The sequence below is a fragment of the Hyaena hyaena genome, unplaced genomic scaffold, assembly GCF_003009895.1.
Source record: "Hyaena hyaena isolate Hyena2069 unplaced genomic scaffold, ASM300989v1 scaffold_978, whole genome shotgun sequence".
In the NCBI taxonomy this organism is placed as follows: domain Eukaryota; kingdom Metazoa; phylum Chordata; class Mammalia; order Carnivora; family Hyaenidae; genus Hyaena; species Hyaena hyaena.
Window position 1 is genome coordinate 406077 of NW_024081612.1, and position 124593 is coordinate 530669.

Sequence of the window (124593 nt, forward strand, 5' to 3'; positions counted from 1 at the left end):
GAATTATTTATTAATTGCCCATTGTATGGGGTAATTAGTTATCAGTTACAGCCATTGCATACAATGAAACATTATACTGCCACTAGGAAGAATGAAGCAGTTCTTCATGTAGTGATATGTAATGGACAGAAATAGAAAAATGTTCACCTTTAGCCCAGAAGGCTGACCTATAGCCTACACAGTTCCGATAAGGATCACACATGTGCTGATTGCTACATTCTTTCTTTTTTTTTTTTAATGTTTTATTTATTTCTGAGAGAGAGAGAGAGTGAGTGAGTAGGGGAGGGTCAGAGAGAGAGGGAGACACAGAATCCAAAGGAGGCTCCAGGCTCTGAGCTGTCAGCACGGAGCCCAACGCGGGGCTCGAACCCACGAACCGCGAGATCATGACCTGAGCTGAAGTTGGAGGTTTAACCTAATGAGCCAGGCGCCCCCTGATTGCTACAGTCTTAAAGGGTCTCGTGGCTGCCTGTAAATCGCACCTAGAGATAATATCGAGCTGAATGATAAGCACCAGAGAAATCTTCTGAAACTTGTTTTAGGAGAAGAAATTGGAGGAAAACATTCAGGATCTAATACTCCCTGTAGGTCCCCTCCCCATTCAGCACTAAGCACACAGCCACTGGATTCATACAGCAAAGGTGCAGCTCTTTCTGCCCAGGGGTCCTGACCTCAGGCTATAATTGAAGCACCTTCTTGCACCAAAAGTTCTCAAGAATTATTTGTTGGTTTGTGGCCCCACATCAATATGGAAGGATACCCAGGATATTTTAAGTGAGAAAAGGAAGGAACTTAATAGTATTTATAGTATATGATCTTTCTGTAAAAAGTATGTTATCAGTATATTTTCATTTTATTTATGACATGTCTTGGGAGGGATACATTAGAAAATGCTAAATGACTGCCTCCAGGACTAGCATCCTTAAAGGGCAGGGATGGGAGGGCTAATGATTTTTCACTCTATTTCATCACAGTTCTTTTCGAGTTTTGCATCAATACATTTCCTCACTTATAGAGATAGATAATATCTATATAGAGATAAAAAGTGGAGCTTAAAAAACAATAGGTGGTCAGTTAATAATTTCAAAAAGAAAAAATTATATTTCTATTGATGCTGGGGAATTACCAGTTTTAAGGGCTGGCAAAAAACATTTTCATATGCATACTCCTTATACTAATTTATCACAAAACTCAAAAACCTTGCACCTTACCAAAAGCAATCTTTAAAACGCTTTTTTCAAAATTAAAGTAACCCTACTCCCTCCCCTGCTCCTCCCAGCTTCCTGAGGCTTCTTGACAGAAAGAAAACAGTAAGAGGCAGGAGATTATAAAGTGTTATTCAAATGGTGAACCAGAGGTAGTTTCTCCGAACAGTTACCAAACTGAGTTCTACGGGACCCTTTGAAAATCCTGTCGGGTCTATAACTATTGTTTTACTCTCAATTAAATTATAGTTTGCCCTGACTGGCACATGTTAAGAGATGAAGGCAAGTGTTGACAATGATATCCTGAAGAACAGTATTAGCGGCAGAAAATGTCTGGATGACGAACAGAAAGGGCGAGGCTTCACGGGAGAAGTTCAAGAGAGGTTCCAAGCATCCTCCTGCAGTAAGTCCCTGGAGACTTCCTCTTCTGGCCGACCTGTTGAGGGCCGCTGGACTCGGCGTATCGACGCCAGCACCGGGGGGCCGCTCGAGGGGGCTTCGGGTTCGTCAGACCCCCGCCAGGGGCGCACGCCCCGAACCCCACCCTTCGCCGGCGCCCCAGAACCGGTAGATCCGGCTCGGCCCGTCCCCGCCCTTCTGAACCTCGGTAGCGGCTACGTGCGCAGGAGGGTGTGCGCGTCGGGATCGGCAGGCCGGGTCCTGCCCGGCGGCCCTGCCCTGCGCGGCCTCCGGGCCCAGGAGTTCGGGCCTAGCCCACCGGGGCCGGTGGTCCTCCAGTCCGGGGTCGTCCGACCCGACAGCCGCGCACGTCACCGCCCCCGCGTCGCCTCCAGGCACTGCAGGCTCAGGAGACCCCCCTCCCCCCCGCTTTTCTGGCGGGGAGGGGCGCGGCGTCGCCACGTGACACCTCGCCCCCGCCCGTCCCTGGTCACATGGGTGGCACGGCCGCTGCGTCAGTCACCATCCTGGCTGCGGGAGTCGAGCCGCCGTCGCCGCCGCCGCCAGCGGACGGGGCGGGGATCCCGGTGCCAGGTCGTCGTCGGCCCGCCCCTGCCGCCTCAGTCGGCCGTCCCGGGCTGGGCCCGACCGTCATGGAGCGGGGCGGGACCTCCGCCCGTTCCGTGTGAGGCGCGTCGCCGCCGCCCCCGCCTGCGACTTTCCAGACCTGCCGAGCCCCCGCCGCCGCCCGGAGCCCCTCGTCCTTGGCAGCTTGTCGCCGCCCCCGGGCGGGCTCGAATGCGCGTCCGGTGAAGGTGCAGGCCCGGCGCCGCCGCTGCCGCAGCTGGGAGATGGTTTGGGCCTAGCGGAGCAGGGATTGGAGGTGAGAGGCGCCGACGGGCTGACTGAGGGCCGGGCCTGGCCGCGGGGTGCGGGGTGGGGGTGGGGGAGACGGTGAACGGGGACCGCCGGGGGGCTCGCGGAGACCCTCCAGGCCGGGGCTGCTCGATCCGGCTTCGCCCCTCTTCTTTCCGTTTCACCCCCCCTCCCCCCCGGCCTCGGAAAAAAAAATAAATAAATAAGGCTAACCATCCTCACAAAAATTCCCAGAAATCCATCTTTTCACCGTTTCTCTTTTCCGCTTTCGTTTCTTAATCCATTCCAGCCGTCAGAACGGCTATCGACAGATCGGTGATTTTTTAACATCCTCTTCAGTTTCAAGTTATTTGTAGTTAAAGACAAAATAGGCCTAAATTTCTGGCTATCATTACCCAACTAGTTCTCGCTTTCCTTCTCGCGATCCTGCGCATGTCTCTCTCTCTCCCTCTCTCTTTCTCTCTGTCTCTCTCTCCCTCACCCCCCTCTCTCCCTCTCCACCCCCCACCTCTGCAAAAAAAAAAAAAAAAAGGAAAAAAATTTCCACCTTCGGCTAGCGAAGGGGATTGACTGAAAATGGGAAGGTGGGGGTGTAATACTTGACTACCCCTCCCATAACTTCGCTGTCGGTCTGTTACCTAGTTATCCCGAAAGCTCGGATTCGGATATGGATGTGTAGGCCTTTCCTCCAGCTGCCTGTGCCCGGGGTTAATCTCGTAATTGACGTCAGTGCTTTGTTCCTTCCACTTTGCTGTTCCTTCCACTCTTTGAGGGTGGATCATGGGGTATAAGAGTTTGAGGAGTATCCTTACTGCTTTTTCTCTCACAGTGGATATGATTTATAGGAAGTTGAAAGCACAAATCTGAAATGGTCGTGTATGGAGTTAAACGGAGAGAAGAGTTCATTTAGGGTTCTCGCAGTCAGTTGCGATTCAGAATGGCTTTACGGAAATTTTACACCAAGGCCAGTCTCTTTTTCAGTGACCGGTCTGTCTTGGTGGAATCTAAGCTAGAAGTGCCTATGGGGATGTTTGCAAATGTGACGTTTGAAATACGTGTTGATTTTTAGGACTCAGGTGTTAAGAGCTCAGAGCTTTGTTTCCATATTGATTTCGCAAAGCCTTGTGAAGTGCTTTTGTTATTTAACTGTACTTTGGTTTATCAAAATGGAGGTATTGACGGGAATTTTCATAATTTGGCATTTGATGGGAACCTTTGTGGCCTGCGAATCGGCCTGGATCTTCTTTGGTCATATATGCATAAAGAAGTGTTGGCAAAGGGCCACTTGTCTTTTAACAAAGCTGGCTTCTTTAAATTTCTCAGCTTAATTTTCCTTATTCATCACTGCATTTTTCAGTCTCTGAACTTTAAAAAAAATCCTCAAGAAGTTATTTATAATTATCTTTTAGAGTCAATTTACCTGGAAGCAATGATTTTTCTTTTTTTTTTTTTTTAAATATCAGCAGTTTCATTGAGTGTGTGGTGGCTTGTATGCTGGTGACTTTGGTTTTTGTTAGCTCTGCAGGAACAGTAGGCAAATTCTACTTTAAATTAAATTTTTCGCCAAGTGGGGACAAGATAGCATGTCTGTGAATGGCCTAACTTTACTGTTTGGTTTACCAAAAAAAAAGAAAAAAAAAAGCTTAGCTGTATTAATTGGAAAGTGCTCCACGGTTTTGGGGTATCAAGATGATTGTACAGAGCTTTGGTGAAGCTCTGTTAGGTATTAAGAACTCCTAAAGATAGAATATTTTTATCCAGATTCACTTTCTATTTGTCAGATGACATTCGTTTTCTGTGCTCTTGAGTTATTGTATGTCTTTTGTAACAGCTGATAGGTTCTTTTGTATTGTAATTCTCTGATAGGTCTGTTGCAGTGTGTTTAGAACAAGAACTATGTTTATATCTCTCCTGTATCCTCCTCAGTATTTTACACAGTTGTTAGATTGAATGTGAATGTGGTATCCCGCCTAAGGTTTCACAAAAGGGTCATCTAAAGAAAACTGTATGAGTAAGTGATCAGTGTTGGAAGGGGCACCAGTGACTATCCACTGCAGAAGATGACAGAAGGGTGGAGCCTTCTTAAAGTTGTGGATCTTACCTTTTTTGAAGAGTTAAGGTAAATGTCATGGTTTTATGTGTACCTGAGAGAAACAAAGAAAACAGGTATTTCTTCTTTTGTGGCCATCTACTGGTTTAGAATGGAGTCCAAAATGTACAAGGCCTTTTCTTTGTAGTATTTTTCATAAAATTAAAGAGATACTCTTACAAGTATTAAAGGCACACCTGGACAATGACCCACAAGTGCAGTACATATTATAAAAGTTGAAGACTTAAGTTTGTTGGTTTTTTTTTTTTTACTTTAGCTCTATTCTCCAGATATCTTAGTATAAAAACTTTTTTTGAGTCCACTGTACTCAAATAAAATTTTTTTTAACTTTTCTCTATAATGTAAAGGTTTCCCAGCTTGTGAACTCCCAGTCCTCATTATATTTAACCATTTCCTTTTTCATTTCCTCTGATAAGTTGGAGCGATTATATTTGACTTCTGGGAGGGTGTGTGCCAGTCTCACTTACTGTGAAGTAAGGTGTAGTCAGTGATTAAAGCTAACCATACCTGTTACCTTGGTGCTTTTTCCTTTGGTTTAAGAAAAGTAGGTCTACTTGTAACTTTTTATACTGAATATCTTGGTTGTTTGAGGTGATAACTCTAGTACATGGAAGAAGTCATAATAAACATGACAGTTATGGAGTTTGGGCCTATCATCTGCATTCCTGTTTGTCCTGATGTTCATTTTCACTGGTATCACATTCTAAGAATTTTAATGGTGTTAGCACACAGAAAATATTAGAACCACTGAAATCATTTCCAAAGTATTACAAAACATTTTAATATTGGAACTACTTCTTAATTCTGTTTTATTTTTATTAAAAAATATTTTTATAATTTTTTAAATTTATTTCTGAGAGACAGAGACAACGTGAGCAGAGGAGGGTCAGAGAAAGAGGGAGACACAGAATCTGAAGCAGGCCCCAGGCCCTGAGCTAGCTGTCAGCACAGAGTCCAACGTGGGGCTCAAACCCACGAAGCATGAGATTGTGACCTGAGCCAAAGTTGGACGCTCAACCGATTGAGCCACTTAGGCGCCCCTTAATTCTGTTTTTTTAACATTTATTTGTTTTGGGGGGGGAGGGACAGAGAGAGAGGGGACACAAAATCCAAAGCAGGCTGCAGGCTCTGAGCTGTCAGCACAGAGCCGGATGCAGGACTCTAACCCACGAACCTTGAGATTATGACCTGAGCCGAAGGTGGACACTTAACCAACTGAGCCATCCAGGCACCCCTTAATTCTCTCTTTCTTTAAAGCTTATTTATTTTGAGAGAGAGAATGAGAGAGAGAGTGCACACATGCACGAAGGCACGCAATCAGGGGAGGGACAAAGAAGGAGAATCCCAAGCAGATTCAGTCCTCCCAGTGCAGAGCCCAATGCGGGGGGATCCATCCCATGAACCCGAGATCATGAGCTGAAATCAAGATTTGGATGCTTAACCAACTGTGCTTCCCAGGCACCCCAGCCTAATTCTGTTTTTGAAGGAAAAAATTTTGTTTAAAATCTACCTTAAAATGGCTCAAATAAAAAACTCAAGAAACAACAAGTGTTGGTGAGGATGTGGAGAAAAAGGAAGCCTTGTGCACTGTTGGTGGGATTTCAAACTGGTGCAGTCATCGTGGAAGACATTATTTCCTTAAAAAACTGAAAATAGAAGTACCTTACAATCCAGTAATCACACTACTGGGTATTTAGCCAAACACAATGAAAACACTAATTTTGAGGGATACATGCACCCCTCTGTTTCTTGCAGCATTATTTGCAGTAGTCAACTATAGAAGCACCTCAAGTGTCCGCCAGTAGATGAATGGATAAAGAAGATTGGTATCTTCATATGATGGAATACTATTTAGCCATAAACAAGAATGAAATCTTGCTATTTTCAACAGTTTGGATGTGTGTAGAGAATATGATGCTAAGTTAACTAAGCCAGTCAGAGAAAAAGTCATACCATATGATTCACTCATATGTGGAATTTAAGAAACAAAACAAAACAAACCAAAGAAAGAAAAAAAGAGATAAACCAAAAAATAGACTCCTAACTACAGAGAACAAACACATGGTTACCAGAAGGGAGGTGCGTGGCAGGAATGGGTGAAAAAGGTGAAGGAGATTAGGAATGCACTTAAAAACATTTTTTTTTTAAATTTAATTCCAGTAGAGTTGACAAACTGTTATGTTAGGTTTAGGTATGTAATATAGTGTTCCAACAGTTTCATACATTACCCACTGCTCATCATGACAAGAGGACTGCACTTGTCGTGATGAACACTGAGTAATGTATGGAACTGTTGGATCACTGTATTGTACACCTGAAACTAATATAGCGCTGTATGTTAAAGGATACTGGGAAAAAAAAAAAAAAAAGAGTAAATATAGCCAAAAAATAAAAAAAATCTACCTGCTTGCTTTGTCAGGAATATACTTTTTAAAAAATCTGTAACCTGTGGAATGTTCTGCGAGAAGGCATTTTGTGTAATTTTACCTCTTTTGTAGTGCCAAATGAACCATGGCAACGGCATTTAGGTGGGTAGCCAAAGTTATTATTGGATACCATTTTAAACTATTTTCATTATTTCCTAGGATAGATAAAAGACCCTTGTGCATTGCTTTTCCAGAGTTGTAGGTGTGTGGCTGGGGAAATCAGGGACTGACATGACTTTGTTGCCGCGGAAAGCCAGTATGGTTAGGCTACCCACATATTGTCATGATCTACCCCGGGACTGTGCTACCTGGCACTGCTTTAGGGCTGAATGGGTGGGTCTCTCATGATTTTGTAAAGTTAGAGCTGGCTAGTGAGTTACAGTTTTTCACTTTGACTTTTTCTTTTCTTGTCATTATTATGGTAGCGACAGTTTTATGGAGAGGTCAGTGCTTTACATTGACAGGCATTCCCACCTCTTTGCCATTGCTTCCATTTCTTCCATCTGGAATATCACTTTTCCTCTCTTGTTCCCTACTTATTAAAATTTCACTGTCTTTTGCGGCACAGTGGAAGTACCATTGCCTTCCCAAAATTTTACTTGATTCCCTAGGATACTCCAACTGGGAACTACCTTCTTTGAATCCCTGCATCACTTTGTATCTCTCTTATGTGTTATGTTGACTAAGGGGACTATACCCTGCTGAGTGACATCTGGCACAGTATATCAGGGAAGACATCCTGGTAAAATAAGGGCTTTGTATTACTATTTCATTATATATCTGCAAAAAATAAAGATTAAAACAATAATCCAACCTTTCAGTAAAGAAGTTAATACTAATTCCTTAGTATCATCACATATCTAGTCAGTCTTCAAATTTCTCTGAGTTTTGCACTTACTCTTGTTTCTGTACAATTGGTTTGTTAAAGAAGCCACATTTTTGCCCGATGAGATTTCTCACAACCTTAAATTGTGCTGAATGCATCCCTGTGGTTTTATGCAATATGTTCCTCAGTCCCTTGTTTTTTCTGTATATAGTAGTTATATTTAGAAGCTTGATCCAATTGAAGCTTGAATTTTTATATTTTTTTAATGTTTATTTTGAGAGAGGGTAAGCAGGGGAGAAGGGAGATGCCTAACCAAGGCCACCCAGGTGCCCCTTGAATTTTTATTTTTACTTTGTATTTTTAAAATTTATTGCTTTTGAGAGATAGAGGACGAGTGAGGAGGGGCAATGAGAGAGGGAGAGCGAGAATCCCAAGCAGGCCCTGCATTGTCAGGGCAGGGCTTGAACCTCCGAACTGCAAGGTCATGACTGGAGCCTAAATCATGAGTCAGATACTTAACTGAATGACCCAGGTGCCCTTGAATTGTTATTTTTATTTTAAAGTTTATTTATTTTCAGAGAGAGAGAGAACAGGTTGAGGAGGTGCAGAGAGAGAGGGAGAGAGAACATCCATCCCATGCAGACCCCATACTATAAATTCAGAGCCTGATGCAGGGCTCCGTCCCACAAAGCATGAGATCATGACTTGAGTAGAAATCAAGAGTGGGACGCTCAAGCAACTGAGCCACTAAGGTGCCCCCTGAGTAACTTTTAAATAAACTGCCCAACGTGGGGCTCGAACTCCCAACTCCCAAGAATTGCATGCTCTACTAACTGAACCAGCCAGGCGCCCCAAAGCTTGAATTTTTTTTAAATAGGAAGATTGCTTCATGGCTAGTGTTGTGTACTTCCTCTGCACTCTTTTTTTTTTTTTTAATCTTTATTTTTTTGAGAGACAGAGCGCAACTGGGGGAGGGAGGGGTAGAGAGACGGAGACAGAGAATCCAAAGCAGGCTCCAGGCTCAGCTGTCAGCACAGAGCCCGACGCTGGGCTCAAACTAATGAGCTGTGAGATCATGACCTGAGCCAAAGTCAGATGCTTAGCCAATTGGGCCACCCAGGTGCCCTGTTTGTTTGTTTGTTTGTTTTAATGTTTTTATTTTTGAGAGAGAGGGAGAATGCGAGCTGGGGAGGAGCAGAGAGAGGGGTACAGAGGATCTGAAATGAAGCAGGGTCTGCACTGACAGCAGAGAGCCCGATGTGGGGTTCAACCTCACAAATGGTGAGATCATGACCTGTGCTGAAGTCCCACACTCAACTGACTGAATCACCCAGGTGCCCCTCCTCTGCAGCCTTAAACTTTCAGCCTGTCTTTTCATCCTGTTCATGAAATTGCTCTTACCAAGGCCACCAGTGACTTCTTTATTGCTAAATTATATAGTTATTGCTTACTCCTTTATCTCTTTCTCTGCCTTTTTTTTTGTTGTTGTTGTTGTTAACCATTTTCTCCATGATACTGTTTTCTTTCTTGTTATGGCTGTCTCTTCCGTTTCTTCCTACCAGTTGCTTTCTTACAGACTTAATTCTCTGCTAATCCCTTGATATTGAAGGTTCTTAATATTTTGGCCTTCTGTTTTCAGTCTTCTGGATGTGAGTGAAATTTGTATAGCTTCAGCTACCATCTCTGAAGTGTTTTGTGGGAACCATAACTCTTTCATTCAACTGAATACCTTCCAAGAGTGGCACGTACCTAACGTAAGCAAAAAAGAACTTGTTGAGAACATATCAGATACCCCATGAATTATAAGAAAGGCAGTCAACCCACAAGAAGACAGCTAGAACTCAGGAACAGCTAGATCCAGGGGCTGCAGATGTAGTTAGGAGTGTCTATTATGCTTCAGATGTTCTTTCTGTGTTCAGTTCTCTCTTGCTGCAGACCAAATTTAACACTTAACTAATACCTTTTGAGTTTTAACTTATATCTTCTGCTATCAGAGAGAGGCTGCTTTGACTCCAAATCCCAGTTCCAGGAAAAGGACTCATTTGGTAATATGTCCACCTGTGGAGCACAACTCTAACATGCTCTAACCGGGGCACCTGGGTGGCTTGTCAGTTAAATGTCCAGCTCTTGGTTTGGCTCTTGGTTTTAGCTCAGGTCATGATCTCGTGGTTTGTGAGAAGCTCTTTCTCCCTGTCTCTCTGCCCCTCCCCAGTACTTATACATGCACACATGCTCTCTCTCTTTGTATCTGTCTCTCTCTTAGGTGCATGTATGCTCTTTCTCAAAATAAGTAAATAAACATTTAAAAAAAACCCAGCATGTTCTGACTGTGACATTCCAGAGAGAAGTAGAGTAAAGGACACTCTAAATCATAGTTGTCCCCCTCATTTATCCCATAGTTATTTAGTACACACACAGTCCTACTTTTTCCTATATATATGTTTATTTTTTAAATGTTTACTTATTTACGTTGAGAGAGAGAGCACACACAAGCAGGTAGAGGGGCAGAGAGAGAGAGAGAGAGAGAATCCCAAGCAGGCTTTACACCGTCAGTGCAGAGCCTGATGCAGGGCTTGATCTCACAAACTGGAAGATCATGACCTGAGCTGAAGTCAAGAGTTGGATGCTTAACCAACTCAGCCACATAGGCGCCCCTGTTGATTTTTTTTTTTTAACATAATATAGCTATCTGTATATAACAGCAGATACCCTCATCTCTTCAATGGAGACAACCCAATTTCTATCTGGTGAACACATCCAGAGGCCCTTGTTCTCTGAGTCCTGACTCGAATGGTGAAATCCTTTGTTAATTGGATCTGGATCTGCTTTGTCACATATCTGAAAGTTGTGGACTAAACACTAAATTTAATCATCCCTGACATAACTGATACATAGTTGTGGGAGAACACCACCACCACCAACAAAACAAACCGTTAGGAGTGGAGGGGAGAGGAAGGTATCATTGTTCCAAAACTTACACCATACATTGGTAGGCAGGTACAGTGTAAGGTAAATGGCAAAACCAGCAAGTACATGGGCCTTTATTTGTCTACCTACTTCCTTGCAAGTGGAGTGAGTTCTTTGGTAAGCCAAATGAAAATCTTCAGTTCTGTCAACGAGGATTATTTTCCTTGTCTGTTGTTTTAAGTTAAGGTTAACACTGAGAGGACATTTGGAAAGAGTTTTAAGGGAAGGCAGTTCTGTGTTGCCTTCGCACAAGGATCCGTAAACTATGGTTAGTAGGCCCAGTGCTGCCTGCTTTTGTGTGGCCTGTGAGCTAAAAATGTTTTTTATATTGTTAAATGATGGGGAAAAAAGTCATTTTGTGGCCTGTGAAAATTACAGGAAACTCAAATTTTAGTGTTCATAAATAAAGTTTTATTGGGACACAGATGACACACCCATTTGTTTCTGTATTGTTTGTAGCTGCTTTTGCTGCTACAATAACAGAGTGGACCGTAGGGCCTGCAAAGCCTAAAATATTTACTATGTGGCTTTAAAAACGTTGGTCATCTCCTGTCTTAGCAGATCCCTGGTGGATACTTGAGTTTGAGGATTGTTTTAGAATTTAAGTTAGTCACAAGGTCCGTATTTACTGTGGTGTAGGGTTTTTTGATTGTGGAATGTATGTGTATGAATAGATATAAATAAATTTTAAAAATACATAAAAAACAGATATGATCTGGGCATTGGCTTAGCTTCAGTTAGGGATTCAGACTTCACTGGTCAACTGTACCCTGAAGGTAGGGTGAAGGGAGGGGCAAGAATTTCCAGAAAAGCTGGGGGAGAGATAAGGCTAGAAGGTCATCAGATAGTTTCTGTAAGCGTTTGTCATGTACAAATGAACACTTCTACTGCTTCTCAGTCAATCCCCTCACCCCCAAATCCTGCTTTTTCCTTGCCTTGGGTAACGTACCACTGTTCCTGCTTTTTCCAGAAACCTCCAAGTTGTCCTTGATCCGTCTGTTTTACTTCTCACACCTGGCTGGCCCTAAGATTCTACTTCCTTAACATCTTTAAATTTAAATGCTTTCTCTGTATTATCAGTATTCCTAGTATTGCTGTCTTAACGTAGGCTTTCTTTTGTCACTGATTTATTGCAGCAACCTTCTCGTTTGCCTCCTTACTGCTAGTAAAATAATTACTCCACCCGGTACATACTGGTTTTTCTGTTTAAACTACAAATCTGATTTTGTCCCTTCTCTTAAAACTTCTTAGTTGTATTTCATTTGTTGTAGTATTCTTTGAACTAGGGAGTCTTCAGCATTAATTAGTTTTATGTAACGTCTGAAGCACTGCTCTGCAGCTAGCTACTCCCTTGGGAGTTTGTTGCTGTGTTTAGATTTTGTTTATTATTGTATTTGTGCCAAGTTATAATGCATTGTACTAATGATTTTGTGGTGGCTCAGACAAGGGAACATAGTGAGTAAAACTGAATCGTGTCATGGCAGGTTGTTAATTTAAGCAGGCCAAACCTGTAAGAACCCGGGCATAGTAGTTAGTGTCATGTTTTCACTGTGAGGTGTATCTGGTGGATCCCGTCTATGTAATTAATCAATATGAAAGAGTTCGTTTACAGTGTGAGTGTTTTGTTTCAAATCTCAGCGGTCATTATACTGGATACACATTTTGTATAGATTTCAGTTAAGGTCCTAAACCACAAACAGACAAGACAGATTGCAAGAATTAACAATTGAGGACTCTTTACTTTAAGTATTCTTTTTTTTTTTATGTTTATTTATTTTGAGAGAGAAAGGGAGAGAGAGAATCTCAAGCAAGCTCCTTGCTGTCTGCGCAGTCTGATACAGGGCTTAATCTCACACATTATAAGATCATGACCTGAACTGAGATCCAGTCAGACACTTAGCCGACTGAGCCACCCAGGTACCCCAGCAAGTGAGGACTCTTTAAAAAACTTTTTTAAAAATGTTTTTTATTTATTCTTGAGAGAGAGAGAGAGACAGAGCACGAGTGGGGAGGGGCAGAGGGAGAGAGGGACCCAGAATCCGAAGCAGTCTCCAGGCTCTGAGCTATCAGCACAGAACCTGATGCGGGGCTTGAACACATTCATGACCTGAGCTGAAGTTGCATGCCTAACTGGCTGAGCCACCCAAGGGACCCCTATTTTTTTTTTTTAATTTTTAAAAATGTTTTTTTAAATGCACATTTAATGGCCTCTAGCTGGCATTATAGTCTGTGGCTATATTTCCCTAAACTAGCGACTAAACACTTGGAATTATTAAATCCATTTAGTATAGCATTTCCTGCATTAGTATTATTGAAGTCTTATTATAATTATAGAAGGGCTTTAATAATATGAAACCGACCTGAGACTACGTATTTCTAGATTGACTACAACATTGTTCATGAATTATTATGAATAACATCATAATCTTATATTAATGTTTTTTTATTAAATTTTTTTAAAAAATGTTTATTTATTTTTGAGAGAGAGAGCACAAGCAGGGGAGGGGCATAGAGAAAGGGAGACACAGAATCTGAACCAGGCTCCAGGCTCTGAGCTGTCAGCACAGAGCCTGATGTGGGGTGCAAACCCAGGAACCACGAGATCATGACTTAAGCGTACTTCGGAGGCTTAACCAGCTGAGCCACCCAGGCACCCCATGTTATGTTAATGTTATTTACAATTTTATTTTGTACTTAATTTTTAAAGTTGTCTCAGTTTTACAGTTATGTAAAACTTTACGTAAGAGCTATAAACATAACGAGTTCATACCTAATTTTATGTTTTCCTATTAACATAATAAAGTCATCACTCAAGATCTGGAAGATTTCATTTTCTTTGCAAAGGTCTCTTTATATCTTTCAGATCTGAGAAACAAACCCACAGGTCTGGTCTGATCCCATGTATCTCTCCAGTCTTAACTTTTTATTTTATACTCCCCCAACCCTGTTTTCCACCTATGCTTGATTCGCCTCTGTTCCCTAAGGGTGCTGTGCTCTCTTGTCTGCTGCGGTGTTGCATTGTTCTCTCAGCTTAGAACCAATCTCCCTCCCTCTCTCTCCTTCTTACTTTTCTTCCTCTTTGCCTCCTGCGATCTTTCTCTATTCTGGGCAGCTGCAACCAAATCTTGGAGATGAAGAGTACTTTTATTTATTTTTAAAAAATATTCTTTTAATGTTCATTTTTGAGAGACAGAGGGAGACAGAGCGTGAGTGGGGGAGGGGCAGAGAGAGAGGGAGACATAGAATCTGAAGCAGGCTCCAGGCTAGGAGCTGTCAGCACAGAGCTAAAGCAGGGCTCAAACCCATGAAGCACGAGATCACGACTTGAGCCTAAGTTGGACCCTTAACCTTAAGACTGAGCCACCCAAGCGCCCCAGAGTACTTTTATTTTTTTAATACCTTAGCGTTAGCACCGTGTCTGGCACATTGTATGCTCTGGTTAAGTAATTAGTGAATGAACTAGAGTGTTAGCATTGTACCTTATGTGTTGTATAGGTCTATACTGAGAGATAGTTTTTAAAATCACAATTGTAAAGCCTTCAAAATTCCTTCTGAATTCCGTTTGAGTATGTTGCAAGTCTGAATTAGAAAATATTTTGAAAGTATGTTTACTCTTCTCACTTAAAATTTGATCTCTCAAAGTAAATATTCTTTGTGCCATAATAAGTAACCCATAGCCGTAACTTATGATTAAAGAGCAGCAGCCTTAAATGGCCTTAACCTTCTTAAAGCAATATTCCTGTTTACATTTAAATGGAACCTTATTAACAGAATTTATGTTTAATAAAGTCGGTTAAGTGACCAACTCTTGATCTTAGCTCAGGTCATGATCTCACTGTCATGGAAACGAGCCCTCCATTAGGCTCTGTACTGAACTTGGAGGCTGCTTGGATTATTTCTCTACCCTCCCCTACCCCCCTTTCTGCTCACGTGCTCGCTCTCTTTCTCTCAGAATAAATAAATAAACTTAAAAAAAAAAGAAATCGAGTACTTTGTTACCATCCATTTTTCATAGATGCAAATGATGTTGAAATTACTGAGAAATTCCTTTTTAGTATAAAGTTCAAGGAACCTTTGCTGTATAGTGTTTGTTTTTTTTTTTAATTTTTTTAAATGTCTTATTTATTTCTGAGAGAGAGAGACAGTGTGAGCAGGGGAGGGTCAGAGAGAGAAGGAGACACAGAATCTGAAGTAGGTTCCAGGCTCTGAGCTGTCAGCACAGAGCCCGACACAGGGCTCGAACCCACACACCGTGAGAGCATGACCTGAGCTGAAGTTGGCTGCTTAACCGACTGAACCATCCAGGCGCCCCTGCTGTATAGTGGTTTTAAACTTTTGCTTAATGTGGTATATACATTTTTAGGTAAAAAAAATTGCTTTTATTTTGCAATTTGGACTTGTATTCTTTCCTCATGGCTTCCTCTGGTACTGCAAATGAAAGCACTCTTACAGTGCTCTGTCGAAGAGATCATTTCTTTCTGGATGTTGTAGACTGAAACATTCAGTTTTTACACCTTCTCACTTTGCCAAGTATGATTCTGAGATTTTACAGTCTAGCACTTACATTTGGTGAACATTTGAGAGGACAGGGTTTAAGTAAAAATAGAAATTGATCATTTCTGTACATGTGTTTTTTTTCTTGAACATATGTTGTTTTCCTTTTAGATAAACTCTTGTAGAAAAATTGCTTTAAAAGCAACAGAATTCATTTAATATCAGTGTTAATGCCTTTATAGTATTGATAATATATTGAATACAATACAAAGAAGACCTGCTCTTATCATTACCAGATATAAGTGAAAGTCTTAGGGAGGAAGTGGGAGACTGTCTGTGGATAGAAAATGATGAGCCACATCATATTTTGAAACCCAACTTGTAATGAGTATAACCACTGACTGTTGGAGCAATAACACTACAGTTGTGACCTTTATGAAATTCATCATGTGTTTTGAGTATGTATTGTATGCCCGCCACTGTGTTAAGCACTAGAGGGGAGAAGGAGTAAGTGAAATTATATCTGTATATGTAGCTCTTACTCTCTAGAGGCTTATAATAAGGAGGTGAGTAGGGAGAATCCATAGGATATCAGTAAATAATCCTAATGTAATGCAAGTGTTAAGTGCTAGACGAGATACAAAGATTCTTTGGAAAGTAAGTGATTTTAGTGACACGAATCTTGAAGGGCTTCTTGGAGGAAGTAGGATATCCAGTGACTTTGAAATGGATGTGTTTAGAAAGAGGGAGAAGGAAGGATATTTTAAGTAGAGGGACTAGTTTGAGTAAGGATGTGGATCTGAAAGCGTGTAGAATATTTTTAGACTCGGATAGATCCTGAAGGTTTTACAGAGATAGGTAAGAATTTAAAAAGCTGTGGACAGTTTTAAATCCTGGGACAAGAATTGAGGATTAAGATTTTCCATAGAGCTTGGAGTTGTTGACTTTTAAGCAGAAGAATGTTTTAAGTACATATGTTTAATAAAAATCTAAAAGTAATTATCAACTCCTACATTACAGAAGTTTCCAATAAGAGACTTTTAGTGGGTTTTAGATATTGCATGCTTTTAAAGCAAAAAACTGAGTCAAAAGATTGTGTTCTTTTTTTTTAATTTTTAATTTTTTGAAGTTTGTTATTTTGAGAGACAGAACCGGCGGGGGGGGGGCGGCGCGGGGGGGAGGGGGAAAGATACACACACACACATACAGAGAGAGAGAGAGAGAGAGAGAGAGCGAGCGAGCCAAGCAGGCTCCATGCTGTCAGCACAGAGCCCTATGCAGGGCTCAAACTCACAAACCATCAGATTACAACCCAAGCTGAAACAAGGATTGGATGCTAACCGACTGAGCCACCCAGGCGCCACAAGATAGTTTTCTTTTTAAAAGGAACTGTAAACTTTGACTTTTAACCATGGTTTCCACCCATTTATTCATCTTTAAAGATGAAAATAGACTTCTCAGTTTATTTGTCCATATGCTTTTAGAATTTGGTAGTAACAATTTTTGAGAGATGTTTATAAACTAGTTAAATTTGGTTTACATATTTCTCAAATATTAGTAAAAGCCCAGGAAGTATACCTTTACTTGGTTTTGGTTCTGAAAATGGTTTTGGTGTGTAAAACTGCAGGGCTACTAGGAGAGGGAGCACTTTCGATTATATTATTGAGAGAAACATTATTTAAAAGGAGGCAGCTGGTTATAAGTAATGTGAATAGTCCTATTCTTATGTTCATACTTTGTTGAGCATACTTGTATATGTAGTAAACATTTCTTCAATTGAAGTTTAAAATTATCTAGTATTTAAAAATATTTTTTTAAGTAGATACCACGCCCAGTGTGGGGCTTGAACTCACAACATTGAGATGAAGAGTTGCATGCTTTACCAATTGAGGCAGCCAGGTGCCCCTGTCTCGTATTTAAAAAGTAAGTTTATCAGTAATCATTTTGGAAAATATGGTTTCAAATGACTTCTTAAACAATTGATTGTCTGCCTAATGACATAATAAACATTGTTTGTGGTACTGTTTGACCCCTAAGATGAGGAAATAAAGCTTTGCTTTATTAGAAAAGGCTTTATAGAGAAGGTGAATTGAGTTATAGTTATAGATTCAGAGTTGTATAGTGTGGTAGATAAGTAAATACATGTGTTTCAATTCTTTTTTTTTTCCGTGTGTTTCAATTTTGATCAATCTAAAATAATTAATGCATATGTTAGGTGTCTGCTAAATTAAAATTTGTTGCAGATGGTGTCTGATTTCAGTGTAATATGAGTCTTAATTATTCCAATTTTGAAATAATGGAATTTTGTGATATTAGGTGAAGATGTCATGATCTCTAGGTGTTATTTTGTAGTAAGATAATTGCTCCTTTCTAACCAGGCCATGAAGTTCATTAGTTTACTTATTGAAGTGATGGTCCACTAGGTTATGTCCTAAGTATGCAAGGCTGAACAAAACAGACAACATTCCCTGATTATCACCTAATGGGAGAGGAAATATTAATGAACATCAAAAGAAGTGAATACTTAATTGTGATCAGGTACTCTGAAGGAAAACAGAAGTGACTACATGAATTTCTGTATGCTGAAAAAAGTACCACAAGTTCAAGAAACTAAAAAAAGAAAAGAAAAGACGATTGGATACTGGGAAGGGAGGTTAATAAGAATATAAAATAAATCTGATGAGCTAGGTGGGAATCACATCAAGTGTGAAGTTACATAATTGCTTTGTAGGCCACATCAGGACCTTAAAGTTTTTCCTAAGGTAAATGGAAAGCTTATTAAAATTTTTTAAGCAGTGGTTGGGTAATATGATCTGGTTTGTGTTTTAAAAAGATCATTTTGGAGACACCTGGGTGGCTTAGTTGGTTGAGCTTCCGAGTCTCTCTGTCTCTCTCTTTTTAAAAAATGTTTATTTATCTTGAAAGAGCAAGAAAGAGAGGGAAAGTGAGTGCAAGCTCACAGTAGGCCTCTCTGGGGAGCTGGAGAGGGATAGAGAGAGAGGGAGGGAGATAATCTCCTAAACTATGAGATCATTATGCGAGCCAAAACCAGAGATTGGACACTTAAATGACTGAGCCAAGCACTTGCCCCTCGAGCATCCCCCTCTTGATTTTGCCTCAGGTCATAATCCCAGGGTCATGGGACTGAGCTCCGCCTCAGGCTCTGTGCTGAGTGTGGAGCCTGCTTAAGATTCTCTCTGTTCCTCTGCCCCTCCACCCCCCCCATGTTCTCTTTCTCTCTAAAATTAAAAAAAAAAAGCTACTTTTCTTCTAAAAAGAAATAGATCACTTTGGCTGCTGTATGAAATACAGATTAGAGAGAAAACAGGAACCAGGAATCCAATTAGAAGTCTGTAACATTTGTTCAAGCTGGAGATAAAGAGATAGCTTGTTTTGAATAGTGGCTAAAGAAAAAGAAGTGAACAGATACATTCAAAATATTTTGGGAGGCTGTGGTTATGGATTGGTTGTGGAGAGAGATTAAAGGGAGGATTGAACAAGAGTGTTCAAAGAGTGATAGGATGAGGATCACTGGAGCAGGAGTTCCTGGCAGTAGGGAAAACAGATTAAGGAATCAATTTGGGATGTATTAAGGTTGAGATTCCTCAAAGAACATGATAAAACAGGTTCTCTGTCTCAAAGAGAAAAGTCTGATAATGGTGCATATTTGGGTATTTGTATTGTAGGTATACAGGTAGGTTTTTTTTTTTTTTAATTTATTTTGAGAGAGAGAGAGAGAGCATGAATGGAGGAGAGGGGTGAGAGAGGAACAGAGAGTCCCATGGAGAATCTGCACTGTCAGCACAGGCTCTATCCCACAAACCTTGAGATCATGACCTAAGGTCAAGAGTCGGATGCTTATACCACTGAGCCACCCAGGTGCCCCTGTGTACACATAGTATTTTAAGCCATGAGAATGTAAGGAGAGAATGTAGACTGAATCAGTAAAACCCATGGCTGAGCATAGGGAAGCATCAGCTTCTGAGAAGTCTGGTAGGTAAAATGGTAGGAGACTGAGGTGGTGGGAAAACTGGGAAGGCTGTAGTTACAGAAACCAAAAGTATATTAAGGAGAGAGCCTGGATGTCGATGTCCTGCATTTGACACCATTGTGGTTGAAGTTGAGCGAGCTCCAGAGGTGTCCGGAGGAATAACAGTATTTGCTGTAGTAGCCTCATCAGCCTGCCAAGCCAGTGAACATTCGACTTCTCCTTGAACTAAATCACAGTTTGGATATAAGAAATTTGCCTTAAGAAATCACAGCTGAAGAAATGTATGATATATTTGGGAAATTCTAATCTATTCATCAAATCTGAGTGGTGAACACAGCCGAAACTAGACGAATAGCTTACGTGATCAGTGAAGATTTCTTTGATTCCAAGAGTGTGTGTGACTACCTTTCAGGATTCAGTGTTTATAACAGATACCTGGTGGTTTTGTACTGTAATGCCAACAGGGCATTTCAGAAGATGGACACAGAAAAGAAGGAAGAACAGTTGAAGCTTCTCAAGGAGAAACATGGCATCAACACACATCACCAGAATAAACGTTTTCTGCATTTTCGTTTTGGACTAGCACCCGTAAATGAGCACCATCGCCCATGTTTTTTGGTTTTTAATTAATACTGAATGTTACGGTTTGTTGAGATTCAAAATGACATGCTTGAAATTTTGATACATGTTAGAATTAGAATATATTATGTGAATAAACTTACAGCTTTTTGATAAAAAAAAGGTATATTAAGGAGCCATTAGTGGCTGAATGTGTTGAATGGTAGGTCAACTAAAATGATTAAGTGTCTGTTGGATTTAGCAACATGCAAATCACTAGTGATCTTGGCAAAGTGGAGTGTGGGAAGTTGAAAACAGAATGTTGGGAAGTTAGAGACAATAGAAGGTTGAATAGTGATTGGATATGTTTTGGAAAACAATTTGTCTCTATGTACTAAAATTGAAGATGCTTGGGGGCTCCTGCATGGCTCAGTAGATTAAGCATTTGACTCCTGATTTCTGCTTCTGCTCAGGTCATGATCTCATGGTTTGTGGGTTCAAGGCCTGCATTTGGCTCTTTGCTGTCAGCCCGGAATCCACTTTGGATCCTCTGTCTCGATTGTGCGCACTCTCTCTCGCTCACCCAAAAATAAATAAACAGTAAAAAAAAAAACAAAAAACCCTGAACACTGAAGGTGCTCATAGCTTGCACCCTAGCAATTTCCCTTATAGGTATATTTTCTAAAACAGCTTTCAATCATTGATATAAGAGAAATGCAGAAAAAATGATCACTACAGCTCTGTAATGGCAGGAAAAAAAACTGGACAGTGGATAAGTTGTGTGAATACACAGTGGTGAAAATAAATGAACCATAGTAACGTTTATCAACATGGATTAACCTCATAACATAATGCTGAAAATTAAAAAAGTCTCTGTCCTTAGAATATATCCTTTATAAATGTTGAAAAATATTTAGAAAAGTGTTTAAGGATACATACATAGGGGCGCCTGGGTGGCTCAGTTGGTTAAGCGGTCAACTTCAGCTCCAGTCTTGATCTCAAAGTACGTGGATTCGAGCCCCGCATCAAGCACTGTGCTGACAGCTCAGAGCCTGAAGTCTGCTTTGGATTTTGTGTCTCCCTCTCTCTCGGCCCCGCCCCTACTTGTGCTCTGCCTCTCTCTGTCTCTCTCTTTCAAAAATAAATAAACATTAAAAAATTAAAAAAGAATACATATATAAATAATAAAAATATAAAGGAATTTATAAGAATGATTATCCCCAAAATTAGAAGAGTGGCTATCACTTGTAAGGTGGAGTGAGCACAGGAGATGTGATCCAGGGATGCTCTACGATAGCCTTTCACTATATTGGCAATGCTGTGTTTCCTGAGGTGGTTCATGACTAACACAGGTGTTTACTGTATTGCTTCTTGCCCTGTTTCAGGTAACTTTTTATAAAACGAATGGTTGCAGAGGAAATAGAGACTCACCAAGAATCCTTTTGAGAAGCTTGGCCATGAACAGAAATAGAAGAGCGATAGAATGATAGCTGGAGAGAGATAGGGGATCAAGGAAGCCTTTTTCTTTTTTTAAAGTTTATTTGTTTTTGTAGAGAGAGAGCATGAGCAGGGGAGGGACAGAGAAAGGGAGAGAGAGAATCCCAAGCAGTCTCTGCACTGTCAGCACAGAGCCTGATGGAGGGCTCCACTCATGGACTGTGAGATCATGACTTGAGCCAAAATCAAGTGTAAGATGCTTAACCAGTGGAGCCACCCAGGCACCCTGAATCCATTTCTTTTTTTTGAGAAGAATATGATCTCATGATTTGGTTTGTGAGTTTGAGCCCCGTGTCTGGCTTTGCGCTGACAGCGCGGAACCTGTGATTGGGCTTGTGTCTCCCTCTCTCTGCCCCTCCCCCACTTGCTCTCTATCTCTCTCTCAAAATAAATAAATATAAACTTTTAAAAAAAGGAAGAATATGTTTGGATGCTGGTAGAAAGGATTCATTAGAGAGGGAGAAGTTGAAGTTGGTAGAGAGAAGTCAGTAACTGATAAAGGTCTAAGAGAAGATAGTAAAATGGATATACTTGTTCTTTCACAGAAGAGAGATACTTTTTCTTTTTTAGCCAGAGGAAATAAGAGAATGGATGCAGATGCTAGTAGTTTGAAAGTTGATGGTTGATTGATGAGAAGATTTCTGTCTCATGTTTGATCTTCTGTTTTTAATCATTATTCTATAAGACAAGGTCATTTGTGGAATGCAAGATAGGAGAGAGAGTCCTAGGCTCCATGGATATATTTGTGAGGAGTAGGAAAACTAGTAAGATTTTGGGAATTGAGGGCCTAGTTGAGAGTGAGTTATGAAAAGTGATTATAAGAAATTCAGTTAATATGCAAAGACACAATGAAGAAAGCACAACCGGGATGGAGCTCTCTTTGCTTCTGTGTTTTTCACCACAGTATTTTAAACCTGAAGGCTATTGAAGTCTTATAACTGACTTTGGGGCAAGATCTTTCTCTGCAAAATACTGTTTTTGGATCTGATATTGGCTTTGATCTCCAGGTGTACAATATTTGTTTCCCTACCTTTTAGGAATTAACCTCTTCGTATTCTCGCAGGGAGAGAAATCCTGCCATATGAGGCCAAGGGAAATGTCGGTACTCATGAAGCTTTTTGCTTTAATAAATACAGCCATTGTTATACAATTACAGTTTAATATCATTTGTTGTAAACTGGACTCTAAAGTGATCATGATCTTAGCTCAAGTCTCATTTAGACTTTTGGAGTTTGTTTATTTATTTTTTAATTTTTTTTTTTGTGAGAGAGAGACAGCGTGAGCAGGGGAGGGTCAGAGAGAGAGAGGGAGATACAGAATGTGAAGCAGGCTCCAGGCTCTGAGCTAGCTGTCAGCACAGAGCCTAATGGGGGGCTTGAACCCATGAACTGTGAGATCATGATCTGAGCTGAAGTCGAATGCTTAACCGACTGAGCCACCCAGGTGCCCCTAGACTTTTGGAGTTTAAATAATTTAGTAATCTGAACAGCTCCATTTGTCAACAGTACATATGTTCTGAGAGAATAATTGAAAAAAAAAAACACCTTATAGTAGGTTCTGAACACCATTTGAAAGAGGCAGGTTAAAGGTCACAGTTTACTTTTTAATCTTTTAAAAATAAATTTAAATTTGAAACGTTATAAGACTAATACATGTGTTTATTAAAATATGGAAGATGGATTTCTGGTTCGTTGGGAAAGCACATTAAACCTTTTTTTTTTACTGTGCACTTATTGTACTTTTTTTATTGTGGAAAAACATCCATAACATAAAATTTATTATTTTAATCACTTTAAGTGTGCAACTCAATGGCATTAGGTATATTCACAGTATTGTGAAACCATCACCATTGTCTGTTTATAGAACTTTTTCATCATCCCAAACAAAAACTAAATACCCATTAAACACAATTCCCCATTCCTCCTCACCCCTCATCTCTGGCAACCACAATTCTCCTTTCTCATTCTGTGAATTTGCCTTTTCTATGCAACTCATATAAGCAGGATCATACACTATTTGTCTTTTATTAACTGGCCATTTCACTTTGCAAAATATTCTCAAGGTTCATCCATGTTGTAGCATGTCAAAATTTCATTCTTTTTTTAAGGCCAAGTAATATTCCATTGTATATATGCCACATATTGTTTATCCATTCATCTTTTTTTTTTTTATTCATTCATCTTTTGATGAACACTTGCATTTCTTCTACCTTTTGACTGTTGTGGGTAATGCTGCTGTGAACATGGGTATACCTGAGTCCCTGTTTTCAGTTCTTTTGGGTATAGAAGTAGGAATCTAATTGCTGGATCAAATGAAATTCTGTTATGCTCTTTGAGTAACCACCAAACTGCTTTCCATTCCATCTGCACCATTTTACATTCCCACCAGCAACGCTCAAGGGTTCTAATTTATCAACATTTACCAGCAGTTTTTGTTTGTTTTGATAATAGCCATCCTAATGAGTGGTGAAGTGGTATCTCATGGTGGTTTTGATTTGTGTTTCCCTAATGACTAATGATATTGAGCATCTTTTCATAGATTTATTGGTCATTAAAACATTTTTTAAATGTTTTTAATTATTTTTGAGAGAGAAAGAAAGACAGTGCAAACAGGGGAGGGTCAGAGAGAGAAGGAGACACAGAATCTGAAGCAGGCCCCAGGCTCCGAGTTGTTGGCACGGAGCCCAATACAGGGCTTGAACTCAAGGGCCATGAGATCATGATCTGACTCGAAGTCAGACGCTCAACTGACTGAGCCACCCAGGTGCCGCAATTGGTCATATTTTATTTTTCTTTTCTATTTTAAAATTTTATTTCCATTGTAGATAACAAAGTATTGCTAATTGGCCATTTTTAATATCTTCTTTGGAGAAATATTTTAGTCCTTTGCCCATTTTTCAATTAAGTTGTCTTGGCATTCTTATGGAAAATCAGTTATAAATATATGTTTCTGGACTCTCAGTTCTGTTTATTTGATTTATAGGGTTGTAGTAAGTTTTGAAATTGAAAAGTATGTGTGTCTTCCAGCTTGCTCTTTTGCAAGATTTTTTTTTTTAATTTATTTTTTATTTTTTTTTATGTTTTATTTATTTCTAGGAGAGAGAGAGACAACGTGAGCAGGGGAGGGTCAGAGAGAGAGGGAGTCACAGACCGAAAGAGGCTCCAGGCTCTGAGCTGGCAGTCAGCACAGAGCCCAACGCGGGGCTCGAACCCACAACCGCGAGATCATGACCTAAGCGAAAGTCGGACACTTAACCGACTAAGCCACCCAGGCGCCCCTCTTTTGCAAGATTGTTTTGGCTGTTTGGGATTTTTTTAATTTTCATATGAATTTTAGGATCACATTGTCAACTTCTGCAAAGAAGTCAGCTGGGATATTGATATTATGTTGAATCTGTAGAAGAGTTTAGGGAATATGTCCATCATAATAATTAAATCTTCTGATCCACGAATGTGAGATGTCTTCCATTTCTTTAGGTCTTTCATTTTTTTCAATAACATTTTATAGTTTTCAGAGCATGTTTTCTTATTTTTTGTTGAATTTATTTCTGAGTATTTTATTCCTAATGATGATATTGCATGTGATGTTGCTGAGTGGAGTGTTTTTTTTTTAAATTTGTTTTAAATGTTTTTATTTCTGAGAGAGACAGCGTGAGCAGGGGAGGGTCAGAGAGAGAGAGAGACACAGAATCTGAAGCAGGCTCCAGGTTCTGAGCTGGCTCACGAACTGTGAGATCATGACCTGAGCCGAAGTCAGACGCCTAACTGACTAAGCCACCCAGGCACCCCTGAGCAGAGTGTTTTATATGCATCTGTTAGGAATAGTTGGTTTATTATACTATGTTCCAGTTCATTATACCAAATCCTGAGAGACTATAATGTTTTTCCTTATTTATATCCTTTATCTCTTGAATAACACCAGATTATTTTAATGTTAGGAGACCTTAGTTGTTTGTGAGAGGGGAAAAGGCAGGTTAAGCAGAAAGTTGGGGGGCCTGAGTTTTTTAAGGAAATGCACTGGTCTGCAGACTATTGCTAAGGCCACAGATGTAGAGGAATACTTGAGAAATGTTAGTAATCAAGGTTCCTTTTTAAGCTGTTAATATTCCTTTTTTTTAAAAAAAAATTTTATAGAGGTATAATTTCATAAAATTCACTTTTTAAGTGTATAGTTGAGCGATTTTTCATCACTTTATAGAGTATGCAGCTATCATCACAGTTTAATTGTAGAACATTTCTATCACCCCAAAACAGTCTCTTGTGCTCATTTGCAGGCCTCCTTCATATTTTGTTTTATCCTTTATTCTTGTGTAATAGTAAATGCTCAGATACATTCAAATTCTTCTCTCAATTAATTATTATCAGAGTAGAATGGACATTTTATAAAAGATAAAACTGAAATTTAGGGAAGTTACTGAACCTAAAATGTATGTCTGGTATATTATATGATCAGAAATAATAGTTATCTATATTTCATTTACTAAATCACGATGCCTCAACTGTTTATAGCTCAATTGAAGTTTGGAACTTAGATTACTTTGTTAAGGAATTTAAGAAATTAGTTAAGAGGTAATTGCCTATGTTAGTTTTTGGTTACTACACATTTTTGAGAATCTTTATTAGCAAGGATACCACTCTACATCTGGATTGTCAACAGTCCTTGCATACAACTAAACTACAGGAATCACTCACAATTTGAGGTAATGTGCATTGGGACATAAAAGGTCTTAACCTTTCCCATGATGATTATGGAGAAATAAGGGAGGACTTTTCTTTTGCCACACAATATTCATTCAGTAGATAGTTATTACATGCATACTGTATACACTGAGTTATTCTTGATACTCTTCTGATATTGGTATTCTTTTTTTTTAATGTTTATTTTGAGAGAACAAGTGTTAGTGAGAGAGCACTCAGGTGCACAAGCGGAAGAGGGGGAGAAAGCGGAGAGAGAGAGAATCCCAAGCAGGCTTCACACTGTCAGCACACAGCCCCAGCGCAGGGCTCGATCTCACAAACTGAGAACATGACCTGAATTGAAATCAGGAGTCAGACATGTAATGGACTGAGCCACCCATGCGCCCAAGATTGCTATTCTTAATCCCTCTGTCATTGCCCTTCTTTTTTCCCCAAGAGATCCTCAGAATCTTATTTTATTTTTATTTTATTTTATATTTTATTTTATTTTATTTTATTTCATTTTTTAATGTTTTAATTTATCTCTGAGAGAAAGAGACAGAGACAGAGACAGACAGACAGCATGAGAAGGGGAGGGTCAGAGAGAGAGGGAGACACAGAATCTGAAGTAGGCTCTGAGCTGTCAGTATAGAACCCCATGCAGGGCTCGAACCCACAAACCTTGAGATCATGACCTGAGGCAAAGTTGGACGCTTAACCAACTGAGCCACCCAGGAGCCCCTGTTTTTTGTTTTTTGTTTTTTTAATGTTTTATTTATTTTTGAGAGAGAGAGGAAGAGAGAGAGAATGAGTTGAGGTGTAGAGAGAGGGGGACAGAGGATCTGAAGTGGGGTCTGCTGACAGCAGCAAGCCTGATGTGGGGCTCAAACTCATGGACCACAAGATCATGACCTGAGGTGAAGTCGGATGCTCAATTTTCTGAGACATCCAGGTGTCCCTGATTGAGTCATTTTGGAAAGCAGTTTGGTGATACAAATTAAAAGTGATACAGCATGTACCCTCTGACTTACACATACAGTAGTTTTATATATACACATATTCACTGTAATGTTTGAAATACTAAATTCTGGATATAACCCAGTGATCTGTCAGGGGCTTTCTGCTTAAATGAATACTGTACAGTCAATAAAAGAATGAAAATTCGTATGTACTGATGTGAAACTATGTTCATTGTTTACTAAATGAAATAAGAATTGGATGTGTAATAATTTCTTCACGTATGACTATATGTGACTCCTCACATTATTATTTCAAGGGAATGAAATCGTTGGTGACTTTTAATTTCTAATTTTTATTAAGTTTTGAGCAAAGAGTATTTAAAGAGTTTTACTTTTGTAATTGGAAAAACGAAACCATTAAGGTTTATCTCTTTTGAAAAATGTGTAAGTGGAAGAATACTCCTTATTCATGTTTATATGAACAGCCAAAACATTTGCTGAGAGCTAGGAAAGAAGAGATAGCTAAAGGGGCGCCTGGGTGGCTTAGTCGGTTAGGCGTCCGACTTTCGCTTGGGTCATGATCTCGCGGTTCGTGGGTTCGAGCCCCGCGTCGGGCTCTGGGCTGGCTGCCGGCTCAGAGCCCGGAGCCTGTTTCGGTCTGTGACTCCCTCTCTCTCTGACCCTCCCCTGCTCACACTGTCTCTCTCTCTCCTAGAAATAAATAAAACATTAAAAAAAAAAAAAAAAAGAAGAGATAGCTAAATAGGGAGATATCCTATATCTTCTATATGAAAACTGTATATTCACATTTCAATGTTCTGGTGTTTAGCTTGTGAGAATATTAGTTGTCACATTCTGATGTTAGTACAGTTAGTTGACTCTAATTCTTACAGATATATTCAGCACCTAACAAATCTGTTTTTGAGTTTACCCTAAATAAAGAATGAAGTCGTCAGTCATACCATATATGTTGTGTTGCATCTACTTATTCTCACATAACAGCAATTATGGAAAGTCCTCCAAGTTCATTGGCAAAGATTTACCTCATTTGTTTATTATTAGGTGCGCCTGGGTGGCTCAGTCGGTTAAGCGTCTGACTTTGGCTCAGGTCATGATCTCATGGTTCTTGGGTTCGAGCCCCGCGTCGGGCTCTGTGCTGACTGCCAGCTCAGAGCCTGGAGCTTGTTTCAGATTCTGTGTCTCCCTCTCTCTCTGACCCTCCCCTGCTCACGCTGTATCTCTCTCTCAGAAATAAATAAAACATTAAAAAAAAAAACCCTAAGGTTTAATTATTTACCATTTTTTCTCTTCTTGGTCATTTCGTTATTTTCAGTTGTTTTACCATTAACAGCAGGGCTTCAGTAAATGTTTTTGTAGCTTCTGGAAGTACTGTTAATTCTGTGGGTTATAGCTCCACAAGTGAGGCTGCTCGACTGAAGGATGTATTTTTTCAGAGTTTGAAAAATCACTTTACCATTTTAATGACTATGTCATTTTAGAAAAATACTTGGCCATTGTTATTAAATAGAACATTTTAGATAAAAGATTTCTTTTCTCATTGGATTGAATTTTTTAACTATTGCCATCCCAGGTATCTTTGAGTTTATTTCTGGCTTCTGCTTTGGAGATCATTTAGTTCATTTCTGTGCACTGCAAGGCTATTTTGATGATGACTGCTTTTTAGTAAGTTTACTGTATACTGTGACAAAGTCTTCTTGTTCTCTATCCAGAACTAAGTATATAATAGATGCTTCTTGCATATTTATTAAGTTAATAAGTAGATATAATGAATAATAAACATTAAGTCTTGCTTTAGATAAATTTGGCATGCCTGTTACTTTAGGGAAACTGAAACTTGGCATGTTCATGGTGTCCCCTGCTAGCCCAGAATGGTATTACACTTTCTCAAGTGTAATAAACAGGGACATACAGGAAGAGTTGAGGAGAATTGGATGATAAATTTGAACTTGGAAATATGAAGGGACACATGTTAGACGTGAGAGAAATACTTTAAGCCTTAGAGAAGAGACTGTTTGATAGCACAGAGCAAGAACTGGGGCTCGAACTCATAAACCATGAGACCATGACCTGAGCTGAAGTCGGACGCTCAACCAACTGAGCCACCCAGGACCCCCTCTACTGGTCTGTTCTTGTCTTTCCCTCCTGCTCTCCCTCCCTCCTTCACCCACCCTCCCTGTGTATATGCACGCATGCGCAGCACAAACTTTTTTTTTCCCCGCTCTCTCACTCACTCTCTACACTTACTAGATCTATCTTTAGATGGGTGCTAAACCATTTGAGAGTTGTAGACAGGATGATGACATTCGAAATACCCACATAAGCTGTGTATGTCCTAAGGACCAAGGACATTCTCCTACATTACCAGATACAGTTATCATAGTTCAGAAGCTGAACATTGACAGGGTTATCCGAAATACTCTTCGTACTCAAATTTCCCACTTTCCCAATAATGTCCTTTACAGCCATTTTTGTCTCCCCAGGTCTAGCATCTGGGAAATGAAGGATCACGTATAGCCTTTAGTTGTTATGTCTCCTTGAATGTAGAAGAATATGAAAGTAATCCCAGCCTCTTTTTGTGTTTCTTTTCATAATACTGACATTTTTGAAGAGTTCAGACCAATTTTGCAGAATTGTCCTCAACTTAAGTTTTGTCTGCTTATTCTTGATTAGACTCAGGTTAAATTTTTAGCAGAAAGACTACCTAGATATGTCTTTAGCCTCACACCAAATGGCACATGATGTCATTTTATCCCATTATCGATAATGTTAACTCTGATTACTTGATTAAGGGTATTATTTACTTCTCTATATTAAAGATTTTTTTTTTCTAATTAATGGTCTTTGGGGTGATACTGAATATTCCCTTTCCCCCCAGTTTTTTGCCCAGTTGTTTTAGCATCAGTTTTTTTTTTTAAGAGAACCCACATCTGTGTGTAAGTAGGGGAGGAGCAGAAGGAGAGGGAGAGAGAGAATATTAAGCAAGGCTCCATCCCACAACCGTGAGATCATGACCTGAGCCAAAATCAAGAGTCAGATGCACAACCTCCTGAGCCATCCAGGCACGCGCTGATTGATGATTTGGGTCTCAATTATTACTGTAGTGGTCACAAAAAAACTCATTTTCTAATTCTTTTATTTCTTCTACAGGTATTAGTTGACATTCTTCTATATAGAAGGGTGCTTACTCCCTGCTTTATTTCTCGTCGTTTTATTTTTTGCTGTTACCACTGTGGACATAGGGGTTCTTTTTTTGTTCATTTGTTTATATTCCCTTTTTGTCTTTGTTTATTTTGATGCTCATGTTACTAAATATTTTTTAGTGTTTTTTTCTTTCTTTTTTTTTTTTTTTTTTCTGAGAGAAAGAGACAGCATGAGCAGGGGAGGGGCAGAGAGAGGGAGACACAGAATCCGAAACAGGTTCCAGGCTCTGACCTGTCAGCACAGAGCCCAAAGCCGGGCTTGAACCCATGAACTGTGAGATCATGACCTGAGCCGAAGTCAGACGCTTAACCAACTGAGCCACCCAGGCACCTTTGATGCTCAGGTTTCTAAATCTGACTGATGGGAGCACCTTCTGGCTGGTTCTCATGCCCTTTTCATATGTCTCCATGTGTTTTTGTGCATTTTCTGGCTGTTAAAACAAGATATTTTAAGGTCTCTCTGTACTTTATCTGCTGTAGTCTTGGAATGAGCTATTTCTTCAAGAACTCTTGTTCCATTTTCATAGAAAATGATACTAGAAATCAGAATTTGGGTGCTGAGTGTGCTTCTTTCTTCTGGGATTTTGGTGCTCATAGACTCTTTCAATGAACAGACCTGAAGACACTCAATAGTCAGGCAGGCAGGCAGATAGATAGAGATAGAGATTTTTAAAATATAAGCCTGTGTCCATTGTACTACTACTAATCCCCAAAGGTTTTTTTCCTTTTTATTCCTTTCTGTATTTATGTCTCTCTTCTCTCATAGGAACATGCCTGGATCCCCAGAAGTCTGAGTGTATTTACTCATTTGCCCAATCTTGTAGCAATGAAATTGCTATACCATTATGCTATACCATAGAATGCTGTTTGAAATAAATGTATCAACTTAAATACTTGATGGGTACTTAAAACAGTTTACCTTAAACAATTAAAAAATTTAGATAGCGAACTCTCCTTTCTACCTGCTATTATGCTTTAAAAAATTGTTTTATCTGGTAGTCCCACAGATTTGGTTTTGATGTAACAATTTGCTAATTTTAACTGAATCCTTTTTCATTATGGTGGTTGCAAATCTCCTGGGGGATATGCTATAAAATAGTTTGCCTATACAGCAGAGATATACTTCACATTGACTCATTTAAATTTCATGTTAATTTTAAGGGAGCTGAGATTACTGGAATGATTGCTTTGTGGGAAACTTTATCTTAGGCAGAGATTGATATTCAAAAACACAGGAACACATATGGATCCGATAAATTAGATGTGAAAATAAGGCCAATAGGAAAAAAATTCGAGGGGCATCTGGGTGGCTCAGTCAGTTAAGTGCCCGACTTTTGGTTTTGGCTCAGGTCATGATCTTATGGTTTGTGGGTTTGAGCCACAGTTGGGGCTCTCTCTGTGGTGACAGCATGGAGCCTGGTTGCTTCCCTCTCTCTCTCTCTCTCTGTCTCTGTCTCTGTCTCTGTCTCTCTTTGTCTCTCTCTCTTTCCCCCCCCTTTCTCTCCCCCCCTCTTTCTACACCATTCCTGCTTGCTCTCTCTGTCTCTCTCAATCAAAGTAACTTTTAAAAAAAGTTTAAAAAGTTAGAGAATAAGAGCAGTAACTTGGATATTACTTCTTATAAGCAATCATTTAATCTTGGTATGCTTTTTGGCAGTCTCATTAAAAGGAAATATTCAGTTGGATGACTTTCATTGTTTAAGGAAACACTTTTTTAGTGGATTATTGGAGGACTTCTACTGTGGGAACCATCTCTCTTTGTACAATAAATGTACAGGTGTTTCTTGCATGATTATTTTAGCACTTTAATTAAATCATGGTTTAAGGAAGGCAGTTCTTTTTTTTAAAAAAATCGTTCAGGAATTGAAGTTAGGAAGTGTAAGGAAGTTAGTATTGAACACATTCCCTAGACTCTTGGGATACAGATACCTTCCTGTGCTGCAGCACCACATGAAGAGGTGTAAGGGTTGTAGCATTGTTTCTGAAACCTGATTGTTAGTGATATACACTTATTAATTGGCTCGAGTGTTCTGGAGGATAATATAAGTTCTTTGGTTTCACTCTCTGAATACTGAAGTATAGATGTTTTCTGGTATTTATTAAAGAAAGAATCAAGTACTTTTTGTGGTTCTGTATGGTACTAAGTACCAGGGAAACCAAAGAAAGCACATATTATTTCAGTACCTCAAAAGAGCTTATATTCTTGTCTAAGTTTATTAGAATATTGTACACATAGAAACACCTGAATACACATTTAGAGCACTTAGAATATTTTTTTGAACACTAATTTGCTTTGGTACTAAATTGTGCAAATCAAAAAATTTCATTTGTGAATATTTACTTGCACTGCTCTGACCACTTATAAAAACCTTCAAAAGTATATTGGTTTTGCTGTCCTTTCTAATTTTACAATTATAATTTCTTTCCAATCTTGATTTACTTTAATTTTCTGATTAGATTTGATTTATAAATCATAAGGCTAGAAATGCTCTACACGTATAACCTGGTTTTTCCCTTTGGTCTCCAGCCAGATTCCCCACTCCCTTTAAATAAAACCAGGATAGGTGATTGACTCTATCCCTAGGGAAGAATGTTGCTGAGTCCCTGGTAATCCCTTGTCCCAGGGTTCACATCCTTTACATTGTTAACCGAAAGTCCCTGCTGCTATAAATAATGGTTTAGTGAACTAAGTAAGCAAATGGCAAGAAAAAAGGGAGAAACAAAGAATCTCTGAAATACTTTTCTTTGATTGATGTTATGCCCAAGGAACCTAGGAAACAGGAGATGATGCATACCCATTTACAAAATTTTAATTTAATTCATCTTCTTTGGTCTGTTCTTCGTGAAAATACAGCATGCTGTAATGCTTATAGAAATGACCCCATCATTTTCCCCTCCACACCAAAAGACTTTTTCAGTACAATTTCGACTGTTACTAACCAAAGTTAATTTTAGACTCTATTGCTGAAAGCCTCAGTTTTGCCATTTATTGAGGTATTAATTGAAATCTTAATGTATTTAGAGCAGAAATGTCATTTTTTAGGGAATTGAGAGCAAGAGCAAAGCTGAGGTCAAACTGCCATAAAGATGGACACCAAGGAAGCTGTATTTGGGACAAAAAGAAATCAAGATAAGGTAGATGCAAAGTAGAGAAAAGCACTGGATCCCCGGGGGGAAGGAGTGGATTGTGTGCCCCTAATGGCAAAGAATAGTTAGATTTCTGAAGAGAAAGCCACGAAAAGTTTATAGGAAAAGCTAAGGATTTGGGTTTAAGTACTCCCTTCTATCTGACTGTGTATGTTTTAGCTGACTTAGCTAGCTGAATACTTTAAAAATTGATGAGGTTAAGTGTTTCAGTGGGGTAGATCCCAATACTCTGGGCTAGTGTTTTCTGTCTCGATAGCTGTGAAAGACATTGTTGATAGCAGTTGGTAAAACCATTCCCAGTACCCAGCTTCAGCACTAATGCCTGTTACTGCCTGGAACTCGAAAGGGAATCTCCAGTTGAAGCCTTAAACTCCCCAAATGAGCACAGAACATTTAATTTTTCCTTTCCTTTTTGTAATACAAAGACTGTGTTTTCTCTTCCTAGCAACATGAACCGTGAAGACCGAAATGTGCTGCGTATGAAAGAACGGGAAAGGCGGAATCAGGAAATTCAGCAAGGCGAAGACGCCTTCCCACCTAGCTCTCCTCTCTTTGCCGAGCCATACAAAGTTGTAAGTTGTCCTTTGAATGTTTTTCCCCCTAGTAGTGTGACAGTTTTGCTTTTAAGAAAGTGTTTAAAATTGAATTTTTATAGCAGGAAAGAGTTATTGTTATGTGTACCATTTAACTTTTTTTCCTTTCCTCTATATCAGAATGTCCTTTTTGGGGGTAAACTTGTCATTGGAGTATAACATACAGGAAGGTACACAAAACAAGTGTTTTAGCTGAAAGAATTTTCACAACATGAACAATCTTATATAATCAGTACCTAGATCAAGAAACAATATTGTTAGCATCCTAAAGTCATCCTCAAACCATAGCTTTTCCCATTTCCCCTTTGCTATCTCGGAGTTTTAAAAATGTGATCTGGATTAACTCAAGCATTCACCTCTATGTTCCTGGCTCTACAACTACCCCTAGGCAGGCATTTCATCGTTCTGAATTAAATTGAAATTTTGTAAATGGGTACGCAGCATCTACTGTTTCCTAGGTTCTTTGGGTATAACATCAGTCAGAGACAAATATTTCAGAGATTTGTTTCTCCCGTGTTTCTTGCCATTTGCTTACTTAGTTAACTAAATATCAGTTACTATTAGTATGTTCGAATAAATGTGTCTGCACTATCAGCCTAGTTCCTTTTTCTGTTACTGTATACTAAGTTATCTTTTTTTTTTTTTTTATGTGCTTAATTAATAGATTCCAGTTTAGGTTAAAAGCGTGTTGTCAGAGACGTTCAATAAATTGAACCAATTGCTATTTTTATAGTTATCGTATTTGATTTGGGATTACATAAAATACTACGCATCACTTCTCATGACTCTAATGTAGTTGTAGTGGCCATAAATGTCTCTACTATTTGATTTGGCCTTGGCTTTCATTTTATCTAGCCTTACATTTTAAAGGCTTACGCTGTGTATAGTGGCTATAATAGTGTATATTGTAGCAGTAGTGACCATTGTGGGTTTGCAGTATGAGATTGAGAGTGTATTAAACTTTTTTTTCTGATGAAATAACACATATTTTGAGATTACCCTTAAAACATTTGGTGTTTGTAGAGGCCCTTTATGAGATTTGTAAAAGCCATTTTTTTAGTTTTTAAGGATTTTCAATTAAAGAGTATACTGACATCATTTATATGAGTGTGACACGAAACCTGGGGTTTGGAATTAGGGTTTAAAGACGTTTTGAAAAAAATAGGGGTTTGGTCCAGTATCTTCAAATCATACTGCCATTTATTTTGTACTTGCAGTGTAATGAATTGTATTTGATTCTTGACCTTGGTGCTGTCTATATATTTACCTCTCTTGTTTCATAGGGGTCAGACTTAATTTTCAAATAATCTAGAATCTCAAATTCAATTCATGCCAATCTCAAATAGTAGTGGTTGATTTCCTCTTTAATGTAACAGGAAGCTTACTCTTATTCTTGTAAATGAATGTGAATTAGTCCTAAAGCTTGTATTTATTATTATTGTATTTTATTATTTAAGAATGATTTTTAGTATTTATTTTTAAGGGTTTCTGTATTTATTTTGAGAGAGAGAGTCTGTAGCAGAGTAGGGGCAGAGAGGGGGAGAGAGCATCTCAAGCAGGCTCCACAGTTATCACAGAGCCTGATGTAGGACTCAATCTCATGAACTGTGAGATCATGACCTGAGCTGAAGTCAAGAGTTGGACAGTCAACTGACTAAGCCACCCAGGGGCCCCTCCAAGAATGATTTAAAAAAAAATTTTTTTTAATAGTTTATTTATTTTTGAGACAGAGGGAGATAGAGCATGAGTGGGGCAGAGGCAGAGAGAGGGAGACAAGAAATCTGAAACAGGCTTCAGGCTCTGAGCTGTCAGCACAGAACCTGATGCTGGGCTCCAACCCATGAATCACGAGATCATGACCTGAGCCGAAGTCAAGACACTTAACCAACTTAGCCATCCAGGCGCCCCCAAGAATGATTTTTAAAACTTAAAGTGTGTACCATTGACTTCAAAACTTGGAGTGTTTGTTGGTCAGAATTAATAGAATTGTTATCTGAAACTTTATCAATGGATTTTTCATTCTTAATTTGTTGTTGACTTTTGTTAATTAGTCACAGTAACAGAAGGTATTAAAAGTTTTAAAAATATCAGTTGGGTATAACTTGTTTCATTAAATTTTTGTATCTCTTTCTCACGTTAGCATTGAGCTCTGTTGAACTCTTAAGTAATATAATGTTTTCCTAGCTTGCCAAAATAATGAGTGTTGATTCAGCTGCTGACCTAGAGCTGAATGACATAAAGGCACATTACTTGTCCTGCTTTTCAAAAGATTTTTACTACTGTTACAATACATTTATTGGTGAAATTTGGATTTTTTTCCCTTCTGGAATCTTTTGTACATATTTCTCAATGTCCTTTAGAATATTTGTGTTTTAGCATAAATGTTTCTCACTGTCATTGTTTTTTCCACTATAAAAATTATATATTTGGAGTTTGCTTTTGAGATGGTAACCTTAAGATATGAGCTGAGGCTTCTCTTTGAAAAAATTCCTTTGTGTTCAAAGTATGGAAAGTCAGTTTAGAAGCATCTTTTATTTCTGCTTTTGCTAATTATATAATTTTATTTTACAATTTTTTGTAGACTAGCAAAGAAGATAAGCTATCAAGTCGTATTCAGAGTATGCTTGGAAACTACGATGAAATGAAGGATTTCATAGGAGACAGATCTATACCAAAGCTTGTTGCAATTCCCAAGCCTACCGTACCACCAACAGCAGATGAAAAATCTAATCCAAATTTCTTTGAACAGAGACATGGGACCTCTCATCAGAGTAACAAATGGACTCCAGTAGGACCTGCCCCCAGTACTTCTCAGTCTCAGAAACGGTCCTCCGGCTTGCAGAGTGGACACAGTAGCCAGCGGACCAGTGCAGGTGGCAGTGGCAGCACTAATAGTAGTAGCCAGAGGCACGACCGTGACTCATACAGCAATAGTGGGAGCAGCAGTCGGAAAAAAAGCCAGCATGGATCGGAACACTCCAAATCACGCTCTTCCAGCCCTGGAAAACCCCAGGCTGTTTCTTCATTAAGCTCCAGTCATTCCAGATCTCATGGGAATGATCACCATAGCAAGGAACATCAGCGTTCCAAATCACCTCGGGACCCTGATGCAAACTGGGATTCTCCTTCCCGCATACCTTTTTCAAGTGGGCAACATTCGAATCAGTCTTTCCCACCTTCATTGATGTCAAAGTCCAGTTCAATGTTACAGAAACCCACTGCCTATGTGCGGCCCATGGATGGACAGGAGTCCATGGAACCAAAGCTGTCCTCTGAGCACTACAGTAGCCAATCCCATGGCAACAGCATGACTGAACTGAAGCCAAGTAGCAAAGCACATCTTACCAAGCTGAAAATACCTTCCCAACCATTGGATGTAAGTCACACATTGAGAACTTTTATTTGTTTTTTAAATGTTTATTTATTTGAGAGAGAGAGAGTGAGTGAGGGAGAGTGAATCCCAAGCAGGGTCTGTGCTGTCAGCACAGAGCCTGATGTGGGGCTTGATCCCACAAACCATGAGATCATGGCCTGAACTGAAATCAAGAATTGGATACTTAACTGACTGAATCACCCAGGTGCCCCTAGAGCTTTTACTGTTATGACTCTGTGAAGCAGTTTGTTTCTCTCTCTCTCTTTTTTTTAATGTTTATTTATTTATTTAGAGAGAAAGAGAATGAGCCAGGGAGGAGCGGAGAGAGAGAGAGAGAATCCCAAGCAGACTCTGCGCTGTTAGCACAGAGCCCATTGTGGGGCTCAATCTCAGGAACCATGAGATCGTGACCTAAGCTGAAATCAAGAATCAGAACTTAACTGACTGAACTAATTTCTGTTTTAATAATAAGGTGTATGTAAGTTTAAAAAAAGACTTGTCATTGACTCCCCAGTGGATCCACAGACCTGTTAGCTTCCCCTCTTGGACAGTAGAGAAAATGTCATTCACTGTTTTGAAATATTCACATAACAGTTATAGAATAAAAGCATGATCTATGAGATCACTATCTTAGATTTCCTCCTTTTGATTTTATGAAATAATACATATTGTGTTTAAAAAAATTAACTTGTATTCTTACGGTGATACTAATGAATGAGATGTGGGCAGTGGTTCACTGTAGGGAGTATTGGGATTTTGGGGCTCCATCGAGTTGGTAATGTTTTATGGTTTGGTTGCCATGATCTTTTTCTCTGGTTACACTTAAAGGTTTGAGGCAGCTGCTCTAGATTCATAGTGGTGGTTTGAAATTTACAGCATTATAACTACCTACCAAAGTATCAGAATAACCAAAGAAATAGAGCATTCATTGTGAAGTAGAAGTTTTATCTTTTAATGTAAATTTTAAAATAAAAAATTTGAAAAGTAGTGTCAGTAACTGAAGTCATAGTTTATAGCTTAAAACGTAGTGGAAGGAATCAAGGATAGGTAAGATGCTATTTCAAGGACATTTAAACACTTTTCTTATAGCCTTGGGAAACTTGTTCATGGCATTTGTCATCTAATGACTCCTTTGCAAGAGAGCATTGAAGTGGTTGGTCATTTGTTCTTTCTTCAGACAACATGATCATTGGTGGTAGATTGAGTTCACACTCCAGCTCTCAGATTCCTGATTATGCTTTAGAATCAACAATTTTTCCATGATTAATGAAAAGCTATATAAAATGTCCATTCTCTTCCAGACAAGAATTCTTTCAATAATACTGCTTTTATTCTGTTTGTTAGTTTATATGAAATGAAATGATGTATTTCAGTATCATGGTATATTTTGTATATAAATAAACTTTAAAATTTTTGACAAGTTTCTCACCTGAAAAATAACATTTAAAAATTTATTTCTAATCTAAGTATAAGAAAGATAGGATTTAAAAAAAAATATTTATTATCGAGAAACAGAGAGACTGAGCATGAAGAGGGGAGGGGCAAAGAGAAGGGAAGACAGAATCTGAAGCAGGCTCCAGGCTCTGAGCTGTCAGCACAGCACCCGACACGGGGCTTGAACCCAACAAACTGGTAGATCATGACCTGAGCTGAAGTCAGATGCTTAACCGACTGAGCCACTCAGTTGCCCCATGATAGGAGTTTTTAAAACTTCTGAAAAATACAAAGTTCTTCAAATCCCATACAGTTGGTGATTAAGATTTTTTAGAGCTTGAAAAATGTACATGAAAGGAACTTTGTCCAAAGGTTCTGATTAGTGTTATGATTTAGAGCAGTGGGATCATAAATACATCTTTAAATTTAATTTATTTTCTAATAATATTGTTAATCTGTGCAACAAATGCTAAAAATCTAATAATAAATGACTCCAAATCTAATGGATGCTTCTTTTCCTTTTAAGGCATCTGCTTCTGGTGATGTGAGCTGTGTGGATGAAATTCTTAAAGTAAGTTGTTGGCTCTTTTTTTTTTTTTTTAAATAGTTTCAGTCTTTTTTATTTATGATGCTCTGTTATCTTTTTCTTTCTTCTCCCCAATATTTCACAAAGGATCTGAAACAGGAAATTGCTTACATGTGTAACCTCATTATGTCCATAAAAATTAATTGACTCTATTTTGTTTATTTTCATAGTTTCTGAATCATTTGGTTTTTTTACTGTCTGCCCTCAACTAGTTTTGTTTGTTTTTCACTTTTAAGTAAATTCCAAGTTTAATAGTTTGCCTTGAAAAGAGGACAAAAAGCATATATAGTTGCACTTTCTAAGTTAAATCCTGCACTGAAAGACCTCTGAATATTGCTTATTTTGAGTGTTGAGTGCAGTATGTTTAAAATTGACACATGGCCAAAATGTGTATTCCTCTTTTGGGAAGAGAAAAAGTTGTCTGTTGGAAAAAGAGAAAGTCCAGGGAATTAAAGAGTGATAGTGACTGCTTTTGGCTCAGTAGAAAAAACCTGTCAAGTTACAGATTACTTGTACTTTTTGCATAAGCTTCTGAGTTACTGTGCCTATATGTGCATTTCATTGTGGATACTTCTGAAAGCTGACTTGCGTTGCTGCTTCCACTTTATACTCTCCTTCCTTGCTTCAGCCCACTGCAGTCTTTCATATACCTCTGTCATCCTGCTGAACCTGTTTGTCTAAGGTCATTATCTTCCTCTTCATTGGGGTCTTCGATTGAGTTCTCTGCTTTCTGCTGTTTTAAAGAATTGTTTTGTTTTTTATGGAAACCAACTTGACAATAAACTATAAAAGAAAAAAAAAAGATAAAAGGTTAACAAAAAGAGTTGGGTTTTTTTTCCCCCTCCGGAAACCTCATTCTTCCTTCTTTGACTGCTATTATGCTTCACTGTTTTTATTTCCTTCCACCTTTCTTGTCTGATTCTCTGCCTTTTGGGAATCTTTGTGTTTTCTCTTTATGTATTTATTTTTAAAATAAAAAAAAATTTTTTTTTAATTTTAATTTTAGAAAGGGGAAGGGGACAAAGGGAGAGAGGGGGCGAGAGAGAGAGAATGAATCCTTAGTAGGCTCCATGCTGAACATGGAGCCTGACCTGGAGCTCGATTTTACCACCCTGGGATCATGACCTGAGCCAGAATCAAGAGTTGGATGCTCAACTGACTGAACCACCCAGGCACTCCTTTTATCTTTTAAATATGGGTCTTTTAGTTAGTCCGAGGATTGTGGCTTATTGTTAAGCTGATTAAATATGGATCTTTTTTCTAGATTCTTCTTTTCTTTTTGCTCTGTCTTGATTTTCCTTTATTATTATGGCTTCAACTATTAGCAGTTCAGTCTTTCTCTCCTGCTTAGCCTCCTCTTGGTTGTGGTTTATGTCTCTCACTTACTTTGGAGCTATGTGTTCATTTGCATTTCTCCTTGCTTTTTTTTTAGATTCACCATGTCTAAAGGCAGATTTATCATACGTCCTTCTGTTAGTGGCACCACCATTCTCATGGGCTTATAGGTGTAAAGTCTTAATTTTCTCTCATGTTCTATTTAATCACAAAACTGCATGTATGCTTTGAATATTCCTTGAAAATACCATTCCTTTATTTCCATTTCTGCCATCTTGAGCTTCAAAAATTGCAATATACGGTCCTTGATTTGCCTTTCTGCCTTGAGTCTCCCTGCTGCTCTGTCTTCTGTATTGCTACCAGATTCTCTCTTTAATCCATTGTCTTTAAAAGTTAATTTCCTTTTTAGAAGTTTTCAGTGAGTCTCCAAGCCCCAAAGAAAGAATAGTGTCCAACTTTAACATTCCAGACCTTCCACAGGCAGGTTCTAACCTCTTTCGCTGTTGATTCACCACTTTTGCCAAATTGGTTTCACTCAGCCATACACTTACTTGCTCTTTTACCTTTTTAAAGTAAACTTTTGTGAAATATATTTCTCCTTTGTCTCCAGTCATATACAGATTCTATTTTTTTCTTAGAATCCCAGTGAAATCCTTCTTTCCCTTAGGTCAGATTGTCAGATCACAAAGATAGTAACTCTTTCCTTTGAATCTCATATAGCATGCACTTTTCAGTTGCCAGGTATATAGAAAGTCTAATGGAGCATTTGTCTTTTCTATTGAATCCTCAAAAATGCATGGCATTTTTATACCTGGAAAAATCTTAGATTTCTTTATTTAATTATCTCTTTGATGTTACTGACTGTTTATTCTACATGTTATATATATAGGGCTTGCAACATGGCCTTGGTTTTAATAGGTGCTCTGACATTTAATGATGGAGTTACATAGATTTTCTGTTGAGAGTACTTTGGTATTTGAAGTGTAAAATGCACATTGAAAATGTAGAGTGCGTGAGTTTCTGTTTCCTTTCCCTGTCTGCAGCATGTAAGGAACTTCTGGTCTCAGTTGCCTTCATGTTTTCTTGGTATTCGTAGTCATACTGTTTCTAGGAACTCCATCGTGAACTTAAAGAAAAAGACATTTTAATCTAAAAATGATATATGTTTATTATAAAAACGAAAAAGATTAATTTCAAGGCTTACTAATTGAGCACTGGCCATTATCAAGCCCTTCGGATACAGCGGTGATAATAATGATAGTGTTGCACCCTTAGAACTGACATTCTAGAGCAGGATATTGGAAATAATTATATAAATTATTTGAGAACATGAAATAATATTGAAAAATAAAGCATTGTAATAAGATAAAGAGCATTTACAGTACAGGTGATCTGTATGAGGTCTACTTTATGAGGTCCAGGTCGTATAGATTGTATCACATGACCATGTCCCTTCCTCCTCATGTCATTCTGTTCCCCAAAGGTAGCCAGAGATTTTTTTTCATACATAAACATTTACTAGCACATAGACTATGATTTGTATTTATTACTGAACAGTATATTGTGGACAGCATTTCATATTAATAGTTAAAATTTCTTATTTTACTCTCTGCTTGGTGTTCCATTGTATGACTGGTAATTATTTCTGGGCTGTTGGATGTAATTGTTTCAATTTTTTGAGCAGAGGCCCCTTGATCATGTATCTTTACATAAGTGTGTGGGTATAGCTACAGAGTAATTCCTAAAAGTTGTCCCACCTCTAACTTACTGTATTTCTTAGTCTACCTGATGGCTTACTTTGAACTAAACGTCAGACATAAAACACTCCCTCCTTATTCTAAATCTGATTATCTCTCTTTCCCCTGCTCTTCTAATGTATACATTGTGATCTTATCCACATCTCCATGTGAAGGTAGTTGGCATATGATTAAACAGAAGGCATTGAATGAAATCATACTTATGGCCTTGCTTGTCGGTCCACCTTCTCATGTGCTTTTGATCTCTCTCTTCTGATTTCCTCCACCTGACCAAAACTTTCTATCAGTAAATGGGCTCTGCAGCCAGTCTTCCTAGGTTGCAACTGTGTGTCCATTAGTTACTAAGTGTGTGACCTTTAATAGACCACTTCTGTGCTTCAGTTTCATCCTACACAGAGTCAGGATAGTAATGGTATCTACCTCCTAATATCATTGTGAGTACTAAATGAGGAATAGACAGGTAAAACAGCACAGTAGGTGGCCCCTTAAAGGCACACAGTAAGTGTTACCTCCTTTTCTTATTATTACCCCCTATTAACACCCCCACCACAGCTCTCACAGCCGGCTCTTCCTCAGTAGCATTGTACTGTGTGCCTTGTGTTTGATCACAGGCTGATTTCTGTGACATTTCACAGGTTTTTGCATCCTAACTCTGAGCTTCTTGAAGCCAGGGAATGTATATTATTTATCTTCCTACTTCCTGCCCCATAGTGCCTTGCACCCAGTTGTGCTTAATTAATATTTACTGATTAAATATGTATACTTTTGGAGGAGCTACCATGAAACCAGCATTTATAATACAAACCTGGTTTTTAGGTATGTAATTTTTATCCTTGAACTGGTTGAAAACAAACTGTAATAATTACATTTCAGGAGATGACGCATTCATGGCCTCCCCCTCTAACGGCTATTCATACACCATGCAAAACAGAACCTTCCAAATTTCCTTTTCCAACTAAGGTAAGTAAATAACATGTGTCTTTGATACTGTTAGAAAACTCTCAATGGCTTGACTAAAATCATATGAATTCAAAGTTGTCTTGCCATTCCCATTCTAGTGGGAGACAGACAATAAATAAATGAATAAATACAGAAGTTCAGATAGTGATCATTGCTGTGAAGAAAATATTACAAGATAACGGATTCAAGAACAACTTGGATTAAGAAGTTCTTGAAAAAGCTTTGGAGGCAATTGGGAGGAGAATGAAAAGGCATCAAAGTTTGTTGCAAACTGTTACTACCGTAACAGGCTGCAGGCCTTAAGCCTTCTCAGACTGTTGTCTAAGGAACTCCTTTCCATTGAACACAGCAACCATAGCTATGTGCTGTGGATAGAGGTTCCTCAGACAGCAGTTCCCAACTCATCTACAATCAGCAGGTACCCTTTTTTTTTTAACATTAATTTGTATTTACACAAACAATATAAGAATATATTCTCCTTGTGGAAGTTTGATTAGGACCCCTAATAATAGCTTTCCCCAATTTTGCCTCCTCCATCTTATCAGAGCTACTTTCATACATACCTTTGCAAGTCTTTTCATATGTATTTACATACATATATATGTAATCATTACATGTAAGCACTTCTCATGTACTTTATTTCTGCACAGGTTTATTCTGTATTTTTAATCAGCAACAGGTCTGAGAGACCTTTCCATGTTATTATGTATCTTTATTATATACTGATAATATATTAGATATAGAGGTATTTCATTTCTTTTATTTGCATCCATGGTATATATGAATGTATCTTAGTTGAATTATTTTCCTTTGGTGCCTAAGTTGTTGCCAAGTTTTCATTTCTGCAAATACTGCTTTAGTGGGTATCTTTTTCATGCCTTCTTTTGTTCATAGGAGTTTCTTTTGGGTGAAAAGTAAGAAGTAGAATTATTGATCGTATATTTAATATTTATTCTCAAATTCCCTCCATATCGGTTGTACCAGTCAGCACTCCTACTTGTATTCCCTATTATTCCTTACATGCACATCACCATTTGTTATTTGAAGCTTCAGTCTTTTGAGTACAAGATGGTATTCCATTTCCAAGATTGCTCGTGAGCTTCATCTCTACACATTTGTCGTCCGTGTGAGTTCTTGGTGATGAATTTTCCTGTTTTCTCCACCCTTTGGCTTATGTCCTTCAGTTAAAACATTTTAGGAGGATTTCTTTTTGTGTTTGTTGTTTTGTTTGAATTCTGCTTTTAATAATTTCTTCTGTGTGCTGTCAGTATATCTCCCAGTTAGAATCCTTTCAAGTATTACGGTGTGGAAGATTTAATTTTGATGAATAAGTAGAATTTTCTCTTTCACGAAGCTTTTGCTTTTTAATGTCTTGTTAAAGAAGCTTTCTCCTTCCCCAGGATTATAAGCATACCCTCTTATTTTTTATTTTAATGTAATTGCAGTTTTGAGTAACTGAACATTTCTGTCACTGCCAAGTCACAACGTGTTTCTTTGTAGTCTACCTCACTCTCACCACCACCGCTCACAATTACTGACCTGTTTTATGTAGCTGCAGATAAGTTTTGCTTTTTCTAGAATTTTATGTAAACGGAAGCCACACAGTGTGTATTTCTTTTGTATATATGTTTGCCGCCTTTTGTTCAGCTTCTATTTTTGAAATTTGTCCATGTTCATGAATGTATCAGTAACTTGTACTTTTTTCCTCTGAGTTTCTTTTTATTTCTGTTGTATGAAAATACCAAAATTTGTGTATCCCTTTACCTGTTGATGAACACTTGGGTCTTTTCCAGATTTGTGCAATCTATAAATACTTACTTACAGGTCTTTGTGTGGACTTAAGTTTTCTCTTTTCCGGGATAAATACTGGGTTATATAGTAAAAAGTAGATTTGCTGAGTCGTACGCTGAGTTCATGTTAAGTTCATACTAAACTAATATTTTCCAAAGTGATTGTATCACACTTTTACCTTACCCCACTCGCATCCTCAGTGGTATATGATAGTTTGATTTGTTCTGTGTCCTTCGTGGCATTTGGTATCGCCAGTCTATTTAACTTTAGCCATTTTACTGGGCATGTAGAGGTATCTCATACTGATTTCAGTTTGTAATTTCCCTGATGACTAACGTTGAACCTCTTGTTATGAGCTTATTGATCATTCTTCTTTTGGAAGTGCCAGTTCAAATCATTTGCCGTGTGTGTGTGTGTGTGTGTGTGTGTGTGTGTGTGTTAATGGCACAGCTAGATTGGGAGTGTTATTTGTAGTTTTCTTTAATGTCTCTATTTGGTTTTGTTATCCGGGTAGTGCTGGCTCTTTAAAAGGAACGGGGGAAAATTCTCTTCATCTTTATATTTTGAACTGATTTGTGGAATTTAGTATTAATTCTTCCTTGACTGTTTTAATACAGTTCAACAGCAGTGCCATCTGGCCCCATAGTAATCTTTATTGGAAGGCATTAATTTCAAAATAATTTCAAAATTTTTATTAGATGTAGAGCTACTCAGATATTCTGTTCCTTGTGTCATTTTTGTAATTTAAGTAGTCAAATTTATTGACATACAGTTTTATTTGTAAATAATATAAGTATTTATTCTTTTAATGCCTCTAGGATCTCTACTAGTCATTTTTTCCGTGATATAGGTAATTTGCATTTTCTCTCTTTTTTTCATTTTCCTTTATTAGTCTAGCTGGAAGTTTATCTGTTTTATTGATCATTTCTTTTTTTTTTTTTTTTTTTTNAGAGAGACAGCGTGAGCAGGGGAGGGTCAGAGAGAGAGGGAGTCACAGACTGAAACAGGCTCCAGGCTCTGAGCTGGCAGTCAGCACAGAGCCCGATGCGGGGCTCGAACCCACGAACCATGAGATCATGACCCAAGCGAAAGTCGGACGTTTAACCGACTAAGCCACCCAGGCGCCCCATTATTGATCATTTCTAAGAACTGTCTTAATTTTTTCAGTTTTCTATTTCTTTGTTTTTTCTTTATTGGGGTTATTGTCTTATTCTGCTTATTGTGGGTTTCATTTACCTTTAACTTCTTTCTTAATTTTCTTTTATTTTTTAATTTAAATCACAGTTAGGTAATAACATACAATGTGCAATACTGGTTCCAGGAGTACCAGCAGTTTCTTTCAACTTTTTCAGATAGAGGCTTAGATAATAGATTATAAAACCTTCCTTGTTTTCTTTACTTAAAACTATCAGTTTACCTCTGAGCCCTGCTTTAGGTGTGTGTCACAAATTGTGTTATACTGTGTTTTTATTATTACTTATTGCATAGTATTTCTTTATTCCCTTTGTGACTTCTTCCTTGATCCATGGGTTATTTAGAAGCATGAGGTTTTATTTTCAAATACTGGAGGATTTTCCACATACCATTTTGTTACTAATTTTCTAATTTATTTATATTATTGTTAGAGAATGCTATATAAAACTAGTTTTTAAACATTTATTAAATGTTTTATGGCCATTATATGATCTTTCCTGCTGACTGTTTGATGTACACTCTATAGAATATACTCTGTATATATCAGATCAAGTTAGTTGAGAGTGGTTGGTCGTCTGCAGTTTTACAGACTTTCTATTTGTTCTGTCAAGTAACAAAAGGAGAGTGTTGACATCTGCACCTGTATTTATAGATTTTTCTGTTTCCTCTTTGACTTTTGTCCATTTTGGGTTCATGTGTTTTGAAGCTTTATTATTAGGTATGTACACATTTAGGATTGCTGTATCTTTCTGATAATTTCATCTTTTTTTTTCATTAGGAAATGTCTCTTTTTCTATCTGGTATTAATGCTTGTTATGAAGTCTGCTTTGTCTGATATTCATGTAGCCATTTAAGCTTTCTTTTAATTTACTGTTGACAAGGTTTAACATTTTCTATTCTTTTATTTTTAATCGATTGGTGGCTTTATATTTAAATGAGTTTTTTGGATGTTTATTTTGAGAGAGAGCATGTGCATGCACGGATGCACATGCGTGGGGGAGAGGCAGAGAGAGAGTGAGTGAGAGTGAGAGAAAGAGAGAATGAGAATCCCACACAGGCTCTGTGCTGATAGCAGTGTAGGGCTCCATCTCTACACTGTGGGATTTTGACCTGAGCCGAAATCGTCAGATGCTTAACTGACTGAGCTACCCAGGAACCCCTAAAGTGAGTTTCTTAGAGTCAGCATATAATTGGGTCTTGGTTTTTTAGTTTGCCAATCTCTAGCAGTTAATCTTGGAGTGTTTAAACCATTTCCTTTTTAAACCATTTCCTTTTAATGTAGTCATTGATACTGATATTGTAGGGTTGGTTTTTTGTGTGTTTTTTTTTATTGTAGGGCTTAAATGTACCCTACATTGTTAAATGTACTATTTGCTATTTGTTTTCCATTTGTCCCAGCAATTTTTCTTTGTTCCTTTTTTGAGATTCTTTTGGACTGAATAATTATTTTTAATATTCTATCTTGAATTATTTAATAGGTATACTTTTTTAAATTGTAAAATTAAAACTTAAGTTTATCAAAAAAAGACTTTGAACTTAATTTCATAGTTCTGGCTTATGAATCCATTCATATTTTTTTTGAGTCCATTCATAATTTTTTTAGGTGACAGTTTTATTAAGGTACATAATATACATACCATACAGTTCATTCATTTAAAACGTCCAATTAACTGGTTTTAAATATATTCATAGTTGTGTAACCATTACCACAATTATTTTAGAATTATTTTCATCACCACCTAAGGAAACCCTATACCACTTAGCAGTCACCCTTCTATACCCTCCAGTCCCCTACTGTAACCCCAAAGAAGTGACTAATCTACATTATATCTCTATTTGCCTATTCTAGACATTCAGATAAATCAAATTATATAATATGTGGTCTTTTGTGACCAGATCTTTTACATCTAGCATGATGTTTTAAAGATTCGTTCATGTTATATACCATTATTTTGTTCCATTTTATCGCTAAATATATATTCCATTTTATGGATATATCACATTTTGTTTATATTTTTATCAGTTATTTGATATTTGGGCTGTTTTCAGTTTTTGGTTACTATGAAAGTTGCTGCTATAAACATGAGTATAGAAATGCTTGTATAGACATATGTTTTCACTTGGTTTTATATACTTAGCAGTGGAATTGCTGGGCCATATAGTAACAATGTTTAAATCTTTTGAGGAACTGCCTGATGTTTTCCCAAAGTGTTTTCTACATTTTATATTTCTACCAGCAGTGTATGAGCTTTCCAGTTTCTTCAAATCCTGGCAAAGTTGTTATTACCCTTCTAGCTATTTTAAGTGGGTGTAAAGTGATTTGTCCTTGTGGTTTTGGTATTAATTTCCCTCATGGCTAATGATGTTGAGAATCTTTTTATGGGCTTATAGGCCTTTGTATGTCTTATCTGGAGAGGTATCTAGTAGATATTTTGCTGATTTTTAATGTTTATTAATTTGTTAAAAAAAATTTTTTAATGTTTATTTATTTTTGTGAGAGAGAGAGAGACAGACTGTGAGCGGCTGAAGCCCGCTCCAGGCTCTGAGCTGTCAGCACAGAGCCCAATGCAGGGCTTCAACTCACGAACCATGAGATCATGACCTGAGTCGAAGTCAGATGTTTAACAGACTGAGCCACTCAGGTGCCTGATATTTATTTTTGAGAGAGAAAGATAGAGTGCAAGTGGGGAAGGTGCAGAGAGAGAAGGTGACACAGAATCTGAAACAGGTTCCAGGCTCTGACCTGTCAGCACAGAGCCTCATGTGGGGCTCGAACCCATGAACTGTGAGATCATGACCTGAGCCAAAGTCAGGCACTTAACCCACTAAGCCACCCATGTGCCCATTGAATCGCCATGGCACCCTGTGGAAAATAAATGGACCATAAATGTGAGGGATTTTTGTGTACTCTGAGTTCTTTCTCACCAATCTGTCTATTCTAATGGCAGTGTCACTGTCTTGATTACTATAGTTTTGTAGTACATTTTCAAATCAGGAAGTGTGAGTTTTCTAGATGTGTGTGTGTATGTGTGTGTTTGCTTTGAGGGCTTACAACATCACATATCACAATTATGTTAAAACAATACATCATTTCACATATAGGTTAATTGCCTTGCCTTCCAACAGTTTAACTTCATTTCTCTCTTTTTATTCTTTCTGCTTTTAACATACATGTTGCTTAGCTATATGTTATAAACTTCACAATACATTATTATTTCTTACATTTTAAACAGTTGAGTATGTTAAGTGACTTTTTTGAGGATTAACGATGTCAATAAACAGCACATATTTTAAGTTTGATATTTGACTTAGATATAAACCTGTGAAACCATCATCATAGTCAGTATAGTTAATGGATCAATTACCCTCAAATGTTTCTCTTCACACTTTTTAAAATTTTATTTATTTGTTTAAAAAAATGCTTATATTTATTTGAGAGAGAGAGAGAGCGCGCACAAGCAGAGGAGGGACAGAGTGCAAGAAGGAGACACAGTCCAAAGCAGGTTCAGGCTCCAAGCTGTCAACACAGAGCCCAGTGCGGGGCTCAAACCCATGAGCCATGAGATCATGACCTGAGCCATAGTGGGATGCTCAACTGACTGAGCCACCCAGGCACCCCTATAAATTTTATTTTAAATTCCAGTATAATTAACATAGGTTTATATTAGTTTCAGGTATGTAATATAGTAATTCAACAGTTCTCTACATTATTCAGTGCTCATTATGATAAGTATACTCTTAATTCCTTTCACCTATTTAACCCATCCTGCCTCTGGTAAGCATCACTTTGTTCTCCATATTTAAGGGTCTGGGTTTTTTGTTTTTGTTTTTTTGGTCTCTTCTTTGTTCATTTGTTTTCTTAAATTCCAAATATGAGTGAAACTGTATGGTATTTTGTCTTTCTCTCACTGACTTCATTTAGCATTATGCTCTCTAGATCCATCCATGTTGTTCAAATGGCAAGATTTCATTCTTTTTTATGGCTGAGTGACATTCCATTATATGTATATACCATCTGTTCCTTATCCATTCATCTGTTGATGGACACTAGGGCTCTTTTCATGATTTGGCTTTTGGAAGTAATGCAGCAGGATACATAGGGGTGTGTGTATCTTTTTAAAATTACTGTTTTCATCTCTTTGGGTAAATACCCAGTAGTGTGATTATTGGATTGTAAGGTAGTTCTTTTTTTTTTTTTTTTTTTTTTTTTTTTTTTTTTTTTTTTTTTTTTTTTTTTTTTTTTTTTTTTTTTTTTTTTTTTTTTTTTTTTTTTTTGAGGAGCCTTTGTACTGTTTTCCACAGTGGCTCTACCAGTTTGCATTCCCACCAACACTGCACAAGGATTCCTTTTTCTCCATATCCTTACCAACATGTGTTTCTTGTGTTTTTCACTACCACCCCTGGGGCTGGCTCCTCTCTCGCCAAGGCATGCGCACACATGGCAGCAGCTTCAGTCTGGAGAAAGTCATGCACTTCTGAAACCTCCAGTCTTTAGCTCTAAAGCTGTTTGCAAAGTGGAAACTGGACCTCTCCGTATTTCTTGTTCCCCAGTCCCTGGTCTGGAGAGGTTTCTCTCTCTCTCTTTTTTTTTAAATTTTTTCTAATATAGTGTATTTATTTTTAAGACAGAGAGAGACAGAGCATGAGTTGGGGAGGGGCAGAGAGAGAGGGAAACACAGAATCTGAAAGAGGCTTCAGGATCTGAGCCATCAGCACAGATCCTCATGCAGGGCTCGAATTGATGAACCGTGAGATCTGACCTGAGCTGAAGTTGGATGCTTAACCGACTGAGCCACCCAGGCACCCCTGGAGAGGTTTTTCTCTTGTACTGACAATACCGCTATCCACAGCTTCTCTTTCTCTCCCTTTTGTCTCTCCACAGAGAAGGATCCCTCCCCTCCATGCCCACAGGTTTTATCTCCCCCAGTTCACATACACACACCTCTGTCCCGCCAAGCTGCCTCCGTCTGCCTGTGGAGATATTTCTGTCGCTCCACAGACTGATTTTATGGATGTTCCAAGTGTTCTGACCTCCATAGTGCTGTTTGAGGGATGAGGGCAATCCCCGTCCCCCTACTTCTCCACCATTTTAACTCTCCTCTTGTGTTTCGGGTTTTAGGCATTCTGACGGGAGTGAGGTGATGTCTCGTTGTGGTTTCTATTTGCACTTTTCTGATGATGAGTGATGTTGAGCATCTTTTCATATTTCTGTGGGCTATCTGTATATTTTCTTTGCAGAAATGTATGTTCCTATTTTCTGTCCATTTTTATTTGGATTGTTTGCTTTTTGGTGTTTTGAGTTGTATAAGTTTTTTTTATATATTTTGGATACTAACCCTTTACTGGATATGTCCTTTGCAAATATCTTCTTCCATTCAGTAGGTTGCCCTTTTGTTGATTGCTTCTTTTGCTGTGCAGTTTTTTATTTTGATACAGTCTCAGTAGTTTATTTTTACTGTTGTTTCCCTTGCCTTAGGAGAAGTGTCTAGAAAAATGTTGCTATAGCCAGAGTCAGAGATATTACTGCCTATGCTCTGTCCTTGGATTTTTATGGTTTCAGGTCTCACATTTAGGGCTTTAATCCATTTTGAGTTTATGTGTAATATGCAAAAATGGTGTGAAAGTGGTCCAATTTCATTCTTCTACATGTAGCTGTCCAGTTCTGCCAGCACCATTTGTTGATGAGACTGTCTTTTTCCCACTGCATATTCTTGCATCCTTCTTTTGTTGTAGATTAATTAACCATACAGTCATGGGTTTATTTCTGGGTTTTTTATTCTGTTCCATTGGTCTGTGTGTCTTTTTTTGTGCCAGTGCCATACTGTTTTGATTACTACAGCTTTGTAGGATATCTTGAAGCCTGGGACTTTGATACCTCTAGTTTTGTTCTTTTTCAAGATAGCTTTGGCTGTTTGGAGTCTTGTAGTTCTATACAGATTATAGGATTATTTGCTTTAGTTCTGTGAAAAAATGCTATTGGCATTTTGATAGGGATTGCATTACATCTGTAGATTGCTTTGGATAGTATGGACATTTTAACAGTATTCTCTTAATCTATGAGCATGGAATATCTTTCCATTTGTTGGTGTTGTCTTCAATTTCTTTCATCAGAGTTTTGTAGTTTTCATAGTACACAGTTTTCACCTCCTTGTTTAAGTTTATTCCTAGGTGTTTTATTATTTTTGGTGCAATTGTAAATGGAATTGTTTTCTAAAGTTTTCTTTCTGCTACTTTATTAGTGTATAGAAATGCACCGGATTTCTTTCCTTTTTTTTTTTTTTTTTTTTTTTTTTTTTTTTTTTTTTTTNTGTATAGAAATGCACCGGATTTCTTTCCTTTTTTTTTTTTTTTAATGTTTATTTATTTTGAGGGGTAGAGAGGGTGTGAGCAGGGGAGGGGCAGAGAGAGGGAGACACAGAATTGGAAGCAGGCTCCAGGTTCCGAGATGTCACCACAGAGCCCGATGCGGGGCTCAGACTCATGGACCATGAGATCATGACCTGAGCTGAAGTCAGATGTTTAACTGACTGAGCCACCCAGGTGCCCCAGCCACAGATTTCTTTATATTGATTTTGTATCCTGTGATCTTATCAGTTCTAGTAGTTTTTTGATGGAGTCTTTAGGGTTTTCTTATATAGTATCATGTCATCTTGCAAATAATGAAAGTTTTAATTCTTCCTTACCAATTTGGATGTGTTTTATTTCTTTTTCTTGTCTGATTGCTATGGCAGGACTTCCAGTACTATGTTGATTAAAAGTGGTAAGAGGGGACATCCCAACTTGTTCCTGATGTTGGGAAAAACTTTCAGTTTTTGAAAGTCACCATTGAGGGTGATGTTAGCTGTGGGTTTTTCCTGTATGGCTATTATTATTTTGAGGTATGCTCCCCCTAAATCTGCATTGCAGGAGATTTTTTAACTGTTATTTTTATTTCTTTTTTTAAATGTTTACTTATTTAATTTGAGCAAGAGAGTGACTGTGAGTGAGTGAGGGGCAGAGAGAGATGGAGAGAGATTTAATCCCAAGCAGGCTTCCCGCTGTCAGCACAGAGTCTGACATGGGTCTCAATCTAATGAACTGTGAGATTGTAACCTGAGCCAAAATCAAGAGTCAGACACTTAACCGACTGAGCCACCCAGGCACCCCAGAAGATTTTTTTTTTTATCATGGATGCATGTTGTACTTTATCAAATGCTTTTTCTGGATGTATCAAAATGATCATATGGTATTTATCCTTTCTCTTGTTGATGCACCCCAAAGGTTTCCTTATGATCCTTCCTTGTACTCTCTACCCTTCTCATCCCTAGGCAACCGCTAATCTGATTTCTGTCACTCTACATTAGTTTGCATTTTTGAGAATTGTATATAAATAGAATAATAATATATGTACTCTTTCTGACTCTAATTTCTTTCACTAAGCACAATTATTTTGAGAGTCAACCACATTATTGCATGTAAAAATCATTTTTTATTGCTAAGAAGTATTCAGTTTTATAATTATACCACAGTTTGTTTACCCATTCACCTACTGATAGACTTTTGGGCTATTTCTGGTTTCTAGTTAAAAATAAAGCTGCTGTGAGAATTTGTGTACAAATCTTTGTATGGGCACATCCTTTTATTTCTCATCAGTAAATACCTTTGAGTATATGGTTGATGTACATTTAACTTTGAAGAAACTCTCATACTGTTTTCCAAAGTGATTGAACTATATTGTATTTCTACTAGCAATATTTGAGAGTTTCAGTTGCTTCCCATACTTAACCAAAGCTTGGTATGCCCAGTGTTTTTAAATTGTTAAATTTTACCTTTTAGCAATTGTGTAGGGGTGCCTCATTGTGGTTTTAATTTGTATTTCTCTAGTGACAAATGGTGTTGAGCATCTTTTCATGTACTTGTCTGTCATTTGTTTATCTTCCTTGGTGCACTTTTAAAATCTTTTGCCCATCTTTTATTGGATTGTTGTCCTCTTCTTAGTGAGTTTGAGTTTTTTGTATTTTCTGGATTTAAGTCCATTATCGGATATGAGATTTGCACATCCCTCCCCCCCCCTTAAGTAGCTTCCTTTTTCATTCTCTTAACTATATCTTTTGAAGAGGAGAATTTGCTAGTATTGATGAATTCCAATTCATGAGTTTTTTAGTTTACAGATCATGTTTTTGGTGTCTAAGAAATTTTGCCTAACTCACATTCTCCTATGTATTTTTTTTAGACTTACAGTTTTAGGCTTTACATGTAGGTCTATGATCCATTTTAAAGTAATTTTTATACATGGTGACAAGGTATGGATGAAAATTTATTTTTTTGTGTATAGATATCCATTTCCATCATCATTTGTTTACACTTCATCTTAGCCAAAAGGCTAGGAAGAGATCATCATTTGTTTGAAAATCTTGTTTCTCTGCATGGAATTGCCTTAGCAATTTCAGTTGACCATATATGTGGTGCATTTATGACTGTGTTCTATTTCATTAATTTGTTTATCATGGTATCAATACCACCCTGTCTTGATTATCTGACCAATCAATAACATAAAGCTATAGTGATGTAAATCCTCCAATTGTATTAACATTTTTCAAACTTAATTTGATTTTTCTACGTTCTTTGCATTTTTATATGGATTTTATAACCACCTTGTTTCAGCATAAAAGTCTTCTGGGGTTTTGATAGAGATTGCATTGGATTTATGGATCAATTGGGGGAGAATTGACAACAATATTGAGTGTTCTGGCCCACGAGCACTTATCTTCTCTATTTGGTTAATTTCTCATTATTTTATAGTTTTCAGTATCTAGGCCTTCCTCATCTTTTATCAGAATTACCTCTAAGCATTTCTTTTTTTAATGCTATTAAAAATGGTATTTTGTTTAAAAATGTTCAGTACATGTGGGGCTTCTGGGTAGTTGGTTAAGCATCTGACTCTTCTCGGTTTTGGCTCTGGTCATGATCTCACAGTTTCTGTGCTGCATTGACAGCAGGGAGCCTGCTTGTGATTCTCTCTCTCCTTCTCTCTGCGCTCCTCCCCACTCACTCTGTCTCTCTCAGAATAAATAAACTTAAAAAAATTTTTAAGTAAACTGAAAAAAATTTTTTTAAATTTATTTATTTATCTTTTTTAATGTTTATTTTTGAGAGAGAGAGGAGAGAGAGAGCCATTCAGAGTGTGAGCGGAGGAGGGGCAGAGAGAGGGGAAGACACAGAATCTGAGGCAGACTCCAGGCTCTTGAGTTGTCAACACAGAGCCCAAAGTGGGGCTCGAACTCACAGATCATAAGATCATGACATGAGCTGAAATCAGATACTTAACTGACTGAGCCACCCGGGCACCCCAACATAAATAAACTTAAAAACCTGAAAAAAATTTTTTTAAGCATATGACTTTCCCTTGCTAGTTTATAAAGACACATTTTATTTATAATTTTATTTTTTTTATCTTGAAATCTTGATAAATGTATGTAGCTCTAGTAACATTTTTGTAGATACCATAGAATTTCTAATTAGGCAGTCATGCCATGTGTGAATAAAGGGTGTTACAACTTTAGTTTCAAACTGGATGCTTCATTTCTTATCCTTGCTTTATTGCACTGGCTAGAGCCTTTAGTACAGTGTTGACTGGAAGTGGTGACAGTAAGCATTCTAGCCTTGTTTTTCATTATAGAGGGGAAAGTATTCAGTCTTTCATCATTAAATATGACTTTAGCTGTGAAATTTTCATAGATGTCACTTATTTTATTAAATTGAGGAGGTTCCCTTCTATTCATATTTCCCGAGTGTTCTTTAAACAATTTTTTTTAATGTTTTATTTATTTCTGAGAGAGAGAGACAGCATGATCACGGTAGGGTCAGAGAGAGAGGGAGACACAGAATCCGAAACAGGTTCCAGGCTCTGAGCTAGCTGTCAGCACAGAGCCCGATGTGGGGCTCGCCCATGAACCGTGAGATCATGACCTGAGCCAAAGTCGGATGCTCAACTGACTCAACTCAACTGAGCCACCCTGGCACCCCTGGAGTGTTCTTAGCGGTAGTGAATTTTGGATTTTGTTCAATGTTTTCTTTGAATCTATTGATATAATCATATGATTTTCCTTTTTTGGTTTGTAATATGGTGAATTACGTTGGTTAATTTTAAAAATTTAAACCAGTATTGCCTTCCTGATAGAAACTTCACTTTGTCATTATGTATTATTACCTGTTTTATAGGTTGAATTTGATTTTCAAAAACTTTAATTTTTAATTTTTTTAATGTTTATTTATTTTTGAGAGAGAATGAGGGAGACAGAGCGTGAGCAGGGGAGGGGCAGAGAGAGAGGGAGACACAGAATCCGAAGTAGGCTCCAGGCTCTGAGCTGTCAGCACAGAGCCCTACGCCGGGCTTTAACTCAAAAACCGTGAGATCGTGACCTGAGCAGAAGTTGGATGCTCAACCGGCTGAGCCACCCAGGCACCCCTTCAGAAACTTTTAAAAATAATTTTTACCAAAAAAAAAATTTTTTTTTTTACATCTATGTTCTTGATCTGTGATTTTATTATTATGTCTTTGTCTAGTTTTGGTATCAGAGTAATGCTGGCCTCATAGAATGAGTTGGGACATAGCTCCCTCCTCTATTTTCTTGAGTAGTTTTCTTGAATAGTATTGGTATTATTTCTTAAATGTTTGTTAGAATACACCAGTGAAGCCCTTTGAGTTTTGGGTTTTCTTTATAGTACAGTGTTTAACTAAATATTATATGTGTCTAATAGATCCAGGGCTATTCATATTATCTGTTTCTTTTGACTGTGTTTTGGTAGTTTGAATTTTTCAAGCAACTTGTTCAGTTTATCTGTTCATTGTCAAAGTTGTAAAATTTATTGGTATAAAGTTTTTGATTATATTCCTATGTAACAATTTTTATATGTCTTATGATATCACTTCTCTTATTCCTATTATTGGTACTTCAATTCTTCTATTTTTCTTATGGCTTGAGGTTTTTCAGTTGTATTGATCTTCTAAAAAACTGCTTTTTCTCCTTCGTTGTTTTTGGGTTTTGTTGCATTGATTTCCATTGTCATCTGTGTTACTTTCTTGTTCTGCTTTCATTTGGTTTTATTTATACTTATTTTAAAAAATATTCTTAAAGAGGAAGCTAAAGTCATTGATAGGAGATCTTTCTTACTTTCTAATATAGGCTGTTAGTGATAATTAACTTCCCTCTATGTAATGTTTTATTTGCATCCCACACATTCTGAAGTGTGTTTTTACTTTTATTCCAGATCAAAATGTGTTCTTATTTCCTTTTTGATTTTTTATTTATTCTATGGATTATTTTTACCTGTCATTTAGTTTTTGAATGTTTGGAGTTTTTCCCTATATTTTCCATTACAGAATATACTTTGTTACTTATGGCTTAATTCCATTGTGGCCAGAGAACGTACTTTGTGTGACTTGAATCCTTTTACATTTATTACAACTAATTTAATGGCCCATGAAATACGTTTTGTAAAAAGTTTTCTCCTGGTAAAAGTTTTGTGTACATTTGAATATATATTTTGCTGTTGTTCCTTGGAATGCTTTATAAATGTCAATATCAGGTTGGTTTATAGTATTAGTTCAGTTTTCTACGTTCTTATTCGTTTTAATTCTACTTGTTCTGTCAGTTATTGAGGCATATAGCTAACTAATCTCCAATAATTTGCAATTTATGATTTTGAATTTTCCCTTGTTCATTTCCTTATACTTTTAAGAAGTTCTTTTTTTTTTTTAGGTGCATAAACATTTGGGATTGTTATTAATTCTAGATGAATTGATAACCTTTATTGTTAAGAAGTGTCTCCTTTTGGGGCGCCTGGGTGGCTTAGTCGGTTAAGCGTCCGACTTTCGCTTAGGTCATGATCTCGCGGTTCGTGGGTTCGAGCCCCGCGTCGGGCTCTGTGCTGACTGCCAGCTCAGAGCCTGGAGCCTATTTCAGTCTGTGACTCCCTCTCTCTCTGACCCTCCCCTGCTCACGCTGTCTCTCTCTCTCTCTCTCCTAGAAATAAATAAAACATTAAAAAAAAAAATTTAAAAAAAAAAAAAGAAGTGTCTCCTTTTAATTCTCATGATAATCTTTGCTATAAAATTCACTTTGATGTTAATATAACCAGTCTAGCTTCTTTTTTTAAATTCTTTTTTAAACATTCATTTACTTTTGAAAGAGAGAGAGAGAGCATGAGGGGAGGGGCAGAGAGAGAGAGAGAGAGAGAGAAGATCCAAAGCCGACTTTATCCTTTGAGTACAGAGCCAGACACGGGGCTCAAGCTCAGAAACCCACCGTGAGATCATGACCTGAGCCGAAATCAAGAGTCAGCCACTTAACCGACTGAGCTACCCAGGTGCCCCTGGAGAGCTTCCTTTTAACATTTCTTTTATTGATTTATTTAAAAAAAATTTTTTTTTAGTGTTTATTTTTTGAGACAGAGACAGAACATGAGTGGGGGAGGGGCAGAGAGAGAGGAAAACACAGATTCTGAAACAGGCTTCAGGCTCTGAGCTGCCAGCACAGAGCCTGACGTGGGGCTTGAACTCACAAACTGCGGGATCATGACCTGAGCTGAAGTTGGACGCTTAACTGACTGAGCTACCCAGGCGCCCCTTAACATTTCTTTTAATGCTTGTCTGCTTGTGGTAGATGAATGCTTTCAGCTTTTATGTTTCTCACATTTTAATTTTACCTCTTTCCTTAAGGTATTTTTGCTGATTATAGAATGCTAGGTTAAAGATGTTATCCATCGTCTTCTGGCTTGCATTGTATCTGCAATGTCCTTTATTGCCTTTTTTTTCCTTCTTTGGATATAAGGTGTCTTTTTTTTCCCCTTCTGGCTGCTTTTAATATTCTTTTTGTCTCTATCACTGATTTTAAGCTGTTTCGTTTGAGCTATCTTGGGTCTTTTCATCTTTTTTTGTTCCCCGGGGGGTTATTTTTAGCTTCTTGGAGCTTTGGGTTTATAGTTTCTATCACATTTGGGAAATTTTTGCTATTATTTTCTCAAGATATTTTTCTGTATTCCCTCTTCCCCTTTTCTGCTTCACTTCTAGGACTCCAGTTACATGTATATTAGACCTCTTGACATTGTTCCATAGGTCATGAATGCACTGTTCTTTTTTTTTTTTCAATCTTTTGTCTTTTGTTGTTTCATTTATGGATAGTTTCTATTGTTAAATTTTCAGTTTCAGTAGTCTTTTGTTCTGTGGTGTCTAATCTGTTAATCCCATTTAACATATTTTTGATCTCAGACATTGTGGCTTTCATGTCTGTAGATTTGATGTTTCTATGTTTGTTTATTTGTCAAGCATATCTTTATTAAGTTCTTACTATGCTCCACGTGTCAGATTTCACAGTGTATTTTTTTATTGCTGATATAGACACTTTTAGTTAGAAAGCTGAGGGTAAAAGAATGATTGCAGAGGCCCAAAAGATATTGGAAATGATGAACATATAAAAGAAGATTTTCTTTTGAGATATTGTCTGTAAAAGGGAGTAGAGAAATGTGATGGTGCCAGGAAGGGTATAGTGATGTAGTCAGGTGAGTATTTTTATGAGATAAGGATTTTATCTATAAAATCTGCACTGATCATAATGTTTTAGTAAAAAAAGGAAAAACAAATGATACATGGGAAAGACAGAGGGCAAACTTAGGAAATCTCCACAAGAGAGGTTAAGATTCAGTGCCCTGAGAGAGGATTAGCTTTAGAATAGAGCACAATTAGGCCTTTCTTTGTCTAGGAAGGAAAGCAGATTAGATGGATATAGTTGGAGATAGGTTGGTAGATTTTCCAGTGAGAGGTTGAAGCTTACTAAAGCTTTTGACTGCCCTTGCACATATTTACTGTATGTTTGAAATCCCTCCTGGCAGAGTAATAGGTACGTCAAGAGGCATCACATTGAATCTTTTTTTAAGTTTATTTTATTGAGAGAGAGCATGTGAGCTGGGGAGAGACAGAGAGAGGTGAGAGGATCTCAAGCAGTCTCTGCACTGTCAGCACGGAGCTGGATACAGGGCTCAAACTCACGAACCATGAGATCGTGACCTGATCTAAAATCAAGTTGGATGCTCAACCGACTGAGCCACCCAGGCGTCCCTAGCATTGAATTATTTAGATGTTACCCTTGTTAGCAAACACAATTAGAATAGTATGTGCCAAAGCCTAGAATAGTTCAGTAAATGTTTGATTTACTGAATTTGGATATAAATACTCAGGTAACATGTTTGAAAATACTTCATTTAGCTACTTAGTGATCATTGCTTTGGTTGAGTTGCTTTTACAAGTCAGGTTTTGCTTTTTTATAGTTCATCTCGCTCTCTGAATTTTCAGTGAATACACCTTTGTATGTAATACAGTTTAAAGCTTTTTACAAAGCTTTTATAGGTATTCATTCTCTATGTATTAACCATATGAACTGGGTCCACTGAGAAAACAAAAGGGAGAAAGTTTTGATATTTACCGATTTTGGAGATGGCATCCTTAGGATGATGGCACCAACTGGGCTTAGAAGGAAACGTATAAGGATGCCAGAAGCACCAGAAGGTAAGGAGCACCCAGGAGGGAGGATTTGCATACTCATTAACAGATCTGAAAGAGCAGTTCACTTGTGGCTGGTGGTGGAGGAGAAGTTGAGTTTAGGAATATATTTGGAGAGCTGATTTATTAAATCCATATAATTTACTTAAACATCCTTGATCTGTCCCATTTAAAAACAGCACAACAAATACATGCCTTATTCCATGTTATTCTCCAGCCAGTCCTCCTCTTTAGAGTTAAACTTAAAGAGTGGTTCATGCTTGCAGTCTGTATTCTTTCCTTCACTTACTCCTCAGCCTAGTCTGACCTTGCTTTTATATCTGGTTACCTCACCAGAACCATTTTCATTACTACTTCTAGTGGCCCATTTTGTAAGTCCAGTTAATGTTCTTTATTTTCATCAGGCTTCTCATGAGTATTAAATATTGTTTTAGCCTGTTTCTTCCTTGTCTCCCACTGTACGTTGCTCATCCAGTTACTCTGCTTCTCGGGCTTCTCCTTTTTCTCCTCTATCTTTGCTTCTATCATTAAGTTTTCCAGGCATTGTGATCAGTGCTATACGAGAACACAAAAGAAGAAATATGTTTTGCCTCAGGCTGCCCACCATTCAGTTGTGAAATTAAAATAATAAAAAGAATAAAAAATACAACATGTTAGTGTTTAAGTGGACACACAGTTATGTGCTCCGTTCTTTGTAGCCTGTACCTCTCTACGTAGGTGTTCCACAGATTTTTATCTTCATAACAGTTTTTATCTTAATTCAGACTGTGTTTGAATTCCAGATACATATATCCAGCTATATACTTGACAGTTCTTAGATGTTGAGTTTCAGGTGCCTTTGAGACATCTTCCAGGGAGAACTGATTCTCCCTGCTAGTTCCCAACCAAAAGGAAAGTAAAGAGAAAACAAGCATGAGCCTCTTTTCCTGTTGCCTGCCTTTATGAAGCTAGGAAAGCCTTGTTGGAATTATGTTTGCCACTTCCCTCTCTGTCACACCCTATAAACTATCACCAAGTCCTAAGGATTTTACCTCTTTTAATGTATTCTAACTCCATTCATTTTTCTCCATCTTTATTTTTGCCACTGTAGTGAGTCAGTGGTCTTCAGAGTGAAAAGCATATGCTCCAGCATTGTGTGGTATTGGAGGTTGGCGTCTGAGGAGACGGGGATGAAAACTTTATAGTTATTTTTTAGTTCTAAAGTTCTCTATTTTTAAGTCTACAAAAACAAGATCAAAGTAGTATTGCTTCTCTTGATCTGAATGGCAGTTGGTCACATTTTACTTCTCAGGTATTCCAAGAGAAGTCTAGGTCTTCTCATTGTGGAAAAGTTGATAGACTTGCTCCCATTCATTTGCTCTTACTGGCTCTAGTATATTACATTTGTAAATGTGCTTGGTTAAGATGATTTACACAGTATATTAACTGGTTTTAATTAAACTAATCTTCACTAATGCACAAGTGGCTTAAGAGATACACCTGCAGTGAAACTGCCGAGTGACAGTAACACTGAAATGCATTTCTGAGCAAACGAGAACATGACAGAGCTGAGTGAGGTGTGTCTGCTTCTGGTATGAGCTCTTTATCTGCCACTGTACAAAGTAGACACAAAGATCCCATAAACAGAAAAGAAAACATCCAGATTATCAACATTAGGTTGAATATGGGTTTATGTTATTAATCTTGCTTTTTAGTGTATAATGTACCTTGAGATAGTCGTTAATGAAACTATGAAAGCATCATGATTCATTCCAACTGGTATTTTGAGTTGTGTGATAATTCAATTTAGTCTTTAAACATACAGGTTTAGTAAAATTGTATTAAAAACCTATTTTGAAGTTTCTCCCAGTGTTCTATATCTTTATCCAAAACGTGGTCCTTCTGCTCTAGTGAAAAATGATTGATATCCAGTAAAGAGCAAACATAGGAAAAGGCACTTGTCAGGAAATACTGTTGAGACAGGCTTAGAAAGCAAAGCTGAAGCTTCAAGAAACAAATATTTGAATAAATTATTCAGTGTACAAAGTTAGCTCTATAGAGATGGATGAAAGTGCTGGTGTTTCTAGTCATCTTTTTGTTAGATTCTTTTCCATTTATAAATTACTTGAAGAGCTACTTTTTTTGTGCATCAAAGAAAGATATAACAGAGACCATATAAATCCTAAAGTATAATATAAATAATTTATCTCCTTCCCTCCCCCTTTTTTATGGAGTATATAGTACTCCCGAATCTTTTACACTGACACACAAGTTTGTATCTTTTGCACTGACAAAAAAAATTCACTGGTTTAATGACATAAGTTACCTCATGTAAAAATGAGTTATATGACCTCCCTCAGCCTCCTTCCTCAGGCCGCAGCCCTCCCTCCTGCAAGTCCCCAGTTTTTAAAACAAAATTTTTTTACATTTACTTATTTTTGAGAGACAGAGACAGAGCACAAGTCCGGGAGAGGCAGAGAGAGAATGAGGCACAGAATCCAAAGCAGGCTCCAGCCTCTGAGCTATCAGCATAGAGCCCGACGCAGGGCCCTAACTCATAAACCATGAGATCATGACCTGAGCCGAAGTCTCATGGTCAACCAACAGCCACCCAGGCGCCCCTCAAATTTTACTAAACAGATGTAGTTGTATATGTATTAAATGTAATCTATAATGTCTGCATGCTATATGATTTAGGTTTTCAGGTCTTGGGTCTCATTTTTTACTACCTTTCTGTACTTTTTCCCTCTTGTGGGCTGCCTTTAAGTCCTTTTCACTAGCCATGCTCCCTATCTTTTCTGGCCTTTACACGTGCTGTTCTCTCTACCCTGAACACTTACCCTTCCTAATTTACTTCCTACCTACACTTCAGATCTCAACCTAAACAGTACTTGCTCAGGGAAGCCTTTATTTATTTTCCTGGCTAGATCTGGCTCTCTCTTTCTCTTTCTCTCTCCTTTTGTCTCTTACACGGTCATTCACATGCTGACAGACACAATTATAAACTCTTATATAATACTGTGTATGTTATTTACCTTTCATTGCACTTCTTACAATTGCCATTTTACCTTTATTTGCGTGAATAGTTGCAGAGATAGTCATTAACATTATTCAGAAGAGTGTTAAGCTCTTTGAGTACAAGCCATTTTTGTGTTTTTCCAGTACTTAGATATATGAATGGACATCATGTCAAAGAGTTTGGGTTTCATCCCTAGGAAAAACAAAGAGCCATTGAAGGCTCTATGAGAAAAAGTAGTGATGACTCATATTAGGATTTGGGCTTTAGAAAGGCTAATTGGAGATTATTGTTGAGTGAAGGAGAAAGATTAGAGCTAGAAAGTTCCATTAAATGCCCTTTGCAGATGAAAAAATGTGAGGACGTGAAGTCTTTGCAGCGTAGATGGAGGTGCGATGGTGTGATGTAGTAGATGTTATGGGGACGGAATCCACTGGACTTTGAAGATCAGTAGACTGTTGTCAGAAGTGTGAGAGAAAGTTGAAAGTTTGGGCTATTAACATTTAGATTCTTAACCAGGTCAGTGAGTATAAGATAATTGACAATTCAAAGGGGTGGACGATTATTTGCAACTTCAACATAAGTTACAGGAGTAACCTTGGTCACTGCTCTACTGACAGGTTTTTTAATAGCTTTATTGAAATATAATGAACATCATGCCTTTCACCCATTTAAAGTGTACAATTAAATGGTTTTGAGTATATTTACAGATGTGTGCAACCACCCTAACAGTAAAAATTTAGGGCATTTTGATCATCTCAAAAAGAAATTCCCTGTTCTTTATCTATTACCCACTTCCCTCTGTCTCCTTCCCAGCCATATGAAACCGCTTATCTACTCTCTGTCTCTATAGATTTCTTTTTCTGAACATTTCATGTAAATGGAATCATACCATATTTGGTCTTCTGCAACATTCTTTAACTTAGGATACTGTTTTTAAGGTTCTTCCAAGTTATAGAGTGTATCAGTACTTCTGTTTGCGGCCATATATTCCATTGTATGGTTATATATCACATTTTACTTATAAATTCATCAGCTGATGAACATTTGAGTTGTTTTGAGCTTTGGGCTTTTGTGAATAATGCCGCCACAAACATGTGTGTACAAGTTTCTGCGTGGACATAATGTTTCTTTTCACTTGGTTATGTACCTAGGAGTAAAATTGCAAGGTCAAATGGCAGCTGTATGCTTAATCATTTGAGGAACTGCCAGGATGTTTTCCAAAGCTAGCTGCACCCATTTACATTCCTCCTAGGCTTTCATTTTTCTCTGCATCCTTGTCAATACTTGCTGTTATCTTGTTTTTGATTCTAGTCATCCTAATAGGTGTGAAGTATTATCTCATTGTGGGTTTGATTTGCATTTTCCCCATGACAAATGTTGTCAAACAACATCTTTTCATTTGCTTATTGACCATTTGTATGTGATTCTTGACCATTTTTATATCTTCCTCAGAGAAATGTCTGTTCAGATGCTTTGCACAGTTTTTCATTGGGTTGTCTTTTTATCATTGAGTTGTAAGAGCTCTTTATATATTGTAGATAGCAGTCTCTTATCAGATACATAATTGGCAGATATTTTCTCATTCTGTGGGTTGTCTTTTCACTTTCTTGATGTTGTCCTTTGAAGTACAAAAGTTCTTAATGTATCTATTTGTTTCTTTGGTGTTTTTCGTGTCATATGTAAGAGTTCTTTGCCAAATCCAAGATCATTAAGATTTGGCTCTAAGTTTTCTAAGTTTTGTAATTTTAACTCTTATATTTAAGTCTTTGATACATTTTGAGTTTTGTTTTGTTTATTGGCTGAGAGGTAAGCATCCAACTTCATTCTGCTTATGGCTAGTCCATTGTCCTAACACCATTTGTTGAAAAGACAGTTGTTTCCCTTATGAAGTCTTGGGACACTTGTTGAAAATCAGTTGACCAAAGATGTAGGTTCACAGTATTTTTTTTTTAACAGCAAAACTGTATTTTAGCATTCATACTATGTGGATTTCCCTTTCACAGGTAATACTGTCTTTAAAGCAAGATTGTGCTCATTTTTAAGTGGGCTTTTAGGGATGTCCATGTAATTTTAATACTATGTTGTGTACCAAAGACTTAATCTAGAAAAATGCACAATTTCCACATGTGAAACAGATTTTCTGATTTTGAAAGTTGAGTTTGGAAAAGCATGTTTCTTTCACCGACAGTGACATTTTGGCTTCCTTTTTTATTGATGCTTCCTGAGTGCCAGACATTGTAGTAATATATTAGGCTTACAAAGTGGTATATGACAGTCTTTTCCTCAAGTTGCTAATTGTTTGTAAAATATTGGGAGCAGGAAAAAGAAGGGAATAAAGTGACATGTGAATGACCACGTTAGGTTTTTAGTTGATAAAAAGTGGTATCTTTTGACTCTATATCGGTTGTACAGCTGTTTTCACCCTAGTGTAGGTTTTTAGTATTACTGTTTTAAAAATTAAACATTTTCTTAAGACCAAGAATCTTAAATTGAAATCATTTGCTTTCCCAAAGCCCTAAATTAGGATGAGTACTATGGATGCTGCTGAAAAGAAATGAATAGATAGACTGTTAGGTAGCTTGATGCTTTTTGTATTCAGCTCTGGGAAAGCTCATTACTGACCACAACAATTGCTGAGGATGATCAGATGGGATCATTAAATTCTTTCAGTGTTTTTTCTTTTATGCATTCTTAGGAACTCAACAGGATCTTTCACTGAATTAACTGGAATTGAATAGTTTAATTTAAAGCAATTTTTCACTAATGAACCCTTCTGCTAATATCACTATATGATTTTATGTCCCTTTTTCTTAGGAATCTCAGCAGTCCAATTTTGGCCCTGGAGAACAAAGTGAGTATTTCTTTTCTTCTTGGTTTTCAAGTTAAGCTGTTTATTGAGCATTCATTTCTCATGGTAGCATCATATATTGCTTTTATAATTCTTTCACGTGTCTTATTCCAGTTTTTATTATCTGATAATGTGTAATGAATTGAATTGAATCTTGGTATACATAAAAAATAAAAAATTATAGCGGTGCCTGGGTAGCTGAGTCATTGAGCACCCGATTATTGATTTTAGCTCAGGTCATTATCTCACAGTTTGTGAGATTTAGTCCCACTTTGGGCTGTGCACTGACAGCGTGGATCCTGCCTGGGATTCTCTCTCTCCCCTCTGTGCTCCTCCTCCTCAAAATAAACAAACATTTTTAAATGAAGAATTATAGATCATTGGAGATCAAATTAACTATTTTTATTAAGTATTTCTTGAAGTAATAGTTCACAGTTCTTGAATTCAGTTTGATGGACACCTCATAAACCCAAGAGCATTCTTCTCTCTTTCTGTATCTTTCATGAAGATAGTTGATTCTGTGAGAGTTACCCTATATGCAAGGGAAGAGGTCATTGGTACTTACTGTATCTCTTCTCTTCCTCTGTCTGTATTTATTCTTTCTGGGTCTTTAGGACTGGGACGAAAATCTTCTGTCTGTTACAGAACCCCCCTCCACCTCCTGTCTTTTTGTTTCTGTGAAGAACTTGAGGGGTTGATAGCCTTAGGGAATTTAAGTGTGATTAAATTCCAAGAGATGATGGCTATGTGAACTGGTGGGTGGTAAGGCCAGAACCTTGTAAACATCTGGGCTTCCTCATATGGCTCTGTAACAAAATAAATGGTCTTGCCAAGAATAGTAACTTTTTTAATAAGGTAGATTTACATTGGTTATCAGTTTTGGGATATAAAAATGTGGAACTTTTTGATCCTTAGTTTGTTGTCTTATAGTTCTTAAAGTAAAGAGAGAGAATAAAGGAGAATATTCCTTTTTAATGTTAACAAACTTTATTTGTGTATCCATTTCTTGGTTTTACCTTAAACTATAGTTATAGGAGTCTTTATCACTATTTAAAGATGTGTAAAAAATAGCTATAGGCCAGGAAGTTTACATTTTCTTTCTTAACATCTTTTCAGAATGTTTCCTTCGTTTTCTCCTCCTCCCCCTATAACTAAGTATTGGCAAATGGGATCATAAGTTGCACATACTCTATTACCTGTGTTTTTCGCTTAATTTATTGTAGAGCTGTGTCTACGTCAGTATAAATTCTTATTCATTTTTTTTGTTTGTTTTCTTAAATGTTTTATTTATTTCTGAGAGAGAGAGAAACAGCGTGAGCAGGGGAGGGTCAGGTAGAGAGGGAGACACAGAATCCAAAGCAGGCTCCAGGCTCTGAGCTAGCTGTCAGCATAGAACCTGATGCGGGGCTCGAACCCACGAACCGTGAGATCGTGACCTGAGCCAAAGTCGGATGCTTAACCGACTGAGCCACCCAGGTACCCCTCTTAACTCATTCTTTTAACATTCTCTCAACATTAGCTCATTCTTTTTAACATTAAAATTGTGTATACGTTATGGGCATATCATCATTTATTTAACTAGTCCCCTGTCGATAGACATTTGTTTCCAGTTTTTGCTGTTACAAAACATACTGTGATAAGCGTGTGTGTGTGTTTGTGTTTGTGTGTGTTCATGTATTTTTCCAGATACACCTGTAAGGTAAATTTTTTTCCATTATAATTGCTACAGAAGCAGATATGTGTATTTACAGTATCTGTAAAGATAATATTGCCAGATTGCCTGCCAGAAAGTTTGTATAGGTTTATAGTTGGACAAGCAGCATTGGAGCATACCTGTTGTATTATTGTACTCTGAAGTGTTGCCAGTTTGGTGGAGGAAGAATTCTGTCTTGTTTTGACTTACATTTCTTTGAGGATATACTGATACATATTTTACAATCTAAATAGCCATACTTGTAGTTGCTAATTTCTGTATTCTCTTTGTTCTAGAAAGATACAATCCTTCTTCTAAAACTTCAAATGGACACCAGTCTAAATCGTAAGTTTATTGCTTAAAAATTTTATCTGTTTTGCTCAAAGTCTATCTATAGTGTCTACATATCAGAACAACACTTAGAAATGTGTATTTAATCTTTTAAGGAAGGGGTATGCAAACGTTTATGTAAAGAGCTAGATAGTGAAATATTTTAGGCTTTAGGGGCTAGATGATTTTTGGCTCAGCTAACCAGCTCTGCCATTGTAGCATGAAAGCAAATACAGACCATGGATGTGGTTGCGTCAATAAAATTTTTGACAAAACAAGTAGTAGTCTTTATTTGACTTGTGGGCCATACAGATTTTTCTCCTCTCTTAGAGACGTGTATATTTGTGTTTGTGTGTAGGTTGATAGTTTTTAATACAGAAGACCAAAAACTACAGTATTCTTTGTAAAAAGCCCTCCATTTTACCACTAAATGTAGAATATTAAATCAGCATAGTTTGTACTATCTTTGTTTTCCAACTTATTTAGGTAGAACCAGGAACATATATCAAAATGTAATTAGGCTAGTATATTGAATGATAATAAAGTCCAGCTTCAGGAGTGAACTCTTGAATTCCTGAGACCACAAGTTAACTCCGTGATTAAAACAAAATTCTAAAGAAACTGTGACCACAGTGCTAGCTTTCTAAACTACAACCCACAGTCTTGATAACCTCAGCTGAACATAGGGAGAACTGAGAAGGAACTTAATGTGAAATACAACAAGTCCCTCTCACTGTTAAAGAATTCAAATTATATTCATATTTATCATACTTATTCATATGCAAAGAATTGATAAGAGCCTACCACATATATGTGTATCACTTGTTGCTGAGGGAGCGAAAGCATACAGGACCTTGAGCAGTCTGGTAAAAGCTTTGACATACCCACATGTGTGAACAGGTTCATTGAGCTGCCATTATTAAATCATAAGGGCTGAGAGAATTCAGAGTAAGCACATTTCCTTACAGGATATCAGTCATAGAGATGCGCCAAGCCCTTGTCCAAAAGAAAACTCTTTTTTTCTGTCCTGCTTTACTGGGCCAGCCTTAAAACAATTTTCATAATTCTGTAATTACCTTGGTTACTTTGTTTGAAAGTGATCTTTTATGTGATAATCTGAATTTGGGGTCAGATTTAGAAACTCAAGTTAAAGCTTTTGAGGGGAAAGTATTAGTAGTTACTGGAGTGAAAGAAGATTTCCGTACTACTGATTGGAGAGTGTCATGAAATTTTAAGAAGGTAATGGGAACTACTGGGAATGAGAAATTAAACATGTTTCTAGTTGTACTTTTCCCTAAGCTTTGTGTTAATTTTTGCTCTCCTGTAAAAAGGCAAGAAGTGTTTTGTGGGTCATTACTCAGATTTTTTGTTTTAATTTTGATTTTTTGGCCTTAAGGAAATTTCTTTTAATGTTTATAGAGACGGAGTATGGGTGGGGGAGGGGCAGAGAGAGAGAGGGAGACAGATTCTGAAGCAGGCTCCAGGCCCGGAGCTGTCAACCCAAAAGTCTGACACAGGGCTTGAACCCACGAATGCAAGATCATGACCTGAGCCAAAGTCGTATGCTTAACTGACTTAGCCACCCAGACACCCCTAGGCAATTTTAAATTTGTAATTTTCCTTTGAAAAGTGAATTTCAGAAACTTCAGTTCCTGCTTTTTTAATTGATTTGAACTTTGATGAAGGAAGGTTTGGAACCTGGAGTTTATTTTTAATTCATACACAGTCATTTTTATTTTATAGCCGAGGTTTTTACCCCAAATTGTTACTTCTCCAGAGAACAGCCCTCTTTCATAGCAAGGCATTTATGAACTAGCACTTTGACTTCGTGTTTTGGTTTTCACAATTACCCAGTTGTATGAATCTCTTCGTGGAACATGAGGGACAGTGAAAGAGACTATTTTAATTTTATCTTCCTTCATTTTAGGGCTTATATATCTCTAGTGGACTGTTGGGTATGAGCATGCTAACTTGTTTTAATATGAATGAGTGTGTATATATGCAATTAGAGAAAAATAGAGGAAACAAGAAGTGAGTAAAAGAAGTTTTAGAAGGCGGCTTATTTAATTAGAAGAGGAGAATACGCGTTTTACTTCTGGAAAAGTGAGAGTTTGTGAAATTGTTAAATTCCTACTTTTCTCACTTTGTACTCTGGATGTGAACCACACCAGAGTAAAATTTACTGGTTCTTTTCTTTGTTTTTTAATTAAATCGACAGCTACCACAGTGATTATTTCTAGAATGATTAGTAGATATTTACTACTCTGGTGTGCCATGATAAACTGTTATAGAGACACTAATCCTTCCTGCCTTTCCCTCTAGGATGTTAAAAGATGACTTAAAACTAAGCAGCAGTGAAGACAGCGATGGGGAGCAGGTGTGTCTACTGCTTTCTGAGTTTGCCAGTTTCATACAGTGTGTTTTCATTGTATTTTATAAGAATTATGATTGAATGATGCATTTATGAGCAATTTATTTTAAAGAAGTTCTTTACTGCTTTCTGACAGTGGAATGTTGTCGTTTTCTGCTGCCTTTAAATCGCCAGTTTTTAATTGGCTTCTCTTTAATAGTTACCGTTGATCAGAACTTACTCATGAAGCATGAGATTGTTGACAAGAACTATTAACAAAGTTTTTCATCTGAGCCTGGTAGTGAGTTATTCTTTAGGTAAAAACCGTATGTCCTAAATGTTAGGTAAACCTTGCTGCATACATTAGAACTGCTACGGTCTTATGAAGCAGATAGAGTGCCTAATATTGTTCAGATTAAGCAGATAGAGTGCTGTTTATTCATTCACAGATTTCCTCTCATGTTTTACTTTTAGGATTGTGATAAGACAATGCCAAGGAGTACACCAGGAAGGTATGCATCCTTTTATTTTGTTTTACTTATAAAGGTAGGGATCACCGGATTGGATCATAGTGTTACAGTAATTGACCTTACAAAGTAAATATTACTGTGGTGGTGGATTGTACAACCTTATAAACTAACTAAAAATCATCAAATTGTACGCTTAACATGAGTGAATTCTGTAGTATGTAAATCACACCTCAGTAAAACTGTTTTTAAAAGATAAGTACCAGTGGCTGAGCAGCATATTAGAAACTTTTTACCAAGTATTTATTTCATTTATAAAGTTCTGGATTCATAGAATTGTAACAGTATAACATAGTAAGCATTTTAAATAAAGTTGGTTTCCAGATTTGGATGTTTTCCTGTTGTCACTGTGGAAAAAAAACCAAACTTTGTCATCTATATGTTTTCTCTCTTTTAGTAACTCTGAACCTTCACACCATAATAGTGAAGGAGCAGATAACTCCAGAGATGATTCTAGCAGCCACAGTGGATCTGAAAGCAGCTCTGGATCTGACTCTGAAAGTGAAAGTAGTTCCAGTGACAGTGAGGCAAATGAGCCATCTCAGAGTGCATCTCCTGAGGTGAGAGGGAGGCAGGGTACCACCTTCCATGGGCCTCGCATGGCCCCTGTTGATAGCCATTTAAGACTTAATTCAAATCTAGGTGGCTAGATTTGGCCCCTGGGTGGCTTAGACATTAAGCATCTGACTTCAGGTCAGGTTATGATCTCAAGGTTCGTGAGTTTGAGCCCCACTTTGGGTGAGTCCAGCTTCTCTCTCTCTCTTTCTTTCTCCCTCTCTATCTGTCTGCCTCTTGCTTACTTGCACCTTCTGTCTCAAAAAAAAAAAAAAAAAAAAACCCAAAAAAACCTCTATTCAGATATAGAAGGTGAAGAAATTTAACTATGTATCTTGGAGGAAGCTTAGATACTTCAGTGTATTTGTTACTTGAATAAATGTTTGGTCTAGATTAGTAATTACTGGAAGTCATTTCAGGTCCCTAAAATACTGGATTTGCTTAGTTTGGGCTTTCTTGTTGTGCCTCTGCAAAGTAATTCATGTTATGTATTATTGTGAATAAAAAGTCTTATATTGTATAATTTTAGCATAGGTTGATAAAATATGGTTAAAAATCTGTCAGTACCTACAGCATTTGTTTACCTTCTGAAATTAAATATGCTTTATGGTCATATGTAATTTTATCTTTCAAGTTGAGTTTCTGACAGGAATCTTTAATGTTTAAAGACCATTTGTTAACATTAAGCTTCTCTCATTCAAATGATGAGAGCTCTTATAGGCAATATGGAGCTCTTTGTTTTAGTTCAGTCAAAAGTATGAAAGACCGATGCCTCTGTGCTCTTAGACATTGTATCTTTTTCTGTTTTTCAGCCTGAACCACCACCAACAAACAAATGGCAACTTGATAATTGGTTGAATAAAGTGAACCCGCATAAAGTGTCACCAGCTTCTTCTGTGGACAGTAACATCCCCTCATCTCAAGGCTATAAAAAGGAAGGCCGAGAACAGGGCACTGGGAATAGCTACACTGATCCAGGGGGACCTAAAGAAACAAGTTCTGCTACTCCTGGACGAGACTCCAAGACTGTCCAAAAGGGATCAGAAAGTGGGCGCGGGAGGCAGAAGTCCCCGGCACAGAGTGACAGTACAACACAGAGGAGAACTGTAGGCAAAAAACAACCCAAAAAGGCTGAGAAGGCAGCTGCTGAAGAGCCTCGGGGAGGCCTGAAGATAGAAAGTGAAACCCCAGTAGACATGGCTACCAGCATGCCTTCCAGCAGACACAAAGCGGCCACCAAAGGCTCAAGGAAACCCAATATAAAAAAGGAGTCCAAATCTTCCCCTCGGCCTTCTGCAGAGAAAAAGAAATACAAGTCAACAAGTAAATCTTCCCAGAAATCAAGGGAAATCATAGAAACAGATACCTCATCCTCAGATTCGGATGAAAGCGAGAGCCTTCCTCCTTCCTCACAAACTCCTAAGTACCCTGAGAGTAACAGGACTCCCGTGAAACCCTCCTCAGTGGAGGAAGAAGATAGCTTTTTTCGGCAACGCATGTTCTCTCCTATGGAAGAGAAGGAACTTCTTTCACCCCTCAGTGAGCCCGATGACAGGTATCCTCTTATTGTGAAGATTGACCTGAATCTCTTGACCAGAATACCAGGAAAGCCTTACAAAGAAGCAGAGCCACCCAAGGGGGAAAAGAAAAATGTGCCAGAAAAGCACACAAGAGAGGCTCAGAAACAAGCATCAGAAAAAGTTTCCAACAAAGGCAAGAGGAAACATAAGGTTTGTAAAGGGTTTTTTGTTGTTGTTTTGTTTTTAACCATCAGAATCTGAATGAGTCATAGCCATGAGAAAAAATAGAAGGGAGCCCAAGGCCTAGGCGAAGCTGTAGACACAACAGTCTCTTGAGGACCGCTGTGCCTTGGCCTGGCTCCTTTAATGAAGCAGCAGAGTTTCTAACCAATAAGAAATGGCCAGTACTTCTATTCAGAGTGTGTGCTGGCCAGCGTAAAGACAGGAGTGAAGCAGCGATTGCAAACTAGCCTTCAAAACATTCTTAAAATTTTGATTTTAAATGTCTTTAGCTGGGATGTATATCCTCCAGGTTGTCACATTCTCTTTTTAATAAATTTTTTAACGTTTATATTTGGGAGGGGAGAAAGGGTAGAGAGAGAGGGAGACACAATCTGAAGCAGGCTCCGGGCTCTGAGCTGTTAGCACAGAGCCTGACATGGGGCTCAAATCCAGGAACCGTGAGATCATGACCTGAGCCAGAGGTGGACGTTTAACTGACTGAGTCACCCAGGTGCCCCCAGGTTGTCACATTCTTTAACACTCTCTCCTCTTTTATGCCTAGACAAAGTCACACTCTTTAAATTACCAACTCTAGCTAAAAAATCGGCTCCTTAATTTTGAACAAATTCTTAAGAATTTCACCAATCCTCTGTACCTACCTGTGCCCCAGCTTTTTTCCCTTTTTGGACACTCATGTCTGCAGGTACAAAACTAAGCACATGGCCAACTCTTGTCCTTAAATTCTTTTGTGATAATTTGTATTTAGAGATGATGCTTAGTATATAATGTCAGCTGCTTTAGACTGAGGAAATGTGAAAAATCACAGATATTTATGATTGGAGGATAATAGACATATAATGAAAGGAGCTGAACACCGTATGTTTATAGACAGATTCTTTGGGGGAAAAAACAATTTGTTCTTTCAGCTCTGATGAGAAATTTTTAGAGTAAAGTAAATCTTAATGATTTGTGTTAAAAAAAATATTTTTAATGTTTATTTTCGAGAGAGAGAGAGTGTGATGGAGTGAGGGGCAGAGAGAGAGGGAGACACAGAATGTGAAGCAGTCATAAGGCTCTGAGCTGTCAGCACGGAGCCTGACACAGGGCTGGAACCCACGAGCCGTGAGATCATGACCTGAGCCGAAGTTGGACATTCAACTAACTGAGCCACCCAGGCGCCCCTTAATGATTTGTATTGAAGAATAGTACAATTTTCCCTGATACACATGTGTGAATATGATTGTATAAGATCAAAGTAGTGACTAGGTGAGCAGATATGTACCAGAATGATTGTACCACGTGGACTCAGAGCAAAACCTCAATCCCAGTTGACCTTGAGAATCTCACATCAGAGGATAGAAAGAATCCAGCATTTCTTAAAATGAATTGAGCTGGAGGTTTTTCCTCTTTTTCTTAAAACCGCAGTACCAGATGATGATACATATTTGGATAAACTGGAGTAATACCCTTTTTTTAATTTTCAGAAATTGATGATTTTTAAAAATATTAATTTCTAGGAAACTGAATCTTACTATTTTCAGTGCTATAAGTTAATGGGTTTCTATTATTGTAGTAAAGGGAAGCTTTTTCAACCAGTAAGTTAGGGCTGCGGCTCCTCTGGAGCTACAACTTCAGATTGCTGGACTTGGTTATGGGATTTAATTCATAAAATTACATGAAATAAGAGCTTATAAATGATGCACTCTGCTCTTAGAAGATTAAGATTAAGGTGCTTCTTATAAAACTAAAAAATGGTCCTTTTGTGCTTAAAAAGTATTACATATTCTAAGATTTTATATAATACAGAAATAGTATATATAATGTCCTTTTCACTCTTGTTTAAAATTCTGTAGTAAATAACTTAAAATAGAAAGTCCCCCTCTTCTAAAAGAAGTTCCCTATACTCCTCCCCTTCCCCACATCTCATTGGCATGTTCTATTCCTCCCAAGTTTTTGTTTTTTGGGTTTTTTTAAGAGAGAGAGCAGGGGAAGGGCAGAGAGAGGGGGAGAGCATCTCAAGTAGGCTCTTTGCTCAGCACACATCCTGACATGAGGCTCATTCTCATGACCCTGAGATCATAACCTGAGCTGAAGTCAGGAGTCAGATGCTTAACCAACTGAGCCACCTGGGAGCCTCCCCACCACCCAAGTTTTTTGTATCAATTCCTGTAAGTCAGATTTTGATTTTATAAAATCAGAATCAAGTCAGAAAACTTAGTAATGATTTTTTGAGATTCCTGGCTTTGGTAAAATTAAGTGTCAGGGGCAGTTTCTGAAGATAAAACAGATGGTACTCAGAGGAGTCCCTGCCAAGAGTATAGATTCTTTTTTCTTATGTTTTTTTGTTGTTATGGTTTTGTCTTTTTTTTTACTCTTTGTTTATTTTTAAGAGAGAGAAAGAGAAAGTACGAGAGAAGGAGAGGGCAGAGAGAGAGGAAGACACAGACTCTAATGCAGGCGCCAGGCTCTGAGCTCTCAGCACAGAGCCCGACGTAGGGCTCAAACTCCTAGATTACAAGATCATGACCTGAGCCAAAGCTGGCCACCCAAACGACTGACCCACCCAGGTGTCCCTGGTTTTGTGCTGTTTTTAATGTTCATTTAATTTTGATAGCATGTGCATGACCAGAGGAGGAGGGGCAGAGAGAAACAGAGAATACAAAGCAGGCTCCACGCTGACAGCAGAGAGCCAGAAGTTGGGGCTCAGACTCATGAACAAGAGATCATGACCTGAGCCAAAGTCGGACACTTAACCACTGAACCACCCAGGCGACCCCTCATGTTTTTATGTGTCCACTTTCAATCATTTGTTTAAGGGAACAGATTTTTTTGTTATGGTAGAAGAGTTGGTATCTTGAGCTCTGGTATTTGGAGCAATAGGAAAATTTAGACTAACTCAGGAAAGTAGCTTTGGCAATTATAGATAGGCTCATAGCTTTTGTTTCAGCAAGAAGAGTTTTTCAAAATCATCAGGCTTGGCAAGTATTGGCAAAGATGTGGAGGAGTTAGAATTTCATACTGTATTGGCGGGAATATAAAATGATGTGTAGCCACTTTAGAACACAGTTTCAGCAGTTCCTCAAAAAGTTAAACATAGTTTTACTTAGTTTTCTTAATTATTTTTATTTTTATTTTTTTAGTGTTTATTTATTTTTGAGAGAGAGAGAAAGCATGAGCAGGGCAGGAGCAGAAAGAGAGAGGGGGAGACATGGAATCTGAAGCGGCCTCCAGGCTCTGAGCTGTCAGCATACAGCCTGATGTGTTGCTCGAACCCATGAGCTGTGAGATCATGACCTGAGCCGAAGCCAAATGCTCAACCGACTGAGTCCCCCAGGCGCTCCAGTGTTACTTTATGACCTAACCATTTCAGTCCCTTCCACTTAGGTATATACCCAAGAGAAAAGAAAACCTGTTTACCCCAAAACTTCTACTTGAGTATTCACAGGAGTATTATTTGTATTAGCCAAGAAATGGAGACAGCCCAAATGGCCGTTAAGTGATTAACGGATAGATAAACTGTGGTATATGCATGCAGTGGATTATGTTCAGGTGTAAAAACGAATGAAGTGCTGATACTTGCTCAAGCATGGATGAACTTTAAAAATATACTAAGTGATGGGGAGGCAGACACAAAAGATCACATATATAATTCCATTTATGTAAATGTCTGGAATGTGCATATCCATTAAGACAAAATATATAGATCAATGATTACTAGAGTCTGGGAGTGGAGGGAAAGGGGGAAATGCCTGCTACAGGGTACAGGGGTCTTTGAGATGATGAAAATGTTCTAGAATTGTTTGTGGTAAGGATGTACACTTCTTTGAATATACTAAAAGTAATTGACTTATGTACTTTTCAAGAGTGGATTTTATTGTATGTGAATTATAACTCAATTATAATTTCATTCCCTCCACAAAATCATTAGGATGAAAAGATGTCATCTAAAAGACTCTATAGGAAATGTGTTTTAGTGTTTGGGCTCTGTTTATCTAAAATAGGAGACTTCTCCACCTTGAAACTCAGTTTATTAAACATTGCTTAAATGAATTCTTTCACTTCATATTTATCTTCTTTCTGAAAGTTACCAGGGATAAATTATTTGATGGTGACTTGTGCTGGAAACTGAAATTAGTCGAATAAAAATCAAATGTAGTAGTTGCTTTTTTTTCTATTTTTCATCCAGAATGAAGATGATAACCGAGCCAATGACAGCAAGAAACCCAAAACGGAGGAAAAGAATTCAGCAGGTCACAAGCCATCCAGCAACAGAGAGTATGTTCCCTAAACATATTACATGTGTGTTAATATGTATATGTCATTTGCTCTTGTGTACTTTCTGATGTGCTCTTAGAATGTTCCTTTTAGTAAGTACATGACCTATTCATGTATACATATACCAGCTAGTGGGAGATTTTGTTTTTAGCTAATTGAGACAGAAAGTTTTTAAGATTCAGTCTCTGCTTCCTCTCTTATTTGTTTAGTGGACTAGGGTTGAGTATAGGATAAGAATTAACGTGTTACCACTTTCTGGCTAAATGACAGGCTTAACTATAATTTGCAAGAGACCAGTTTTTAACTTAGGAACTTAATATATCTTCATCATTCATCTTCTCTTTTATGTAATCAGTATTTTTTGAATACTTGATGTGTGGCAGGCCAAGATTTAGGCACCAGGTATGTACAACCAGAAGATGGAAAACAGATAAGATGCCTGCCCTTGTGAAACATACACTTTTATTTTGTTTTATAGAAATTATGTGTCTTAATTAACTCAGGGAAAATAAATTTGTCTTGAAAGCAGGCAGAGAGAAATAGAAAAAAACCCATCACCGCTACATGACTGTGGAGAAATGAGGGCATTTATTTGTTTTGGCAGGTCAACTAAGCAAAGTGCTACAAAAGAAAAGGATTTGTTGCCTTCTCCTGCTGGGCCTGTTCCTTCAAAAGATCCAAAAACAGAGCACGGCTCTCGGAAGAGGACTATTAGTCAGTCATCTTCTTTAAAGTCAAATAATAACAGCAACAAGGAGAATAGTGGCAGCAGCAAAAGCAGTTCCTCCACATCAAAGCAGAAGAAGACGGAAGGGAAGACTTCCAGTAGCTCTAAGGAGGTCAAGGTAAGCCATTGGAGGCCTGAGACTTTTGAAAAGCAATCCCATTGCCATATGAATTCTCCAGGATGACATTGTGCTTTGAAAATCTTGTAAACCTCTCCTTAAATTTAATAGGACTATGCGTTTTTACTCTCAAAATGTCATAATCTTGATAATGAAAGTATGCAGTGATCTGAGACCATGAAAACAATAAGTCACCTGGCCACATGCATATTAATTAAGACATGCTTAATTGGGAAAGTTGGTATTGAAAGAAAATAGCTGATTCTGATCTAATTATAAATCACTCCATTTGCTATGATCGATTGTCTGTGGATTGGAATTGGCTTTGGATTTTTTAGAATTAGATTTTACAAGCAAGTTATATTACATAAAGTGATAAGGTAACCGATTTGGCTTTGATTCATGAAGGAAATTTTTTAGGTGAATTAGCATTGGAAGTATTCTTGGAGCATGGTCTAACATTGGAGACTTTTTTTTTAAGCGTATTTTGAGAGAGAGAAAGTACAAGTGGGGCAGGGGCAGAGAAAGAATCCCAGAGAGGTTCTGCACTGTCAGCTGAAGCCCAGACCCACGAACCATGAGATAATGACCCGAGCCAAAGTCAGATACTTAACCAACTGAGCCACCCAGGAACCCTATAGGGGAATATTCTTAATGTTCATGGATGGAGAGTTGGATCGTAGATGCTTTTTCAAGGCTATACTTTATTAGAATCTCACCCTCAACTTATTTATCAGGTTATTTGTGTTAATTTCTGAACTATTTTGATTGGGAGCAAACTCAGTGACAAAATACCTAGATTTTTAAAAATGTTTATTTACTTTTGAGAAAGAGAGGGAAATAGAGTGTGAGCAGGGGAGGTACAGAGAGAGCAGGAGACACAGAATCAGAAGCAGGCTCCAGGCTCCGAGCTGTCAGCACAGGCCCGATGAGGGCCTCAAATTCCTAAACTGCGAGATCATTACCTGAGCTGAAGTTGGATGCTCAACCGACTGAGCCACCCAGGCATCCCCAAATACATGGATTTTTAAGAATATAATTCACTGGATTGTTGTTTGTGACTTGAGTAGGCAAAGATTTTGAGAGTTTAAAAAATTGCATTAAGAGTGGTTACTCATGCTTATTAAATGTGGTAATTAAGTCTTTAAGATTGAGGTAATTTTAATTGTCCCAGTTGGACACCCTTCTGTAGTAGTTTAGAGTGTTAGTCCTAGTGTCCTTAAGGGACCTGACTGTCCTCTTGACGTCCTTCACTGTCCCATTTCTGTGTCTACCTGCTGACCGGCTCTTTTCCCATTTTCCATCCTTCAGCTCTCAGATTTGAGGTCTTATGCTTATTTCTCGAAACCTCTTAAAGAAAAGAAAAGAAACCTCTTAACCTCTCTCTCTCTGTTTTTAAATGTACTCTTTAAGGGAGCTCACCCACTCATTTGGCTTTTGTGATCTCAGGTAAAAACTCTTAATGTCTCTTCCTCGTTGGTTTGTCAGGTCTTTGAAAGCAGGGATTTGTATCTTGTGTTTTCTCTGTTGTTTAACTTACTCGGAAATATTTGTTGGATCAAATGTAGTTATTTGGTACTCTGTTGTTAGTGACAAAATATAAAATATACACCCTGACCACTTTTAATTCCAACATCTTAGGGCATTTTTAACGGTTGTTAAAATTGTTAATGTTAGTCTTGACAATTTCCAATTGAGGCAATTATATATAGGTTTATTAAAGAAGAATCTATAATTTAGTTAGAAAATATACTATTTCAGGGCGCCTGGGTGGCTTAGTCGGTTAAGCGTCCGACTTTCGCTTAGGTCATGATCTCGCGGTTCGTGGGTTCGAGCCCCGCGTCAGGCTCTGTGCTGACTGCCAGCTAGGAGCCTGGAGCCTATTTCAGAGTCTGTGTCTCCCTCTCTCTCTCTGACCCTCCCCTGCTCACGCTGTCTCTCTCTCTCTCCTAGAAATAAATAAAACTATAAAAAAAAAAAAAAAAAAGAAAAGAAAATATACTATTTCTTATTATCCACCTAAAGAAAAATTCGGTAATCTGGAAAGCCAAAATTACATATAATTTTTATGTTCTGCATATTTGCTCATATTATCAAATATTTGCAATATGTTGGCATAAAGTTGTTCATTACAGTCTCTTTATTATGCTTTTGGTATCTGTAACATCTCTACTTATGTTTCTCTTTTGTTCTTGGTATTCTCAGTGCCAATTTTTTCCTTCATTAGTCTCATTAGAGGCTTATTAGTTTTACTTGTCTTTTAAAAAAATAGCCTTTGTTTTTGTTGATACTCTGTGCTTTACGTTTTATTTCTATTTGATTATTTTTTAGTCTGTGATTTCCTTTCTTATTTTCCTTTGCTGTTCTGTTTACTTTTTTTTTTTAAGTTTATTTATTTTGAGAGAGAGAGCACAAGCGGAGAAGCAGTGAGAGAGGGAGAGAGAGATTCCCACACAGGCCCTCCACTGCCAGCTTGGAGCCCAATGTTGGGGTCAGACTCACAAACTGTGAGGTCATGACCTGAGCCAAAATCAAGAGTTAGACGCTTCACTGACTGAGCCATCCAGGCTTCCCCTGTTTACTGATGGATACTTAGCTCATTAATTTTCAAGTTAATTTTAAGTCTTTTTTTCTTTCTCTAATATAAGCAGTTAGGCTATATATTTTCCTTTAACTACTGCATACACGCACCCTGTAAGATTTGTTATGCTTTTGTAACTCGGTTTAAAATCTTTTCTAATTTACAATGTGATTCCATCTTTGACACTAGGGTTCTTTAAAAGCATGTTAATCAATTTCCAAATATATGGAGATTTGCTCATTATCTTCTGGTTAGTGTTTCTCCCTTAATTGCATTGGGACTGGAAATTGCGTAGTCTGCATGGTAGCAGTCTTGAAATTTGTTAAGATTTACTATATGAGAGGGGCGCCCCGGTGGCTCAGTCAATTAAACATCAGACTTCGGCTAAGGTCATGATCTCAGAGTTCGAGAGTTTGAGCCTTGTGTTGGGCTCTCTGCTCTTATTGTGGAGCCCACCTCAGATCTTCTCTCTCCTCTCTCTGCCCCTATCCAGCTCTTGTGCCCACCCTCTCTCTGTCTTTCATAAATAAGTAAACTTTAAAAAAAATGATTTGTTTTATGAGAGTAAAGTATATGGTAGATTTTTGTAATGTTATATATTTGCTAGAAAAGAATGTGTATTCTGCATATATTGTGGACAAGGAATCTATGTAATTCACATGGGTTAATCCTGTTTTCAAACCTTCTTTATGCTGATATTTTTGGTCACTTCGTCCTCTTGTTCATTTTTTCCACAAACATACAAGATTTCTCTATTTCTTCTTTGAATTCTGCCAGTTTTTTTGGAATTGAGATACTTGATATATAACGTATCAGTTTCAGGTGCACACCATAATGATTCAGAATATTCATATGTTGTTAGTGGCTCAGTTGTTTAAGCGTCTTACTCTTGATTTCGACTCAGGTCATGATCACTACAGGAAATTAACATCCACTACTAAACTGATATCACATGCATATACTTTTTATATAAGGAAAGTATATTAAAATACCTAGAAAGTTTTTAAATTCATTTTTAGCAATAACTTCAGTTTTCCTTCAGTAAATCTAAACATAAGCACTGTGGAAGTACTTTCAAAACAGAGGGAAGGCTGTTCTTGTAATGTTACATTCCAACATAATATGGAGGAAGCCAGTTCATAAACATGTAAACTTTACCATGAAGAGCTTAGTATTTTCTCAAATCTCAGGATTTTTATTGTCATTCTTTGAGGTGGGTACATGCTGTACTGGGTAAAACTGAAAAGTTGTTACCGTTTAAGAAAAGAAAAGAAATGGTTACATGGTTCATTTTCAGTAGATTTTTAAGTAAAAGAGTAAAATTTATTTTAATTGGGTTTACTGATGTTGAAACATTCATGTATTTGTAGTATAAATTCTACTTATTTATCTACTTATTAACTTACTATGTTTTATTATGGAAAAATGTGTATAGGGAAGTAGTTCAAAAGACAGGATCGAAGTCCCGTTATAAAGGGCTATGTTTTTTTTTTTTTTAATTTTTAAATTTTTTAATGTTTTATTTATTTCTAGGAGAGAGAGAGAGAGAGACAGCGTGAGCAGGGGAGGGTCAGAGAGAGAGGGAGTCACAGATTGAAACAGACTCCAGGCTCTGACCTGGCAGTCAGCACAGAGCCCGAAGCGGGGCTCGAACCCACGAACCGCGAGATCATGACCTAAGCGAAAGTCGGACGCTTAACCGACTGAGCCACCCAGGCGCCTCTATAAAGGGCTATGTTAATAGGAGGTAAGAAGGCTAGACTTTTAAAATGTGACAGCCTCAGGGGCACCTGGTGGCTCAGTTGTTTAAGTGTCTTACTCTTGATTTCAACTCAGGTCATGATCTCAGGATCATGAGTTTGATCCCTGCATCTGGCTCCTCATTGACAGTACAGAGAGCCTGCTTGGGATTCTCTGTCTCCCCGTCTGTCTGCCCCTCCCCTGCTCACACGTGCTCGCTCGCTCTCAAAATATAACTAAAATAAACATGAAGGGAAAAAAAGACTCTTAAAAACAGATAAAATGTGACAGATCTGGATTTGATCATCCAAATTCCAGGAATGCCACTTAAAAGCTGTTTCACCTTGGGTGAGTTACCCTCCTCGCCCCTGCTTTTTGTTTTGTCCCAGTAGCAGTACACATTTCATAGGGTTGTTGAAGCCTTAATGACTGGGCTCAGTACTTCGTGCCTGGTAAGTAGTAAGCACATAGTTAATGTTCGGTATTATTATTGCTGTTTCATCGACCAGTAATCATCAGTAAATTTTGTCTTAAGCAGTACTGCTATTTTGATAGTACATTTGTGTTTTCCTTATGTTTTAACAAGTGCCTAGTTCAGTCAGTGCCTGGTACATCATAGTAGACTTTGCTATTAGAATGAATGTTTTGGTGATATAAAGTGGACCCATTCTGTTAAAAAGGACTTTTACATTCTGAAATTGAAAATTTTTATAACAGGGAAATTAATTACTGATGGCAGTGGAATTTTTTAGTCCTTTTTACTAGTGGCTCAAGAAGTACTTCCAATTTAACTTTAATCACCTCAGAATTTTCAACATACACATTTTTTAAACATTATTTATTTATTTTTTTTGGTCAGGAAAAGGCTCCAAATAGCTCCTCGAACTGTCCTTCGTCTACAGCAACTTCTGATGCCTCTAAGCCTCGGAGAACAAAGCTTGCCTTTGATGACAGGTAAGATCAATGTTTTTTATGCTTTGGAGAAATCATTCGAGTCAGCATGTAAGAAACTTGTTTAAATTCCTATTAGTGACCAGAAGAATTCATACTTGTGTTGTGATCCACAGAACATTTAGATTTTAATTTGAAAGGCATCCACTAGTCCGTGTGTTGCTCTTTCACCTTAACTCCATGACTCCTAGGGTACGTGAATGGTGGATCTTCAGGTAGAACCTGACAGCTGCTGGTACCAGTATTTAAAATGAAGCCTTTCTTAAATGAGGAGGAGCAGTGTTGGGTTTTTTCCCCTCCATTTTGATAAAAGGTTATTTTTCTGACTCACATTCTATTTATTCTAAATCTTTCCAACAACTTGGGTAAATTAGTATCTAATACTAGGGAGCTTGATTTCTGTTTTCCTAAGTAGAAAATTTGCCATGAGTTGGCTAAAACGATCTATGGTCTTTAACCCAACAAACACATTTGTTAGAAAAAACTGAAGTGAATGTTTAGTAGTAGGTCATGTTCTTTACTTGAGGAGACGAAAACTGAGGGATGCTAGAAACTAAAAGTGAAAAGTATTATCTTACGAAAATATTTACCGTTTCATTTACTATGAAAATGTACATTGCAGAAATTATTCAGCAGACCATTATTTACAAGAAGCAAAAAAGCTAAAGCACAATGCAGATGCATTGGTATGTAAACATTCTCACCTTTATTTATTTATTTATTTAATCGAATTAATTTAAATCTTCATTTGTTGTTTGCTTCCATAGTATATCAGTGTATTTCTCACCACCTTTATTCTGCTTTCTTCAGTCTGATAGGTTTGAGAAAGCTGTATACTATCTGGATGCTGTGGTATCTTTCATTGAATGTGGGAATGCATTAGAGAAAAATGCTCAGGAATCCAAATCCCCATTCCCTATGTATTCAGAGACAGTGGAGCTCATCAAGTAAGTGGGAAAATGTGCTACCATGTCATTGGCAATCGTATTTCTTTGGATCGTCTTGGAAGGGGCTGCTGTAGCTGCATGTAGTATAGCTAAAGAGGATGCTTCATCCTTTATTGTATTTGCATATGGAGGACTAGATACTTCAGTGGGTATTTTTGCCTTTATTTGTTCGGTTCTAATGTTTTGAGGACCATGGAACTCAGTAGATAAAGGTGAAGTATTATGTTTTGTGTCATCTGTTTGTTGTTTTCTCACAGGTACACAATGAAGCTTAAGAATTACTTGGCACCTGATGCTACAGCTGCAGATAAAAGGCTCACAGTACTTTGGTAGGTGTTGGGTTCCAGCCTTTGCTGGATGACAGGCGGTTCCAGAGTAAATTAGACTGTTTATGCCCTTCGGAAAGTTATCCTTGAATCCGCCTTTCGTAACCCAGTCATAAGTCTATTCTCGATGGGTAAAGTAGAAAATAACTGAAAATTCCTACGGAAAGATTTTAGTTGTTGTCAGTCCCTGATCCATTGCCCTCCTGGAAAAGCCTTGATAGAGTAAGACTGAGTAGAGTTCTCCTAGTGTCACATCGCCCCTTTTCCAGGCACTTGTTTTGGTATCATCTCTTGTTATTGTTATATCCTATACCTTTCCTTAGGGAGCAAATGTTTAACATGCTCAGAATAAAGAATGTGGCTTGTTGGCTTGATCCTAGGGAGATATTATCAATTCGTTTGTTAAAAGCATTTACTTTACTGGGCACTGGATTTAACAGCTAGGAATGTAGTGTGGATAAGCTGTGGTACAGTCTTCTTTGTTGTGGAGTCTAGTGTCTAGTGGGTGAGGAGATGGAAATTAGTCAGATAATCACACAAGTATATGAATTCAGTACTTTGAAAGAAAAGTATATATAAGAGAGTAGGGTGTAGGTAGGGACAGCTGGTCTTCAGGTAGAGGGGACATGTGCAAGAGCTGGGTGGTGGGAGGAAACAGGAAACTATCGAGGAACTAAAAAGACCAGTGAGAAGTGAAAGTGACTGGAGAGGTAGGAAGTGGTGACCGCGCAGGGCTTCGGTCAGCCATAGTAAAGCTTACTTGCGTTGCTGCAGAGTTGTACTATACATAGTGGAGTTTCCTGGTTTTGGTTGTTTAGTATGAGATATTTATAATTTGATCTAGAGATTCTGCTCCTCAGTGATTTTTTGTTTTTTTTTTAATGCATGTGTCATAATGACATGTTGGTATCTCATGGGTGAGGTTTTGATTTTTGAATGTCAGCCAACAGAAGACTAGTCCTTGGTCTCGTCCCCTGCTTAGGGTGTGTACCACAGGATGTGTACCATAAGAGCACATCTTCCAATTTTGCCTGAGGGTCAGTGTCATTGACCTTGTGCCAAGGTCTGTTCACATGAGCCCGTCCTGTGCTCTTGCACCATGCAAAAGTTGTTTGTGCAGATACAGCCGGAGTCTGCTGCGCTGGTAAATAAGCTGCCCTTTTCCGTTGGCCAGCCTGCGATGCCAGTCTTTGCTGTACCTGAGGCTGTTCAAACTGAAGAAGGAAAATGCTCTGAAGTACTCAAAGACACTGACAGAGCACCTGAAGGTAAGTGTGAGAAAGAGGATGGTCCGTATCCTAGGAGACCAAATTTGTAAAGACTGCTCTCCCGGCCCCAGAAGTGCCTTCATGTTTTGCCTGCCACAGTAAGGAACTACTTCTTGTTGGCGAACTTGCAAATAGGTTTGGGATTTCTTAGGAAGCTTTCAAATGTACATATATCTGATTGTAGAACCTGTGTAGCCATAGGCGTAGCCCTTACTAACAGTTCAGTAGATGTAGCCTCTTTTTATCGTGAAGCCTCATTTATGCTTTGCAAATGGTCTTCTGTTTTACTGCCACCCTTCCTTACACTGTTTTATTAATTTCCTAAACTGTCTATGTTTTTTCCTGACAGCACCACATAAATCTTCCTAAAATCCTGCCCTGGTTCTTAATTGGAACCCTTCAGTAGCTTACTTTTGCTTACAAGCTCAGGTCCAAGCTTCTTTCCCTGACCTCAGAGCCGTCTCTTTCTCTTGTTCCTTATCTAAACCTCTGCTCTAGAGAAACTGTGTGGGTCACATCCATTCACTTTCTTGCAGCCTTTGCGCATAGCATGACTCACCTCTTCTCAGTCTGTCTGCGTGTTACTTACTCTCTTAAGTCTTACAGAACCCCCAGCTCTCCACTAATTAGTCTTTGTGTTGCACATTTATATACACATACATTCTCTCTCTCTCTCTCTCTCTCTCTCTCGCGCGCGCGCGCGCTCTTACATTTTAGGTTCTTAAATTTGTAAAGATTCTTAATGTCAGTTCTGGCCCAGTGCTTTTGAGTATATGTAGTACTTCAGAAGTAGTGGTTTTTTTTTTTAATTAATTACATTTTATTTTTTCACAGAATTCTTATAATAATTCTCAAGCACCATCACCTGGCTTGGGAAGGTAGGTAAATTTTATTCTATAATGTATTTTTTGTGACAAAATTATTTATTTTTGTGTAAAAGTAAAATAGGTAGGGTCTAATTTCCAAAAATGGAAAGATGACAATTTTTTTAAAAAAAATTATATCTCTAATCAAGTATTTCTTAAAGTTTTCATTTTTCTGTTTATTTTTTACTAAGTTGAAACTATGGTAATGAACATAATCTTAGAAAGAGTAGAGAGAGGATATTTCACCCAGAGAAATCTGAGTTTTTTAACAGCACCTCAGTCCTTCTCATAGTTTAATTTTTACAGCTGTTTGGGTTTTTATCACGGTGGGATAATCGTGGCTTTTCGTCCTTCCCCATGTGACCCCCCAAAGGAGGAAAATTGCCATGAAAGCTTTTTTGTGTGTACATTTTCTACTCAGTTATTATTATTATTATGTTAGCTGACTTTGTGTCTTTTCCTTTGTGTATTTTCTTAATCAGATTTCTAGTGCTAAAAGTGAAGATAAAAATATTCTTAACAAATAGCTTTTCCTCTACCCCACCCCCAACTTTTGTTTGATTTCCCTGTATTTTATTTTATTTATTTATTTATTAATGTCTTTGGCATTTCCACAAATTTTAGTACTGCTGAAACGAACCTGTCAGAGTTCAACATGTGTTTCCTAAGAAATATTTAATCGACAGGAAGCTTGAGATAATTGCAGTTGATTGAGAAATCTGTACCTCTTTGTCAGCTTTGAATAACTTGGTTAAACTAGGAAAATACCTACAATAATGGAGTTCAAAATAAGACGTTCCTGTCTCGTACCACAATTTTCTTGTGTTAAATGGCAAATTCCACCCAACTTTCTGTAAAAACAACTTGAAAAGTACCTGTTACGTGCCAGGATAGATGTGTTGAGCTGGGAGTGAGGTGATCTAACTTCTAAGTCTTTGAACTGCTCCTAGCAAGGTATGTGGCTTTCTCCATTCTTTCCCACCAAAAGGTGTGATTTAATATTTATTGTGTTTATTAAAACAAAGAGTCTAGATAATTAGGGGATTTAGTGAGCTAAGTATTTAGAAGAAATTGTACTTCTCTGGGAACTCTTCTAGTTTCAAAGAATCTTTAAATTTTAAAAGCTCTCATGGAAGAAGAGCCAGTAGAATGCTGCTTTCACCGCATGCACTGTTTTCACACTAGTAAGCTCCCTGTTTCTGTGTGTGTAGCAAAGCTGTTGGGATGCCTTCCCCTGTATCTCCAAAGCTGTCGCCGGGCAATTCAGGAAATTACTCTTCTGGGGCCAGTAGCGCTTCAGCAAGTGGTTCTTCAGTGACCATTCCACAGAGGATCCACCAGATGGCAGCCAGCTACGTTCAGGTCACGTCCAACTTCCTCTATGCCACTGAAATTTGGGACCAAGCCGAGCAGCTTTCCAAAGAGCAAAAAGGTAAGAAGGTTTCTGGAGAAACTTTGAAGGATGAAATTGTCAAAAAGAGCTTTTGTGATCCAGTTAAATAAGCGTCTGATCTGCATTTAGTTTACTGTGCAGTCTAGTGATGATAATGACCGTTGCTTATCAGTCGTACTGAATGTATGAAAAAATACCTTTCACTGTACTGGTGACACAGACTAAACTAAAAGCAGGTTTTGGTCTAAGACACCTTTGTTCTGGCATGTTAAGGACAGCTCCAGTTATAAAAGTAATAAAATGTATGTTCTACTCTAGGATGAGTGACAGTAAATTTGACTTGGGCATCGGGTTACATGCAGACATTTTGTACATGGGGATGTTTAATATATAAGCAAGCACATTTAGGGGCTCCTGGCTGGCTCAGTCAGAGGAGTATGTGACTCTTGGTCCTTGGGGTCATGAGTTTGAGTCCCATGCTGGGTGTAGAGATTACTAAAAGAAAAATAAATAAAACTTTAAAAAAAAAAAAAAAAGGCACGTTCATATTGGATTTTTAGGTCTGTTGAAAAACTTACATGGTAAAAGAGACTACAAAATAAATCATTTTGTGACATTATTCAGTTGTAGGTTATTTGAGACTTTGTACCTTATGTTTGTTATGTCTCAAACTAAGAACATTGAGATATAATAACATGTTTAAAGATCCTAGGGAAGAATCTCTATATTGTGCCCTGAAATTAATATAACAGTGCTATGTTAACTATACTGGATTTTAAATTTAAAAAATAATAAAATCCTAGGGAAAAGTACTGTATAAACACCCCATCGTATTTTCATAGTTGTTAATTAGCAAATCTGGCAAGTGTGGCCACTATTCAGGTAGATCCTTTGTAGACAAACACTCCATCAGTCAGTCAAGTGTCCTTTTGTCACAGCGACTTAAATATTTGTTATATAAATCAGATGAAGACGAACACCTCCTATCCCTAAAGAGGGATAGTAGTAAGGGAAAGGTAGAAGAGGAACCCCAGCATCTAGCATTAAGTTGTGTTTCTGAAAACCTAATTTTTTCTTAAAATTTTAAATGTTGTCAGTGCTGCTCAGGAAAGGTGACAAAGGCAAAATTCTTATTAAGTCACTCCTGCTTTACTTTATATCTTTCTCCCTGATAACAGTTTTCCGGCTTCATTGTTCCTTTTTGAAATCTTTCTTCTTTCATTTTTACTTTTTTGCTTGGTACTTTTCAAATGTTGACTGAAGGAAAGATAATGATATCATGAACCCCTGTACACCTTGCACTTAACTTCAGCAGCACAGTATTTTGCTATTCTTACTGCATCTCTCTCTCTTTCTGACTCCTGCTTTTCTTTGCCCCTGGAGTATTTTAAAGCAAAAACTAGATGTTATAATATTTCACCCCAATGTACTTTGGTGTATGCATCCTTGAGTGATAAGGACTTTTCAAAAATATGATCACCGTGCCTTTAACACAGTCACCAGAATTAATAGTAATTCCTTTCTGTCACCTAATGCCTAATCTACCATCCAGTTTCCCTGTTGTTGCAAATATGCTTTTTTTTTTTTTTAACAGTTTTGTTTGTTTCCAGCAGAATCCAAACATCCATTGATCAGTCTCCTCCTCCATTTTTTGATGTTTTGGGGGGTGGGGCACTCTGCCATTTCTATTGAAGAGAAAAGAACTCATTCTGGATTTGACTGTTTCCTTCCTCATGGTATCCTTTAACTTATTCCTCTGTCCCCCTTATTTCCTTCGTACTGATTAGTTACCTCTTGAGACTAGATTAGATTCAGGTTCATTATTTTAGATAATATTTCATAGGTGGTACTCTTTATTTCCGTTTATATCATATTATGAAGCATGTAATTAATGGTTATCTCTTATTTAGTGATATGAGGATTTGACCTTTGATTAAATTCAGGTGATTTTAGCCTGACTCAGTTTGCTCTAAGATTCCCTATTAAACTCTAACTTCTTTTTTTTTTTAATGTTTATTGATTTTTGAGAGAGAGAGACAGAGTGAGAGTGGGCGTAGGGCAGGGAGAGACGGAGACACAGAAACGGAAGTAGGCTCCAGGCTCTGAGTTGTCAGTTCAGGGCCCGACTCAGCGCTCAGACTCACAAATTGTGAGATCATGACCTGAGCTGAAGTCGGATGCTTAACCGACTGAGCCACCCCTTAAACTTTAACTTCTGTTTTAACATCCATTGATGGTCATTACCTATATCCATTATTCCACTTAGGAAATAGGAATTGGTCTTCTGATATTCCTTCTGCATTTTTTAGGTGGCATTCTATAAAGAAGACCTTTTTCTCCTCACTGTTTGATTGTGTCTTACATTGTTTGAGTAGGGTCAAGGTCTTCATCATGAGAATGACCCCATTTTCTGTGCATCTTTACCATCTGAGTCCTACATCCCTCTCTGTCTTCTCCCAAATTTGCATCAAGATCAGATGTTAGGATACTTTCATTCCCTCCTCCTCTGCACCCACCTCACATGCATATCAACATGTATTTGTTCACATAGGAAGAATCTTTTCATTTCCATCTCTTACTTTTTTTTTTTTTAATGTTTATTTATTTTGGAGAGAGAGAGAGCACATGAATAGGGGAGGGACAGAGAGAGGGAATTACAGAATTTGAAGCAAGCTCCAGGCTCCGAGCTGTCAACACGGAGCCTGCTGTGGGACTCGAACTCTGAACTGTGAGATCATGACTTGAGCTGAAGTTGGATGCTCAGCCAGCTGAGCCACCCAGGTGCCCTTATCCCTTATGTTTTTAAACCATACTGTCTGAAACATGGGATTTAGTTTATCAGTGTTGCAGGGTATGTGATTGTAGCAGAAAGTTTGGATACAGGCTGTCCTGAATGTCTGACCTCAGAGGAGCTCTTTTGGGGAAACATGCATAAACATCGTCCTTTTTTGCACCACTTTCTTCTTATACAAAAACGATAAATAGAGACCGTTCTGAGTACATTGTAGCACTAGGTCTCCATTTTAGTAATGTATACTGCAAATTAGCAATTAATAATATCCATTAGTGGAATTCTGCTTTTAAGTCTAACACTTAATTCCTAAGCATACAGTTCTGTGAATCATTTCATGACTTAGGGAAAATAATATAACTTGAAAGACTGAGACTATGGGATGGTTTGTTCTAAAATGTGAATAGTCATCATTTTAGTGCAGAAGGGGATCATGTTTTGACTTCATATGAATACTGCTTTATAGTCTAGATTCAAACTTTTAAAGCAATGATTCAGGAGAGTGTGTGTATCATTGAATGACTGTTTTTGGTTTTCTAGAATTCTTTGCTGAACTGGATAAAGTAATGGGCCCTCTCATCTTTAATGCGAGCATCATGACAGACCTGGTTCGATACACCCGGCAGGGACTGCACTGGCTTCGCCAAGATGCCAAGTTGATATCTTGAACTGAACACATTCTCGTTGCCTCTGATTTTCTCCACAACACTGTGTCACATCACGAAGGAAAACTGCCATAACATGCCACCTAGTCGACACTAAGAATGAGGAATGGTTTTTTCCTCCCCGGTTCATGTGTTGTTATTTATAACCCAAAGCCATGATGTCAGTTGACCCCTTTAATATTCCCAATATGAAAAATTATTTAAATGTTTTTAAGTCTGCAGCACATTGCTAGGACAGTTTCGGTGATCTGTAATAAGATTGAAAGTCCAGTTGCAATTCATAACTAATCAATTGAAATTCTATTTATTTTAATTTTTTTTAAGTTCCCAGATTGGGGCTAGTGTAAAACTTAGTTATTTCTGCCTATGAATTCACTCTGTTAAAAATTTAGCATAAATTTAATGTAGGCATTTTTATTTATATACTTTTGGGAGCTTTGTTACCTAATGTCTTTTTGTGGTAGCTCTTCTAAGAGTTAGAGTTGGTTCATCTAAAATGTGGACATGTTCTTTCTGTACCTACTACCTGATATTATTTTAAATCTTAACTACAATTTTATTGCAGAACTTATACTTAGTATTAAGGATATTCTTCTACACATGAAAATCATTTAACTATGAGAAGATGACATTCTCCAGAGAGAAGATGAAATGTGTCTGATTCGGTATGCATTACTTCAGGAACTGTGAATGTGTGTGAATAACACTATAGCAATCATAAGGTGACTATAGCTTGCATTTAATGCATTACAAAAGAGGGCAGGCAAACTTTCTAGGAGATGGATATCGTGTGAAGGGTGTCACAAAAGACAATCTTGAACTTCATGGATTTTGCTAAAACCATGTGTTCTTTTTTGTTGCTAATAATTTGACTGTTAATCGAAACAGAGCTAGTTTGAGGAACAAACGATGATCTAGCTCCCGGGGATTGCTGCCTAGGTCTCTTTCGGTGAGGATGTCTGAAGGGTTAAATCTCTCTTCAGAATTCTTACTTGTAAAATGTTTCTGCCACACTAGATTGTGGGGCTCTCACGGGAGCACGCAGTGACTGATGCAGGAGTGGGCCGGAGCTTTGCTGTGTGTGCTTTTGCCATACAAAGTGCAGTTATGATGCCTGAGGTAGAGATGACATTCTCCTTTTAAACTTGTCTTGTATTGACTCCCTTTGTATTATGAGGGCCCCCTCACCAATGACTTGTGTTTCCAATGGGATCAGAAAATTCACACTAGAAAAGTATCTAATTTGGTTCAATGTTAGCTCTCTTGGGAAGGGGAGGGAAGCAGGGGTAGAGCTTCAGAAGCCAGGTCTGTTAGAGTTGTGTATCACAGTACCTTTCCCTGTGAGGTGCATGTAGGCGTCAAAAGTGAGAAACGTACCGTCTGTCATGCCCCTATCGTGTGCCCCTATCATGTCTGGTGTGCCTTAAATCTTACCTTTGAATGAAATCTTTATGGATTGTTTACAGATGAAGTTTTACACTAGGACCAGATCACCCACGTGGTTGGTCTTCAGCAGTAATAATGTTAAATTCTCTTTTCTTTTAATCTTCCTTTAGGGTCACATAAAGATGAGTGATGTCAGAAAAGCTAAAGCTTTGGTACATGACTTTGTCTAACCTGTTGGGTGATGCTGCTTCAAAAAATAGTTTATCCTTTTCCCCATTCCAAAAATGAATCCATCCAATCAGCAAAAAGGATTGCCCTTCTCTTTAGAGATGATTGCTAAGGTTTGAAGCGGGAAAGAAGGGATGGAAAATCTCCCGAGCCCAGTGGTGCGGTGAATCCTCTGTGTTTGAGTCTTCTTTACACTCATTTCTGCAGCTAGTGAACCTTCATTGTCCCGTGGCTTCAAATGTACAGAGCGTTTTAACTGTTTTGTACCTCAGGTTGTTTTTGCATGTCACTGAAGATTGGAATCTAGAAATTTTGTTGAATTTAACCTTTTTCCCTTAGAGAAATTGCCTCTGAGATCTTTCTAACTTCATCTTAGTATGTTTTAGGAGCAGTTTTCTTTAAGAGGAAGACTTCTCAGTGATCTAGGGTAGTTATTGAGAAACTCAGCCCTGTTAAGCAAGTAGTTGTATGTCCTGTCCTTCTCTGATAGCTCTTACTCCGATTCTTTAATTTGCAGTGATGTCTTAGAAATGGACAAAGTGTCCTCTGAGCTTTTTATACTTTTCAGCAACAGCAGCCAGCAGGGTACCTCTGTATTCCAGTGTGTTCTAATCTCTTGTGTGTCCTGAAAGGCAGCGGGAGTATTTCTCGGGTCACACTGATCTTTGGTTAAAATATAGTTTCCTGCATGTTTTACGGTGCTGCTCTAAGTTAATTCTCTCTCTAAAACTGTTCATTCTTAAGAGAATGAATTTTTTAAGCTTTTCGTCATGGATCGATTTTCCAACCAGGTGGTAATGGGCAGTGGATCAAAATCATATCCTGAATTATTGAATTTTTAATGTAATAGTCTGTGGAAACACCACTCCCTTCCCTCTGTGTCCATCTCCTCCAAAGTTGTCTGTGTCTCCATCCACTCCAGCATAGACTTTGGACTCCTTTATAGGCCACCGTTCCTCCTTCCTCAGTAGGTGTCTTCACTGTTCTCTAACCATTTAAACCTGAATTTGACAAGTGGCTAAAAACTTACTTCATCTGAGACTTGTACTTAATATATAGTTAATTACAGAAGTAGCAACTATTAAAAAAAAACTCTGCTGACTGCTCTTTAAGACCACACTTGTATGCCAGGAGGCAGCAGCCTATACCACTGGACTCTTCACAGGCAGCCAGTGAACAGTGGATGAAGTTGTCACATGGTAGTTTGGCCCGGCCCTGCCTGGGCAGGGCTGTGGGGAGCACTCTCCTCCAAGTGATTCAAACTTCCACAGTCCAGTCTGGGGCCAGTCTGGCTGGGAAGCATTCAGCCCATTTCTTGCCTCAGGGCCACCTTTTCCCGGGCAAGTACCAAGAACTTACTTTATAAGAGATGAGTACTTCAGATCAGTCTTCAGCTGTAGTTGCTGAAGAGTGGAGAAGCTTGACCAGCACTCAAATTTGATTGGCCAGCATAAAAGCAGTGTAATGTGTACGTGCGCCCACACGTGCCTGTGCTCCGGGTAGCTCTCACACCCGTGGGCCCGTAGGCACCTGGGCTGCGCTTTGCGTTCACTTGTGGCTTTATTAGATTCACTGTTGTTGTTGTTTTTAATTGTTGTTTGTTCCTTTTTCTTAAAGAAAGGTTGAAGCAGCTAGATCAGACAAGCATCATTTTGTACTTAATGACAGAAACTTTGGGGAATTACATTCACTGAGCGAGCTTGCATTGTGAAGCAAGAGCCTGCAAAAGGCACCTGTTCTACAAGAAGGTTCTGGTTCTGGAGGCTGGCAGCATTCTGGAGTCTCAGAGCGGGGAGTGGTTGCTGCAGTCGGCGATGCCTGATTGTGCACAGGAGAGGTACACTGTGTACTCTTCTAGGTGTGAAGGTACACAGCTTTGGATTTTAAAATTATGTACACATACACACTTTATATATATGTATGTATGTATGAAAACATGAAATTAGTTTGTCAAAAATGTGTGTGTTTAGTATTTTAGCTTAGTGCAACTATTTCCACATTATTTATTAAATTGATCTAAGACACTTTCTTGTTGACACCTTGAATATTAATGTTCAAGGGTGCAATGTGTATTCCTTTTAGATTGTTAAAGCTTAATTCTATGATTTGTAGTAAATTAACTTTGAGAATATATTTGAGCCCTTCTGTAGTATAATAGGGCTCTTACAGGGTGGGAAGGATTTTAATTTTCCAGTTGCTAATTGAAGAAATGGCCTCATTATGTATTTTGAATTATTGGAGTTTGCCTCTGGGTCCCAGGAACATCTAATGGGAATGACTTGTTTTAGGTAGATTGTGATGATTTTTTTTTTTAACCTAAGTAAATCGGGAAGCAAAGCATTTCACGTTCACGTAGACTCCTATAACTCCTATTCCCTGGTTATGTGGAACACACATTTCATTTCAATTTTCATGTATTAACATGTTGGAGAGGCAGACTTTTTTTCCCAATAATAAAAAACATTGCACATCTAAGGTTGCTATTCAGTAAAATAAATAGAGATAGGTGTCAAATTATTTGGAATACGTAGTGACAAGAGGCCAAGTGGGTCATGTTTTTTTGTGAACTTGTCTTTCACGTACTCCGTAATAGAGAAATTCAGCTTAGACACCAAGACCCGAGACCCAGGCTGGCAAGTGACAGAAGGAAGTTAGTAGTAGTAGGTAAAGCCCAGGCCGATTCTGTTCACTTGAACCGTATGGTTAATTAGAAAGAAGTCACTGTCTCTAGAAAAGCGATGGAAAAATACCTACATCTCTTCTTTTTGGTGGAATCTGGTTACAGAATATGGCATTAGAGTTAAGTCTAAACTGAGTCTTACAGATCTGTAAGCATCCTAAAATAGCAGCCTACCATAATCATCACATAATGAAGTTGACTTTCAGGATGTCAGCACTGACCTCTCCGTGCCACCATTGCTCAGCTAAGCAGAAATTGTCATTCTTAAAAAGAAACAAACAGAAAAGCTTTCTAAATGAGCATGGAAAAAAAAAGCACCCACCCAGAAATTCTAGTAATATGCAGTTTTTGACCTGTTACTGCTTCCACGTGGGGTTTCTTTTCAGCTTTTAACCACTGGAATTTTCTCCCGGCTATGTTCCTCTCTGGAAAATATGTTTGGAAATGCTGCCTTTCAAATCAATGCCATGGTTATCCATATTGTTGAGTTTGTTGTTGCTGTTCCAGAAATGTCCCCTTTTTATAACTTTATGCACACACCTGGCAAATCATTGACATGAGCGTTCAACAGTACTGGGGTTTGGGGGGGTGGGGCGGGGCTCACCAACAGAGCTGGCCCGAATGGCAGTGCCTGGAAAGGCACTACCTTAGAGGACCAGATGTGAGGTTGGTTAGCACGGTTATGAAAATTTCTGTCTAGCCTCCGTTTTAAGTGGTTTTAAGAAATTTTGTATATGGAGGATGGAAATGCTTATATATTTATTGAATCCTTTTATCTTATTTGAAATTAAAGTTATTTGGTGAATAACGGTTTGATATTTGGGGAGGGTTTTGGAGGGGAAGGAACGCCGCTGATAAATTAAAAGCCTTGTTGATTTTGCAGAAAGGTACTGTTAGTGTCTGATAGGATGCCTTTGTTTTGTACATGATCCAGATCTTTGTTTTACATTTCTTTTATCCAAAATATTTAGGCATCTGACATTTTCAACCAAAATTTCAATTATATACTGTGATTTTTATTTGTTGCAATACATTAAAATTTCAGAGGTACTTTGGGGCTCAAAAGCTAGGATTTCTAAGTATGTGCATTTCACATAATAAAGCTGTTAATGGTGAGCAAAGTATTATATACTAACTAGATTTTTCCACATCTGTATAGTATATTATATGTATTTTGTGGTATTGAGATTATAGAAAGTTTAGAGTGTCAAACATGCGTTTAATGTGTATTTTTAAACAAATTTATGGCAATTAAAATATTTGGAGACAAGGGTATCACATTTCAATTTGTAAAGATCTTTTTAACTCTACTGTGTCATTAAGATGCTTTGTATAATGCCAAACCATAGCTGGAGAAACTAAGTTTAATAAATATCAAATAGATTTTCTGTATTAAAGTTTATAAACACTGTGCTCTTTAAACTTCTTCAGCTCTTACTCTGCATTTTCATGTAATTTCTCTTCTGTATCTTAGTGTCTGCTGCTTCTCTGCTTGAAGAGTCTGGTCCCCAGTCCGCCTCTCCTTTTCTGATGACAGAAATCCTGAACCTGCTGCCATGGGTCCTTTTGCATAGATCATAGTTCGTCCTGCTCCAGCAGAACTCAGAAGAGTCTTTTCTGCTGTTCTTGGGAGCCTGGGCTTTTGTGGTTTTATTAAACTAGAGTTTTTCCTTCCAGTTCTGCCTCCTGTTCAGTCTTAGGCCAGACTTGGGCCCACCATCAGGTAGCAAGTGCCGACACTGCCGATCTCTGAGGCCTCGCTGAAGAGTTCTGACCTGGAGCAAAGGGCCAGGATCCAGGGCCACCGCTCGTGAACCTGCCAAGGCCGATAACACGGCTCTTCCTAAACTTCTCTCGTGCAGCCTATCATTGTGCTCTTTATTTCTTACATGTTCACTTTCACTGCACTTTCCAGATTGAGAAGTCTGTTATTAGGCAATGCTGGGGGTTTTTTTGTAGCATACAAAATGAATCCTTTTTCCCCTCAAAAGCTTGAATTCCAGACTGCGAAAATTTCAATTTGAGACATTTAATAGTATACATAGAAAAATAAACTCTAAACTGACAAGTTTAGTTCAGCTTATCGACATAACATTCTAAGAAGAAACGGAGACCAGTTTAAAGCATGTATCTGTCTTTAAATATTAAAAACACAAGACTGCTTCACGTAAGTGTCTCCAGCCAAAATGCAGTTAATCAATATTCCATAGAACGGAGCATTGATGGAGGTGAGTGCTGTCCTCTTCTCCCCTGGTGTGTACATCATTCCTGGGCCACACTGAGGGAACAGCGTCTTTTTCTAAGGGAAAAGAAAAGGTGCTTTCTAAGACCAAGGTCTAGCAGTGCCCACAGCCGCCTCTCCTGCGCTCCCTTCCTTTGCTGGGTCTGTGTCACCTTGGGGTAGACTGCCCAAAGGAAAGGCACCACCTATGATGCTGACCTTGTGGAGCTGTTCTTGGTTCTCAAGTCCTGAGGGATTATCCATGGAGCTCCCAGCTCCAGCCCGGGCAGTCGCTTCTCGCAGCTCTGTTCTTAGATCTGTGTGTGTGCTCATCTGCCCTGCACCTTCTCCCGAGTTTTTGGAGTTACCTGCACAGCCTCGTGATACACTCGGAATCGTCTCGGCAAGAGGATCCGATGGGCCTGAGGGAAACCCCTCTCCAGAACGGGGTCATTCTCCGTGGCCTTCTCCTTGATGAACTCAGTTCCAGTATGGGGGAGCCACCCACCTGTAGGGCAAAGATCAGTTAAGCTCAGGTATGGAAGAGGTGACACCTTTCTGCACACCTTGGGAGAATGCTCACCGCCAGGATGCTGTAGACTCAGAGCAGAAGGACTATTCCTCAGGGCTGAGTCTGGTTCTCAAGTTCCGCTTCTAATTCCCCCCTTCCGCCTCTCCCCTCCACACCACAGTCCCTGTACACCCACTTCTCACCTGGTCCAGCAGCAGCAAGCAGATCATGAGCACTGCAAAGAGTTTGAGGTGCCACATTCTTGACAGAGGGAGGTTGTTGGAGCCTGAAATCCAGGGGCAGTTGCCACTTCCTTTTATAAAGACTGAAAGTCGCCTCTTTTATGGTTGCCAGTTGAGATGGGAGCAAAGTTTATATTTGCAATCACGGTCGATTTAATAAGTTAATGTCTACCAGAGGAATGTGCTCAAGGCCTGCCTTTCAGGCACGTTGTATTTACTGATCCCTCATTTGGACTTTGAGTGATTCTGTTACTGGCTTGGACCTTTTTACCCATTTTGCGGAAAGCACCACCCTCTCCTTCCCTCTGAATGCCACGTGAAGCCACTGAGGGAAACCAGGCACCTAGCCACACTTTGATTCCAAAATAGCTCAGTGAGATCACTCTAATCAAAATAGAATTCTAATAATGAGGTCTTCAGAAATAGTGTTGACCCCTTTCGGCCTTGTCTAGGAAAAGCACCACCAATATCTCCTGTTGCAGGCAATTGGATAAGGCCCTTATCTCCCTTCTTTGGGAGGGTGCTTCGGCAAGTGTGATCTAACGGTGCCCCCAGGTCCCCCTTTCGTACAGATGGACTGTCTATCTGCTCCAGATCATCTCACTAGAAGAATGGACCCAGTGGCAAGTTCAAAGTCTGGCCTACCTGCCTCTTCCCAGGGGAGGGGCAATCAAGACTGATAGGGGACTTACTTGAACTATGGCTGAACAGAGTGAATGAGTATAGGTGGTTTTATCTTTAAAAATGTGAACGGGTTGTCAGCAGAGGCTCCTAAGTCGGTGGGATTGCTTGATGGTGGTGACAGATCACACCGATCCTTGAATTACAGCTTTCCACCCAGTAGGTGACTGGGGCCATCTGCAAAGCAAGAGCCTTCTAGCAGCCCCAGGTGAGCAGGCCTCGGGCTGAGAAACCGCTAAAGCACAAAACACCCATCAGCTTAAGCAGGAGCAGCTGCAGATTGCTGGAACAAGAAAACGTGTGTACCGCAGTCATGAGGTGTACAGGTACTCCTTAAATGACGTGGACATTTTAATAAAAGTGGGGCAAAGGTGTAACTTATGAGTAAGATTGATAGGACTTCAGATCCTCCTATGACCTGGAAGGATAAGCCAACAGGACAGATGTAACGGGAATCTTTGGTATCTCCCTAAAAACCTCTTTCCAAGGCCCGTGTCGTCAGGTTGGGTATTTGAGGCTGTCTGTTCTGCAGGGTTAAGTGGAGGAGATGTAGGACAGCATGGTCGCCAGTCCTCTTGTTGAGGGAGCAGAGGATGGTACGATGGACCTGAGCTGGAACCGGGGGAGCAGAGTGTGACTCCACAGACCATACAGCCGGGCCCCAAAGGAGACCCCACTGCTTGCACTTTAGGAACTTGGAGAAACAGTCTAGTTTCTGTTCCTTCCCCTTAACGCCTAAGCTTGGATCTTGAATCACTCCAGGTAGGAGCTTAACTAGGAACATCTGTGGAGTGGGAAAGAAGCTATGTGATCACCTAGTGAACATTAGGTAAGAACACAAATCTGATTAGATAAGCAAAAGACTGAATAACGTGATGTCCTAGAGACAGTTGGGTTTGTGGCCTCGGTGCCAGCCTCCCCTTAAATAGGGCGTGATCTGCCAAATGGGATTTTGAAACTGCTAGTTCCAAAGATGGTTTCTCCTCCTCTTTCATATCTGCCTTCCCCCACTCCAAGCAGAATCAAACTAGCCAATTCCCCAGGCAAGGAAAGGGCCTGAGGCTCCATTGTGCACCGGGGGGGGGGGGGGGGAGAGAAAGCATCATTCATCACCGTGAGTGTGACAACACTGCAGAAGCCTTTGGGGTTCAAGCCTCGATCTTGTATGCCACCCCTCCTCCCAAGGGAAAAGTCGCATCAGTTTACTGCCCACGGAAGGAACTCCTGTTTGGAGAAGTATTCCAACATATGTCTACATTACCTCTGTAGTTGCATTTAAGTTCAGCGTGGAGCAAAAATAAAAGTTTTAAAAGGAAAGCGGCAGGGGCGCCTGGGTGGCCTAGTCCGTTAAGCGCCCGCCTTTCGCTTAGGTCATGATCTCGAGGTTCGTGGGTTCGAGCCCCGCGTCGGGCTCTGTGCTGACTGCCAGCTTAGAGCCTGGAGCCTATTTCAGAGTCTGTGTCTCCCCCTCTCTCTGACCCTCCCCTGCTCACGCTGTCTCTCTCTCTCTCCTACAAATAAATAAAAAAATATATATATATAAAAAAAAGGAAAGCCGCATGCAGACAGCACTACGCTGAAGCGACAGCCATTCCCATAGCCCTTGAATAGTTGTGAAAGCCTCTTCCTGAAATTAATAAATAAAAATCAACGGGCTCTGTATGGTCAAGTGTTTTGCTGAACGAATAAGCACACGACATAGTCCTTCCTCCAGCAGAAAGGACTAAGCAGCCTTTAGCAACCTCAGCCATAAGGAGAAAAGAACGGCTGGGAGGCAGGAGCCGGGGGGTCTAGGTTAACGGACCAGCCGTCAGTCCTTTCCCTCTGAGCTCCAGTTTCTTGTTCTCTCAGTGCGGTGGGAGGAGATCTGAGGCTTCTCAGCCAAGGACATTTGTGGGGAGTTCAAGTGATTAATTTACAAGAAGAAAATGAGAAGCCTGTTTGATAGCTTATGGCTTGGGAAGTCTGCTGACAACTGCCAGGGATTTTGTGCCGCTGAGGTGAGTGCCTAGGATGAAAGAAAGAGGGTGTAGCTACGTGAGCAGTTTGAAACACATCCCAGATGGAGAGGAGACCATCAGGGCTCGGCTGTAACTGGAGACTTTTTTGCTGCCCCTGAGCAGGACATGTCTAATAAAAAATGGAAGAATCTTAAATGGAAAAACTTTTCCAGGTAAAACTTCAATGGAGGGTCAAAGTGTATTTGCTTTTTTGCTGGCTGGAATTGGCACAGACTTCTGGCCCTGCACTCGGGAGGCCTGCATCTCGGGGACCTTGTTGGCAAATCAGAGTTCACTTCGCCACCTCCTACAGCGCAGAGATAAAAGCCCTTGTGGGGCAGGGCAGTGCTGAGGCAAAGAAGGGCTAGATGAGTAAGGGGTTGTGTCCTGGAAGCAGAGGAAGGAGCCACACCCGGGGCTGGAGGCTCCGAGTGGATGGATTATAGGCACTGAGGCCCACAGCAGTGGTCCCTTTCTTAAGAGACTTTACTCAGGAGGTGCCTGTGTGGCTCAGTCAGTTAAGAGTCTGACTTTGCCTCAGGTCACAATCTTGCCGTTCAAGAGTTCAAGTCCCGCTGGCATCTGTGCTGACAGCTCAGAGCCTGGAGCCTGCTTAGGATTCTGTCTCCCTCTCTCTCTGCCCCTCCCCCCTCATGCTGTGTCTCTCTCAAAAACGAATAAATGTATCCAAGTTCTTTTAAACAAAAATTTTTTTAAATGCCAAGACCATGACCTGAGCCAAAGTTGGACACTCAACCAACTGGGCCACCCAGGCGCCCCTACCCAAATTCTTTTCTGTACAGATCTCTGCAGGTAGAATGGTCTCTAACTTCATCCCAGATCACATACAGGAGTACCGAGCTGTAACCCACCATATCCCCACCCCCACCCCATCCCCATCGCCCGCTACACAGGGCTCCATGGCCCCCAGCTTAAAGAAGGAAGCCCTTTGGTGAGAGACAGCCTTCTGGCAGCCTTTAACAATTTTATTCAAAAACAGAACTTCAGTAAAAGGGTCTTTTCAGAGCATTCCAGGGGATTCAGGCCCAGACTCGGGGCCTGGTCTGGGCCAAGAAAGAGTTAAGTTTGCTTTTGAGCTGTTATCTTTAAAAGAGTCAAGGAACCAGGAAGAAATAACATCTTGGGGTAAAATGGAGCCAGAAAGATTGGAGAGGGTAGCCATCTCCCCAAGGAAGCTTGGGGTAGAGGGAAAAGGACCGATTACTGGCCTGTCAAGGGAGTGGCCCTCCCCTGGTGCCTGAACCTGTTGAAACTAAATGAGGTGAAGGATGGGTACATTTACACATTCAGGTCCCCAGCTGCATCAGATTTTCAAGAGTCTAGGACCCAAATATGCAGCAAGTCAGTCCTGGGAACAAATATGGACAGAGCCCAAGAAAACTGGACCACGTCTGGGGAGGCAGTTTTCACCACACAGCTGTCCTTTGTTAAGCCTGCCGGATGCCTACCCATCTCACAACTCACCACAACCCTATGGCTTTATATTAACACATTATCTCACTGGCGAAAAGTTCAAAGCTCGGGATACAGATTTCTTGCTGTCTCAGACAGTGAAGAAACACAGGTTAAAGGGTATGGAGGCCCCAGTTCACCAAACTCAGAGGCTCTTTACCCTGCCTCAGAATCCAATTTAGCATTGTTTCTAAGTATTTTAATTTTGGTTCCTAAAAGGCAATAACAATCGTTAGAATAAAAGAGGGGCGCCTGAGTGGCTCAGTTGGTTAAGTGTCTGACTTCGGCTCAGGTCATGATATCGGAGGTCATGATTTCAAGCCCCACACCAGGCTCCGGGCTGACAGCCTGGGGCCTGGAGTCTGCTTCGGATTCTGTGTCTCCCTCTCTCTGCCCGTCCCCCACTGACACTCGGTCTTTCTCAAAAATAAACAAACGTTTAAAAAGAAAAAAAAGAGGGGCGCCTGGGTGGCTCAGTCGGTTAAGCGTCCGACTTTCGCTTAGGTCATGATCTTGCGGTTCGTGGGTTCGAGCCCCGCATCGGGCTCTGTGCTGACAGCCAGCTCAGAGCCTCGAGTCTGTTTCAGTCTGTGACTCTCTCTCTGACCCTCCCCTGCTCACACTGTCTCTCTCTCCTAGAAATAAATAAAAAAAAAACATTAAAAAAAAAGAAAAAAAAGAGTAAGAAGATACAGCCTGGGCCAGAAGCTGAACTACACTGGGAAAGTTGCTGCTCTGGAAACAGCAGGAAGTGTCCTTAGAAGTGAGGGAATTCTGGGGCGCCTGGGTGGCTTAGTCGGTTAAGCGTCCGACTTTCGCTTAGGTCATGATCTCGCGGTCCGTGGGTTCGAGCCCTGCGTCCGGCCCTGGGCTGACTGCCAGCTCAGAGCCTGGAGCCTGTTTCAGTCTGTGACTCCCTCTCTCTGACCCTCCCCTGTTCACGCTGTCTCTCTCTCTCTCCTAGAAATAAATAAAAAAACAAAAAAAAAAAGTGAGGGAATTCCTAGACGTGGAGCTGTACCTAATTCTACCATTTCCTGGTGAAGGGAAAATGAGGCCTTTCTACTAAAAAGAGAATTCAAAGGCTCTAGAACAAGAGTAAGCTTTTCAATAAAAGGCCAGAGAGTATTTTAAGCTTTATGGGCCATACGTGATTAAAACCATTAACAACCTGGTACAAAAACAGGCAGTTTGGTGGCACAAGCTCTAGGGGCCAAGGGGGGACCTCAACACCTGCTTTCCTGGCTGACTTCCCCTCAGGCTACAGAAGGCCTGTCTTTGGAGGAAAAGCAGTCTAGCAGAGCTTTAGAACCATTAGTGTGCCAGCCTCTACCATTCATCAGCTGTGTCATTTAGTCAAATTACTTACATTGTGCCTGTGTTCTCATCTGCAGAAGGAGTACAATAATTGTATTTAATTTAAAAAAGGAAGGTGTGAGGTTTAAAGGCACTTATGTGAAGGGCTGAGTACCCGACACACAGTAATTGGAATAGTGACTCGGTCCTGTGACTGGGGGAGTAGACCACCGGCAAGCCACAGTTCACGGAGCAGCTGCTGCTACTTTCTCAAAGATTACAAAACAAGCACTGAGCTCAGATCCTTGACCAAACTCAGCAGTGAAACTGTTCAGGCCTTGCTAGGAAGGGAGTTCATGAACTTGAGTATCAGCAGTCACAGCAAGAAGTCGCTCACAGAAATGCAAAATGACAGCGGTGCAGTCCATATGAAGTTTATTATGTCTTCAAGACACTACAGTGTAGACTCCTCTCCCCGAGGAGGGCTTTCAGAAGCAGGGAACCATTATCCTGATGGGTGGCTCAACGGTCATTTTCATAAGCAGCTGGATTCTTCCTCTTGGATTTCTCAAACTCCTGGGTCCCCCAGGTGTAGAGAAGATAAAACCCTACAAATGCTTTAAAAGTCAAAAGCGAGAGTAAGCAGTGCACCCACATAAGACACTGGGGTCCCGGTCTTCTGACTCACTGCAGGTTCTGCCCTCCTGTCTCTAGTTTCCAAGAAGCCACTTTTAAACCAGATAATGAAGGAAGGTTACATCACACACCCATCTTACAGGCGACCAAAAGAAAGGGCCAAAAGAAAATTTGGGGACAAATTTTCCCTGTCTCCTGTTGTACATTTTATATATTTTAATGAGATAACGATAATTCACTTGACATAAACTATGCAACATAAACACCTAAGTGTACACTTCTGGGGTGTTAAGCAAATTCACAATGTTGTGCTAATTTTCACCACTCTGTGCTGATTTAACACAAAAAGTTCATCGCTACTTAGTGGGTAAAGATGACCTCAGAGGGAGGCCCTGGAATCACCCAAGTGACCTTGGTCGGGTCGTTTAAGTTGTCTGTGACTCAGTTTGCTGATCGGTGAAGGCCGGGAGGATGATACTGTACTAGCGCAAGGGCTTTCAGGAACACACAACGACAAAACGGGCGTGTCTCAAGTTGCAGAGTGCCTGCCCGACCGACAGTGCTCACCGAAGGGCCCCGCTGTTAGCGGGAGATGAAGTCCAACCCCCCTGCCCGGCCATGGCACTCACGCGGCAGAACGCGAAGGATGCACGCCCGCGTGCGGCGCAGCACGTTGGGGATGCCCTTGCTGAAGTAGTGCGGGAAGGCGCGCTGCTCGAAGGGCGACAAGCTGTAGGTGATCACATGCCGCATCCGTGTCAGATTCCCAAACTCACGGCCCATGGTCGCGGCGGCACCTGCAACACCGGAGGGGTGGGACAGGCGCTTGCCTCAGTCCCTGGACGGACGCATCCACCCAAGAGGTCCTTCCCGGCCCAGGCGGCGCCTCCACCCTCCCAGGGGCCACCACGATCCCGCGACCAGACCTCACTCCCGCGCGGGGGTCACCTCGCCCTCCACAGTCGCGGGAAGCACCGACCTCCTTGGCGTCACTTCCGCTAGGTGGAAGCCGCTCCGGGAGCCCGTGAAGTCACTTCCGGGAAATACCATTTTCCTGCCGACTCCAGGGGGAGGCACCGTTGCTCCCGCTTCTGCAGAGAAGTGACCTGGTCGGGTGGCCCCGTGGGTGGGCGGGACCATGCGGCGGCCTCTGGAGTCCGGGTTCTCGACCGGTGCGGCCGGAGGATGTCGCCTCAGCCCCCTGCTCCTCGGTGCGGCGTCCGGGGCCGAGGGGAGCCGAGATGTGGAGAGAAAGGGCCCCGCCTGCGTCCCGGCCGGGCGCCGAGGACCTGTGGGTCCTGCGCCTGCGGAGGCGCCCAGAGACCCTTGCTGGGCCGCCGCACGCGACTTTGTGCGCTCCGGTTCGGGCGACAAAGGGGTTCGGTTCTTTTCAGACCCCAGTGCCAGGATCAGGGGCGTGCATGTGGGGCTTCTCTCGGCTGCCGCGGCCTGAGAACGCGCTAGCAGGGCGTAGACTTTCCCGGGGTAGAATAAACACGTTTCCTCAGGTTGTGGGAGCCTTCCAGAAGTGGGCAAGCGGTGGATAACTGGCTGTTGGTGGCGGTAGGAGGACGGAGACTACCCCACAGCCGCCAGCCTCCCTCCGGAAGCGCTTTCTACGGAAAGTTGCAGGGCGGCTTGTGCATGGAATGCCAGCCTTGTGCGTTGTAGGAATGAGCTGCCATTCAACAATTGAGGCGTTTTATGCGACCCTGCCTCCCAGCCACGGGTCGAGGAGCCTTGGCATAGGCAGTGAACTTAAAATACGCAAACATAAAATTTGAAGGTCAGTTTCGTCAACCTAGGTACTGCACAGACCGGTTCTCTGTCTTGTACAACGAGTGTGGGTTGACTTCCTTCCAGCATGGTCTCCTTAGGGGTGGCCCTGGACATGCCCTCATTTCAGCCGCTCATGGGCTTCCCTTTGTCCCATTTCTCTAAAACATCATCACCCACCTCGTCTCAGCTCCAAGGCAAGAACATAAGTACTTACATAACAATTAAGAACCAACACCCTAGCAAATTCTACCGCCATTTGATTAATTCACAGAAAACAACCTGCAAACAGCTCTAAACCTTTCAACCAAAATAATGTACAGATGAATGTGTAGATGAAAGTAAAGAATCAAGATACTATATCCTAAAATGAGTCAAGGTTAAAGGTGGTGTCCATTTTAAACCATGTTGCAGCATTCCAACTACATAGTGTATACCAAGTTCCCTAAGAGGATTGGGAAACCCAACAGTTCTCTGTTCTCAGGGATTTCAATGCCAATTGTGAGTTTTTTCTCTCCACATCAACAATCATTGTAAGCACCTGGAAGCGGGCGGGGTGGTGAGGAAGGGAGAGCAAGAGTGAACCCAATACCATAAATTGCATACCACAGGTTTTCGTATCATCATGAATAATTAGCTTTTCCCCGTGCTTTGGAAGTTTCAGCAAGCTCCTCAGGAACATTTTAAGAATCCTAGTCTCAAAAAAGGGGTGGTTTGGGGGCGCCAGGTGGCTCAGTCGGTTAAGCGTCGGACTTCAGCTCAGGTCATGATCTCATGGTTTATGGGTTGCAGCCCTGCTTCTGCTCTGTGCTGTCAATGCAGAGCGTGCTTTGGATCTTGTGTCTCTCTCTCTGCCCCTCCACCCATCTGTCCATCTGGCTTTCTCTCTTTGAAAAATAAAAGTTAAAAAAACGTGAAAGGCGTGGTTTTAAGGTCACTTCTCAACTTCTCTGGACCTTTCAGCTTGCATCGGTAGTCCACTGGCGTAATGCTAACCTAAGAGGTTTTAAATAAACGCCAGAAAAGAAGGGAGAGGAAAGCTAAAAAGCCAGATACATCCGTATCTAATGAGGACAAATTGGATAAACAGGATGTTATTGGCTGTTTGATACACAGCTGATAAAAATTATCTTCAGGTAGGCATCCTTGAGGTCTGATTGGCGAAGTGAGCCTATCCACCCACACACCTAAAATTTATTTAAGAGACCGACCTACGCTCTTCCTGGCTTTTAGGTAGAAGGCTGGTATGGGGAAATGTATCCCTTGCTAGTTCTTCCAAGCCATGGCGCTTCTCAGCAACTTCTTCCTTTGGTTTTTCTGCTTTTCCTGGCTGTGTTCTCCTATTAGCCTTTGTTCTCAGGCTTCTAGAGGAGAAGTTCAGATTGCAGCTGGTGCTGAGTGGGAAGCTGAGGCTGAGCCTTGGTCCATGGTGAAGCCTCTAGATAAAAAAGACAGCCCTGGCTTCCTTCCCCCTCTCTTCAAGGTTCTGTATAAAGGGCAAGGTGGTGCCCCTAGGCAGCAGCCAGACTCCACAGCTTTGCGTTACATGAAGAGACTTTATAAGTCCTATGCTACCAAGGAGGGGATTCCTAAATCCAACCGAAGTCCTCTCTACAACACTGTTCGGCTCTTCACATCCTGTGCCCAGCACGAGCAGGCTCCTGGGGACCAGGTGACAGGTGTGTAGGAGTGGATTGGTTAATGGGTGGTGGGAAGATGACAAATTAGTCTGCAATTCAGTTAAAGGAGATGGGACTTGTTCCTTGAATTGCAGTTTACTTTGCATGATATTCAGTATCCAAGTTCAAGCAACTCTGGTGCCTGAGCTTACGGTTTCTAATATCCTCATGTATTAAGGGGGTGGGGGTCCCATAGGATAGATCTTGAGAGCCGGAAGAGACTTACTAGCTCTAAAGACTGAGGAATGTTTTGCTGGGGATGGCCATTTTGTCCAAGGTCACAAAATCAAGACTGGAAACCAGGTATCTTGACCTGTATTTGTTCGTTGTTCCCATTCCGCCAGTGCTGACCTGGTAGATGGTGTCTAAAACCTCTCCTAGCTCTTGGTTTACTGTGTTAATTAGGATGTTTTCCTCCTGTCTGTTCCTCTGAGAGGAAAGTTTAAGTCCTCACTGGGAACGTAGGTCCTCACAAGAGCCAAGTGTTAGTCAACAGTCTGACTCAGCACCTTGGTATCGTGTGTGAGAAAGGAGCAGTGCTTTTAAAAAACAAAACCCCAAAAAAACAACCCTGTATTCACTACCTCATGACCACGAATGGTGCTAACACAACAAGCCACGTAGGGCCCTTTAAAACCTTTCCTTCTTCCTGATGTCTTACTGTAGTGCTTTTAGAGCCTCTATTATCAATTTCAACTGTTCCAAATTAGATAAATAGCTTTTCTTTATTGACCCTATTCTTGGGGCATATAAGTGTTTTTAATAAGCTGGGTGTTTTTATGACCTCCTTCTCTTTAGACGCTTTCCTTTCCAAGAGAAACGGAGTATTTATTGGCTTCTATATGTTTGAAGCAAATTAGTGAGCTTAGGAAACGGAGCGATTGTTGTTTCCATTCACCACCAAAGCTGTTCTGACTTTCTGGTGATAAAGTACCCGGCTATATTTGCTGGCAGTTAGTTACGGAAATGCTCAAGCGCATTTTCACTGTAACCACCGCTTCCTCACTTCTTGAAGCTGGATGAAGAGGGGGAAGAGAAGGGAGAAAGCACGCGATGCAGGACTAATGTTGTGATTTGACTTGCTATTACGTTTGTGTATTCAAGCACTACACTATTGGGTTGTTTGTCTTCTCAGGAACCAGTGCCTCTGTGGACCTGCTCTTTCACCTGGATCATGTTACTGCCGTGGAACACTTACTCAAGTCAGTCTTGCTATTTACCTTCAGCAACTCCGTTTCTTTTCCCGCTGCTGTTAAATGTGTGTGCAACCTGGTGATGGAAGAGCCCGGGTCTCCTACCCGGAACCCCCGTAGAGCTCCGTCCTCATTTACGTTGACCTCCCAGTTGGAATTTCCAAAGAAATACAAATGGATTGAGGTGGATGTGACTGCCCCTCTTCAGCCTCTAGTGGCCTCCAACAAGAGAAGCGTTCACATGTCTGTAAATCTGACGTGCGTGAAAGACCAGCCGCAGCCCCCTTCAGCACGGGACAGTCCACTTAATGTGACTCTTCTGGTGCCCCCCTCACTGCTTCTATATCTGAACGACACGAGTGCCCAGGCTCATCACAGGTGGTATTCCCTTCACTGTAAAAGGAGGCCTTCTCCGAATGCTGGCCCCAAGAGAGGGCTGTCTGCCTGTCCCCAGGGAGAAAAGCCGGCTGAGGGGGTAAGACCTTCCCATCATCGGAGAGGTCGGGAAACTATCGGCTTGGAATTGCCCAAGCCTCTGGTTCCAGCTCCTTTGAATCTGAGCGAATACTTCAAACGGTTTCTTTTTCCCCAAAACGAGTGTGAGCTCCATGACTTTAGACTTAGCTTTAGTCAGCTGAAGTGGGACAACTGGATCGTGGCCCCGCACAGATACAACCCTCGATACTGTAAAGGGGACTGTCCAAGGGCAGTTGGACATCGGTACGGCTCGCCAGTTCACACCCTGGTGCAGAATATCATCCACGAGAAGCTCGACTCCTCCGTGCCGAGACCCTCCTGCGTGCCTGCCAAGTACAGCCCACTCAGCGTTCTGACCATCGAGCCGGACGGCTCGATCGCTTACAAAGAATATGAGGATATGATCGCCACTAAGTGCACCTGTCGCTGACACCGGGTTCTAGAAACTAAAGCCTTGAGCCTCTTCGGCAAAGGAACTGCCGCGCACCTATCTGTGCCTTCAGGAGAAAGTTCCGTGTAAGGGGGAGCCCGTGTAAATGAGCACATTCTGTGGCATCTTGCTGGGAAAGTGGTAACATCTGCCCCTTGAATGTCTAGGTGTAAATGAAATGCAGTTAACTTGGGGGGCTCTAAATTTTTCTCCTCAACGATTTTTTTTTCCCCTTTACATTGGAATCTTGTTTTGGATGTAAGAAAAGAACCTTAAATCTTGGATGGAACTGCGGCTCTACAGAGACCGTTCCGAGCGCCGTAGTTGTATTGAATGGAAGAATAAATCCCTGTAAGTGGCATAAATTCTCTGGGTGTGTGTGCTTGGTTTTTGTTGTTGTTCTGGTTTTTAAGGTTTTCTTTTAAATAGCTATTGGGGCAGCAGAAGTGGATCTCCAAGCTAGTCTTCACTTTTATCTTTTTCAGAGCAAAAGAGGCTAGCGTATCTATCTACCTAAAACCCGGTGCGGTGACATTGACTGGGATTAGAGAGTAAGCACATAACTCAAGGCTGTTGGATTAGCGTGAGAGGTGCACAGTCTGCTGATTCTGCTCATTAGTTGGCATATATAAATAGGGTGATTCACACCAAACAGTGTACCATTTGTCCCATTTATTTAAAGGAAATTGCCTTGCAGATATTTATAAGAAAATGTAAAGATTTTAAACTAGCTTTTCCTCTATAGACTCAAAATCTCTGTATGGAAGGAAGTCAAGGGGTGTTTTTTCTTTTTTTTTTTTTTTTTTTTTTTTTTTTTTTTTTTTTTTTTTTTTTTTTTTTTTTTTTTTTTTTTTTTTTTCCTGTACTCTCCTCCCCCACAGATTTTTTCCAGGTGGATCTGGGACTTCTGCCACTAAACTAACCCGGCAGTGATGAGGTTATGTTACAGAGCAGGCCTTGTTTGGATATGAGGGCTTACATGTGGGTTTTCAATAAATCTACTTTGAGGGAGCCCTGGAGATCCAGAGTGAGGGCTGATAGAGTAACCTTAGTTTCAGCGTTTCTAACCCCGTAATTGACAAACCAAAGTAACTCCTAAATGCAAGATGTACTCACATTCTTAGAGATCATCTCTTCTTAGTGGTTAGTGTCGAAGGAAGCCAGCTGAGATTTTGATAGGGGTTGTGTGGAATCTATAGATGAGTTTGAGGAGTATTGACATCTTACTGATGTTAAGTCTTGTAATGCATGAGCATGGGAGGTGTTGGCTTTGATTTGGGTCTTTCTGTACTTGGAGAGTGTAAGTTTTGAAATTGTTACAGTAAAATCCTTCTTTGTTTTATTTATTTACTTATTGAGGGGGAGAGCGGGTGAGCACAGAGGGTAGGGGAAGGGGGAGACAGAGGATCTGAAGCAGGTTTTGCACTGACAGCAAAGTGAGACCATGACCTGAGCCGAAGTCAGTCACTTAACCGACTCAGCCACCCGGGGAACCCCTGTGGTTAGATTCTAAGCATTCTTCTTGATGTGATTCGGAATAGAATGGTTATATTCATTTTCCACGGTTTCCTAGTGTGCTATTGTGCATACATGTCACAATCCTGCACATAGTGACATACATATGCACATAAATGCTCTTGCTAAAGATTTCTTCCTCTGAAAAACATTAAAAATTTTCTTTAATCAAAAACTTTAAGAAGCAGACTGGGGACATCTGGGTGGGTCAGTCGGTTGGTTGCTTCAGATTCTGTGTCTCCCTCTCTCTCTCTGCTCCTCTCTCCTACGTGTGCTCGCTCTCTCTCTCTCTCTCTCTCTCTCTCAAAAACATTAAAAAAAAGACTAAAAAGGGAGAAGTTATAGATTGCCCAGTTTCCAAATAACTTTGCCATCTTGTCTAACTTGAAGTCATTATTCTTTCATAAATGAGGCTGCCACTCTAAGAGATAGATGGTGTTTCAAGGGTTTTACTCCCATTAATGCCTTGTCATTATTGGGAGAAAAAAAAAGTGGCCTGGAAAGGGCCTGAGTAATGGAGGTGATGTGCAACTGAACTTACTGGAAGGTAAGTCTCCTGAAACCCTGCTCTTTTCAAATGGTCTGTATGAAATATGTATCAAGTATTCCTATAAACTGAATTTTTCGCCTAGTTCTATGATTGAGTATGGATGTGGTCTGCAGTGTGACGGTTTAGAGAAGAGGTAGTTACGTTGGAAGTTAAGTATAAAGGTCAGTGTCAAAATGAGGAGCAGGCAAATAGCTCATCCTTGGAGTGAGTTCTAAAGTTGGCTTAGTGGGACACCTGGCTGGCTCACTGGGAGTTGAAGGCATGAGCATGCGACCCTTGATCTCCGGGATGGGAATTCAAGCCCCACATTGAGCATAGAGCTTACTTAAAAGTAACAATTAACAGTTGACTTGTGGGTAGTATTTTGATTCTACAGTTGAGTAAGGATAACTTGAAGAACTGTTTGTTTGTTGTTTGTTTTCAGGCTTTATTTGTAAATCGAATTTCTCCATTCATAGGACAGTGTTAAAAATAAGGGACGATATATCTGCTAAATTTAAACTTCAAAGATTCTCTTCTACACAATGGAGGAGGGTATATTGGTCTCGCACCTGCCTCCATATGAAATCTGCTTTTCTTCGGTTACTCCTACAAAAGCTGCCACTAGAGAAAACAAATGAGGAAGGACAGCAGTGATTGAAATCTGGAAATTCAAGGATGAGGCTACCTCTGTCTTAATGGGTGCTTTCAGCTTTGGTATTTAGTCCAGATGAGATACGGGGTCACCTAATGTGATGGGTGCCCCACTATGCCCAGGGACAATGGGGCATGTCAGGGGCCGGTTTTCCCTCCAGCTCTGAGTTTCCTGCTCTTTATCGGTTTAAATCATCTCCTGGGTTAAATGGAATACTTGGTCTTTTACCAACCAGTTTCAGGGGCAGCAGCTGCTGGACTTGGTTTAGAGCTCAGTCTGGACAGTGTGGGCAAAAATAAAGCTGCTCTGGGGCGCCTGGGTGGCTTAGTCGGTTAAGCGTCCGACTTTCGCTTAGGTCATGATCTCACGGTTCGTGGGTTCGAGCCCCGTGTCAGGCTCTGTGCTGACTGCCAGTTCAGAGCCTGGAGGCTGTTTTAGTCTGTGACTCCCTCTCTCTCTGACCCTCCCCTGCTCACGCTGTCTCTCTCTCTCTCTCTCCTACAAATAAATTTAAAAAAATAAATAAATAAAGCTGCTCTGTCCAGGGGTAAAGGAGAAAGTGGGCATGGTTACATAAGTGATGAAAGAAAAATGCTCCGAACTTGATTAATAACAAAAATTTAATAAATTTTAATTTGTAATTTTGAGAATAGAGGTTAAAAAATGAGTGAAGTGGAATTAAAACTGTAAAAATAATTCAAAAAAAATTTTAATGTTGGGGTGCCTGGGTGGCTCAGTCAGAATATTCGACTTCTGCTCAGTTCATGATCTTGTGGTCTGTGAGTTTGAGCCCCACGTTGGGCTCTGAGCCTGCAGTCTGTTTGGGATTCTGTGTCTGCCTCTCTTCCCTTCCCCAGAGCAGATGTTAAAATGTTAAATGTTGGAAAAAAAAATTTTTTTAATGTTTTTAATGTTTGTTTATGAGAGCAAGAGAGACCCAGAGACAGAAGGCTAGTGGGGGAGGGGCCAAGAGACAGAGACACAGAATCCAAAGCAGGCTCCAGGCTTTGAGCTGCCGACAGAGCCCTATGTGAGGCTCAAACTCCTGAACTGTGAGACCATGACCTGAGCCTAAGTCAGAAGCCCAACTGGCCGAGCCACCCAGGTGTCCCCAAGCCCTTAAAATACTCTCTTAAAGGATGGTAGTCCCCCAAACATCTAAGTATATAGATAGGCTGACTGGTTTGATAGAAAGGTGCGGTGTTTTGCCCATTAACTGTTCTCTAAAGAGAAGGCAAAAATCAACACAATCAGGAGATGAAGACCCCTCATCCTTGACCAGAATTGACAAGTAAAGTAGGTCCTCTGTTTGTGTTGAATAACTTCGTGGTGCACTTGTCTTTCCCAAATGTTCTAGTTAATGTTAGGAAAGGTCCTTGATTTAAGGTTAGACTGGGGCTATTAATAATAATCACCTAAAGGATTTTTTACATGGCTTGACAGTATTGCTTTGTCTGACTTTAGTGTGTGATGCAATTTGTATGGAAGAATTAGGTAACTAAATATATGTGGGTAAGGGTCCTGCATTTTGGGCGTTGTCTTGCTTAAGTGCGACGTGTACAATTGAGCGTCCTTTATAGACCTGTCGTTGGTGCTGGTGTCTTTCCATGTTGGAATGTGATGGCGGCCAGTGTTAGGAGTTCACGGCCTGTGCTTGGGTCATTTTGGCTTTCTCGGAAATAGCTCATTGAATAAATATTTATTGAACACCGACTATGGGCCAGGTGCGGTGTGGTTAAGAACAGAGGTTGATGTTCTCATCTGCAGGAAAAATATATCACGTACCGGAAATGGAGACTTCCTTGATGACCCTAAATTCCATCACTGAGCATTTGTCACCACAGAACATTCTTTGCAGGAATACATCCTGCGTGGTACTACATGAGCAAGCTGAATGAATAATCTTTAGATTAGAATTTTTTAAATCCTATTTTTTATTTTAAGGTAATTGTAGATTAACAAGCAATTGTAAAATACCAGAGAGATCACCTAAATCTTGAATCCAGTTTTTTTCAGTAATCTTTTTTAATGTTCTATTTATTTCTAGGAGAGAGAGAGAGAGACAGCGTGAGCAGGGGAGGGTCAGAGAGAGAGGGAGTCACAGACTGAAACAGGCCCCAGGCTCTGAGCTGGCAGTCAGCACAGAGCCCGACGCGGGGCTCGAACCCACGAACCGCGAGATCATGACCTAAGCGAAAGTCGGACGCTCAACCGACTAAGCCACCCAGGCGCCCCTAGTAATCTTATCTTAGAAAACTGTAGCATATTATCACAACTAGGGTACTTTTTTTTTTTTTTTTTGATGGAATAGGTCAGATTCTAGATGCTGGTGCTTTGATTTATTACTTTTTTTTTTTTAATACTTATTTTTGAGAGAGACAGTGCAAGGGAGGGAGGGGCAGAGAGAGAGAGAGAGAGAGAGAATTAGAGGCAGGCTCCAGGTGGGGGATTATCAGCACAGACCCCGACGGGGAGCTTAAAGTGACAGACCGTGGGATCTTGACGTGAGCAGAAGTTGGATGCTTAACCGAGTGAACCATCCAGTTGCAATAGTGGTAAACAAAACACTTGTCCTCACGGAGATGATATCACAGTGGGGAAAGACAGAGCCTCCAGACAGAGCAAAATACTGTTTGAAGAACAGAAAGAACGGGGTGTGACTGGAAAGTGGGAAAGGAAAAGGGGAGGCCGGAATTCCAAAGTGGAGCAAGAGAAGAGGAGATGGTGGATTCAAGGCCTGTTGGCAGCACAAGGGGACTGACTAGGAGGGCACAGAGAATGTTAAATCAGAAACCAGAAATGGTTGGACTCACTTTTTTTTTCTCCAAATAATCTTAAAAAATTTTTTTTAACATGTTTATTTTTATTTTTTTAATTTTTATTCATTCATCTCAGAGAGAGAGAGAGAGAGAGAGACAGACAGACAGACAGACAGAATCCGAAGCAGGCTCCAGGCTCTGAGCTGTCAGCACAGAGCCCGACACGGGGCTTGAACCCACGAACCGTGAGATAAGGACCTGAGCTGAAGTCGGACGCTTAACCGACTGAGCCATCCAGGCATCCCATAACATGTTTATTTTTGAGAGGAAGAGAGGGAGAATGGGGGGAGAATGAGGGAGGGGTAAAGAGAGAGGGAGACTCTGGGACTCTGCAGACTCCAGAGGGGCTGAAGTGGGCTCTTAAACCTATAGCACAGAGCCCCCTGATGGGCTCAAACTCCCGAAACATGAGATCATGACTTAAGCTGAAGTCAGATGCTCGACTGACTATGCCACCCAGTGCCCTGGATTCTTTTTTTTTTTTTTTTAAACACCACTCTAAATGTTATACGTGGGGTGGTTAGGCAGAAACTACTCTGAAGGAAGGAGAACTTTTAAGTTTTAGGAGGCTATTGTCATGGCCTCCTGAGAAATGTCATGGCCTAAGAGATGACGCTGACCTGGATTATGGCAGTGGAGATGGGAATGCACAAAAGTGAAAAACTTGATATATATGTATTTTTTTAAGTTTTCATTTTGAGAGGACAAGCAGTGCGGGGGCGGGGGGGGCGGGCGGGTAGAGAGAGAATCCCAAGCAGGCTCTGCATTGTCAGTGCGGAGCCCCCTGTGGGACTCAAACTCCTGAACCCTGACCTGAGCCGAAACCAAGAGTCAGATGCTTAGCTAATTGAGCCCCAGGTGCCCCAAACTTGGCATATTTTTTTCCATGGCTTCTTGCTTTTGGCAAATACCTCTGAGATTGTAGGATAGCAACCCTCTAGAAAGAGAACCAACTTAAGTCCCTGTGGCAAAATGAAATGATAAATTCATTCCATGAACTACGTCTTAATTATTTTTGAGAGAGAATGTGAGTGGGGGAGGGGCCAAGAGGGAGGGAGACACCCCAAATCTGGCTTCGGACTTTGAGCTGTCAGCACAGCATGACGTGGAGCTTGTACTTAGGAGCTGTGAGATCGCGACCTGAGCTTAAGTTGGATGTTTAACTGACTGAGTCACCCAGGTGCCCCGAAATTCAAGGTTTTAAAGTGTATGGTTTATTGATTTACAGCACACCCAGAAGGTTCTGCAGTCATCATTACCATCTAATTCCAGGATATTTCTATCCTCTTCCCCCAAAACTTGATACCAGTTAATAGTCCCTCCCCATCCCACCTACCCCCAGCCCCTAGCTACATACTAATCTGCTTTCTGTCTCTCTGAATTTGCCTATTCTGGACATTTCATATAAATACAATCACAGAATGTGGGTTTGTCTGCCTTTTTCTATTTAGCATAATCTTCTTAAGGTTCATCCATGTTGTAGCACGTGTTGTATTTAATTACTGTTTATGTCTGAATAATAGTCCATAATATGAATTTGCAACAATTTTTTCCTTCGTCTTTTTTTAAATGTTTATTTTTGAGAGAGAAAGAGCGTGAGTAGGGCAGGGACAGAGAGAGAGAGGTAGACCCAGAATCCAAAGCAGGCTCCAGGCTCTAAGCTGTCAGCACAGAGCCTAATGCGGGGCTTGAACCCACAAGCTATGAGACCATGACTTGAACCATAGTTGGATGCTTAACTAACTGAGCCACCTAGGTGACCCTGTATTCATCTTTTGATGGCCATTTGGGCTGTTTCCACTTTTTAGCTATTAATAATGCTGCTGTAAACACAGAAGTTTTTATTTTTTTAATGTTTGTTGCGAGAGACACAGAATCTGAAGCAGGCTGTAGGCTCTGAACTGTCAGCGTGGACCCTGATGTGGGCCTTGAACTTCTAAACTGAGATCACCACCTAAGCCAAAGCCAGGTGCCCAACTGACTGAGCCACCCAGGGGCCCCTAGAATAAGTTATCTTAAAGTAAGTTTGCAAAGCAGCTGTACCAGTTTACATTCCCACCAGCAGTGCATGAAGATTTCAATTTTTTCTACACCATTGCCAACATTGAATGAACACCTTTTTGATTCTAGCCTTTTCAGTGGAAGCCCAGTGGCATCTTACTGGGGTTTTGATTAGCATTTAATATGGAGCCTCTTTTCGTGTTATCAGCCATTTATATTTATTCTTGGGAGAAATGTCTACGCAAACCCTTTGCCGTCAAAAGAGGCTGGATCATTTGTCTCCTTGCTGTTGACTTGTAAGCCTGTTAAGCATATTAAGGTAAATCTAATTTGGATAAAGCACTCAGGGCTCCAGAAAGACCAGATGGTTGCAATTTGGCTTTATTTCTAATTCTTCGCAGGCATGTGTTAGTCTACAAACAATGGTTCTCAAAAACGCATCTGAGATAAGCACCACCTGCTCTCGTTAATAAAGATGATTAATTTAATCCTAAGAATCCATGCAGAGGATTTAAAAACCCACATGAACTCTCTTGGAAATAGTTATTCCATCCTTGGCAGCAACCCCCCCAGACCTTTTTTTTTTTTTGTGTGTGTGCTCTATCCAAGCAAGTGCCTGAAACAGTCCATTCTGAAAAGCAAGTAGCTCCTTTTAGTATGGTGAATCCCCTCTTTTTGTTAAAACTACCAAAAGGAGAAAGTGAAACAAATTGTAGAAACTTGCAGGAAATGAGCAGTTGAGGGTCTGATGTTGCTTTAAAGCTTGCTCCCCGGTGAGAAGAGGTTGAAGAACCAGACAGATGATGCAAGACGCTGGCCAGCCCAAGGGTATGGGCTAGGAGTCCAGCCCTCACTGGGGGAACAAGCTTTAAAACGGCATTAGATCCTGGACTGGTAATTTCCTTCAGGTCTCTACAATTTCTTGTTTCCCTTATCCTTTTGGTAGTTTTAACAAAGGATTCCAACCAGTCTACCCATGGTCAGAGCCACCAGTCCCTTTAAGGACGGGGGATGCCCGAGTAGATAGGTGTTGGCAGGAACAATTCTCCGTGGAAAGAAGGATGCTGCTAACTTCTTGCTGGCGCTTGCCTCCCAGGATATGTGTTCTTTGCCTCTGATTTTAAGTTCTGGGCCCAGTGGTCCATAAACGCAATAATGGCTAGCTGACTGATTGCTTTTACACTTCCATAGGATGGCCACTTGGTACCTAGAATGCTGCTTATAGGACACTTTCATACCTCCCCCAAAATGTGCGCGCATGTGAGCGCGCGCGCGCGCGCGCGCGCACACACACACGCTCATTACTAGGTCCTGGAGACCCAGGCCATCTTTGGGAGGTTGCTACCAGCTGTGAACTCATGGGATGGAGGAATGACATAGTTCACCTGGGATCAGCTTTCCCCGAGGTGTTGATTCAACAAGCACTGAGATTCTCAACGTGGTGTGGCCAGGTATCCGTGCTTTCAAGAGCTCACAGTCTTTCTCCTGGACAGACCAATAAATGGCCGTCTATTCTAGAATGTAGCATTATGTGGAGCAGGGAACAATGCGCTGTGCTTAGAGATCTCAAGGAAGCTTCACTGAGGAGGTGATACTTGGTTGAGGGGTTGTGTAACTCAGCGTCATGCTGGTTCCTTACTAAAAGGACCTTTGCTAGTGCAAAGTGTGCGCCCAGCCCTCTATAGAAGGTAGCTATGCGACGGAAGCCTAAGCTTCTGGGTCTCCCGGCAGACCCACCATGGGCTGACATCAGCTTCGAATTTTGGTCCATGCTGATGGGCAGGAACAGGTAGAATCTGGGTGAACCCTCTTTAGTGCAGGAATAGGAAAAAGCAACTGACTGAAATTTTCTTTGATTTTGTGCTTGCTAAGGGAAATCTTGTTTTCATTTTTGTAGCAAATGTTTGTGACTTTGAACCGGGAACTTGGCTGACTTGTGCTGCACTGCTTTATCCTGTTTCCTGAGTTGCTAGTTTGGAGACTGTGCAAGACTTGTTCAAGGGTCTCCAGCCACATCAGGGATCTGGGGTTGCATCCCCTTAGCCCTCCGGGCAGGCAGCTGAGGGAGAGCTCTCTTGCCTGGTGGTTACTTCTTCCAGGGAGAGTGGCTTGCGGTACTCAAATCTGGCTAGATTTTCTCCTGGCCTAACATTGATGACTCGATGTTCAAAGAGGACTTGGCTCTGTATCAGCAACTTCTTAGTTTCAGGCAGTAGAAACCATTGTGCTTGACTCACTCAAAAAAAAAAAAAAAAAGGAATGTATTGGAAAGAAGTGTGGTCGTTCACCAATTTGACTAGAAAGGGGGAACACCTGACTTCGAAAATAGGCACCAAAGGAGACTAGGCAGCAAGAGCAGGAAACAGGTGATCCTAACCTGTACTGTTACCACACCCCAGACGTGTGGTAGTTTCTCATCTATCCTTGGGTCTCTATGTTACTCAGAGGAGAGTCCCAGTCCCGGCAGGGGCATGAGATTGGTCAAGCCTGGGTCTCAGGCCTTTACTGTGGCTGGCTGGCTTTCAAAGTGAGAGGAGGGGCCCTGTCTCTCCCATACAACATGGGATTCCCCCCAAGAAGAAAGTGTTTGGATGTCCCCTGCAGCCCTGTTTGGGGGAGTAGTAAGCAAAAAATTTAAGAATCTTTTTCAATATTTTTATTTTTTTTTAACTTTTTTTATGTCTTTATTTTGAGAGAGAGACAGAGTGAGCAAGGGGAGGGGCAGAGAAAGAGAGACATAGAATGTGAAGCAGGCTCTAGGCTTTGCACAGAGCCCGATGCGGGTCTCGAACCCACAGACTGTGAGATCATGATCTGAGCCTAAGTCGGACGCTTAACCGACCGAGGCACCCAGGCGCCCCTCAATGTTTATTTTTGAGATAGAGACAGACAGAGCACGAGTAGGGGAGGGGCAGAGAGAGAGGGAGACATAGAATCCAAAGCAGGATGTAGGCTCTGAGCTATCGGTACAGAACCCGATGCAGTGCTTGAACTCCTAAACTGCAAGAGCCGAAGTCAGACACTTAACTGACCGAGCCACCCACGGGTCCCTACTAAGCAAAATTTAGTAATAAGCTACTAACAGCATGATCAACAACTACGGGAAACCTCTGGGGTAGAAACCAATCCTTCGAGATGAAATTGAGGCTGGGATTTAGTGGAGATTGTAATTCCTCACAGGGGAGGCTGAAGTGAGGAATAATAATAAAACTGCTACCTTTTATTGATGGCCAACTACGAGCCTGCCACTGAATATAGGTGATGAAATCTCATTTAATCTTTACCCGGCAAATGTGTAGTCACATCCCTGTGTTACAGACTAGGAAATGGAGGTCTGGAAGGTGAGGGTTTCTTCACGGTCATATAGCTGCTGGCATTCACACTTTGTCTGCCAGGTTGTGAGCTCACCCTCTTCTTCCACTGTGCTGGTTTTCCTATACCTGCGACACACGGAATCGGAGAACACATCTCTGTTCTATGGTGAGAAATCACAGGGTGGCCAATAAGCCTGTCTGTGAGCCATTTCTGTTTCCTCCAGGCAATTGCCGTTAGTTGCTATTTAACCCGAGAATTCCTCTGGTGTCACCCAATACATAGATCTAATCCCCCTTCGCTGTGTTGCCTGATTTGCTAGGACAGTCAAAAGTAACTTTATACCTTGGTTTTTCTTTACTTTTCTCTTTTTCTTTTCTAACCTGATGCTTCCCTTGAAGTACAAAGAGCAGCCAACTAGACACCGTGTTGTCACATTCACCCCTGACGGTCCTAAAAACACATGGACCACGATGGACCTGGACACAGGCACCCATAGGTTTTAGAACAAAGTCCCCTTTGTGTGAGTTACTGATCAGATGCATCAGTTAAAATCAGCAACATTCCAGGGCACCTGGGTGGCTCAGTCAGCTAAGCATCTGACTCGGTTTTGGCTCAGGTCATGATCTCACAGTGTATGAGATCAAGCCCTGCGTCAGGCTCTATGCTGATCGTGTGGAGCCTGTTTGAGATTCTTCCTCGCCCTCTCTCTCTGACCCTCCTCCACTAAGACTCTCTTTCAAAATAAACATTTAAAAAAAATCAGCAACATTTCCTATTTAAACATTAAGTACATGAATTATCTGCTTCCAGACCCAATTCACCCACATGCACAAGGCATGCTGTGGCCCAATCCTGCCCAAAGTCCAGCATGTGGCTTTTTGGTGCAGTTCCCAGCCCAGAGCTCTAGAACCGGATTGCCCTCCCCTTTAAGAAGCTGACCGGGCGACTTTTTGGCAAGCAGGGCCCTCAGAGATTTAGCCCACACAGGGGGCACTTATAGGAGACAGCCCTTTGGAGGCGATCTCATGCCTTTTTAGCACCCCAGCACAAAAGAAGCAGGTTGGCCTTTCTTAGGCTTGAGCCAGCGGTTGCCCTTTCTGGGCACGGCTCTTGGGGCTCTTGTTCAGGGTCTGAGTTTATATTCTTGAGAACCAAAATGAAGCTTAGCTGACACTTTTCATCTGGGTCCCAGGAGACCAGAAGAACAAAATAGAAAATCTCACTTGACTGCCACTTCTCTGTCCTGGGTCCTCTGTAGGAAAAGGAGAAGAGAGGCTTCTCTATCCATCTGTCTCATTTAACCTTTCTTGTCCAAGGCTGTGTGGGTAACATTTGAACAAACCAGGAAGACGGAATGGGCCTAGGCCTGACGCTTGGGGCCAGGCTAGCAGAGAAAAGCTGAATTATGATGATGAAAGCAAACAGAGGTTGAGATATCACCCACTGCCTGTAGGGAAAAGGTGATATATGTGTACTCAATAGGAATGTGACGGCCCAGCATTCCTGCCCAAGACCTGCTGATCTGAAAGGGAACTTTAGTGTAATCCCACGCCAGCTCGTCCCTACCCAGCCTTGCCCAGAGCCCTCACCTGTCAGAAGCCGCCACAGCAGAGGATGAGCCCCATTCTCTTCTTGTGGCTGTCTTCCTGTAAAGCCCTATCTTTAAACCAGTGTGGTGAATTCACTGCATAATTAGAAAGCAAACAAACTTGCTCCAAGGGAACATTTACAATTTAGGTGAAGATTTGTGTATAAGCAGTGATTCATGCTTTGTTGGATTTCTAAAAATAGACAACCCGATTTTGTTAAAAGGGTTCTAGCCTCTGCTGTATTTTAACCATTACATGACTATCTCTGAATTATTAAGACAGCTGTGCCATTGCTGTCCAAAAGATAAATCTTTTGGGGCACCTGGGTGGCTCAGTCGGTTGAGTGTCCGACTTTGGCTCAGGTCATGATCTCCTGGTTCATGGGTTCGAGCCCCCATCGGGCTCTGTACTGACAGCTAGCTCGGAGCCTGGAGCCTGTTTTGGATTCTGTGTCTCCCTCTCTCTCTGATCCTCCCCTGCTCATGCCGTCTCTCTCTCTCAGAAATAAATAAAACATTAAAAAAAATTTTTTTAAATGCATCATTAAAAATCATAAAAAATAAAATAAATAGAAAAATCTTTTGATTCAACCAGGGATTATAGATTTATTGTCACCACAAAGTCAAAAGACAACAACCTTGGGAAACTATAGTCCGCAC

The 124593-nt window shown here is 39.8% G+C and overlaps 4 protein-coding genes across 7 annotated transcripts; 2 read left to right on the forward strand and 2 right to left on the reverse strand.

Moving 5' to 3' along the window:
• Positions 1-2152: 2152 nt before the first annotated feature.
• Positions 2153-98572, forward strand: AFF4 (AF4/FMR2 family member 4). Of its 2 annotated transcripts, XR_005526264.1 has the most exons (22): positions 2153-2487; positions 33798-33924; positions 36527-37321; positions 39279-39323; positions 43304-43390; positions 66724-66760; positions 68747-68795; positions 71103-71157; positions 71605-71642; positions 72055-72217; positions 73025-73942; positions 78141-78229; positions 78834-79074; positions 84255-84349; positions 84969-85032; positions 85157-85293; positions 85551-85622; positions 86794-86887; positions 87722-87765; positions 88965-89185; positions 92478-93267; positions 95834-98572. XR_005526264.1 is itself a non-coding variant. In XM_039221380.1 (21 exons), exons 2-21 carry the CDS (start codon positions 33802-33804, stop codon positions 92603-92605), a joined length of 3495 nt encoding a protein of 1164 aa, XP_039077311.1. In that variant the 5' UTR covers positions 2153-2487; positions 33798-33801; the 3' UTR covers positions 92606-98572. The 2 variants fall into 2 exon arrangements, 1 of the variants encoding a protein (XP_039077311.1); XM_039221380.1 differs by having other exon boundaries at positions 92478-98572.
• Positions 98573-98979: 407 nt separating this feature from the next.
• Positions 98980-101884, reverse strand: LEAP2 (liver enriched antimicrobial peptide 2). Of its 2 annotated transcripts, none has more exons than XM_039221382.1 (5): positions 101813-101884; positions 100563-100786; positions 99832-99966; positions 99486-99625; positions 98980-99195 (listed from the first exon to the last, which is right to left on the reverse strand). In XM_039221382.1, exons 3-5 carry the CDS (start codon positions 99886-99888, stop codon positions 99159-99161), a joined length of 234 nt encoding a protein of 77 aa, XP_039077313.1. In that variant the 5' UTR covers positions 99889-99966; positions 100563-100786; positions 101813-101884; the 3' UTR covers positions 98980-99158. The 2 variants fall into 2 exon arrangements, with proteins under 2 accessions (XP_039077313.1, XP_039077312.1); XM_039221381.1 differs by having other exon boundaries at positions 100563-100834.
• A 3854-nt stretch (positions 101885-105738) lies between these two features.
• LOC120223327 (cytochrome b-c1 complex subunit 8) lies at positions 105739-106973 on the reverse strand. The gene is made up of 3 exons (XM_039221389.1): positions 106883-106973; positions 106586-106753; positions 105739-105937 (listed from the first exon to the last, which is right to left on the reverse strand). Exons 2-3 carry the CDS (start codon positions 106737-106739, stop codon positions 105843-105845), a joined length of 249 nt encoding a protein of 82 aa, XP_039077320.1. The 5' UTR covers positions 106740-106753; positions 106883-106973; the 3' UTR covers positions 105739-105842.
• Positions 106974-107438: 465 nt separating this feature from the next.
• On the forward strand, positions 107439-111845 carry GDF9 (growth differentiation factor 9). Of its 2 annotated transcripts, XM_039221388.1 has the most exons (3): positions 107439-107761; positions 109216-109411; positions 110547-111845. In XM_039221388.1, exons 2-3 carry the CDS (start codon positions 109279-109281, stop codon positions 111509-111511), a joined length of 1098 nt encoding a protein of 365 aa, XP_039077319.1. In that variant the 5' UTR covers positions 107439-107761; positions 109216-109278; the 3' UTR covers positions 111512-111845. The 2 variants fall into 2 exon arrangements, with proteins under 2 accessions (XP_039077319.1, XP_039077318.1); XM_039221387.1 differs by lacking the exon at positions 107439-107761 and having other exon boundaries at positions 109015-109411.
• The last annotated feature ends 12748 nt before the right edge of the window (positions 111846-124593 follow it).

Bases quoted from the DNA above. Each gene is read 5' to 3' on its own strand.
- GDF9 (XM_039221387.1), top strand. From the start codon at position 109,015: ATGGCGCTTCTCAGCAACTTCTTCCTTTGGTTTTTCTGCTTTTCCTGG. The intron at 109,412-110,546 runs GTGTGTAGGAGT...TTGTCTTCTCAG, and splicing joins TCCTGGGGACCAGGTGACAG to GAACCAGTGCCTCTGTGGAC.
- LEAP2 (XM_039221382.1), bottom strand. From the start codon at position 99,888: ATGTGGCACCTCAAACTCTTTGCAGTGCTCATGATCTGCTTGCTGCTG. The intron at 99,626-99,831 runs GTGAGAAGTGGG...TTTGCCCTACAG, and splicing joins GCTTGCTGCTGCTGGACCAG to GTGGGTGGCTCCCCCATACT. The intron at 99,196-99,485 runs GTAACTCCAAAA...CTTTTCCCTTAG, and splicing joins TGTATCACGAGGCTGTGCAG to AAAAAGACGCTGTTCCCTCA.
- AFF4 (XM_039221380.1), top strand. From the start codon at position 33,802: ATGAACCGTGAAGACCGAAATGTGCTGCGTATGAAAGAACGGGAAAGG. The intron at 39,324-43,303 runs GTAAGTTGTTGG...ATTACATTTCAG, and splicing joins GTGTGGATGAAATTCTTAAA to GAGATGACGCATTCATGGCC. The intron at 89,186-92,477 runs GTAAGAAGGTTT...TTGGTTTTCTAG, and splicing joins GCTTTCCAAAGAGCAAAAAG to AATTCTTTGCTGAACTGGAT.
- LOC120223327 (XM_039221389.1), bottom strand. From the start codon at position 106,739: ATGGGCCGTGAGTTTGGGAATCTGACACGGATGCGGCATGTGATCACC. The intron at 105,938-106,585 runs GTGAGTGCCATG...TGACTTTTAAAG, and splicing joins CATCCTTCGCGTTCTGCCGC to CATTTGTAGGGTTTTATCTT.